Genomic DNA, 144179 nt, shown 5'->3' with positions numbered 1-144179 from the left:
ACGCGACCATTCCGTACCGACAACGGGGCATATCCAATCCATCTCGAAAGGTTTGGCCATCCAGCATCAGTCACTGAGGTTTTGTCACCGCTCATGTTTTTGGCACCGCATTTTATCAGCGGTTTATTCGCCAAAACTTTACGTCTTCATGTGCCCCGACGCAGAAGGGGTTGGCCTCGAAATGAATGAGTCTGATAGGCCTGAACTCGCTCGTTGCACACCCCTAAACTAGTTCATCCCAACGGTAGTCGACCATGATTTCCAGAGAAAAACAGTCGGATGAATCTGATCATGAATTCCATGCCATATGCCATATTTGCTGCGCGTCTTGCTTATTGGCTACAGTACTTAACACAGTGACCTTGGATATGTAAAAAAGATCGCAGGATTTTTTGTAATAAATTCAATAAATATTACATACATATTAACAGATAGCTCTGGCATAGTGTCGACCCAAAATTATACCCTTTGTGGTCCCTACTTTAGTAACCATGAAGGGGTAAGAATTTACGTTACAGTAAACTTGCGAATGCGAGTCGCTGTAATGATGGTATTTACTACTATCCTCGTACCTCGCGCTAAACGAACAGTTATTACGAAAATATGACGATTGTTTGGCGAAGGAAAGCAGAAAGTCAATTTGAAATCATTTTTCGAGAAAGCAGAAAGTCAATTTGACATCACTTTTCGAGCCTGTCACAGGATCAGACGGGCTGATATACTGTATGTCTGCCACTATAGAGATTGCAGAGATCTCTATAATGCCACTACGTCAGCTTCCAAACCAGACTTTTGGTGACGTAATAATTATAGTGTGGGAATATTAATTCACTACGGCTTGTAAGAGCCACGATTAGCGGTGCGTCGTATTAAGTTTTTACAATTGCGTCGCAACTACAAAAGTTCACTGATTCTAAATTTCCTATTAAGTTCATTTGAATTATTCCTCGTGAGAAAAGTTAACAATTAATCACGATTTTCATTCGCACTTTCATTCGCACCACCTTCGTCATACGCACTTGACCCGGATTTTCATTCGCACTATTCGCACCACCTTCGTCATTCGCACTGCAATTTTTTTCATTCGCACCAGTGCGAACCGTCACACAGGTTGAAAAGCACTGGTTTAGTAAATAGTGCTTCATAGTCTCTATGCCGTGTGGTTGAATTTGCTGCTTTGTCTGTGTGTCATAATTTGGAATATGAATCTCAGGTGCCACAGTTGTTCACTTCAGTTTGTATCAGTAGGTCTATTCAAAATATATACACAACATATTGTAATAAATATCTAGGGAATTATATCTCGGATATTGTGTTGTCAGTGTGTAAAAATCAATAACTGCTTGCATTCTGCTCTGTCGGTATCCTGTATTATGTACGATTTAAGATTGGTGAACCAAAATAAAGTCCCCTTCCTTGTCAATATTGTCTGGCGGAACTTTGAAGCTAATAGAAACCATTCCTAAACATGTGACGAAACATTGATATTTTCATACAGCGCAGCCTTCTTGTTAGTCGGCCATATTTTCAAAGCATACAAAATGCAAATAATGTTCCTCAGATACGTGTACCTGTACATTGCTAATTTTTGCATTAATCAGACCACACCAGGTACTTTCCCACATACCGTATGTTCAAAGTAGTTGGTACTTGATTAGAAGGTTACTTGCCTGTGATCAGAAGTGGCCGCTTTCGAAATTGCAATGTGTGTCTTTTTGTGACTAATTGCAATGTGTGTCTTTTTGTGACTAACGCAAAACTGGTAATCACTCTCCAAATAGGTGCTTTCATCAATTATGTAACTAGTCACCGTGATATAGGGGCTATTTTGCGCTAATCTTAGAGCAACTATTTCACTCGTGAAAGCGATGCAAACTTATGCTAAATCCACTTATGACTTTTCAATCCCAAATTGTTAATTATGCAGTAGAGCAGGAGTAAAAAGTAAGCCGAAGTAGTACCGGTTTTTGTCTGAAAATATAATCACATGAGTACGTGGTGTGAGTAGGCAATACCTACTCGAGTCCAGGGTTGTAATAACTTGAGTCTCGATTTTCTGGTGACTCGACTTGTGCTCTCGACAATCACTGCGCATGACTCGGACCAAGTCATGTGACTCAAGAATCAGACGGCCAAAACCGGTATTTCATTGTAATTTCGAAGAACAGTTAAGTTACCACACTATTGGGATTTCGTCTATTTGTACCGCCTGTACCGGTAGCCTACTTGAAAATGCGACCAGAAACTGTTAAATATGAGGAAATAATTGGAAGCATTTGATATCACCAAGCAGAGATTAGCTATACTTTAATTCGAAAGTGAACAGTCAACACAATGACTCGGTCTCGAGTCGTAACACTATGACTCGGACCCGAACCTCTGCTCACCCGCTTGGATTTGGACTAGACTCGGCAGTGAATTGAAAATGTCTTGACTTAACTTGGGTCAAAATTATAAAAGTGAGATTGACTTGGGACTTGAAAACTTGAAACTTTGTCACAACCCTGCTTGAGTCCTCCCAAAAAGTAAAATCAATTTGTTACGGAACACATGTGGTATCTTCCAGTGTAATTTGCACCGTCCTCATCAGAATAAGGCTCCTGTTTTCCTATTCTGTATAATGCATTGTGTCTAATTATCTTGTTTTGATGTAACTTACTCTCAGCGGCCAATCAGAGCACGCCACTGCAGGGAATGCAAACGTTGCGTTCGCAAATTCGATCATCACTGCCCGTGGGTCGCCAACTGCATCGGGGAAAGAAACCACAGATGGTTCTGGTTGTTTTTGACGTGGGAGTTGTGCTTGATTGTCTGGAGCATTTATATATCTTTGTAAGTCATATCATTAGTAGCCTACGTTTTATGCAAACACAGCTTTTCAATAGTATATTCATGTTGGATTGCTCACCCTTGACCCATCTCCTGAAGCGTGATTCTGAACAAGCATGGAGTCAACTTTTATCAAAATACGTCATCCAAGTTTAGGCCAACAGAACGAATTTGTGTACCGTCTGAAAATAGTACTTTGAGCTTGAGCGATCTCTTCGCCTCGATTATTCAAAATTCCATGCCGGTGACTTCATATTTGGTGATACAGTTGTTCATATACAATGTTCTTTCCAATTCTCTACTAGTCGCTGACAATCACCCCTGACGTGTATCAGCCGAAAATATGCGGCTTAATATCAATTTGAATATACTATTCCATTGTATATTGAAGTTATATGCACCTCCAAGAAGCTCTACAAACACAACTTTTTCAGATACACTAGTCCAAATTCATTGTTGGATTTTGCATGGATTACATTTGAATCTAGTATACAGACTCCATTTTCATGCAGTTACTGTGATAGATTGCGAGAAAGTGTAGATTTTTTTTTCTCGACTTCATTAAACAATTTTCAAACTTGTAAAGCTGTATATGAGGGTATTTGTATGTAAATGAGTAGCGCTATGCTTTGCTTACATTATATTCATTTTAACATCAGGACCGGTTACACCGGAGGGATGCATTCTCAGAAGTGGATGACAAACAACCTCGTACTGTTACTTTCTGATGTCCTGCTTGTGATATTCTTCTTCGTCGTCATCTCATTATGTTCCATCCATTCTTATATGGCAGTTTCAAACCACACAACATGGGAGAGCATGAGCAGACACAGGTACTTTAGTACATGTATAAGCCATAAACATGATAATATACCAGCGATCATTTTCTCTGCAGGATAACATATCTGCAAAAGATTGAGATTGACAACCCTTTCAGTTTGGGTTACTGCCGTAATGCTTATGTGTTTTTGTGCCACTGTAAGCCTTATAACTGGATGGCGATATATCGTAATAAGTTGAGGAAGACCACAAATTCTAACACTTGCGAGGATAATATTTGACTGCCAGACCGTGTGAAACTTGCTTGGTAAGTTGAGTGATGTTAAGCCTGTTTTTATTGTGGATGTGATTTTTATAATCAGCTGTTCTAGCTAGCGCATATTGGATAGGGTGGAGTGAAAAAAAGAAAAATTTGAATTTCAAAAAGTGCCTTTGATATTTGGTCCCAAATCTCAAATGAATTATTTCTATCATGATTTCAGGTTCTTGCACCCTCTAGTGGCCGTGCAATTCTACCAAACGAGCCGAAAATAGCTAATTTTGCCATATCTAGATAACCGCTTATGCTAGAAAGCTAATATTGGGCTTAAAAGCTGCGGAAGCAACATGTTTCTATCTCACTTCCATAGAACTTTGTCTTGAAAATGTACAGAAAAAAAGTTACGAGCAAATTATTGATTTTAGACCGCCATTAACCCTTTGCGACCGGCGGTCTAGTATACTAGACCGTGATTGTTTAACGCAGAGGAGTCTATATTTAATCCAAGATAGCTAGACCTGTATTGGTCATAAACGATTGCAATCGGTTGGTATGTATAGCTCTTATAAATACGCATACATCAGACCATGCATAACCTAATGTTGCAATGTATATCCTGCTTGAAATGCAGATTGAACACGCAAAAAGGTTTCCCGCAAAATTGAATTTGTAATGATGTTCGCGTGAGTGACCGCCTGAAATATAAACCATTGTATCTTCCGTTCTAGACTTCATATAACCGATTACAGTTATCTTCTATGACTTGTTGTTGGTCATACTATTCTATGAAAGTTCTTATATCGAAGATTAGCACGTAGAACAGGGGTCGCCAACTCAAAATAGGTCGCGGGCCACTTTTCCAAATTCCTGGAGGCCGCGGGCCGCATGACATCAATATCGATATAAAAGTAGGCAACGCAGTTCAACAACCACGTCTGATAACTCTACGTTATTACAACGCTGTGCTTTCTAACATAGGCGACGGTTATAGTCACCACAAAAGAACTAATATTTTATTGAACAAACACAAATACAACAAAAAGTATCATGATCATCAATGTCATTATATTTTGGACTATGAGCTGTACACGATACCTGACAATGACAACACTCTTTAGCCGCTAAAACAGGGGTGGCCAACATTTTTGTAATTCACGGCCGCATTTCGCGTACTCATGTAGGCTAGCCTGCGGCCGCATACCGGTGGTTAGTCGTGACAAACTAGATGGGGCCAAATACCCACGTTATCATGTCCATGTCCATTGCCGGTACACTCCGAACTAATCTATATGCACCTATCGGCTTACTATGCGCACCAAATCGTTAGTAGTTATGTTGTAAAGAGCCACAGAGAACCAATCTGTTTCATGTTCATGAGTGAATTTCGTCAATAAATATTAGTATAGTTTCACATATTACTATAAGATATTTATCCTTTCTCGGCCAATGTGATCAGATTCCCAGATACAGCTGATGCAGGGGGTATCTGCGAAAACTTAGGGTTGTTATTACAAGTGTCGACAGCCGCATAATTTTCCTTCTACTGCTGCAGATTGGCCACCCATGGATTGAAGAATCAATATTGGGGTTAGCTATACACGGTAGGCCTACTTGCTAGACAACTATCTCCTCGTAAAGATGGTCTTTTGGAGCGCCCGAAGTCGTTTTGCAGGCGTCTCGGTCTTGGCAGTGGTGGGCCATTGCACGTCAAGGCAATATGCCCATTCGTACCAGCAAATTCTTCATCCATGGAATGATATTACCATGCCGAAGCCGTATCAACTAGTGAGTAATAGTGATAGTGGGCACATAGAATGGCTCACTTTGAAAAACAACAACATTATGTTTCAACTGAAATCAATTTTAGCGTTTCAACATGATTTACTAAGCGTTTTTCTGATTTTTTTTCAAATCAGGTCGCGGGCCGCAAAATAGGACCTCGCGGGCCGCGTGTTGGAGACCCCTGACGTAGAAGATGTTTCAAATTGACGTGAAAGAAGCATACCTTATTACGTGAAAATCATGGCTGCGTAAGATGACCTGACTCGTTGCGGTTTCAAACAGATGTACAATTGCTTCAGGCAATAGAAAATTATACATATAGTTAGCCATTATCCTGGCATATCAATCAATATACATATCATGGAGCTTAGTTTTGTATAAGAAAGCCGACACCAGCCCTAACATCGCACAAATAAGCGTGCGAGTTAGGCTATTTTTGTACCCGAGCCTGTGATAACAACATCATATAGAGGCAGTTATATATCTGTTTTAGATGGCACACGAAGTTACTGTTGGCTTGTATGACTACTGTTGATCATACATGGGGCATTAGCCGTGTAGAATACAGTTCACATTGATGCGAAATAAAGCAATGTATCACGTGAAATGACTTCCCGAGCGTATATGGGCACTGGGCAGTGTCGAATAAGGCAATATGTGTATACTTACGGATTCCTTGCAGCTGCAAGTTACATATAACAAGCAACTGGGGTTGATAACACTTCAATAGCATGGAGATGTAGGCCTATACTAACGGCAACATTGCCAAGGCAGTTCCTATGTTCTGCACACCTGGACGCGCGTTGCCTTCAACGAGAATACGAGATTACGTAATCGATTACTCATCGGCGGCGGCCGCGTGATTGTGCTCATCATCACTACCTTTCCAAGATCGTAGCGCTGGGCTATGAAGCGCTATGGTAGCATGTAATGTCTCGTTGGAACGTAGAGATTCATGCGCAAGGCAATCAGGTGGTCATATACTAAGAGAGGGCCTAGGTATGACGTCAGGAGATATAGAAGAACAAAATTGTAATTTATTTTCAAGAAATCGCGAACATTTTCACGCATAACGCTATTCCCTCTGGCGTCTGAGCCGTGAGAGTATCTCAGACCGCTAGGCGGCTACTTCAGGTTGACGGCAATATATTGGGCGTCGATTTGAGCCATATGGATGACATTTTATCGTTTTCTATGTGGATGCAGTAAAATTTTGGTCAGTAGGCCGGCCGGTTACAAAGGGTTAAAATGTTGGTTGGTTTTACCTAGTTTGCAATGCCAATTTGCATGTTACAATTTGTTACATTGCTGTTTTAACAACTAAATCTTGTTTGGTGGACTAATGAGTTGATTTTCATACCAACCTAGCATAATTTTGGTCAGTAGAGAAAATGATTGAATTTTCATCATATTTCATCGTCACAAGCCTTTATGATATGAAGTTGGTGAAAAGGCTATCTTCCTGTTCAACTCTACAACAAACGATAGGCCAAGATTGTTCAAAAAGTGAATCAGTTGCAGTAAATCAGCTATATAATTTATATATTGATGTATGTTTTGTTGAAAATGATGATATTCATATCACTTGAGACATTTTTAAACTGTTTTATATATTATACATATTGTTCAAGCTGCTGTACTCATCTTTGGAATATTCTGGAACTTTCATAGTCAACCTCAAGTCTCCCAGTAGAAGTGATGATAACTCATTTTGAAAGTGTTCTGGTTTCTGGTGTGTTTTGGAGTTTATAATATAATACTCTGGTATACTGGTGTTAAAACTGACTCCTCCATGTGTAGTATCATAGGCTGCTGCCTGTATGAAAAGGTCTCTGTAATATACTTTGCTATGTCTGTGAATTGAACTTACATTGTCTAGTATAAGTGCAGATTCAGAGTTTCATAATGTTTTACTTATAGCAGATTGTGGTTTATCATATGTACAAGTACTACAAGTAATTGACATATTGTTATCAGGATAAAGATTCAAGTCTGCTGTTGCTTGCAAGAAGTTGCACTGTGGAGAATCTTTTCCAAGTGCTGATGGTTTTCTTCTGGAATACTTCCAACTAAAGACAGTTGTTTGATCACAACTAAAGTGATCAAAGTTGAGCATACCCTCATTCACTTGTCCTTTAGTTGGGAGTGTTCAAGACGGAAAACCATCAACACTTCGAAAAGTTTCTCTACAGTGCAACTTCTTGCAAGCAACAGCAGATTTGGATGTTTTTCTTGTTAACATTATATAAAATGTCAATTACTTGTAGTACTTGTGCATATGATAAACCACAATCTGCTATAAGTAGAACAGGATGAAATTCTGAATCTGTACTTATACTAGACAATATCAGTTCAATTCAAACGCATAACAAAGTATATTACAGCAACCTGTTCTGTTCATTCAGCGAGCGGCCTATGATACTACACAGTGCCCAAGGAGGAGTCAGTTATAACGCAGATATACCAGATAATTATATGATCAACTCCACGATACACCAGAACACTTTTAAAATGAGTTATCAACACTCCTACTGTCAGACTTGAGGTTGACTATCAAAGTTCCAAAATATTCCAAAGACGAGTACAGAAGCTTGCACAATATGTATAATATATAAAACAGTTAACAATATCTCGAGTGTTACGGAAAATCATCATTTTCCACAAAACATACAGGTATGAGGTATAATAAATTATATAGCTGATTTACTGTAACTGATTCACAGTTTGAACAATCTAAGCCTATCGCTTGTTGTAGAGTTAAACAGAAGATACCTATTCCACCAAGATCATGACATAAAGGCTTGTGATGATGTAATATGATGAAAGTTCAATCATTCTCTCTACTGATCAAAATTATGCTGGGTTGGTATAAAAATCAACTCATTGGTCCACCAAACAAGATTTTGTTGTTAAAACAGCAGATGTTGTTGTTAAAACAGCAATGTAACAAAATGTAACATGCAAATTGGCATTGCAAACTAGGTAAAACCAACCAACATTTTAATGGCGGTCTAAAAATCAATAATTTGCTCGTAACTTTTTTTCTGTACATTTTCAAGACAAAGTTCTATGGAAGTGAGATAGAAACATGTTGCTTCAACAGCTTTTAAGCCCAATATTAGCTTTCTAGCATAAGCGGTTATCCAGATATGGCCAAATTAGCTATTTTCGGCTCGTTTGGTAAAGTTGCACGGCCACTAGAGGGTGCAGAAACCTGAAATCATGATAGAAGTAATTCATTTAAGATTTGGGACCAAATATCAAAGGCACTTTTGAAATTCAAATTTTTCTTTTTTTCACTCCACCCTAATATTGGATTCAGTCCTCACTTTTGATTGGTAGTTGGGATGAGTTGTGTCATTTGTTTGAATGGACCAGTGGTTCCAAATGTTCTTCGTTATTTTCAGGGATAGTCTAGCCTAGATATCCCTGATTATTTAACATTCTTTCAGCCCATATTGGGATATTTGATCCTCCTCGTTATGACAAAACTAAGCAGAGCATTAATTGTAGCAGGCCTAATTCAAATTATGTATCAATCAATTTTTAATTACAAGTTGACATTTAAGTCTGTAAATCAATGGACGCGTGTGAAGGTTATTGGCTGTGTATAACACGGATCATCCTCGTAAAATAACCATGTCTTACCAAGCACACGGGCTCAAAAAAATTTATTCCGGAGTGAAAATCAAAAATATCCTATTCGCCCACTCGAGTTTGTTGACAGGGTCCCTAGGTAAATACTGCTCAGAGACTAGTTTTACAGCTGAAATCTGTAGAAAATAGTGATATATGATATGTCGGACAAAATCAAGCATCTGAGTTATTGGATTCTGAATCGAGTTTTAGACTTGAAGTCGAGTATCACTCATTGTAACATCACAACCCTATGAAGGTGTGGAAAGTTGAAATATTTAGCCTACCATTTATGCTTCCACAAATGCTATAATGCCATACGATTTCTACATCACATTCACAATAATTTGTCATTATTTCGACCATACCTATTTCGTTGCACTTTGTGACAATGTTGTGGGTTGGTCATAACTTCACAGGTATGGCATTTTCGCTGTATAGCTCTGTACTACATGTTTTGTATGCGGCAATACAACGAATCGAGGTTTCCGCAGTGGAAAATACTCTTGAATACGTCCATTCATATTGCATATATATAACTTGAGATAATCACTGACGGGATGCTTTGCGACTGGATCCAAACTATGAAACCAGACTAGAAAATTTGCAGTCAACTTTTGCAAAAGCATTCTGTACATTCCTGAAATATTTTGTTTCCGATCTGTCTTGAAATACTCGCAAAACTCCTCCCTATCAGGCAGCTACTGATTCGGACCATTTGGTCCACATACTAGTAGACTACAGGTACCAAGGTCCAGCTTGCTTACTGGTTTCACGAATATCGTCCTGGTGTAAATGACCATAGTAGTCGACACCATGAATACCCCAAAACAAACAAATCACAGGTACCAAGGTTCAGCTTGCTTACTGGTTTCACTATGCTCCACCAAACCAGTACGTTTTTGTTTCTCATTTACCCTTCGTTTTTTCAGGTTATCTGTTCAAATTCAGATTGCCAATCAGATGACATTTTAAAGCTCCTCTTTTTCAAGTTTCGCATTTTCGGTATTTTATCATCTTTGCATCGCAGAGCGGTAGTTCCTGTCATCTTCACGTTTGTATGTGTAAAAATTTACATGAGATATCCCTATTTTATGATACTATAAGTGTTCTTTGGATACCAATAATAATGAGATGCTTCATATCATGTTTACTGTGTTTCGTGTTGCGTGGATACGTCGGTCTTCACTGGTTTCCAGGATTAGGTAGGGGCGGCAGGGATGGAAACAATCAATGTTCGCTACAATAGGCCGGTCCTATTTAGTTCTACACCTGCACACCGGATGCGTGCTCGTCCAACTACCGCATGATCAGCATATAAACAACTATCAAGTATGCTGGACCTCAGCTTAGGTACGGGAGATGTGGGACCGAAAATACTAGAAAAATTCTCTGATAATCCCATGATTACAGTACGCGACTTGATCTGCAATCGCATGCTGGCAGAATCTTTCCTCACATGCAAAAACTTCGAACTGCGTGAGTAATGGAGTCTGTGACAAATGATTTACGTTTTAGGGGGTGTAACTGTAAAGTAAATTTGGATCGACATATGCATTTTTCTATATCAACTTCCAGACTAACAAACCTGCAATAAATTTTGATGTGAAGTATAGGGCTTGTATCTGGGAATATAACGGCACAAATTTTTTGAATCAATACCATCCTCGAGTGGACTATTTTCAATTCAATTACAATATTTATAGGTTGGGGGACCTATGGTGCCATGGCCAAATCAAACACAATAGTTTGACCAAATTATCACTAACAGAAATACGCCTACCCATATAGAGGTTGTAAATCATAATTACCTGTGGTACTTTATCGCTATTACGAGGTAGGCTATTTGAAAGTCAAAATGTCGATTCTCCGGTAATATGTATGTGGCATTAATTTTGTAAGTTTTGGCGGGAATCAAACGTAATTTTATCCAAACATTTGATTTGATATAATCTATATTACTCTTGAAGGTGGCCACGAAACATTCTTCATTTGCATGCTGTAGCTTAGCTTATGTTACACAACAAAACAAGTTATTTGAGTTTTGAGCGTATGTCTCATAGGTCCCATGGTCGTGTGCGTTCCAGCATCAATTTTTAAACGTTTATAAATTTTTTTTTTGAAAAGGAGGATATCCATGTAAATGTCCGCGATAAGTAGAGCTTGTATCAAAGTGTTGAGGCAGCAAAAGATCCGCTATTCTCGGCTGAAAATTTGAGGGCCAGAGATCATTTTGCAATTTTTGATCCATCGGTACCACATCTCCCCTGCGGTATTTCGACGGCGATCCGAAAAGCTCCATGTCCATGCTTAAGTCAAAATACAAGCAGACCACTGCTAAATAAAAACTAGTCCGTGCTTTAGATTGCGAGACCACGATCTGGTATATCGATCTCGCATTCCGACACACGTCACCTCATGGCTTGTCCTTTTTATGTTAGAATCTTTTATTAGACTGGAGCAGTGGTTCCCAATCTTTTCGACTAATCGCCCCCTTTTCAATCTTGACACGAATTTTCGCCCCAAAATTAGCCTACGGATCCGAAAATAAGGACATGTAAACGGGAAATTATTCACCTAATTCTGATAATTGGTGAATTCACTAAAAAATACCATTTTTCCAGGGTGGTACGCTCCTTAAGAAACAGTGTGTATTTCCACCAGTGTACCACCCCTGATAAACTGGTATGGCGGATTGGTATACTGCACATACTCTTTCGACGTCGGATATCAAATTACCAATCATTGCTGGTCATTTTGCGCGACCATGTCTGGATTCCGACTATTTAAAGAAGATCTTCTTTCGATACTCGCCGCCTTTTACCTGACAAGTGCTGTCGCCTTTTTATCTGACGATCGACCGACCCTGCACGACCAACGCTGTTTATTTTATCCGATGTTTTATCCTTAGTCTGTTGATGTTTATGTCGTACAATTAAGTGCTGGCCAACGTATTCGCCGACTCTGTTGCGGATCCTAGAGGGAACGCGGCGTAGGGGAGATGTGGTACCGATGGATCAAAAATTGGAAAATGATCGCTTGTCTCAAAATGTTCAGCCGAAAACAGCAGTTTTTTTGCTGGCTCAGCACTTTGATACAAGCTCTACCTATCGCGCTCGTATACATGAATATCCGTCTTTTCAAAAAATATTCATGGACGTTTAAAATTTGTTGCTCGAACGTGTCATCGGTCCCCACCCGGTGGGTCCAATGGCACACGACCCGGGGACCTATATGACACATATACCCTAAAAAACTCAGATGTGACAACTTTTCTTGCTCAGTATTATAATCTAACCTACATCAAGCCAAAGAAGAATTTTCGGTCGCAACCGTCAAAAAATAGATTAAATATTGACTCAAATGTTGTCATAAAATCACGTTTCGATTTAGGCTTTGACTTATAAATTTGAGGGTACATACATATTGCCCGAAAATCGACAGTGTGACTTCCAAAGACCTCGTTATAGCGATAAAACATCATATGCAATTATTACATAAAGATTTTCTGTACGTAGTCATGTTTCATTTGTTTCATGATTAGTATGCTTGATTATTTTGCTTGATTTGGCTATTGTATCATCGGTCCCCACCCCACTAATTTTGCACATGAATCGAAAAAAATTCCACTCAAGGAAAATACTGAAAAAAATAATAGGTTCCATTATATAGCCTGATACAAGCCCTAGACTTCACAATAAAAATGATTGCTGGTTTGTTCGTGTTGACGGTTACAAAGAAAAATGTATATGTCGATCTAAATTTAGTTTACACCCCCCAAAACAAAAAACATCTGTGAGAGACCCCATAGTTCGCGCACGTAGAATTTTTTTGTATGTGAGGAAAGATGTTGCCAGCATGCAATTGTAGACAAGCTCACGGAGTGTAATCATGGAATTATCATAGAGAATTTTCAAAGTATTTTCGGTCCCAGTGATCCATCGGTACCACATCTCCCCTATATAGTCCATACTCAGGTAGCGTGCCATAGCGCGCCATACTGGTGTGAATATACAATACATAGCCTAGGGGAGATGTGGTACCGATAGATCAAAAATTGCAAAATGATGTCTGGCCCTCAAATCTTCAGCCGAGAATAGCAGATCTTTTGCTGTCTCATCACTTCGATACAAGCTCTACCTATCGCGGACATTTACATGGTATCCACCTTTTCAAAAGATATTTATGAACGTTTAAAATTTATTGCTCTAACGTGTCATCGGTCCCCACCCGGTGGGTCCAAAGGCACACGACCATGGGACCTATGAGACATACGCTCAAAAACTCAAATTTGTTAACATGTTTTTTCGTGTACTATAAGCTAAGCTACAGCAAGCCAATGAAGAATGTTTCGTCGCGACCTTCAAGAATAACATAGATTATATCAACTTAAATGTTGGCCTAAAATCATGTTTTGATTTACGCCTAGACTTACAAAATTAATGCCACATACATATTACGCGCAAATCGACATTTTGACTTTCAAATACCTCGTAATAGCGATAAAACACCACAGGTAACTATGATTAACAGCCTATATATATGTAGGCGAGTTTCTGTTGGTAAGTGATTAGTTGGTCCATCTATTTTGCTTGATTTGGCTATAGTACCATAGGTCCCCCACCCCATAAATATTGTAATTGACTTGAAAATAGTCCACTCGAGGATGGTATTGATTCAAAAAAATATGTGCCATTATACACCTTGATACAAGCCCTATACTTCACATCAAAAATTATGGCGGGTTTGTTAGTCTGAAAGGTGATATAGAAAAATATACATGTCGATACAAATTTACTTTACACCCCCTAAAACGTAAATCATTCGTCATAGACCCCATAACTTACGTAGGTCGAATTTTTTTGCATGTGAGGAAAGATTCTGTCAGCATGTAATTGTATACAAATTCACGGAGTGTAATCATGGAATAGTCAGGGAGAATTTTGCAAGTATTTCCGGTCCCAGGGATCCATCGGTACCATCATCTCCCCTACATGAGACACGAAACCAGAACCTTCCTCAGACCTATACCGCGGTATAAATCGAGCACGACATTATAATTCAAATTATGCATGTAAGAACGTAGGATTATTGACTGCGATATAATTTTGAGGTAGGTTATGTTTTCGTGTACTACCCTTTACGTCCCTTGAGTGTGAATTTCCTACAAAATTTTTCGCTAAGAGTGTATAGGTTAGGGGTGTCCAAAAAAACTTTTTTTTCCAAATTTCATCGGCTTGGTTGTCAAACCGTCAGGTTACCTAAAAAAACGTTGCACACCATATTTGAATCAATTCCAACCAGTAGAAGCCGAGGTCACTCAAATTGAAATTTCGGATTTGAAATAATAATATTTACGGTGAGCAATTTCGTCACAAAAATCGTGTTCCAGGTATGCCTGAGGAGGCAAGGATGACTCTTCACTTGTTTTGATCTTGACAACGGCCTATGGTGGAGTTTGAATGAAGACATCGCCAGTAAACGAAAAAAAGATATGACACAGATTAGCTGAAAATTAGTCCACTTCATTGAAATAGACACGTTAAAAGGTTGGTGAGATAATTTTCAAATAGAGTACTCTACACACTGAAATTAGCGACCACGAAAAGGAAATGAACTGGCACGTAAAATATAGGTAAATATATTTCTCAAGTGATAGTCAATATCCATATTCTTTCTTGTCGGTCCAATGTAGATTTCTTCACGATACAATTAGATAATATATCATAATATCATAGTGTCCTATATGGTGTGTGTGTGGACACAAGCAAATCTCACGCCTCAATGAAATTGATTCACGTCACAATTTCCATTTGACTACAGGCAATTTGACGGTCATTTTTGACCGGCTTGCCGAGCATTAAATTTGGTAAAACGAGTATCAATCGAAAGCTGACTCTGCACTGATTACGAAAATATAAATTTTATTCCCCTCGTGGCCGTGGAGCTCCCACAATCAACCTCGAATTTTTCATTGTTATGGAGATTGGCCCTGGGACACAACAATGCTGTCTGGCAAAACGAGAGAGTAGCTCAAGAGCAAAAGAACCAGGCAGCATTGTTGCGTCCCGATGCCAATCTCAATAACAATGAAAAATTCGAGGCTGATTGTGGGGGTTCCAGGGCCACGAGCGGAATAAAATTTATATTTTCGTAATCAGTGCAGAGTCAGCTTTCGATTGATACCCGTTTTACCAATTTCAATGCTCGGCAAGCCGGTCAAAAATTACCGTCAAATTGCCTGTAGCCAAATGGAAATTGTGACGTGAATCAATTTCACTGAGGCGTGAGATTTGCTTGTGTCGACACCATATAGGACACTACGGTACTACTGTAAAAATATGTATTTGAACTTCTTGACCAATGACTATATCTTCAACCACGAGAGAGCTACATATTAGTGACATCGCACAACCACGTTACCTATTCCGATCTTACAAACAAAGTCATGATCATATCGCAATTAAACTCCGGTCAGAATTTTCATTAGCATTGTCATTTTTGATGTGCACGATGTTAGTATCTTACTACAGCAGCCTACAGTCGCGTGCATGACGGTTCAATAGAATTAATATGATGTACAGATATCACAAATAGAATACAATTGTAGCTGAAAATTGATATGTTAACTGCTAACCAAGACAACTATCGCATTCTTGCGACTTGTTAACAAAGCATTATGATTTATTTGCACCAGAAACGACGCAATTAGAAAATAGCGATAACACAACCATGACGTCGAACACCAGCCTATCCGAGAAAATCCATGACACAGAAGTATATACGAGATCACTATACTGGGAAAGTTACCAATGTCGTTCAGAAACATATAGTATCAGTTGACGGTTGATGTCAATGGGCCTTGAATCACCAGGCATATTGTTCATGACGTGTTCAATATGAAGGATAATCTTGAAAATGCTGTGAACAACATAAATTACAATGGTCATCACAGCTTTATGAATATCACATTGAAATAAATAATCACGAGGGTAAAAAATGCCGACAGAAAACAATATCGGTTTCATTCCGAGAAATAAACTTTCCAGTATTAGACAGATTCGTTGAAATGCAAATAGAAATGCCAACAACTGCAGGCGCGATTCGGTATATCTCGTGAGTATTCGTGTATGTTTCGACGACTCCGATCAATTCGACTTCATACAAACGTTCCTTGATCAATCCTGCACGAATTCAAAACAGTTTATTCAGGTAAACGTGAGCATTATACATTAGGTGTCCGAAATACCAACCCTGGTGAGTGATAGTCGCCATATTCAGTCGTGCTGGCGTTGTCACAGTGATATAGAGCCTGTAACACATTACATCAGTACATGTGATTTAGATACTTAGAGAACTTGTCATATGGATAGCAAATTTTAGGATCGCTGTTGAACAAATATTTAGAGGTGATCAGAAATGAAGTAATTCTATTTTCTCGAAGAGCTTAAGGCGGATATACCTATAGTGGCACTAGTTACTCAAGTGGTCATGTGGTTAGACCACTACCAAATCCACCCGGAAAGTGTTTTTATGCAAAACTACTTACAGTTCTTGATTTGGATTTTGAAAACTGGAAAGTAGTTTAGGGATAAGTTAACATCGCTTTTATTAGTGTAATTGTCCTAAAACCATTTTGAATAGCCCATGTATCATGCTACATAAATGCATATTTTGCGATTGCACCTATTTCATGTGTCATTAGGGATTGGTTGTTTTGGGTTGGTCGGCAAGAAACATTGCATTTTTGAAAGTAGGCACGTCGGATTATCCGAGGTAGGGAACCTATGCATCGCGAGCAGACATGGGGTAATCGCGATTAGTAATCGTAATCGATTACGACGATTACAGCATTTTCAAGTAATCGTAATCGTAATCGCAATCGATTACATTCGAAAAAAATCCAAAGTAATCGTAATCGTAATCGACTACTTCACATATCTAATCGATTTCTTTGTGAAAGGACGATTACATTTTATTTGTACAATGAATATGACATAACCGAACATTCGTGACCAAGGAAGAGATATTCTACCAGGTTATTGATAGCGCAAACGGTTGATTTTCAAACGCCACTTCTCATTATTACGTCAGAAGCATTAGCTTTGCTCGCCCTTGCGTAAGAAGTATCCACACGTAGTAAATAAGTATCCGATGTACATTGTTGTGTGATTGTTAGAACAGTGTAAGCCATGACGTATATCAGGTTATCAATACGCTCCAGACGCCACTACCTCGCAGCAAGATAACAATCACCACGCTGCCTAGTTTCTAATAGTAACTTATGTATTGATGTCTGGGTATGCTTAGATATACGCATTCTTGCAGTATCTGTATTAAGTGGAAGGTAGAATTTTAAGTTCACTTTATCTTATTCTCATATAACCCTACTTGAAACGGGCGCCAATCGTTATTTCACAATTCTTCACTCGACATTTATACCTGTCGCCATAGCCATTCGCTCATACGCCATGTTAGCGTGGGTTCTAGGTACAATCAGGACCAAAACAGCAATTCGTCCCCCACTCCAATCGTTGGTATTGGTAGGGTTGTAACCAAGTCACAATGTTACGAGTCACAAGTCAATATCACTTTTTCTAGTTTTTACACGAGTCAGGTCGAGTCATTTTCAATTCACCCCCGAGTCAAGTCCGAGTCCAAGTCACCTAGTATAGGGTCGAGTCCGAGTCATAGTGTTTGACTCGACTACGAGTCCAAGTCGTTATGTTCACAGATCAGTTTTCATATCAATCCGCTTTTACCCACTTTTTTCAACTCTGCTCGAGTAATATAGAATGGATCGTATTCATAATATAGTAATTTTTATCACTTTTATCAGTTTACGGCCCTATTTCCATGTACCAGGACTGCATGATGATAGACGAAATACAAATAATGTGGTAACTTTACTATTCATCGAAGTTACATGGAATGTCCGTCTTGGCCGTTCTAGTCTCGAGTCATATGACTTGGTTTGATACATGCAAAATGACTCGAGTACAAGTCGAGTCAATACAAAAATTGACTCGAGTCAAGTCTAGTCACCAACAAATCGCGGCTCGATTCATTACAACCCAGGGTATTGGAGCCCCATGGTGGTCAGTTTTCAAGTTGATCACTGATTTTCGTCTTAATATTGGTAATTGCATTATATTGCTATTCATTCAGATTTACCGGTAGAGCTGGGGGCACGTCATTCATAATTATAGCATCTGGTATGTTGTTATAATTACTTCATTGTATGTTGTTAATTCGTGACCTCCCGCCTTTTATATAATCAAAAGATACTGCACTCGCCCAAACGGAGCAGACTATAAGAAAATTTTCGAGAGACGCACGCACAAATTGTCATGTCTTCATTCTTCTGTGAGTACCCCTGCTAGAATTTGCATTGTTGGGGCTCAGATTGGAGGGACCGGATTATTCGTCACGCCCACAGAGAGCGGCCACTGACAATGGACACATACCCAAAGTTTAGGCCAAGGTCATTCTTTTGTAGCACACTTTGTGGAGTTACATGTTGGCCGAAATTGCATACGTCTTTTGGTGTGTCGTACCGGGGTAATGACGGCCACCGAAATGCATATTCTTATAAATTATGCATGCTTTTTTTCTTGAGGGGGAGAGGTATGCATTTCAACATCAAGCTATTTAGAGACATTAGCTCGAAGTTATTTAACTCTCTTGCAAATACTCTATTATAATTTATGTTGATTTACGAAATACTTTTGAGTCCTCTTAGAGCTCGCTCCCGGTCGTATTGGGGAGTTTGGGGTGTAGCAGTTATACGGACCTGACAAGAATACAAATCGTCGGCTGCGACGAATAGTCCTGCATATAGTTGGGCAATGGGTGCATTATGACGTAACAAGCAAATGACGTATCATTTATGAAGAAAGTTGGTATCTCATTAGACCTTATCTTCCTCGCAAGCCTTATATTGTCTTCCAATATCTCCAATATATTAGAAGCCAAACAAATGTAATCGTGAATAATCGTGATTACTTTTGAAATGTAATCGTAATCGTAATCGACTACTTCCTAATTTTGCTGTAATCGTAATCGTAATCGCAATCGCGGGATTCACAAGTAATCGTAATCGCAATCGATTACATTCGTGAAGTAATCACCCCATGTCTGATCGCGAGCCATATATGGCTCTCCGATAAACTTTAAGTGGAACACTTAATTAGCATCTCATTTATCAATAATGCTGATACTTGTTAGAAATTTTATTCCTAACGGCCAGAATCATTGCTCTTGTGCTAGATGAGAAAAGTTTTTAAGAGGACAAACGTCGTGGGTCGTGGGAGTCTAGACGCTTTAACTTCCCCTCCGCGTTATAACATCATATCAGTTTTACATAGAAAATATGCCGTTGACGACGAATACCATGTAGTGAACTGTGATTTCGTGCCACGACAACGTCACAAATCTACATATACATCGTTGCATGGCTCTTTATGAATAGCAATGGAAGATATAGGGCCAATATGGCTCTTTTGACGAGAAAGATTCTCGACCCCTGTGCTATAGGCATGCGATCCTCCGTCCGAATCTACTTTTTTAAATTACTTATTTGAGTATTTGAGGAGACTTTCGTTTTCCACTTCCATATGAAGTACTTACAAGATGTTTTGAAAATCGCTACTTCTACTTGCAATTGAGCAGAAATTTAGGTTGTTGTTTTTCTACTTCGACTTGAATAGAAACACTTACTACATTGACCACCCTTGATCTCACGCGCTCAACAGGCTTACCCGAGAATGGTGATCGCATAACGATAATCGCGTCTGGCCACGGTCACAGTTCTGAAAGACTTCATCGCTCATGTCATCTCGCACTCGCATCAATCCATCTTCAACACCTGACTGACCGTACGCAACCAATTGATCCTGATCATTGATGTACATTTCGTCATACTCCGTCACATCACTTTGCCTCGACAAGGATCTATTAGTCACCCGCTTTACTGGAGATATATGCTGGTGAGTTCTTTTTTGCACACTGCTAACTGTCGAAGATCGCCCAGAATACGTAGCATCAAACTCTCTTGGATTTGTGTACGTGGTAGGCCGGCTTGAACAGAGGTTCGCCACCTCAAAACGCGTCGATGACAAATCCGAAGGGCAAGTGATTTGAGAGGAGAGAGAATTTCGGCTCGACGAGGGAGCATTGAACTGCCGTACGTCGATCACGGTTTCCACAGACCCGCTTGTCTTTTCGAAGTACGTCTGGTGTTCCAATCTGGTAAATAAATTGGGATATTGGTACAAAATTAGGGTACGATAAAGGTTATCGTAATTGAAATTCCATTCTACCGAACTAGTACGGTATCATACAAACTTTACAGTGATTTCACAACTTTATCGTACTGCACTCAATACACAGAACCTTAGAAGATACAATCGGTTACCGTAATAGAAACAAGGATGTCTTGGCTCCACTTATACTGAAGTCAATGCGCATGACTCGAGACTAGGGCGGCCAAGACAGGCATTTCATTGTAACTTCGAAGAATTGTAAAGTTGCCACATTATTGGTATTTCGTCTATCAGTGCTAGTACTTGAAAAATAGAGCCAGAAACTGTCAAGAGTGAGGGAAAGTGCTATATTATGAATGCGAGGCATTCCTTACCACCCATGCGTAGTTGAAAAAATGGGTTGAAGATGAATTGAACTCGGAACTGAACAGTGAACACAATGACTTGGACTCGAACTTGGCTCGTTGGTGAATTGAAAATGACTCGACTTGACTCGAGTCAAAACTGTACAAGTGAGATCGACTTGTGACTTGTATACAACCCTGAACACGAGGCCTATTTCAATCTGTTCCTGTGACAAATTCACTCATATAAGCGATAGGAACTGGTCCCAAAACCACTTTCTACTTTTCAAAATCCAGAAAGTAGAAAGTAAGTAGTTTCCGTTCTGCGGCTGCCGTGGAGGTACGCTGAAAATGTAGAGGTGTAAATTATATCTGAATACTAGCGCCATCATGTGATCATGTATTAACGGTGAGTAAAGTAGAAGGTAGTAAATTACTACTAGTAACGCTTCCTCCACCTCTTCGCAGGCTCTTGTTTCTCGTTATTGTTTTGACGTAGAACTTCCTCCACGGACTTCGGCAATGTTTTGTATGAAAAATATTCTTTCCACTCCTCTCTCGTCATTTTGATGTCTAGCTCCGCCAATCGCTTTGCTACTTCCAGAGCGGCCTTTGTTTCTGGATCCATTTCATCTTTACCGCGCTACAACGAGAATATCATTGATGGGATGGGAAAATATTATAACTACCGATTTTCGAAGTCCGTGGTTAGGGGATACTATGCAACAGGTATTCCGATAATGAATTGCCCCCTTACATGTGCTACATAGATTATTTACTTCTGCTGCTCTCCGACTGGAGGCGTGGGTTCGAATCCCACTTCTGACACAATGTTTCTCGTGCGGTCATTTATTACTGCCTCAATGCGGATGGAACAGAGATGAAAGCATGGAAAGGGCGCCGAAACATGAGTACTATGGTCAGACTAATTTGGGAATGACATGAAATTATGCCCTACTACTTTAAAGAGAAACATCATCACAGTATATACAATAAAATATCCTACGTATAGATGTACTCACATGAGCGCTCCCCGAGATGTCCGATTGCGAAACCGAATCACGATCGACAGAAATGCACCGCTCGGCAAGATTATCGTTTATCTCTTCCTTATTCGATTCGAAACTCAAATCTCTTGAAACTTCCGATCTCTCGAGCCTCTCGTCCACGCTTTGCAGAGAGTAATATTTTCTGCGACGTTCCAATTCTTCCAGATGGCCAGCTATAACGGAGCCGATGCGAACGCACGGTGCGGGATGATAAACGTGGAGGCACCTGTTCAAAGGTTATTGTAAAAAAGTGTTTGCTATTGACTATTTTCGTTCCAAATGACGATTATACGTACGTTCTTTCGGACGGTAGATTTGACATACTTTTTCTTGTTCGTCTGCCAGCCAGACTATTTCTGTTGCTTCGCGAATTAAGTTCATCTGGTGTACTGTATCCGTTCCTGGATCAATAAACTTCTATGAGCATATGTTATATCGTGCGGAGCAGCGTTGTAGCTCACTAAAGACTTCACTAGAACACACTACAGTGGTCGACTTCACCGACTGGGAAGGGGCGATTTCGCGATACAGCGGAGTAACTAATAAAGTGATGTTCACACAAGTGGACGTTAACTAGGGTGTTAAAGCTACCAATGTATTGCGTTTAATTATAAAAGGGTTGTTTGGGAGCGAGCGGAAATGCGAAGGAGTGATTGGGGGTGAAAATTCTATCTTCCTTCCCTTCGGGCTTTTATTTTCAGTTTCTTGCAAAGTTAAATTTTTTATCGATAGACAATGCAGATTGCTACAGCGATTAAACAAATGACTTTTTTCAAGATAAGTGTACTTGTGATATCATATAGAGGCAGTGTGAAATTAATTTATTCATGGCAGTACAATTCAAACAGAGAGAGAGAAACGGAGAGAGACAAGTTGAGGAAAAAGAGAGAGATAATCTTATATCTGTCAACCGTGCAATTCAACCTGTATATTATAAAATGCAGTTGAATGAAATATGAGATAAACAAGACATATAAGGGAGGGTCGATATGACAACATGCTTTAAGCCTAGAAAACCAGGCCATGAGTATATTACTAGCAGAAACTAAACTCAAAACTAAAATAACTTTATAAATAAATAAATTATCCTATGAAGGAACCATTTCATGTTGAATTTATCAATCACGAAATTGACAAATTTCGATATTTTCATTGTTATTTAAAGCACCATTTCTAGGGACATTTATTTTATGCAATGTCGCTCTATATTGAGACGTACCTGGTTGGAGATTCGTATGAAGGTCCCGTTTTATGCACAGGTGATCGAAAAGGATAATGAGCGTAATTCACAGTTCTCTTCTCGCCAGGTAGTCTCAGCGATTCCGTCCGCTTTAAAGGCTTTTTCGTGAGGTACTGCGACGGTTGAATACAAATCGAAGCGTACTTCTGCCTCGAAACCGACAACCGATTATCCTCAGCACACCCAGAGTCTGACGAATTCTCCAAATTGCACGATATTCCAACGTCCCTCCACTGTCTTTCGAACGTCTTTTCCGGTGTATGACTGGACATCAAAGGTACGTCGGTAAGTGTCCCGGATGTACGTTCTGGGAGTTGAGTCCTTTCTCTGCGGTGCTTCTCGGGAATAACGTCCGGCACCATATGCAACGGGCTATGTGTCGGATGACAATCTATTGGGATGGCAGAATTCGGGCGGTATCGCGCTATTCCTTGTTCGCTATTGGTTTCTGTCGACCCGCAACGGCGATGTTGGCAATGTTTTGATGGAGACCTGGTTGCTTGTGGCTGTAAATTTCATTACGTTAAAGCCAGATGTGGCCAACGTAGTCAGCGTTGATACTTAAGTAGAAGTAGAAGTAATGCCCTAATTTCTTCTTAATTACAAGTAGAACTGTTACTCAGTACTCAGCGTAACAACTGTTAAAAACAGTGGCGGCTCGTCCTATAGGGCAACTGGGGCATTGCCCCACCTAAAATTCTGTTCAATAACAATTTAACCATTTATAGACGCACAGCAATCAATATATACCGAGATCACAGCGAAACCCGCGTTCTTCTTGTGCTTTCGCTTGCAAACGCCCATACATAGCGAAGTCTCTGCGAAAATCGAATTCTCTTCTGTGTTTTCGCTTTGTGAATGCCTAGCCGGGGCTTGCCCCGGTAGCGCTCATAACAAGCTTTCACTATCTATTCTCTCAAAGCCGCGCACAATAAAGAAACGGTGATTTACTCTCTCCTATTCGTAAAATGGCCGAGCAACCGGGGCAAATATGCCTACTCGCCCCTAAGGTGTGATGTAACAATCGTATCTATATCTGAACTCGGTTACCGTAATATGCGTTGAGTCGACCTTTGCTGGTATAGGTCGATTTTGACGGTGTTTCGCACCATGATAATTCTTGAAACTTGGTATGATATGTCGTGAAGGTAGTATTTAACACTGCTCCAAGTTTTAGGCTTGCTACTTAAAGATAATGGTAGTAATTCCGTTTCCGAAGTTCAGTGTGTGCTGATCTATCATGTACATAGTACAGCAAACGGATTTTACTCAAAAGCCGGTATTGGTCTCCATTGATTTTGACGATGTTCTATACCGAGATCGGTCATGACATTTGGCACGGTAAGTGTTAGTATCGACCGATGTAACAAGTTTTAAGTTTGTCACTGAACTATGTGGGTGGTAATTTCGTTTCCAAAGTCGAGTAAGAGCTGACTCTTCATTTATCGCCAACAAATTTACGCAAAAGCCGTTATTGGTCTCTATTGATTTTAACGATGTTCCATACCTAGATCTGTCATGAGCTTTCACACGGTATGTCTTGATTTTAGTATCGAACGCGGTGCCAAGTCTTAAAGTTGACACTCAATGATTGAGGCAGTTATTTCGTTTTCGAGGTCGAGTATGGTAGAGATGCGCGCTGATCTGATACTTAGCCTACCTACGTCATTGCGGATCTCACGCAAAAGCCGGTGTCGGTCTGTGCTAATCTATAGTCTGCGTTCCATAACGAGATCGGTGATGATATTTCCAATGGTATATCTCGATGATCGCATGAAACAGCTAACCAAGATTCTCGGTTTGCATTCAAGTATTCGCATAATTTTATGTTCGCCAATGTCCATTTCACTGTGAAATTGTGGCCTTCAAACCATTTGCTTACAATCCCCTGTCAATTGCGATAGCTATTTCATTTTCGATGTCGGCTAACAGCTGATCATTCGATCAGCCTATTCCTCGATCTATTTTACTCAAAGTTCGGTGTTCGTCTGTTTGCATTGATTTTGACAGTGTACCATACCGGAATGGGTTATGAGATTACGTATGCTACTTCTCGATGATTTCTTGTAACAGTATACTAAGTTACGGCTTTTATTCATGTATTTATATATTAATATATTTTCCAACGGCGATTTCGCAGCAGACTTATAGACAGTGAGCCGTATGTGTTGTGTCACAGTCTCCAGTTTCAAGGCCAAAATGTCCTACGTTGTTCCGAGACCGAAGTTCCGAGGCTGCTGTCCTTAGTTCTTCAAAGACCATTCAAATTGATGTTCTGGATTCAATATGACAGGCCCAATCTATGAGATAACAATTGCGTATGTGTCCGAACTCGTTGACCTTTCCAGTTAGGCTTACGCAATCTCTCGAGTTCTAGTCATTGGAATTAGTCAGGTCAAGTCAAGTGCGAACATGAATCGTATTGAATCTTTATTCCGTACGTAGTTTACGCAGTTGCCTTTAGAGCGAAAATGAGAGGTCTAGAAGTTGTCCAGTCTATTGATCCAATCGTACGCCGGGTGCCTCCGCTTTGGTTGCCTATTATCACCTGGTCGTAACCAGAGATGGCCACAGTCCGGTTCAGGAGCAGGAGCAGGATTTCCATGTTTTTTTACCTGGCCGGACTGGATCCGGATTTCGAATTTGGGGTGACGGTCGGATTTTAGGGTCTATCGATTTGCGTAATCTATAACTCTACCATGAAATCAAAACGCATGCTACTAAGGATGACCTGATACTTGATTCGTGGCATAGGGACGATTCTTAGTTCACGTACATTTTGTAAAATAATCCTTTGATTAAAAATAAATGAATAAAACATTTGTTACCACACTTCAAGTCACGGCTCACTGGCAAACCTCTCGCGGCACCTACGTTAAAATCACTGTTGTCGGGAAATTCATGTGACCATCATAAAGTTACTTTTTTACGTTGGAAAACGCCATTGTGACGTCATGTTGATAAAAGTCGCTCCAGGGATATATAGAACTCCGGGATGGCTGACTTCATTTTGGCCTTTACCTAAGTAGGTCCAGAAAGTTACCTGCAATCTGCCTCGAAATATCCACTTTTCTGTAATCTAGCGATACAGCTTTTTCTAGAATAACGATCCTCAACCTTTTGCGGAATAGTTAGTAAGCTAGACATTCTTCCCTTATCACAACCTTACTGCTGTATAGCCAACCTAGTAGAGTATGACACTGCTGTATAGCCAACCAAGTAAACTATGACAACTCTGAATTTCAGTAAATCATGAATGTGTTTAATTTCTACACATCATATAATTTGCATCAGGCGATAAATAACAGGGTGAATAACGAATAATATCAGTGTCTTCTACCTATTTACAAGCCATTGTCGGAAACCTCGCAGCTGGAAAGGGGGGGGGGGGGTAATATGATTGATTAAATTAACCGTTTCAATTAGCGTTAATCGACAATTACCATGGAGTATAGGGTTGCATTTAAAACAAACATGTTTAAAACCAGGCCCTTGTATAAAACATACTTTTTTAAGCCATGACGTCAAGAATATTCAATAGTGACGTCATATTGGATTGACATTGACAATTGAAAATATAGTGTAAATATAGCTCCTTTGACGAAATATCTGTGCTATTGCTGTTGAACCGACTATTTTGAGGGTTCCAGCCATCCCATATCGATATTAGTCGGCTATATCGGGTGGTAATCGTCCGTAGGCTCATACAACACGTATTTTGGGAAGTATTTACACAATTATGGCATAATTTTACAACTTGAAAAGAATTTTTTTCAAAAGGCCTTTCTTTAAAACACTGTTTAAAGCATGTTTTAAACATAGTGTTTGTTTGTTTTAAATGCACCCCTACCATGGAGGCTTTCCAATAACGAAAAGATAGCACGGCCTGTAAGGACTCGAAATTGTGATAGCAGCATTGTCAGCTTCTATGTCACTCAATGAAAGTTGATCAAGAAATCAACACACCATTGATACTTCTCTTCAGGTTCAAATGTAGCCAGGGTAGCAGTTTGTTACATATCATTATCAATTTAAGAAGCATTCGGTAGACCCAGTTGTTGAATTCAGCTGATATTTTGTTCACCGAGAAATAGTTTCATGACCGCAGTGAAGAAATTACCACCATGGCTTAACGGTACATCACGAATGGGCCTCCTGAAGCATTTCATGCCATTTATCAGTTAAGAAATATTCAGTATCATTGTCTTGCAGATTTTCCGATAGAGCGATAGATGATTCCATGTCAAAAAAGCATCTCGGTGAGGAGGCACGAGATCCAAATATCCAGATCGTGGCCATCTTTGCCAAGATTTCAATGGAATGTGCCCAGTATAATATATCAGGATATCCACTGTTGACGTGATGCAAATGCTGGAACATCGCGTTTGTTTATCCGGAATCTGCAACAAAAATGAACAAATGATGTTTTTAGAGACACAAATTAACATTAAGAATACATATAGATGTATGCAGACTTGGTCAGTAATGAAGAACTTCTACTTCATTGCAGTACTCAAGTAGGTGTTGCCTATTTTCGAAGCTACATCTTGTAATTTTGAAGCAGCCATCTCCAAACTTAAGTACCTTGCATGCATTTCACTTTCTACAGCTACTTGAGGAAGTTTAAATACCAGTACGCTCGGGTATACAACTGTTACTTGAATAGCAATGCAGACTACTTTAACCACATCAGGATTAATGTAAATCCCTCATTTATAATAACGTATCACTAGAATCAGCCAAACTTACCTTGGGCGAACTGAGGAGAAGTCCATGCGTTATTGCAACGATTTGACTAAACCTTGCAAATTGAAAGCAATCTTCAGAGTTTTCTCTTCCTGCATCGTACAGGCCTATAGCCTATAGGGTATAAGTGTTTATATGGTAAAGACAGGCCGTATCTCAGGGTCGTATCGTGTCCTGACGATTGTGTTGGCTTATCCATTAAAGGGAGTGGGCATCTTCATGGCTTCAGTAAGAGCAAAAGGTCAACAAATGCTGTGGCCATATACTGGGAGTCAGCCATTGGCAGTTCACACTCAGTGCACTTCCGTTGAAGTATAATTCCAGTACTGTAGCATTGAGGTACCGTTCATTAACAAACATATGCCTGCCTTGTTTTACCAGACATGTAACTGATGAATAGTATCTGTAACAAGAGATTGGATTCAACAGTTGTTATGGACACTTACAACTGCAACGACCTTGACGTGTAGTGTTTGTATTAGATTCAAATGTTAGGTTATCCTTAATTGAAATGCCTCTTGAATCTTGCACACCGGTGGTGTACTCAGTGGCTCCAATTCTTACTAGGAATAATCCAGCAATGATCTGGAATAACGGTAAGCCTGCAATACCAGAACTACCTGCCTATTCACACATTCATCTATAGTACAAGATCTTAACTGACTAAGTCCCTATTAACGGTCGCCTTCATAGTTGACACGGCACAGTGTAAATGTACACTTGTACTTGTACAATGTACAGCCTTGGATGGTGACATACATTTGCTTAACATACCGCAAGGCGTAATCAAAATCATACTGCGGATATCAATGTTAACGTTGGAAATTATTCTACATTTTGTTATCTTCTCACGATTATCAGCGCAGCAAAACATGTTACATAAGATACTACAGAAGCAGAGATATTCCGAAGGCGAGTAAATGACCGTACCGGTATACCGGTAAATTGCTGCTGAAGGAATAGGGCTAATACCGCAAAATTTCAGACTACCTGAACATCTCATAACCTAGTTAACCTCTAGCTTTATATATTAACATAAACATGGATATTAGATGCCTCTACCGCTCTCAAAAACTTAAAATTACACACAGATGAAGCGGCTGAACGGAACGTGCATCAAAACTGAATGCGCGAATCTGGACCCACTTAGGTAATACCGCGATGACGCAATTGACGCAGTCAGCCATCCCGGGAGTTCTATATATCCCTGAGTCGCTCGCAGCCCTTGCCCCACCACCCGATATTGTCACGAGCCGCCACTGGTTAAAAAGAAGTGGAAATAATTTCAAAATATACCCACTTTAGCTAATAGCAAAAGTAGGCAAAACCTACTTGAGTACTCCGAAAGGACGACTTCGTTACTAAACACCTCTGGTCGAAATCCATATAAAGTGATTTTGCGATCGAACAATTTTCTTTTTGGTTTAAAAGATGACTGAAATTTCAGCAATATGGTTTGAGCTCAAAGCTTGTGTTCAGGCTATACTGACTGAATCGGGCCACTCCCACGTCAGCAGTCAGCAACGTGTTCAACAAACGATTATTCCCACATACAATAAAAAATAGTCTTGATGGTGGCAAGGTCAAACAGATCATCGAATCGCTTTAGAATTTTCTGATGCTTGTGTTGTAGTTGTGGTTGTGGTCCATTTTTTAGAATGATTAAGACTAAAAGGATCAATGATCGGTAATGATGATATACCCCCAACAGCTATATTCCGTATTGGTAGTTATGCTCAAGTTTGAGAATTGTAGAAAATGAATTTTTTCACCGACCTTTCGCTGATAGTGGTCTGTTGGAGAAACGCCATCTAACATAGCTGAATGATGTTGATAGCCCAAACGAATAGCTTCGTCCTCACTGAGATGGCGTATCTGATATGGCATGATAACTTTATTTTACAGCCCATGCATATACAATTATCAGGAGACACAAAAGAACTGTTTTGTGGGATGGCGTTTTGTGTATAGCTACACCACTCTTCTCTAGTGTATAGGCCCGAAAAAATATGTTTAAGTAGACAAGCAATCGATTACGAGTGCCTTGTGAAAAAATCACGGTACATTATGCAATATAAAACAGTAATCTGATTACATTACTCAATTATAAGACACAATGCCGCGTGACATTAGCATTAGCTAAGCCGATAGACTGTTGGCGCGGATTTGAGCGCATCAGTTTTAGAGCGGTATTACCGCGACCGTTGTCAACAAATGCTTGTTGTTGTTTTTGTTGTTGTAGTGGGGTTAATGGTGCTTAACTAGTATGCTCTTGTGCACCCGACCACATGGAAAATTACATATCCCCTAAACTAGATTGATCGCGTGCCTAATACGAATTCAATAACAGGCTGAATTGTGTATGCACTCAATAATCGGGCTCGTACTGTCATGTCGGCATGGTTCCGCCTAGGGTTACCATATGTCCTCATTTAGAAGGATTTGTCTTCCTTTTTCAGAAAATCAAAAATGTCCACCGAAAACGCCTAAATGTCCTCCGTTTTAGAAATTCGTCGTCCTTTGTAGCTTTTACAGTCAGGCTCCTGGACAGGCACAACTAAAATGGTGTAAATGACGCGAAATCTGTAATGTAGACGTTCGAGAGGGTCTTTCTTTTGTTAGCCAACACCACAGCAGTATTATATAATAAAATGGGTGTTTCGGGACTCGAGTTCGAAAAATGACCTCAACACAAGATGTTTTCCCGTGAAAGTTTTAGAATCAGCAGTTTTCTAGTCCGGTACTCTAACTTTTGTGATTTGTACAAAGTGTCCTCCTTTCCGGACCCAAAAATATGGCAACCCTGGTTTCGCCTAGCTATATTTTCCAAATGTTTAACAACGAATACCCTTGGCGCGAATAAGAAAAGTAAATAAAGGTATTGCGAAATATATACGTACATTCGCTTGGCAGTGATTCTTGCTAGTCCCACGCAACGAATCAGTTTCTTTACATTTGGTCATGGAGCTAGAAATATCCGAACATCCGTAAAATGCAAAGGCATAGCGAGCTTCAACAAATTATCCCTACCTGCTCCTGTGACGACGTAAGAACAATTTGTCTGCTAATCTGGAGAGCTTGGTTCGTTTTTCGGAATCGAGAGATTTGCTACGTCGCACCCTGAAACAGATACATGAATTATATATACGACATATCACTGCAAATACGTGGGTGAAAATAGGTGCATTTACCAGATTTACATCATAGCGCCCACCGAGTTTGTGACAACAAAATGAATACATTGAGCTAAAAACTGAAAAATACACTGAACCAAAAATAGTACATTGAGCATAAGCTATCTGTTCCCCTTTATTATTCGAAATTCCATGTATATGGCGTCATATTTAGTGATGCGATTGTAGATATACGATGTTCTTCGGAATTCTCTACTAGTTGATGACCATTAGCCCTGACGAGTGTCAACCGAAAATATTCCGCTTTATCGCAATTGTATGATAAAGATCCAAGTGTTCGTAGGTCTTTGATGCAACCCCCGCATTTCAATTCCTAGACATTTCACACCAAGCTTCCGTATTTTAGCTCCAATGTACAGAATAGATATTTTATATGGTAAGTTCTTCGAATCTCCGTCTCTTTCGCGATTACTGTAGCAATTTTACCTCGAATTTCTTTTCGATTCTTGCTTAGTGGTTTGCTCCGAATAGTTTGGCAATGTAACGCTCATGTTTGAAGGCAATGAATTGGCAGTGCAGTGGGTAGGATCACCACTAAAATCAGCGTGATAACGATGTAGCCGCATATCTTCAAGATTCCTGGTTACCTTTAGGCAAGACAAAATTAACATTAAGCAAAAGAATTACAATACACCAAATTTAATATATTTCATTACTCCCACCTCCCATTGTGACAATAGTTTCTGTGATTTTTGTGAAGTTAACTGCACTCAAATTATTTTGAATCAGTCTGGTCGTACCTTGATGTACCTCATTTTCGTTCTTTAAAAAAATCAATATCCCATTCATGATAGCAGGGAGATGGCTATGAGAAGGTTATTTTATATCATGAGTTTAGTCATTGAAAAAATTTGGGGAAATAACCCAATACAGAATGGACGCATGTATGCAGTTTTCGACCTTGGATGTAATTGAAATGGATACGCTAATTCGAAGTGTATAACAATTCGGCAGTACATTGCAGTATACCTGTGTGATTCATGCGCGATTTTATATCAGAATAATATCGCATTTCCTTGTTTTGATGGACTTAAACAAATTTATTAATTATGCAGAATAGGAAATTATATCGAGTTTATCATCGATATCAAACCTCGCAATATATTGCATGTGGTGTGCAGAGATTAGTAGATATTATCTACCTGCTCTCAAAGTCACACTCCCTACTAATGCAGGGGGTGAATTATGATTTCATTGACCATCAACCCACAATTATTCGCGGAATCAGCACAAACTATATTTAACATGGTGATTCCCACAATTCGAACACATGGTTCCTGGTCGACATCTATAACTATATTTAGGAAATTCAACCAATGCATACAAGTCCTGCCGTAACTAGATATAACGGACTTCGGTATCGTCAGTTGTTTTGTAGCGATTTTGATCTTTGCATTGGCAATTTTTCAAGAATATCCGCACAATTTAGAGTACAGTACAGAGTACAGAGAGAAAGGAGGAATACTTTGTGGAAACAAAAATATCAATACCTCAGCTAAACAATTTTGACAGTAGTTGGACTCCTTTGGACAGTCGCAGTTCGCAGAATCATTTCTATTCCGCTCCAGTCTTCCGGAATAAGTCGTTTTGGTGACCAAGTGATACCCAGGACCTGCCAATTAAAAATGAAAATGCGAAATGGTAAAATGTAAAATATGTAAAGAGACGGAAAGGTACCTGGTAATAGCGTTTCAAGTTACAGTTAACAAACGATTCGAAACCTCAAGGGGTTCCACGCAAAATATAGCACCAGTGTGTGGCTGGTACGACGCTAATATGACTTTTAAAATCAACATATAATTAGGATTATTGCCATTGTTGAAGCTTGCAAGTTTAGCACAAATCAAAGTCATTCCGATTTCAAGAAACACTCAGGTGGCTTAGCGCCACCTCTGATGCTTTCACGCCCCCCTCCTCCCAAGGGAGAACCACTGCTTTAAAATCAACGTCATCTATCGTAATAGTCTCTCAAGTGGTAGATTACACATCAACGTCAGTTTCCTCGTAAGTTCGCAACCAACTAATAACTGATAATCCTAAGTATTGAATTACAAATGAGCGAAGAGATATTGGAGATGGAATCGGCATGTCAAAACTATGGGGTTTCGAGTTGGGGATGGAAGGGGTTTCGATCTCTAAAATCAACCCCCTGGATGAGTCACTTTTAGTAATAATGAGTGGTGACTAGGAGTTAGCAGTAGCTGCAAGAACATCACACAGCAGATCTCCGGTATCACGATCAACGCCAAACGACGACACGTTCTGCTAGTTGTTCTACAACTAGTTTTTTAAATGCGCAACTGCAACGAGAACTAGAACTCCTCACGTTTCAAAATCCGCTACTAGAACTAGAACAACACAGACCACCAATAGTTAGTTGACCTTCAACTTACTGGATTGGTAGTTTATAATGTACAAGTCTGCCACCAGTAATGATTTCTATATAAATCATACCGTCTGACCTGTGCAAAATACCTTTCGCTTTCTGATTAACGTCCCGAGCGTTTCGTGGAGCAGCTGTCCGTGACACGAACTTTCGCCGGACGCGTTCCTGGCTAATTGATTGGCGATAGTGGACTGAGTCGCTACGTCGCCGACAGATGATATATGGCGTATCGCGGTACATATCGCGTGTTCCAATGACATGGGATTCTCTTGCTCCAGAGGACGGGCGGCTATTCTTGTGACATCACCTGATCGAAGTAAGGCGTGTGTTACGGGTGAAAATACTCAATCAACACAGATCTACACGTTGCAGAAACTGTACTGCTTGCTTTGTATTTATATTCCTTGATTGCATTTAAATAAGGATCCACATGGATCCACATGATTTTATGTTGGAATATTCGTGGTATTATGTAATAGGGTGTTCACTGTTCATAAACATAAAATTGAAAGTTACATATTCAAATTTACTATTCGACCTCGTGTTGTGGGTACGATATAGTTGGGGTCATCAGAGTCTTCCGAGTCCCGTGAGGGGAATGCTAGGGTAGCGAGTATAATAAATTGAGAAAATATATCGTGCAGTGATATGTGCAAAAACACGCGGATGATGTGATATGTGAATAGATGGATAAACGTATGTGGTAGATGACTTGAAGTAATATGACGATGTGCATTGTGCATGCATATACGCCTAACGTGGTCAATAGCGATATCAGCGGGATAGTTATTTTGCAATATTAGTAACAAGCGTGGATAACGTAAGTAGTATATAGTTTGGGCTCGACGTGCCAAAACACGATTTATAAAGAACAAACAAACATTATCAAGATAAAAGATAGTGTAAGAATTAGCACATTCTCATTTTTGCAGCAATACTTTTATGACCCTGTGTGCGGCAATCAAAAAGGGGGAATAATTAACGCTAGAGAGAAAAAGAACAAAGAATCTCGATTGATCTTTGCACTCTGGCCAGACATGAAACTTATTGATTAGTAATTCTACTTGTACTTTTCCACTCGCCTCCTGATTTAATCTGTCTCGCTCGACCTCTGGACAAGGACACGAAACTAGAGCTGACTTCGGTCGTACGCGACGGGGCTTGGTAATAGTTGCCTGCCGACAAATCGCCCTGACCTATCGTTTTGTGGTCCAATTTCGTGACGGGGCTTTAGGAATAATTGCCCGTCAAACTGGTTGACTTGTCGTTTCGCGGTTGACTCGATTTCATGTACGGGGGGGTCATAGGAATAATTACCGGTCGTGACGTGAATAAAGTTTTCTCCTGATCGGTGAGATCCTGGTGCGTGTTTTAGGTGTCTATACGTTAGGCTGTGCATAGTGACGCTTGTAGTCTGTTCCATACTGTCGTACTTGCTCTTGCTTTGTTGTCGACTTAAATAGTAAGGAGAAATGATCTGTTCTGGTTATAAATATGTGTATTATTTTGAGTCATATCGAGAACCAGAAAGAATGTCGTGTATTAGAAATAGGTATTAGGCGCCCCCGACATAGATTAACTTAAATAAAGTAACATTTAGAATATAATAAGTAATTAGAGAAATAGCTGATTCTCAATTTTGCTCGCATCAACGTGTTAACCCCCGGTATTACGTACCTAGTAGTCGGTGCAAGCAGCAAATGTCGCTGTTCCATACCTATACCGCGTTCTAGCGTCTTAGGACAGACAGTCCGATCCGAACAATGTATTTATGATGGGTTCATTTTACTGCGTCACGTCCGGTCAAGCGTAATCATACCAGTGCCTATAAATGATATGTAATTTACCGCGGGATATTAATTTTGTATGCTGTATATGATATACAACTTGAATCGATCAGTTGTCGAACTGATGCTTTACCCGTCTGTACGATATATATCGATCACGAGCTCACCACGCACTTGTCGTTCGAGAGCGACTCATTTCGCTATAGACAATCAGTTGTGTTCGCGTGTACCGTAACATATCCTCAACACTTGTTATGCCAACGCCTCCACGCGTATTTACAATATCATACTAAGGAACTATTGCTTCGGCAGCCACGCACTGTCGCTCGAAGTCAACAAATTTCGCTGCAGACAGTCAGTTGTATTCGCGTATGTGTCGTAAATATATCCTCAACACATGTTATGCCAATACCTCCAAGCATATTTGCGGCATCATAATACGGGTATATTGATTCGGGGGATTGTTACCGTCAGAGAATTGCTGTGTCATACCTTTTAGCCTCGCATTTCTCGTTCGAACTCGGTAACTGCGAGTGCGATGTCAGATTCAATTGTACAGTGACGAATCGGGGTAGCTCGCTTCATCGGGGATCAGTGGACTGTCTTATTTGTCTGAAACGCGCTCGGTGGTGCAATAATGGGGATGAATTGTGACAGATCATATGTGATGCGATCTATAGCCTCCTTTCGGTGAGGATGAGTGGGAGATTTCGAAATCGGAATCCACTGCGACTATAGGATTGCAAAATCAAAGTCCAAAAAATCCGACTGACACGTAAATTCCTGGTTTCTCCGTATATTAGGCTGGGTAAAATGTAACATAAATCCGACTCTCACTTGGACGCATCCAGTCCGGGTTTAACCAAAACTGATGAAATCTGCGCCGGGTCCGGAAACGAATCGTGACCACCCCGTCCAGACAAAACAGTTCCGTTGTAAGGGGAGTGTCGTTGTACATTAATTTGCATACAGCGAAACTTTGTATCGACTCATTGTCGGACTTCTGTTTGTCTGTACAGGTGTTATTAGTGTAATTAGATTTGGTACCACAAGGAGCATATTGGCAAAATCACACAACGATAACAACTTTACCCGCCAACAACTCACATGGGATACATCAGAGGTCTCAAACACGCGCCCCGCGTTTTAGCCACGAGGACGCCATTATTTTCGAAACACTAACAAGGTGGTTATTTTGTGTATCTGACGATGAAATTACACTAAATCACATCGAACATAGTAGGATCCTAAATAAAATAAGAAACTTTCATTCCGCGACCTCAATAGTTACGTTTCACCTAGCTATATTACGGTTATTTTTGTAAGAAACAAGTCAAAAAGTAATATATTATCGTAAAACTCACCAAGTCTCCTTTCAGCTTCAGAAATTAAGGTGACAGCTCAGTCTGACCATTAGGCATTCGTTAGGCTATTGTGACTCATTCAACACTCACTTTGTTTGGTAACAGCGATGGTGGGCGTCTTACCTTACATGGGGTGTTTTACCCCACTCTACCCTAATATAGAGCCTATCAAGTACAAGAAAAATTCTATCCAAATAGTTATAAATCCGATGATTCTTTTCGTGCCAGGTCTAAATTGATACAAGAGTAAATCAAATTTTGACGATGTGTGTTTACTTTCAGCCTGCGGGATCGGCTCGCTTTCAATAGGACAATAAACTCCTGCCAAATAAGGCCTACTTAGAAAGACTCGGAATACTCCTATAAATGCTGCCCGCCTGTTTGACAAAACTCGCGTTTTCTGGTTGACAGCAATGCGATCCATTTGATGTCCCCATCGACCCTCCTATTTTGATGGGATTACCATACGGCCTCATTCAAGGGAGCATATGTCCTCCTTTTCCCAGATATGTCAGCCCATTCGGCCAAATGTACTCTCTTTCTGTCAATTTGTCCTCCTTGTTAGCTTAACATATCCAAAAAAACACCACTAGTAACGCAAAATGTGGGCCTAGATTACAAAAGTCGGGTATTTACGTGGCCAAATCGGAAAAATGACGCTATGATGGTATTGTGCAGGCTATTACGTGGATACGGGGCCTGTGTAAACAGGTTTATGTGAATAGTAAAAGCGCGCCAAACTATCGTTACATGAAAAAGATCGAGCACATTCGACCATGTCGGGGTATACTTACCCTAGTACAGCCAAATGCTCCCATGTCGTAGCGGGAATAACCGGGGAGCATGGTAAATAATTCTCACAAGAAGTACTTTATAACGGTGTGAAATCTACGTCGTTCGTTACGCGACGAGAATGAAGCAAGGCGCCACTGCAATCACTCTCTACACAACGTGCTAAGCACTGTAGGGGATACGCAACTACCGATTCTGGTCCGAGGAGCGAGATATATGTAACGATTTACGACACATGCTAAATTTCCTTTCAAATGAAGTACAAAATGTGGCTTTTGAAGTACTCAAGTAGAAGTAGTTTTAAATAATAGTTGGTATCGTAAAATTACTTTCTAGTTTCATTATAAAGAGTAGGTTCCCATAGAACTGTCGAACCCAAGCACTTCAATATCCTATACCCAGCCCACCGACTGCAGAAGCTGCCCATCCCCGATGTAACATGTAAATGGTGCAATAGCGACAGCTAACGGTTGTCAATCATCCATAAAAAAAAAAAACTAGCCAGTAATACAGCCCTCAAGGATAACCTAGGAATATCTATGCGAGTCGACTCGATTGGCCCATGCGGCAAGTTTAGACACGAAAGCATTTTTAGGTGTGATATAATCCCAGTATTTGTACTGTATTTTTCCAAGCACACATACCACAATCGAAAACGTAGTTCGCCCGTCTGACTCCCAACATTTGCCTCGAACAAAAGTGTCGGGTATATGGGACCATGGATCTACGCCAAGTCTGTCCACCACTTTTGAGTAGATATTTGGAAAGACCGGCTCGTGATCACCTCCATACAAGGCATAATAGTTCTGCGTGCAGCGAAACTTTGCAGCGACCTATTGGCGGGCTGTGCATGTGTTGTTAGTGCAATCGTGTTTAGCACAACAAGAACGTAGTCATTTGAGGGTGAATAAAATCTTACCCCACAACGATACCAACTTTACCCCCTCAACGACTCCAGCGGTATGCATTTATGTGAATTTCATATTAATATGAAAAGCTGATCGACCACAAGATACTGTTACGTGCCATCTTTTTTGATAGAGTTGTTAGTATTGTAACAGGATGATCGGGGAGCTATGACCTTTTACCCCCAGGTCTAAAAGGGTAGGAGAATTAGTTAGTGATACACCCGTCGGACGGGGTGGTATTCGACAAAATCACTCTGTTTTTACTACGGAAACGATGATCACACTGACGGGCTCTCATCACTTGTCGTACGAATGCTTGTAATTTCGGTTTGATGTGCGCAAATCAGCTGTGATCATTCGAGTGTGACGCGATCGAGGTCAGTCCTATCAGGTGTTTGAGAAAACTCGTATTTTCAGTAAGGTTGACGGCAATGCGATATATTTGATGTCCCATTGATCCTCATACTAATAGGGGGATTGTCATACGTCCTCCTTCTCCAGGAAAATATCCTCGCACAAATGTACTCCTTTTTGTGGATTTATCTTCCGTTTTAGCTTAAAATACCCAAAAAAGACCATGAATAACGCGAAATGAGGACCTGCGAGATACGGGTAGGGTCTATCTTACTGTTTTCGCATAATCCTGTTATTCAAATGTAGGATTTTGGTGTAGGTCTGATTGATAACTCTATAAAAGTGAGGTAAACTCAGTACAAAACTACTTTCTGCTTTTTAAAGTCAAACGTGTAAAGAATATGTAATTTCACCTGAAACGGTTGAGGAGTAAGTTAAAACGACTTGGGTATATAGCACAAGTACCTAGTACTCGAATTAGTAGCGTCTTTTGACACCATTACTCAACCAAGTCCACAACACACAAACCGAGGAAATAATATACAGATATGGAAATAACCCCCGATATTTTCCGCTGACCCGTGTCAGTACAACTCAACATTCAAGCCCATCTGGCTGCGGCTTGCAATTTGAAAGAGTTTGAAAAACCGGGGGTGGCACCTAAAAACGTGGTATTGTTTTGTACGTTACGATTCTTTCTAGCCAGTTCGTCAGCTGCTAAATTAGTGCGTGTTGCATATGATACTTTAGATAATTCGGCGAACGTTGCGAGTCTGCAGAATTCACAGCGGTGATAACTCGACGCAATGAATACGTGTTTCTATCCTAGCGGATCAAAGTGTCTCTCCATCCTCGTTATACCAAAGCACTTTTGTAAACACGGCGTATTAAAACGTAGCCATCTTAAAATCAACCAAAACCAATGTTCCATAGCGAATCTGATGTTATCGATGATAAAAGTTATGGCCACCTCGGCTATGTCTAGCTCTATGGTACAACATGTCGAATTTTGTTTGCCAATCCCCGTCGGTTCAGTACAAGGCACGTGATCTCAATAAAAACGAACGCGCAACCGAAACAGGTGAACTTTGTGTGGTGTGTATTTTTGATAACACCGATATGACAAACTTTAATCTCTCTGCTGACAATAAAGTTGCTTATAATTAATCAAGCAACCCGGGGAGCAACAACTCGTAAACACGAATCGAATGGTCACGCCAACATCCCCGGGTATTCGATAGAACCGCTAATACCGCGGTAACCCAACTTCTGTAATCGTACATGTACGAAGCATTTGAATAGTGTTGCTCTGTGGCTCTTGGACTTCCAAGGACACTACGAACGTAAGTCAATCTCACTGTTTGGAGTGCTAATGTCGCACCGTCGCAATAATGATCACTCGCTTATGTGTAGAAAGCGGAAATTGACGCCTGGGTTATTTGTACGACCTCATAGCTTTGGTAAACTTACTAAAGCGGAAAGTCTCTGACAAGTTAGACATTGATTGATGTTCGTTCTCTTGCTAGCGATGATAATCGTTGGTACATGCTTTAAATTTTTTGTTATAATCGGGTGTGGTCACAAATAGGCAGGGAACAACTTTGATGCGTTCAACACAATACGCATGTAACACATCTTATTCCGGGCCGTAACCTATCGTTTTCCCCCACCTTCTATATGATAAACGTCGCCTTTACTCAGGGGTGTGCCGATGACCTAAGGAACCACAGGCTCTAACGTGTCATTTCGTTACTATTTCAACGTCACATGACAGCGTAGGTAGGCGTTGGGGTATGGTGCCCATCAATACAGTGTTGAACGCGATCCATAAGGACACCCACTTCGTGCTATACGTTTAAATAAATATTTTTACTCGTTACTACCACCTGGTGCGGGGTAGTGAGGTTGGTACAAAATTGAAACAGCCAATATAAACTAGGGGCTTATTATTATTAATTATTAAACATCGTGTCCAGCTGCTTATAGAACGAAGGTTTTCTGCACCACAAACCAGTTCATTACACCTAATAACACAAGGGAAATTGTGTGTAAAGTACCATCCCATAACACATACTCAAAATCAACTAGTGATTTTCAAATGGATGTTATTGTGCTTTGCAATGGTTGTTAGCGGACATGGGGTGATAATTTCATCAATATAATCGATTGCGATTACTGTTGTCACGGGACTATAACTACGGTTACATAAAAATCTTGAAGTAGTCGAAACGTAATTACTAGCGTGCTATTGTTTTACTCATTTTCCCCGTCATATGGCACCGACTATAAGCATTGATACAATACAGAGTATTGAACGTGATCCTTATAAGCATTGATACAATGTAGCATTGACCGCGATCCGTGAGGACCCCTGCTGTGTGCTATTATGTCTAAAATTTATCACTCGTGACCACCACCGTGTGCGAGTTATCAATAAACCACAGAAACGCCACTAAGCATATGAGGAGGTAAATCCCCTACTCTGCCTAGTTTCAAATAGTAACGCAATTACTGACGTTTCGTTAAACAGAGTTTGAACGCTGCTGCTTAGCGGGTGGTAGGCCTATGTACAGCGGACATTTAGTTGAAATTTTACACTCATTAAATAAATTCATGACAATTTCAAAGCATTAAAATCAACCGGTGCTAAAACAAATCATACAGTAAATTATACATAAATTATATCTCAAGTTTCGTGTCCTTGTCAAGAGGTCAAGCGTGGCGACTCACGCAGATAGCTAGTTTATTCTTTTTCGCTACGACATCTCCCCTTTTGATTGCCGTACAACGGGTTATAAAAGTATTGCTACAAAACTGGGAATCAGCTATGTCTTTAATTATCTATCATATTGATAATATTGGTTTATTTAAGTTAAATCTTTGTTTGGACGTCTAATGCACATAGACGGGGCTTAGACGTAGTTATATAAGTGTGTATTAAACGTCCAAACAAAGATTTAACTTAAATAAACCAATATTATCAATATGATAGATAATTAAAGACATAGCTGATTCCCAGTTTTGTAGCAATACTTTTATAACCCGTTGTACGGCAATCAAAAGGGGAGATGTCGTAGCGAAAAAGAATAAACTAGCTATCTGCGTGAGTCGCCACGCTTGACCTCTTGACAAGGACACGAAACTTGAGATATAATTTATGTATAATTTACTGTATGATTTGTTTTAGCACCGGTTGATTTTAATGCTTTGAAATTGTCATGAATTTATTTAATGAGTGTAAAATTTCAACTAAATGTCCGCTGTACATAGGCCTACCACCCTCTAAGCAGCAGCGTTCAAACTCTGTTTAACGAAACGTCAGTAATTGCGTTACTATTTGAAACTAGGCAGAGTAGGGGATTTACCTCCTCATATGCTTAGTGGCGTTTCTGTGGTTTATTGATAACTCGCACACGGTGGTGGTCACGAGTGATAAATTTTAGACATAATAGCACACAGCAGGGGTCCTCACGGATCGCGGTCAATGCTACATTGTATCAATGCTTATAAGGATCACGTTCAATACTCTGTATTGTATCAATGCTTATAGTCGGTGCCATATGACGGGGAAAATGAGTAAAACAATAGCACGCTAGTAATTACGTTTCGACTACTTCAAGATTTTTATGTAACCGTAGTTATAGTCCCGTGACAACAGTAATCGCAATCGATTATATTGATGAAATTATCACCCCATGTCCGCTAACAACCATTGCAAAGCACAATAACATCCATTTGAAAATCACTAGTTGATTTTGAGTATGTGTTATGGGATGGTACTTTACACACAATTTCCCTTGTGTTATTAGGTGTAATGAACTGGTTTGTGGTGCAGAAAACCTTCGTTCTATAAGCAGCTGGACACGATGTTTAATAATTAATAATAATAAGCCCCTAGTTTATATTGGCTGTTTCAATTTTGTACCAACCTCACTACCCCGCACCAGGTGGTAGTAACGAGTAAAAATATTTATTTAAACGTATAGCACGAAGTGGGTGTCCTTATGGATCGCGTTCAACACTGTATTGATGGGCACCATACCCCAACGCCTACCTACGCTGTCATGTGACGTTGAAATAGTAACGAAATGACACGTTAGAGCCTGTGGTTCCTTAGGTCATCGGCACACCCCTGAGTAAAGGCGACGTTTATCATATAGAAGGTGGGGGAAAACGATAGGTTACGGCCCGGAATAAGATGTGTTACATGCGTATTGTGTTGAACGCATCAAAGTTGTTCCCTGCCTATTTGTGACCACACCCGATTATAACAAAAAATTTAAAGCATGTACCAACGATTATCATCGCTAGCAAGAGAACGAACATCAATCAATGTCTAACTTGTCAGAGACTTTCCGCTTTAGTAAGTTTACCAAAGCTATGAGGTCGTACAAATAACCCAGGCGTCAATTTCCGCTTTCTACACATAAGCGAGTGATCATTATTGCGACGGTGCGACATTAGCACTCCAAACAGTGAGATTGACTTACGTTCGTAGTGTCCTTGGAAGTCCAAGAGCCACAGAGCAACACTATTCAAATGCTTCGTACATGTACGATTACAGAAGTTGGGTTACCGCGGTATTAGCGGTTCTATCGAATACCCGGGGATGTTGGCGTGACCATTCGATTCGTGTTTACGAGTTGTTGCTCCCCGGGTTGCTTGATTAATTATAAGCAACTTTATTGTCAGCAGAGAGATTAAAGTTTGTCATATCGGTGTTATCAAAAATACACACCACACAAAGTTCACCTGTTTCGGTTGCGCGTTCGTTTTTATTGAGATCACGTGCCTTGTACTGAACCGACGGGGATTGGCAAACAAAATTCGACATGTTGTACCATAGAGCTAGACATAGCCGAGGTGGCCATAACTTTTATCATCGATAACATCAGATTCGCTATGGAACATTGGTTTTGGTTGATTTTAAGATGGCTACGTTTTAATACGCCGTGTTTACAAAAGTGCTTTGGTATAACGAGGATGGAGAGACACTTTGATCCGCTAGGATAGAAACACGTATTCATTGCGTCGAGTTATCACCGCTGTGAATTCTGCAGACTCGCAACGTTCGCCGAATTATCTAAAGTATCATATGCAACACGCACTAATTTAGCAGCTGACGAACTGGCTAGAAAGAATCGTAACGTACAAAACAATACCACGTTTTTAGGTGCCACCCCCGGTTTTTCAAACTCTTTCAAATTGCAAGCCGCAGCCAGATGGGCTTGAATGTTGAGTTGTACTGACACGGGTCAGCGGAAAATATCGGGGGTTATTTCCATATCTGTATATTATTTCCTCGGTTTGTGTGTTGTGGACTTGGTTGAGTAATGGTGTCAAAAGACGCTACTAATTCGAGTACTAGGTACTTGTGCTATATACCCAAGTCGTTTTAACTTACTCCTCAACCGTTTCAGGTGAAATTACATATTCTTTACACGTTTGACTTTAAAAAGCAGAAAGTAGTTTTGTACTGAGTTTACCTCACTTTTATAGAGTTATCAATCAGACCTACACCAAAATCCTACATTTGAATAACAGGATTATGCGAAAACAGTAAGATAGACCCTACCCGTATCTCGCAGGTCCTCATTTCGCGTTATTCATGGTCTTTTTTGGGTATTTTAAGCTAAAACGGAAGATAAATCCACAAAAAGGAGTACATTTGTGCGAGGATATTTTCCTGGAGAAGGAGGACGTATGACAATCCCCCTATTAGTATGAGGATCAATGGGACATCAAATATATCGCATTGCCGTCAACCTTACTGAAAATACGAGTTTTCTCAAACACCTGATAGGACTGACCTCGATCGCGTCACACTCGAATGATCACAGCTGATTTGCGCACATCAAACCGAAATTACAAGCATTCGTACGACAAGTGATGAGAGCCCGTCAGTGTGATCATCGTTTCCGTAGTAAAAACAGAGTGATTTTGTCGAATACCACCCCGTCCGACGGGTGTATCACTAACTAATTCTCCTACCCTTTTAGACCTGGGGGTAAAAGGTCATAGCTCCCCGATCATCCTGTTACAATACTAACAACTCTATCAAAAAAGATGGCACGTAACAGTATCTTGTGGTCGATCAGCTTTTCATATTAATATGAAATTCACATAAATGCATACCGCTGGAGTCGTTGAGGGGGTAAAGTTGGTATCGTTGTGGGGTAAGATTTTATTCACCCTCAAATGACTACGTTCTTGTTGTGCTAAACACGATTGCACTAACAACACATGCACAGCCCGCCAATAGGTCGCTGCAAAGTTTCGCTGCACGCAGAACTATTATGCCTTGTATGGAGGTGATCACGAGCCGGTCTTTCCAAATATCTACTCAAAAGTGGTGGACAGACTTGGCGTAGATCCATGGTCCCATATACCCGACACTTTTGTTCGAGGCAAATGTTGGGAGTCAGACGGGCGAACTACGTTTTCGATTGTGGTATGTGTGCTTGGAAAAATACAGTACAAATACTGGGATTATATCACACCTAAAAATGCTTTCGTGTCTAAACTTGCCGCATGGGCCAATCGAGTCGACTCGCATAGATATTCCTAGGTTATCCTTGAGGGCTGTATTACTGGCTAGTTTTTTTTTTTTATGGATGATTGACAACCGTTAGCTGTCGCTATTGCACCATTTACATGTTACATCGGGGATGGGCAGCTTCTGCAGTCGGTGGGCTGGGTATAGGATATTGAAGTGCTTGGGTTCGACAGTTCTATGGGAACCTACTCTTTATAATGAAACTAGAAAGTAATTTTACGATACCAACTATTATTTAAAACTACTTCTACTTGAGTACTTCAAAAGCCACATTTTGTACTTCATTTGAAAGGAAATTTAGCATGTGTCGTAAATCGTTACATATATCTCGCTCCTCGGACCAGAATCGGTAGTTGCGTATCCCCTACAGTGCTTAGCACGTTGTGTAGAGAGTGATTGCAGTGGCGCCTTGCTTCATTCTCGTCGCGTAACGAACGACGTAGATTTCACACCGTTATAAAGTACTTCTTGTGAGAATTATTTACCATGCTCCCCGGTTATTCCCGCTACGACATGGGAGCATTTGGCTGTACTAGGGTAAGTATACCCCGACATGGTCGAATGTGCTCGATCTTTTTCATGTAACGATAGTTTGGCGCGCTTTTACTATTCACATAAACCTGTTTACACAGGCCCCGTATCCACGTAATAGCCTGCACAATACCATCATAGCGTCATTTTTCCGATTTGGCCACGTAAATACCCGACTTTTGTAATCTAGGCCCACATTTTGCGTTACTAGTGGTGTTTTTTTGGATATGTTAAGCTAACAAGGAGGACAAATTGACAGAAAGAGAGTACATTTGGCCGAATGGGCTGACATATCTGGGAAAAGGAGGACATATGCTCCCTTGAATGAGGCCGTATGGTAATCCCATCAAAATAGGAGGGTCGATGGGGACATCAAATGGATCGCATTGCTGTCAACCAGAAAACGCGAGTTTTGTCAAACAGGCGGGCAGCATTTATAGGAGTATTCCGAGTCTTTCTAAGTAGGCCTTATTTGGCAGGAGTTTATTGTCCTATTGAAAGCGAGCCGATCCCGCAGGCTGAAAGTAAACACACATCGTCAAAATTTGATTTACTCTTGTATCAATTTAGACCTGGCACGAAAAGAATCATCGGATTTATAACTATTTGGATAGAATTTTTCTTGTACTTGATAGGCTCTATATTAGGGTAGAGTGGGGTAAAACACCCCATGTAAGGTAAGACGCCCACCATCGCTGTTACCAAACAAAGTGAGTGTTGAATGAGTCACAATAGCCTAACGAATGCCTAATGGTCAGACTGAGCTGTCACCTTAATTTCTGAAGCTGAAAGGAGACTTGGTGAGTTTTACGATAATATATTACTTTTTGACTTGTTTCTTACAAAAATAACCGTAATATAGCTAGGTGAAACGTAACTATTGAGGTCGCGGAATGAAAGTTTCTTATTTTATTTAGGATCCTACTATGTTCGATGTGATTTAGTGTAATTTCATCGTCAGATACACAAAATAACCACCTTGTTAGTGTTTCGAAAATAATGGCGTCCTCGTGGCTAAAACGCGGGGCGCGTGTTTGAGACCTCTGATGTATCCCATGTGAGTTGTTGGCGGGTAAAGTTGTTATCGTTGTGTGATTTTGCCAATATGCTCCTTGTGGTACCAAATCTAATTACACTAATAACACCTGTACAGACAAACAGAAGTCCGACAATGAGTCGATACAAAGTTTCGCTGTATGCAAATTAATGTACAACGACACTCCCCTTACAACGGAACTGTTTTGTCTGGACGGGGTGGTCACGATTCGTTTCCGGACCCGGCGCAGATTTCATCAGTTTTGGTTAAACCCGGACTGGATGCGTCCAAGTGAGAGTCGGATTTATGTTACATTTTACCCAGCCTAATATACGGAGAAACCAGGAATTTACGTGTCAGTCGGATTTTTTGGACTTTGATTTTGCAATCCTATAGTCGCAGTGGATTCCGATTTCGAAATCTCCCACTCATCCTCACCGAAAGGAGGCTATAGATCGCATCACATATGATCTGTCACAATTCATCCCCATTATTGCACCACCGAGCGCGTTTCAGACAAATAAGACAGTCCACTGATCCCCGATGAAGCGAGCTACCCCGATTCGTCACTGTACAATTGAATCTGACATCGCACTCGCAGTTACCGAGTTCGAACGAGAAATGCGAGGCTAAAAGGTATGACACAGCAATTCTCTGACGGTAACAATCCCCCGAATCAATATACCCGTATTATGATGCCGCAAATATGCTTGGAGGTATTGGCATAACATGTGTTGAGGATATATTTACGACACATACGCGAATACAACTGACTGTCTGCAGCGAAATTTGTTGACTTCGAGCGACAGTGCGTGGCTGCCGAAGCAATAGTTCCTTAGTATGATATTGTAAATACGCGTGGAGGCGTTGGCATAACAAGTGTTGAGGATATGTTACGGTACACGCGAACACAACTGATTGTCTATAGCGAAATGAGTCGCTCTCGAACGACAAGTGCGTGGTGAGCTCGTGATCGATATATATCGTACAGACGGGTAAAGCATCAGTTCGACAACTGATCGATTCAAGTTGTATATCATATACAGCATACAAAATTAATATCCCGCGGTAAATTACATATCATTTATAGGCACTGGTATGATTACGCTTGACCGGACGTGACGCAGTAAAATGAACCCATCATAAATACATTGTTCGGATCGGACTGTCTGTCCTAAGACGCTAGAACGCGGTATAGGTATGGAACAGCGACATTTGCTGCTTGCACCGACTACTAGGTACGTAATACCGGGGGTTAACACGTTGATGCGAGCAAAATTGAGAATCAGCTATTTCTCTAATTACTTATTATATTCTAAATGTTACTTTATTTAAGTTAATCTATGTCGGGGGCGCCTAATACCTATTTCTAATACACGACATTCTTTCTGGTTCTCGATATGACTCAAAATAATACACATATTTATAACCAGAACAGATCATTTCTCCTTACTATTTAAGTCGACAACAAAGCAAGAGCAAGTACGACAGTATGGAACAGACTACAAGCGTCACTATGCACAGCCTAACGTATAGACACCTAAAACACGCACCAGGATCTCACCGATCAGGAGAAAACTTTATTCACGTCACGACCGGTAATTATTCCTATGACCCCCCCGTACATGAAATCGAGTCAACCGCGAAACGACAAGTCAACCAGTTTGACGGGCAATTATTCCTAAAGCCCCGTCACGAAATTGGACCACAAAACGATAGGTCAGGGCGATTTGTCGGCAGGCAACTATTACCAAGCCCCGTCGCGTACGACCGAAGTCAGCTCTAGTTTCGTGTCCTTGTCCAGAGGTCGAGCGAGACAGATTAAATCAGGAGGCGAGTGGAAAAGTACAAGTAGAATTACTAATCAATAAGTTTCATGTCTGGCCAGAGTACAAAGATCAATCGAGATTCTTTGTTCTTTTTCTCTCTAGCGTTAATTATTCCCCCTTTTTGATTGCCGCACACAGGGTCATAAAAGTATTGCTGCAAAAATGAGAATGTGCTAATTCTTACACTATCTTTTATCTTGATAATGTTTGTTTGTTCTTTATAAATCGTGTTTTGGCACGTCGAGCCCAAACTATATACTACTAACGTAGTTCTAACACATTGATATTAATATATGGTGATGGATTTAGTATTTCAATGCTAAACAACGCCTTCATATTTATATGAGGAAGGTCCACCACCACCACCATGTCGGTCGACCTTAGGTTCTTGGATGCATTCTGGTTATGACTCTGTCCCATGCAATCAATGGTTTTGGTCCTTCCTTTTGTTCACTATATTTATGAATAGATTGATTCAAATGCTGCTTGTCGAGTTCACTATGTTGAGAGTTACTAACTTCGGTTAGATAGTAATGCAATCTGCCCCGTCTAGCCGACTGTATGTAGCGTATCGTTCCATCTATGTCAATAAACACTACAATTTCAAGTGCCGCAAATATATTCAAGAACGTATAATCATGGGTATATTGAGATGCTGTGGCGCGGAGAATACCGGCAGATAAGGCGGGATAACATCAAGTATGTACTATGTTCTAAGAATATGATAGCACATGCAATCGACCTAGCGTACAGCATACTTATTATTGCAGTACAGAAGTACAATAGTAATCGCATAAATTTTAAGAATTGGTCTGTCAAGATTCAGGAATAGAGTTCTTGACTTCGCGATAAATCGGTGAGGATTTGGCTATCAGCAAGATATGAATAACAAATTGTAAACGTTTAACTCAGCTATTTGCTTGACAAGTGAAAATGGCGTTCGTTTTACGGAGAAATAAACCAAGTTGATGTAGGTCAGTGGTGGGTTAAGTTAAGGGGTCAAGGGGACTAGAATTATAAATGGAATTAAGGCTCGCCAAAGCGAAATCTGCTTGTGAGCACACAGCAGTTAATTTCTACTCTGCGAAAGTTACAAGCAGCTATCGGATTCAAATTACTTTTCAACCCGTTTCATCTGAAATGTCATATTTTCCAGCCGGTTCTGTAACAAAAATCCGTCGACGGTAGCGAGTAATGTTAACAGCTTCGCCGATCTCATAGCATTTCGTGTGATGATGCTACAGAATAGCCTGAACCCGACCATAGGTCACAACTCGCAATCAATCATTCATTCGAAGTTAAGAGAGAGAGTGAAATCGCAAGCCCTATCGTTAACCCAGAATCAAAAGCCATAGAACTCGGATGTGATCGTTTCACCGTCAGTCGACGGACAAGAATGCTAAAAGCAAACAAAACAACGGCTTTTGAACTATATGTCGTAAAACAGTGCTTCTACTATCAACTGTGGGAAATGTTCGAGTGGCGGCGAAGTACACTCCCTTCGTCATTATTTTTCTTGAAAAATAAACAGTTGGTGCTGGAGGACCATTCAAATGTAACAGGAACATTTCAAGGAGTTTTACGATGTATGTGGGATAGTTGGATAATGATATAAATTCAGCCTTCACATTTAAGGAAAGTAAGACACTAAGATGGACATCAGCATATCATAAAAGGTAACAATACATCCCATATCTCTCATCCAACACGGCCAAAAGGTCATTTATTTTAAGCCACAAATAATTAGTTGTATTTTCCATCGATGTTCATTGTTCAAGGACGACTAATTTAAAAAGAAATTAACATATAAAATAACGGAATTTACATATTTATTGTCCGAAAATACAGCGCGAAAGGAGAGGTGAGAGACAGACTGGCCAAGCCTCACCTGCCATAGCGCAATGCATCATAAACGTACGCTGACAGCGCAGAGAAACAATGACAACGTGACGCACAGACCGACATACTGTTAGCTAAGAATCCGATAATGGCAGGGCAGTGATACAATGCGACATCGACGGTAAACCGACGGTGTAGTCAATTAAGTAGTATCAATCGATTAGTTGCGACGGCCAACATGCACGTTATGCATGCACGTTATGTATTTTCAGTCCATACTGATACCTTCAATTGTGTATGTGTATTATAGTACCTTATTGTGTAGCCTGCGTGTGAATAGTGGTAATGTGATAGGTAACAAGTGATGATCTACCATTTTGGGTACCGGTATATAAATTTGTAAATCTGACTCAGGGTCAGCACCTCACCAACCATGAACCACATCGCACGTCACCACAGCTTATGGTATTGCATGGGATAGTAACTCAAGCCTTCGAGTCGCACGTCTTCGCACAATTTTGCACCCGTGAATATGCCATCTACAAGTTGTTTGATGTATAGCTCTTTCTGTTGGTGCTAATGATTCGATTCGATGATTGAGTTGTTTCAGTTGCCGGCTGAGTCAGATAGTCGTACATTGCAAAATTGAATTGTACACTCACCGTTTTAGAAATAGTGTCTCGAGGGCTCGGGGTGATTGAATAACAGTATTTACAACACAGTCCATGCACAAGACGCAGTGAAGAAGTGGTTAGCAACCTAATTAATGATTCGCTATAAATCCCATTAGATCGCTCCTTGCGACCGTTTGCTTCTTTCGTACCGTTACGCCATAAGGAAAAAGTGAATAATTGGTATATCTGTTCTGAAATGGTAGTCCTCTGAATAAACATATCCATACATTGTCGCTGCATATATGCACTCAATTAATTCGTGACATCTCGATTCTCAAGATATAAAAGCTTCCTTACGTATATTATATCTTCAGATCATGAATATGATCTCATATCAGAACTGCCCAGTAGACAAATATTACCAACAGATTCGTTACAGGGGATCGGGGAAATGAAATTATTCTAAACCTAAATAATTACTGTTCTAAATTTAACAAAGATAAATACAAATATGATATCTGATATGCGATGTATGTCAAGATTCAAATCGCGAAGTTTAAATCGTACAGTCCTTATGTGTAACCTCAGTAGAACACAATCTTAGCGACGCTGCAGAATACTATCAATCCTTCCGATATTTTAGCTGTTGTAATGAACCGACTTAGCTCGCTGTAAAATGTATAATTCGTCACATGGGAATTGGTTTTCATGTAAATTGATTTTTAGCTGAGTCGGCTGCAATTTATCTTAGCGCGAATGTCGTATTGTAAGCTCGTCTCGGCTATGAATGAAAGACGAAAATACGAATCATCATCGCTTGTCTCAATGCCTTACTTTAAATATGTTAAGATGGGTGCGCATTTTATGAAATTTTCGTAAGATGACATCGTCAAAACGTATCCGACAATTGCGACCCCCAATGATACTGAGAGTAGTTCGACTGAGACTCAGAATCTTTTATGGTGGTGACCAAATTTCCGCCTTTAACATATTCCACGGCCCATCTCCTAATTTGTCTAGCTGATCTCTGCAAAAGGTCCAGCACTTTCACGCAGACCTACTCGCGACCTATTTGGGAGGCTCATACTATAAAGATAAATAAATGAAAAGGCCACTGCTGCTACCATTTCGGATTATGAAGGAACGGCAAAATAGTCGAATCATTCATTGTATTGGTCTAAAATGCATGATAAAACCTGTGAGGCGAAATCATAATGTTCAAATTAACAGATGAATTACGCTTAATGCGAGACAAGAATTTCAGTATTCATGTTCATGGTTTTGTTTCCGGTTACAAAAAAATATTGTTTTGCAAACCGGGGATCGAACCTCGGTCAAAGCCAGGAATTCTTACCCCTAGACTATCTGGGTCATCGAAGGTATGTTTACGAAGTTGGGGTTGAATAGTCGAATCTGTAATTGTATTGGTATTAAATTCACATTACATATCATACATTATCTTCCAATTTAGATATCAATTCTCTTTAACGCGAGAAATGAATTTATGTATTTATGGTATAACATACCGATACCGAAAAATAGTACTTCCCAGACCGGGAATCGAACCCGGGCCGCCTGGGTGAAAGCCAGGAATCCTGACCCCTAGACCATCTGGGATTACGAGTATTGATTCGATTAGTCGAATGTACAATTGTATTGGTGTAACATTAACTGTGACGTGAAATCAGAATGTTCAGATTTAGACACCAATTAGGCTACTCATAAATGCGGGATAAGAATTTCAGCAGCCGTGGTGTTGCGTCACGATTCCCGGAATCCTGACGCCTAGAACAGCGGTACCGCGACCCACCTCTAAATTTGATGATGTTATTACTAAAAACAAATAGGTCATCTCTTTTGGTCCGACGGTCTCACGCCCTATTTGGCAAATTCATTGCTAAAAACATTACATGAAAAGGACACCGCCTTCGCGACCCCCATCAATAAGCAAACGCGGGTTATAGACCTGCGGAGACACAACCGGCGTAAGGAAACTACAACGTAATATCCCCTGTGCTTTAAGAAGCATCTATTTTACGTATTATTGTAAGCCGTATCTGAACTAAATCTGGGCCAACCAACTAGCTTTCCTAAAACCCGATAAGTTTGCTATCTATTCTTTAGGTGAGACTATCTGCCGCGATGTATTTTGCAGCACTGCAGTTGAAATCAATACTAACTAATAAGCCCTGGCATCTAGAACTGATCTATAGATGAGTTATCTTGGATCTACCAGCGCGCGGCCCTAATATTTGGCTACGCAAGGAATATGCTTGATAATTATTGTATTCTAGTATACGACGAACTTACAAAAGCCCAAAACGAAAGTGGGCCGTGAACGATCACGAATCATAATAAGATTATCGAGCCGATGTAAATGACCATAGACCTCGAAACACAATGATCAGTCAGTATTCACTAAACTAAAAATATATTACACCGAGCTGACCGAAGTTCACACAAGTCTGGATGTACTTGTACATGTACGTACATGGAACTGATAGTAACTAATTGAACAAGAAGATGTAATCATATATACATTTCTCACCAACGAATTCAATATCATATCCGTCGGGGGGCCTCAATAGTCGACGAGTCCAAGCCTTTCGTACTTTCTGCAATTGCTCGGATGTACCTTGTAAGAGTAGCGTTGGGGGGTCTTGCAAAAATCCGCCAAACCTACAGAAGAAGCATTGCATACAGATAAAATATTATTAAACCAGTTAGCATCGATGTCGTTCGGTACGAAATGAGTGGCGATAACCCGTGAGTAAGTCATGCATAAGGAACGCAAGCCCAAATTCGCTTCTCCATACACAGGCCGTGTTATTTTTGGCATATGCCAAAACTGCCAAAAATAACTTATTTTTGGCATTTTTCTATTTTTAATTTTGGCAGTTTTGGCATCGTCCTCTAAATAGATAGTTTCAGCCTCGAATTAGTCACAAAAACGCTTTATTTGGGCTAGTTTGTCAAAAGACACCATAAAATGTGCAGCATCCACGTATAATCAGTGCCAACAAACAATAAGAAGAAAAAACCTAACGATTTCATAGGTTAATAATATCAAACGAAACCACAAAATGTGCAGTATCCATCGGACTCGGTGCCAATAAGCAAAAAAAAAGCCTAACAAACACGCTCAATAGCTAATTGTTACAGCTGTTGGAAAGACTTAAATCGTTTGCACTGTAACAGTGCTTCCAAACTCAGGTCAGCTAAGTTTCTCCTAAATTCATTTCTCGCCCAGCGAATCTGGGAAATATCGGCTTCAACAGTAGCCGTTGAGGGAAAGAATGTTGCCAGTCATCCACAAAAGGTTTTCCGAGCTTCAAAATCTTTGGAGGGCCGAACCGGCTTCCATGCATCATGAAAAGAGATCACTTCGCCAGTGCCATCGATCTCATCGCGGAAAGAATTTTCTTCCTGATCCTTTTCCAGGAGTTTCCTATGTTGTCTCTCAACACATTCCATTTAGTAGCCCGACTATCATTTCTCCTTCAGTCTACCGATATATTTTCGGAGGACTTTTGTCACTTCAGGTGGCTTTAATATTACAAACTCGCATGGAAGAGTCCTGGGAAGATTATCTTGTTTAAGAACATTGACGCAACAAGACTGTCTTGTAAAACGAGACTATGCAGCTCAGAAATAGCCAGACAGTTTGTTGCGTTACAATGTTCAACTCGATCACAATGCAAAAATCGTGGTTGATTTTAGGGGTTCCAGCTCCATGAGCAGAATATAATTTATATTTTAATAATCAGTACTGCGGCAGCTTCTCATTGATGCCCGTTTTATCAAATTTAGTGCTCGACAAGCCGGTCAAAAATGGTCGTAAAATTGCCTTTGGACAAATGGAAAGTATGACGTAAACCAAATGCAGTCAGCCGTTCAATCACGCCGTGCCCACACCATTTAGGACACCATGCTTTCACCCCTAATGGGTGGGCTGGACCCAGATTAAGAAACCTGCCTGTCACAAACGCTCTTCTCGCTTGTAACGCGGTCCTGTTAACACAACACCACGAACGAAATACACTATTTGGCAGGCCGCGTTATTTTGGCATATGCCAAAAATTGCTTATTTTTGGCATTTTCAAATTTTTATTTTTGGCAGTTTTGGCATCTGGCTCCTGAAATGCCAAAAATAACACGGCCTGTCCATACATGAAATGAAACGCGGAATAGACTTCATTTGCTCGCTTTTACACTTTTCTACTTCCAAATTTTTGAATAGTATATTCAATTGTATATTGAAGTTCTGTACCTCCAAAAAGCTCTTCCAAATTTTGGTCTAGTAGAACGAGATGTACGATAACATGTCGGTTGCCGAGAATACATAGGTGTATTGAATTAATAATAATAGTATTTATCCCGCATCATGATGGAAGAGAACTTATTGGGACCAACTTTCGTGGCAAGTTATATTCTTAATTGATGTGAGCATTCAAGTAATGGTGAGCAATGATGGTAGCTGGTGGCTCGTATCACCATTCCTTTGTGCGATTCTCAAGAGGCTACATTAATGCTGTAATATACAGACGCAGAGACGATTATCAAACCTTCGTTTTTCTATAAAGCAACTGGTTAAGCAGATGGCCATTAGGCATGAGAAGGAGGATGTCTTTCACCACCCTCCTCTCGTGTGGAATGATGGAATGCGCATTTGAAACCGGGAAGTACATAATTGAATAGTGTTGCTTCTACGTGTACTACCAACGCATATTGTACTTTCCTCGGCGTCCGGATAAATAGTTCCGTATTTTCGCATTAGTACATCTGCACAATTTGTAAATTATGTAGGCCTACAATACGATGAAGTATAGTGAGTGGGTCCATGGGGTCCCAGCTACCAGAACTGGATTGATAGAAATACTACCAAAAGCCAAAATCAGCTAACAATCCAGTTTTGGAGTCATAAATACGAAAAATGCCATCAATATCGTCTGTAACTACGCACCATGGGCGATATATATATACGTTAAGTAGTCAGGTTGATCATGTAAATTGTGAAGATGAAGTCATTCAGAGTAACTTGACGGATTTGAAATTGGTGAGATTATGCGGATCTCAACAATTCGAAGGTTCGGGTTCGCAAAAGAATCTTATTGTTAGTGTGAACTTTAAATTCGAACAGAAATTCTATAGTATATTTGCATTTGGGCTTCTTATTAGTAGGGGCAAAATCCAACACGACACCGAAATCAATTCACTTTTACCCACGTAATCACACCATACAGAAACGTGATATCAAGAGAGATTTTGAGAAAGAGAAAAATAGTAGGGATCAGCAAATGAAGGATGTATGCGTCATATGGCACGGTATCTATCTAACCTAAGGAATGCAATGCCTGTCCGTGCAGGGATATCTCTGCTATCCGTGCAGTCGAGGTAATTTTCTCCATCGGTGTGACATGGAACAGTCCGCTAATATACGCTAAACGCGCCAATCTCGAATCACCATATGGGCTCACCGCTCACCGCAGCACATGATGGGAAAGTAGAACGCATACTCAGATGCCTACAAGTTTGTATTTTACAATTACAGCGTCGCACTTTCGGCATATGTACACTTACGTATTAACAACGAACCTGTTTTCAAAGTTGCTACAGGTCCAACGTTTCCGAATATATCATTTGAAATAATAGAACTCAAACAGTTACATATTAATACCACGATCCGTTCAGAGGTACTGACGAGGCTACAAACATCGCATGACGGATATTCTCTTTGACGTACGATGTTAATTTCGCTCAGTCATGACCAATTGATGAAACGCATTACGGAATTAAGCAGCAGTGCCCCAATCAAGAAGTTGCCTACGTCATGGCCCAGATATCAATCGAAAAAAGGGCATATGAATCGAAAACAAGCATATTTGGCAACCAGCATGTTTAAAGCGCACGTCCATGCTATATGCCTAATGACCATCAACTCGCGAGGGAAGACTTCGAACCCGATAATAAGGAAACGTGAGAATTGAATGTTCCATAAAAAACACGCAGGCGATGGTTCCCACAAATTGATGAAACTTCCATTCTACCAAATATGAATACGGGTTTTCCACATTTTCCGCGTTGGCACTTCTTGAAGCACTATCAGAGTTCGTGTAACATCAAGTATCTTCGCAAACATTTATAGGTCATCGGGGCAAGCACAAAGTTAAATAGCGAGACATGAGAGTCCTTGACCTATTGCTTTCATTCGAACGTGGAGTAGTACATGTCACTATAGTGAAGTTTGTCGGATATATGAGATATCAGTAAGTATCAAAACCCGATCCATAAGTATTCGATCATACGGCCTTCATATAGAATTCTGTTTTAATAACATACCTGATGGTTAGAATACTTTTCGACAAGCTTGGGGAAACCTGCGACCTCGCATTTTCTCTGATAAATTTCCGAAATAAAGACTTCCCTCCTTTGTAACTCCCGCTTGATTTCTTATCTTGCTGTAATGTAGGTTTTGGACTAGTCTTCGCGTGTATGCGCTTGTTGAAAGAGATCGCCAACGTCTCTACAGATAACTCCAACGCCGGCACTGCTACAGAACCACGTTTTTCCTCCATCGTGTTAATCGCCCGGTGTTAACAACATAATTATGCAAGCTAGGAATGTTTATGTGCATTCGTCAACAAATTGAAGAGAACGGTTTGAAAGACAGCGATCAGGTGATATCCAAGCAACCATCTTGATGTAGAAAATACTCGTTGTCAGGCGGAGGTGGTCACATTCCAGAAAATGGTCGTAAAATATAGACACGTATGAATTATTCCGAACACGAGAGGGGGAAATGAAATACGATTCCAGTCTATGATTGTGCGTCGAGTTGATTTGCAGTCTATCCGACTTATGAGGTGAATTGGAGATAATTAACTAATGACTGGTTCCCTTACGTTATGCGGAAAAGGATTGGACAACTATAAGATTTGCATCTTTTACGATTTAGAACAGAATTATAATTAGAGCTACCCATTTTTCGAAACTAGATTCGAAATAGAAATACTGCATTCGCATAAATTGATATTGAGTGAAATTCCGAATTACATAAAAAATGTTCATACTCATAAGTATGAGAATGACAAATGTCCGTAAACCAAGCATGTCTATATATACACTGACATTATACGATTGGCCTGTAGCATTTTCAGGGAAGTAAGAAGTAAGATATGAATTAAAATTAGAGCATGGAAATATAGAATTAGATTACCGAGCTGTAATTAGTCAAACTATAAAACTGCAATCATCTTTCTGTAACGTCTGATACTACTACGATAGCCATCGGATCGTTTCATGCCACCAAGGCTAGATCAGCATGTAATCAATCACATGATATGATATCCTCCATCATATGCTGATATGCCTTGAACTCATTCAAGGCATGTTTGTCCCCAACCTCCACAGCCGAAGCAAATGATCGAATAGGTGCGATAGAGGATCTTTTGTAACATTAGGTCATTGCTTCGTTATCGAGTATGCGTAACCAAACAGAGCGCATACACCACACATTCAATGAGTAATGCGTTAACAGATATATAGGTCAGCTGCCGTCTGGTAGGGTTATAATTAGGCCTGCCGAGGCATTGATTTTGTGTCAGATCCCCTGGAAGATGAAGTAACTAATGCGGTATTCGTTATGACATATCGATAAGTCTAACCTCAGTGTCACAAGTCGGAGTTGGTTTAGATATTTCTTGGTACATTGAAGCTATCATTCTGCCCTCGTGATCACGTATACTTAGCACTGCGTTCAAGACTACAGTCTAACGATTTCTATTTCTAACTGCGTATGTACCTGCCATTCATAATGAGCTCACATGTTGAGCAGAACTGAACTGATGGGTTACGCTAATAACTCGAGAGAAATCGAATTATAACAAAATTCAATGAAGCGAGTCCAGCGATTCGCTTACATAGTACACTATGTAAACAAGGGATAATATACACGACGCTTACGTCGGTGAATACTGGGAATCGAATTGTCGTCTCCACTTGTAGATAGACTATATGCCGACCAATGGGACCAATTGTTGTTGGGGCGCGCCAATTAAAAGATTAGATCCGTGCAATATGATACTTGCGTTCTTCATGCGACTTCGTTAAATTGAAACTTGTTTACTGGTTTATCATTTTAAATCATTTGTGACACCATGAAAAAACAGGTAGCCTATAGCTGTGAAATCCATTAATCCAACGCCATCGAATAGTTGAACTCCCAAATATTGGCCTGCTACAAATAAGCCCCGTGTCATAGGGATGATGTTTAGAGTAACATCTCATATCTTGCAACGGCTGTCTAGACTCGGACGAGTTGAGATCATTGTCACAACCCCTCATACTTCGTACAATTTCCCACTGTACGCACACATTCATTTTCCAACGAACATTTCAATTGATTGCTATGCTGACAGCGGCATTTATCCCCTGCGTTAGTTGGTTTATAATAATTATCCCGCGCAAATTATTGCTGTCCGTGAGCTTTTCTTTAGTTATATTAATAGTATAATGACATCCAATTACTGACCTTACCACCTTCCGCAAGGCCAGAATCGGCTATGAGAATCACTCCAACATTCCATTACAGACCATGCTAGTCTACTACTAGAATTGATCAGATATAAAATTGAAGAAATGACATTTAAAATCATGACTTCGATTTTTCAGAATTTTACCGCTGGATTGGATACCCTAGACCACAAATATTACAAGTTCTCGACAAAATACGATGCGTGTCGGAAGCTGATATCTTATTATCTGGTTGATATAATCCTATTATGACACAATTACTAACAAACCAGAGTTACTCGAATTACGGCCGGATAATCTGGGTCTATCATAACCTCTCAACTGGAGGCCCACCAATAGAACACTGGGATGAAGCCGGAATACTAGAATCTGCCAATTTCATAAGATTACCGACATAGTGGTATACCTATAAACCTATTTCCAACGCGAAAAATTCGAGATACCATCGGGTTTTACTGGACTCGAACATGTCCTGGAAGAGTCACATACAATCGCTAAAAACAAAACTATCACGGAACTGTTCTTTCCACAGCATTAGAGACAACATGCCGCGCATGGGTCATTCTGATACTATTTAAATCCATATTCCAATCGAAGTTACAACATGGCATCCTCTGCTGGGGGGCTTCCAGTGTTTGCGCCCTTAAGCCACTGCATAAACTATAACATGAGGTCCTTCGTATCATATCCAGGGCCCCAAGGGGGCCAGGTTGTGCGTCCAACAAATCACTGCTCAAAAGATTAGGTGTCCTAAACATAAATGATGTGCGTAAACTACAAATTGCCAAGTTTATGTATCAGAATCAAAAGCTCATGAGTACTACACCCCCGCGTTCTCGTCATTCAGCTATCATATGGTCGACAGGACAGATCATCGCTCTATTAAATATGCCACACCTGATTTGTGGAACAGTATCTCGCCGGCTATCCGACAGTCATCGAACATGTCCACATTCAAGTCGAAATAGTCGTTTCGACACTTTCCTATCTTTTCTTTTCATTGTATCGCATTCTCGTGGTGTTTTGAATTGATGAAAATTCTTAATAAACCGAACTGAATACATGAAAAAACTACTTTCTACTCGAGAAATAATAAAATATCATTTAAATAATCTACCCTCAGAAAGATTCAAATACACTGCCACCTGTTGAAGCTACTACACTGCTACCTGCAAATAATCCGGTGAGATTTAAATTATGAATAGACAAGTAAGCCTACATTTTAGGGCTGTGTAAGTGTGTATTCGTCAAACGTGCACTTAATCCGCTCAAATCGAATAAGACTTTAACAGTTAACGATTACTGTACCCTGCGTTGGGCGGCGTTTTTCTTAGTATAACTCAACAGCAGTAGGCTATACGTTAATAATCGTTATTCTCACAATATATTTGCTTCATTTGTGACTCAATCCGATATAACGACCAACAGTTCAATTCGCCCAAGGTTATATGTAGCAAGTCTTCTAATCCTATTGAATAAACATAATTCTTATCTGAGTAATTCTTGTCGTGCTGCATCTGCAATCTGCATGCAGATCAATCGAAGAATATCACAATAATAATGCTGGATATTATTATTATTATTATTATTATTGACATTTTACAGTGGTGCTTCTCGCCTTTTCCAGGCTATGTGCACCACGACACTAATTTTGGTAATGTTCACATTTCTTTGACTTTGGTAATCATTGGGGACGACTTCTTCAATCTTTCTCTCTGTCAATCATCATGCTCTCTCGCTCCCATGCGTCCCCATCGTGGTCTTTGCTGCCGACTTGAAGCACGGCTCACTTTCAGTCTGGGCTTTTCAATGCACTGCAACCGCAGTGAGGTCGGCGATGAGGAGCCCAGAGAAATGCTGGATATAAATTGGTTGACGAATGAACCGACGATTGCCGGTATCATCCTCATCATCGTGACTGGAAACGTTTTATCAGTTTTCCAGATAATTACAGTGTATGTATAACATATGACGATTCTAACAATTTGATGACAGGTAGTTTAGCATCGACTACAGTACCTACGAATTGTAATTTCCTTTCACAGGCCTCTCCTTAAAATGATGCCATGGAGACATCATCTGGAGTTACTCCATCATACTGACAAAAGAAATCGTCCAGACTCACATTAGTCGAGATCCCAGTGGCGTAGCGGGAAAAAAGGAAGGCCCATATTTTATGAGTTCAACGGAACTACAAGGTTTTTGGTTTAGGCAGGGCCTAAACAGCATCTTGTCAGCCTCCCCCAAATACGATGGTTTCGGGTCGCAGAGGTGTCAAAGTCAACTTGCGTCGCGGGCCGGATTCAAAACTTCAGATCGCTCGCTGCCCAGACCAGTCAAATTATTTCAAATTATTACCTCAAAATACGTGCCTGTGTTTTAATATGAATACTTTATTGTCAAGACTGCATACGTCATAGTACATTACATTATATTACAGGTCCTAGGGAAGGGTTACCATATTTTGGAAATCTGAAAAGAGGACGCTTTTTCAGAATTTTCAGACTTGCAAAACCGGAGGAAAATCCTGAAAAATGGTAAATTTCTCCCACTTCGTGTTCGATTGACTTAAAAAATGGTCAACTTTACGATTCAGCTCCCTAAATACCCGCCGGAGCGTTACTTCGGTGCTGATTTACGGCATTGCAGATGAAATTGGCCGTAAATTTGACCAAAATTCTCAAAAAAGAGGACAAAATCTCAAAAATGAGGACGTATGGTATTTCTATCATAGGGCTTCGATTCTAGTAACACCTTAATTCGCAAACAATCGATTTAGCAAAGTACGATGATTGGCAGTTGAATACAGTTTTAGACTGTGGGGTTGTACGGAATTTCACTGTTTTTACTGCGTCCGGGAGGAATTTCCAAAAAATGTCCTGAATTTTGAAGGATTGAAAAAAACTCATAATTTTTTCGTAAATTCACATAAACAAAATTGTTCTGGGCAGATTTAGGAAATTTTTCTTCGCGCTGCGCGCATATCTTCGTTTTGATATCGGGACTACCACCCTCGCAAAAACTGCGATAAAAATATAAAATAGCATTTATTTACAGAAATAAGTCTAATTGTAATCGCAATTACAAGGTAACGGTATATTCATAGATTCGGTTGAGGCCGTTTGGATGCTTTATTCAAAGATAGTTTGCCTTTATTCTGGGGTTTGCGAAGATGTTGAACGTAATCAGCTACCAAAATAGGCTGTGCGATAAGTCTGGGCAAATTTGCCGACCATTAATTAGTAATCAGCTGGGCAACGCCAAGTTGGAAATGGAGTCGCGACCATAAAAGGTTGGAAACCACCGGATTTGCGGTGTTTATGTAGCTCAGTGGTGCAGTGCGCACCGGCATTAGGCTGATAAATAATCCTATCGGTGTGGCATGATCATGACGTACAATTACGCTACTTGCATTTTCGAAGTCATCTTCCTCCACCAGCTCTACCGCTAACTCTGATCATGTGGGCGGATAGAGGATCAAAATTATATAATAATAGATCGAATACCCAATATTATTGACATAATTCCACAATACGCGGAGGAGATAGCGTATAGTGGTGACGATAAGGGCCCACTAATCGGGCGGCTCCAGAACGATTCCCGCCGGAGGCTTATCTGGGCTCCTCTTTCCCCGCCGTAAAAAGCCCGGAAAAAGATCCGACGACAGAAAGCCCTCACGAGGAATAGAAATAACTATAAAGGGCCGCGGCTTCAAAAAATATCAACGTTGAAAAGAACTGTGACGTCGGGCACTATAGGCCTATCTGTTCATTACAACGCATTGTGTCTTATCGCATTGTACCTTGTGTGTCTTGCTCAGATAAAAAAAATATCCTAACGATAAATTAATTATCATTATCGAAGAGGATTAGTTCTCCGCACTCTTCTGTAATTCATTCAAATCATTTACGACCAGATGCATATAGTAAGCCCCCAGAAGTTGCATCGATTACCGTACGGTGGGCCGATAAGCGTTTATTTGTGCGGGAGGGGGCTGAAAAAAGTGGCATCGGCCGTGGTTACAACTTACAACACACCGCCACATACTTCTGAACCGGATCGTGACCACCTCTAGTGACTAGTCGATAGACAAAGCTTTGCTGGTGTGACGTCATATTGATCGAAATGTGCTCATACATCTTTTAGAATCCGCTAGTGAGCGCTAAAAAGCGTCCAAAAATATGGTAACCCTATTATAGACCGTTAAAACAGTGGCTCTGACGACGATATAAGCTGGCATATTTCTATGGTCCCTTTGTTTTAGTCGTAATCTGGCATTAGTCCTGGGTTAGGTATGCGCCATGGCTAATATAAGAGATTTTACTCCAATATATGCACAATTGCACATGCGCACTTGCGCACGTTGGACTTTGGTTGGTATCAATTCGCGATTCGGGTTTATGTGGAGACTGGAGACCGGGGACCTTTTAAGTCAAAACTGATACAGAGCTGTGACAACATCAGGGATTACGGAGTTCTATATATCACTGGTGTTCTAGTGTATTTTTCATCAAAATTCTGCCAATCAAGTGTTTTTTCACGAAAATAGGCTACATTTAAATTAAGATGTTATTTTGATGTGCTTTACATAAAACTTATTTCAAGGAATATTAATTATTATCCTACTACACTTGCACATTTAGCGCAAAAACAAACCCCATACGTAAATTGCCTTGGTGTCGCTAATTTCTATCACTGACAGAGTGTAGACCAGGGGTCACCAACACGCGGCCCGCGACGTCATATTTTGCGGCCCGCGACCTGATTTGAAATTTCGGAAGAACGCTTAGTAAAGCATTTTGAAATGCTGAAATTGATTTTAGTATAGACATATTATTGTTGTTGTTATTCAAAGTAAGCCATTCTCTTGTGCCCAATGTCAATATTCCTCACTAGCTGTTACGGCTTCGGCGATTGTAATATCATTCCACGGAGGAAGAATTTGCTGATATGAATTGGCTTATTGCCTTGACGTGCAATGGCCCACCACTGCTCAGACCGGGACGCTTAGAAAACGACGTCGGGCTTCCCAAAAGACCAAGCTTTACGAGGAGATAGTTTTCCAGCAAGTACAGTGTCCAGCTAACCACAATATCGATTCTTTAGTCCAGCGGTGGCGAATCCGCGGCAGTAGAAGGAAAATTATGCGGCCGTCGACACTTATTTTGAATAGAATGTGTTGGTGGCCGTTAATATGCAAATTGAATTTAAGAATTGACTAATTATTATAAGAGGCTTGCATTATTCTCGAAATTTTCTTCGCTCTACGCGCGGTTCAGTGCGAGTAGATTTTCGATATTTATATAGTAGTGTCCTTTGTAATCTGGTCCCCACAGTACAGATGCGAACTGCAGAGGAAAATGATGCGCACCATAATTCAATACCAATTTGTAATCGTGTTCTCCTCATCACGAAGAAAATTTGTTTCTGGTAGGGCTATGTTTGGGCGAATCCAATATCTTCCCACTATACCGAAACTGCTGATGAGATGTCGAGATATAACAACATGCAACAAAAGGTACTAAAAACAATTTGCCCACCCAAAGATGCAGCACAGCATTAATAACTTCCCTAAATTTTCGTGGACACCCCCTGCATCAACTCTACCGATGAATTCGATCACTTGGACTGAGAAACGATAAGTATTTGATGGTAATATGTGGAAATTTACTAATAATAATGACGAAATTCACTCAAGAACATGAAAACTTTTTCGCGCTTCGCGCGACTGGAATACGAGTCCCTGTGCTTATTCATAACATGAATAATCACGATTTGTCTGTTGCCCATGTTAGCGTTGTACTGACGTAGAGTTATCAAAACGTGTCCATTTAACAGCGTTTCCTATTTTAATCTCGATATAGAAGTCATGCGGCCCGCGGCCTCGGTGAATTTTGAAAAGTGGCCCGCGACCCGTTTTGAGTTGGCGATCTCTGGTGTAGACTGTAGATTCTATCCAGAGATCGGTTTTCAAGTCCCAAAAGGGAACCGATGACAGAAACGAATAGGACAACTTGCCGAGATTGCCTGGGCCAATTCATGAATGATTGCATATTCTGTGTAGCACAGAGATATAAAATCAGTTATATATCCCAGGTGTTGCCAAGGATGTAAATGTTTTGGGGTAGCCTACAATATTTGAATTGAAAAATAGTGTGACGTCATAACCCTAAAGTACAATTTTGCATGGACATTATTGCTTCCCTATAGTAATTGTTCCTGTGTTGCTTTCTTTAATCCTTCCGATTGTGTAAAAGATGGAAAACTACTTATTGATATGTTTTAGTTTAGTGCCGAAAAAATTTGGATTTGGTATGGGGCAATTAATAATTATCAAAATTGCCTGATGTGAAGACTGCAGACAACGTTAACGTGATGAATTTGTGATTTGTCAAGTCTTTTCGTAACTTCATTGGTGTTATTCAATACATCCCCTCATACTTTATGATTTATGCAATAGATTTGCCCTAAATTTCCAAACTAGTGTATTTTTTGTCCGTCTAGTGTTTTTTCACGAACTTTGAGTGGCAACACCGGTTTGAATCCGGCCTGCAACGTAATTTGAGTTTGACACCCCTGGCTTAAACTGAAAGCCGCTGCTTCAAGAAGAGTTTAATTCTGCCTCTTTAATTGATTGGCACGTCTCTATCATATTCAGTACTGGTTTCATAGTCATCACAGACAACTTAATTAGCTTTAAGGCTTCCTATAGCTTAGTCATATCTGACACGTGATAAATTTGGCTATAACTGCGTTTCCACGCAACCTGTTAAGCGAATGGCTGTTCACTTTTACTTTCTATGCAGACATATTCTCTAGCTAGCTAATACGAACAACAGTGTTAGTCTGAATACTGATTCCATGACGCTGTGAAGTTTCAGCACAACTAAAACCAGTTCTAAGTTCAGCAATACTTCTGTAACCACTATTCGGTGGGTTTTGCGCCCCTCAGTGTAAGCGTACCATTTCCTGGCCCATTGCTAGCTAATACGGCCACTGATACTGGCAACACAATGAGATAGAACCATTTATTCAAATTTCCAGTTGTCAGCATGCAGCTCTATTTTGATAACGAGGTCTTGTCCTAATAATCTGAAGTCTTCGAGGACGGCGTTCACATCTCGTCCAGCCTTCTTTGCGGTGAGGCATTGCCGTCTGGAAAACTTGTCAATCTGCAACATTATAATGATATGAAAAAAGCACATAACGGCGGTCGAAGTAGTAAAAGCAAATTTCGTCAAATTACTCATACAAAGAGCTGCAAGAAGTAAATTTGAACAAGGCTTGGCAGACGATCACCATGTAGGAAAATATCACTGTGCAATAGCAATCTGCAAGTTTCAAGTTCGATTTGAGATATTCTACACCAGTGAAGCTTTACTAACCTGGCAAACCCTTATGCTACCCTGCAATCCTTCGACAAACCTCAAATTTCCCATTAACCATAAAAACCAAAAATCTACCATATTAGGCATCTCAAAATTTACTACAGAATGCTGGTGCACACAGTGAACTGTGCATCAAAGACAGCGTTGAAAGAGAAAAAAAATGATTTGAAGGGCTTCTTGGAGGCACAGAAATTCAATATACAATTGTATAGTATTGAATAGTATATTCATATTGAAATGAACCCGAATATTTTCGGCAGACACTCATCAGGGGTAATCATCAGCAACTAGTAGAGAATTGGAAAGAACACTGTATATCAACAATCGTATCACAAAATATGACGTCACCAGCATGAAAAAGAGAGCGTTCAACTACAATCACATTGAAATGAACCCGAATATTTTCGGCTGACACTCACCATGGGTAATCGTCAGCAACTAATGTGACATCACCGGCATGAAATTTCAAATAATCGCAGTGAAGAGATCGTTTAATCTCGACGACACGATTATCATGCTGGTGTGGTAACGTCATATTTTGTCATACGATTGTTGATATACAATGTTCTTTCCAATTCTCTGCCAGTTTCTGACGATTACCCCTGATGAGTGTCAGCCGAAAATATTCGGGTTCATTTCAACATGGATATACTACTCAAAATGTGATTTCACACAAAACAAAAAATTATAATGAATGTTCACTGAAAATCAGTGCGTCTACTGTAGGAGTGTGCGTCTCGACCTCCAGCAAACCCCTAAGCCGAGACTATCTCAGTTAAGTGAAACACTGTTGCACACTTCCAATCTAAAGTCGACAGCTAAACAAAATCTTTTTACCTTGAAGTCTTCGTCGTTGAAAACAGACGGTTTCCATAAGACACCGATCGCGTCACATCGCCCACTGTCCAAAAAGAAACACGCAACTTCTCCGTAAGATTGCTGTCAAGAAACAAACATTTAGAACCCTCGCCAACAAAGTAATGAATTTTCAACATCCGTCACCTCCAGTTCCAGGAGATATCGTTCCGCGGGATTAAACCCGATCACGGGCAGAGCCGGGACATCGGCGTCTTTGCGCGATTGTGGTTTGTGACGCAGCAACGAAAATTTAGGATCGAGTTTGATGAGAACGTCGTACGCCGACCGGGAAGAAGTGAAACAATCCTGTCAAATTATTTGCAGAAACCATTTTGAGTGAATCGGTGTAAAATTCCGGGTAGAGAGTGCGTAAGGAAGTGTGGACAGATAGTGCACCACAGAGGTGGTAAATGCGGACCTGAACAACTAGATAATTCTAGTTGTCTAATTAGAATAATTACAGCAAAATGCCGATAATCCAGCCAAAAATGTTCGTGTTCATTCCAATATCAATATACTATTCAATTTTATATTGAAGTTCTGTACCTCCAAGAAGCATTTTAAAGTCTGTTGTTGCCAATTATCACAATGCGAATTTCATGATCTGTAATTTTACGATACACTTTGTCTTATTGGTTTTGTTGCTTTAGAATCTGTTTATATCGAGTTAGTGTGACTCTAGAAAAGTTTTCGAGTTTGATAAATGTTTACTACAATGCATGTTGTATTGAAAGCAATCTTCAAGTTCTGAACCATATAAAAGTATGGGCTATTTATGTATGTATATGTAAAAGTAGAATTGTAGAGTTACTTGGAGGTGCATACTTTCAATTACAATGACACATGTGCTATTTCACCCGGCTCTTACTGCAATCTCAGTTAATAAAATGATACAAACTTACCACAGAAGTCCTTTAGATTTATCAAAATCCAAAGTGAGTAAAGTAAGTAGTTTTGCATGAAAAAACTAAAAGGTGTAAGCAGTCTAAAAACAGAGCCACCTACCTACTGCCATTAGGCAAAAGATATAAAAGGAACTATGTTGTTGTGACATGGTAATGACAATTACAGAAATTCTCAAAACGCACACGAGTCTGTGTATTTGTTGCTATTACGTCACAACTACAAAATTATTTTTAAATCACGAAACTAGTTCAATCGCATTAACTGACATATGTTCCTGATGAACGTCGGCCGAAAAGATCAGAGTTGAATGAAGACGGGAATATTTACCGCCGGAAGATATGGTCAGATTTCAATATTATATTGGGCAACCCAGTGCAGATACAAACCTGAAAACTCTTCATTTGGTCAGTATTTAGCATCTTATCGGTAAGCTTTTCCAGAGTTTTCGACGCCAACGCCTTCAAACGTCGGACGATGACTACGGCAGGCCGCTGCGATGTCAAAGTCGACCTTTTACAACAAAAACATAATTTAGAATTATCTCACAATTAGGGCAAGGCGCAATGATTCGAGTACTTGAATGTGAATCGAGTTTTAGATCTAATGATTTCAGTCGAGTAGCGATAGATCATTTTTTCGGGCACCACACCTCGCCATACAGTTAATTTATCAACAAGAATTACAGTATTGAAACTATTTCCACTGTGGTAGCTCGACTCAAAATAGACCTACTCAGCCCTGCTCACAATCCAATCAAATGACTTCAATCTTCACATACCTCATTTTATCGAAAGGCGTCGAAATGAATATCGGCGGCAGAGAGCTCCTGTTGTCTTTGAAATGTTGGATCACAGCGACAAAGTCTTTTTCTAAAAGCAAAAGTTTGCTCTTAAACGCACGGCAACCATCACCGCCAAAAAGCAACAATGTTACCTTCGAGATCATCGTTGAAATTAACAACGATGGGACTGGCGGCAAAGTCGTGCGTGCTTAACAACTGCAAGAATCGATGAAAAGCAACCATAGAAGATCTGTAGATATGATAAACATTTTTATTGATCACGTTCAAAGCACGGCCAGCATATCTAGACTTGTCTCGCCTCGGTTCTGATTGCGGGTGCGGGTGAACAAACAAATAGGCGCACAGAAGCTCCGTGACGATATCCGGTACATGGTTTGACAGCATGTGTTCGTTGATCCAAAATTTGGCGATCCTACACACCAGTCCGAAAGCGTCGTTTTTCTGAGAAATACTGGAAACAAGACAGACGTATTCAGAATGAGATTTTTCGGTGGGTGTGGGGGGGGGGGTGAATTTATCACAAATGACAAGAAACATAAAATCTGGATGTGGTATTACAGCCTTTTGCCAACCTGGAAGACGACTTGAACTAGAAAATTTTCCGCTTTTCTGAACTAGATTATAATTAGAATTGCACCTAAAAAGTTATTTCTAATCTAATTAATTTGATTAGAATTACAATTACTGAATTCGCGAAAACGTGGACAATGAATAAGTTCTGTTCATATCAAATCTGAGTTCATTATAGTGAACATATGAGAAGAGCAAATGTCTGTACAGCAAGATTGGCTGGTTTGAACTAAACAGTTCTTACTTATCATTTTCACGAAAACCATAATTGAATTACAATTTTAATGAGAGCAAAGAGACTTTTCACAAATTATACTTGAATTAGATTTCGCATTTCGCTCCAAATAGTCTAATTAGACAACTAGAATTACCTAGTTGTGCAAGTCTGCCTGAAAGCTGACTGTACAAGTCAAAATCTCAATTCAGCACAAGCTAAGTCTTGAGTAGCAATTTGAATAGAGTGCCGCGCGAGTTCGATTTACAGTAGATGATTAGAAAAAGCTATTTCGGAAATTCGGCAGATGCCAAAAGTGCCTACTGCACGCGACAAAATTTGCCGACTCCGCAAAAAATACACTTACCAGTTCAAAGCGTTAGCAAGCTTCGGAATGAGAACCAACTTCTCCTCGAGCTGGACGCATTGCTCGTCGGTCACTTTTTTCAGTAAACCGCTGGTGGTGGTGACCGACTTGAAAAGTTCCACTTCTCTCGAGTACGCAATGCTCAAACGGAACACGAAACCGTCCTGCAAAGTGAACAAATTACAATAACATAGCAAAAATATTATGGGAGATTGTACGGTAGATTATACATCATAAAATCGCATTCAGGCGCTGGTGCTTTCCAAGATACCATTATGGTGGAGCGCCCGATATCTAGACCAGTAGGTTGTGGGTTAGATCCCTGGTAGGGTCATACCAAGACCTGATTAGTAACACTGGTATCCAAAATGACTTCGCCAATTGACGCTCAACATTACCGGGACAGCATGGAGGGGTGGTGCAAGACTTAGAAAGCCTTACCAGGCTATATCTGCACCTTCCTTGCCCAGCGGCATATTCATACATCCCCTCATGGTATGCATATGCACAGTTCGTGTGTGTGTATTGCATAAGTCGGTGTATAGGCCGCATACGACATAACTTCTACCTCTATGGCAGTATATGCGTAATGCGTATATAAACAATTAGTTTCCCATGATATTCACAGTTCAATACCAACATTTCTAGAAATACGTATGGTTAACCAAGCAACAAGATTACAATATCTTTATGATGTCACCACACGGCTAGAGTTTGGCCATGTTCAAGGCCTCATCAATTCACATGCTTGGAGGCTTGACTTGACTTTGCAACCCTGGATGATTAAACTTTGGTCGCGCGTGCCGAATCTCAATGCGTCCAGAAAAATCTTCCGCGCTCACCTTATAAATGTCAACAAAGGAAAACGAAGGAACGCAAATCAAATCCTTGTAAGAATGCTCCAATTCCTCGGCGAACGCGATATGAAAGGCGGCCTTCATGCGCTGCAAAGCGTCGACGTCTTGCGGCCATTTTCCGCTGCTCTCCAAGAAGCATATCACTGCAAACAAACGCAATTTCTAATATATATCTAATACAATTATAGATATTCAAGTTTTCTAAAATTACTATTGGCTGACAACTGCCCAAAAACTAAGAAAGTTGAGGTTTTATTATACGCTATAGATATATTATTAAAACACAGAGTTATAACCAAGTCATTGCGTTCACTGTTCATTTTAGAGTTCAAGCCGGTTCAACATTGAATGCCTCATTCATAATATAGGCCCTACTAACTTTCCTCACTTTACACGGTCTGTTGCCCTATTTTAGAAACACCAGTACCGATGGACGGAATACCAGTATTGCGGTAGCTTACTATTCTTCGATGTTACAACGAAATGCCTGTCTTGGCGGCCGAGTCTTGAGTCACGCGTAATGACTCGAGTACAAGTTTAGTCACTACAGAAATTGACTGGAGTCGAGTAAAGCCATTTTTCGTATTTTAAAATGACTCAAGTAATGACAACCCTGTTAAAATGTATGTTAAATATCTGTAGGCTCCTAAAAGCCTCTTCAAACAAGGAGTGAAGTGGACTTCACGAGAGGCACCTCAGCACAAAATACCGGCAGAAAACGAAGACATATTATACAATTGATTAGTAAATTCATATTGAAATGAACCCGAATATTTTCGACTGACACTCGTCAGGTGTAATCGTCAGCCGGTAGTAGATAATTGGAAATCACAATTAATTATTTCCACTCAAGTGGAAGTGCCGACAAACTTGAACATCTCTGAGTATATCTCTCGAATCAAGATCATCATCAGACTAAGCACCAAACGCGTCCTTACCTTCGATAGGATAAATAACTCGAGATGTGCCGTCTCGGAATAAACAATTCGCGGCATCAGTCATCAACTTTTTCCTGCCCTGCCTTTTTAGAAGTGAAATTTTCAACGGCGGATTGACCTGAACAAAATATGAACATATTCATCACAATCAAACACAAACTTTACCAAAACACTCAAACCTCGGTGCCTCTCAAAGCTGCCGAAAGACCCTGGACTGATTTAACTGGCAACGGAGACTTTTGCAATTGACGCAACTGCCTGCACAGCTCGTTATACGACTGGTTGAGGCCGGAGCAGCTTTCTTCGCCTGGACAACGAAATATATCATTATCAGTAGTGTTTCAAATTTCGACCCTTATGACCTTACCGGTGGAGGATTTTGGCCCGAGAACGCCAGAATTTTTCTCCGTTAGTAGCAGTTTATCCAGTTGGTTGCCAGTGTACTCTGCGACGTTGTTATTAACACGGCAATGTCTGCAAACATCCAAAACAGGATTTGGTAATTGTCAGAATAGGCTCGAGCATAATACACATTCGTTCTCATGATAAGTAAATGATTCCATTAGCTAATGATGCAAAATCACATGAACAGAAGAAATTTTAATACTAAATTCATCATTCCGCAAAAAGTATTCTGAAATTTTACCGGCATTTACAGCTCTTGTAAAAAGGGGAAGTACAGAAAATCTATATGAATACCAAAAAAAGCAAAAACACTCTGACAAAGACATCTCCAGACTAACTCAGCACAAAATTTGTGCATAATAATCTCAGCAATACAGTAATCCACCATTGTGTTATTGCTCAGTAGGGCTGTTCAAAATTGACATTTTTTCCTGATTCCAGCCCTCCACTAATTAGATTGTCAGGTTACCCTTAAAAATGCTAAACACCAAATTTGGGTCAACTATAATCCGTAGAAGCAGAGTTCTTGCAGTTGAAATTTCTGGATTTGCAAAAATAGCATTAACGGTGGATAATGCCAGAATTAGAAATGAAAAACTTGAATAAATCCGCTTCTATGGGTTGGAATTGAGTCAAATTTGTTTTGCATCGTTTTTGAAGACAACTTAACAATTTCATGGGGTTGACAGACAATTTTGAATTTTTTTTTTCGATTTTTCATAACAAACTGAAAAATTTGATTTGCTCTGCGGCGGCCTATGCTTGAATTGAAAGAAATTTGGTGTCTAGCGTTTTTTAGGAAAACCTGACAATTTAATCGGTGAATGGCCAGAATCCAGAAAAATAACTTGTTTTTGAACAGTCATTACACAGTTGACTCCCAGCTACTCGGGAAATTATGCTTTACCGTCTTGGCTATTCAGAACGACTATAAATCACAACGCAAACTCACAAATGCAAAAGGTGCCTGCAAATCTTTTCCATCAAGTCTCTCTTCTGCGCTTTGCTCTCGCACGGCCAAACGACCGCCTCGGAAATGTCGCCGTCTTTGAACTGCCGAAGGTCCGATTTGTCGCCCCAAAATTTGCGAAACGCTGCGGCCTGTCACAAGGCAAGATGCCATCGCACGAGTCATGACATATTTTTAACTTTGAAATTAATAGCTTTCCCAGTTCCACAAAGTGACGATTGATGGAGAAGAGCAGAAAGGGCAGCAATCACACATAGACATTTTGAGTACCAGGCGAATTTTTTTCAAGCTAAAAATCAGCCACTAACTACGATCAAGGTGTGGCGGCAATCCATGTTCTATTTTCTCTATGACATCGTAATTGGTTGTATGGAATCTAGCTACACTCCAAATTCCTGATTTGCTGCTGATTGCCCTGGAAGGCCTATGTCTGCTCGAAAAGCAATATATAGATTATAAAGCAATATATATAGGTTCGACTTTTGTGACATAACCGACAGATCGAAAATTTGAATTCGGCCATTACCCCATGTGTAACAAAATGCAATAAAAGACATGGTGACATTCAAATCGGTCGATAGATCATGTATGTTGTTTTCACACAATATCTCACAGAAGAAAGTGAAAACCAATTTAAAAAGTTTAAAAAAAATTGAAAGATGTGAAAATCATCAAGTCCAAGACATAAATAAAAGCATCAATTTCTGTGATTTAGCCACATCCCTGCATCCAAAATTTAGCAATCTACCTCTGGTGTATCAGCGCAGGGACCTTTGTCGATCACTGACTGCGTTTCAGAGTTCAGCAACATTCCAAAAGTCAAATATGAAATTGGTGATTTCCATAACGGAGCGCTTGCCGTTACATCCCACTAAACAGAACAAAAAAACGACAGTTATAGCAATATCGCCTGCACGGTTGCTTGCGGTAGGTAAGTATTCCATTAGGCACCAAATTAGCATTCGTAAGAATTCACTGCTCAAATTGTTAAGCCTTCTTCTCACATTTTGAAAGGAACACGGATATCAGCCATCAAAGGTAAAAAAATATGAGCAATTTGCATGATGTCACGCTAAGGTTGTAGAGAATCGCAGGAGAATTTGCATCTCCATTACAGTACATGTTGGTGAATTTTTTAAAGATTCCCCCATCAAAGACTGAACTCTTAAAGGCGCTCTCGCTCTGCACTCTAAAAATGATGTGGTCTCAAATTGAAGGGCAAAACGAAGAAAAAAAATTTCACCGCAGCCGTTTTCTTCAGAACGCCACCGTAATGGAGCTGTAATGTATTGAAATTTCCAGAGTTGCAGCACCCTCCAGCAGTCACGCAGAGATCGAGCTTTATATAGTTGTCAGCCGATGTTATGAAGGAAATAGAATACACTAGGCCTGATTTTGACATAATTCTCCTGACTGGACATCTTCCGTTGGACGCGGTATCTAAACCACCTTGGCGTGTACAACATATTTCCTTCACAACATCGGCTGACAACTATATTAAGTTTGATCTCTGCGTGACTGCTGGAGCGTGCTGCAACTCTGGAAATTTCAATACATTACAGCTCCATTAGGGTGGCATTCTGAAGAAAACGGCTGTGGCCAAAATTTTTCTTTCGTTTTGCCCTTCAATTTGAACCACATCATTTTTAGAGTGCAGTGCCCCTTTAACGGTGTGCCGTGTGTATAGTCTTCATTAATGACCAAAGAAGTTCACTCCTCAGAGAGAATGCTGAGCAACTCTTTTTCCTAGGAGTAGTTCCGGAGCTGCTAGACTGGGAATAAGGATTTATTTCTTATAGCCTAAAGGTGACCAGATTCTAGTTTATTTCATGTCTTAGCATCAAAAAATACTATAGTATTCGACGCTTCGATCAAATCTACTTTTTACCATGTCTGCTAATAACTGGGTTCAACTCACCGTGCCATACTTGCATCCCGACAGGCTCAGCAGTTGAACTCTGGACTTCAGTCCGCGCCCCAACACGGAGGTGAGCAGAGAGCGAAGACACAACAGCGCGTTTCTGTTATACTCGACCAGGGAGTTGTGCAGATTCAGCGTCTTGCAGAATTCTCGGAGAACACCCGGCCTCTTGATTCTGTCCGAGTGAAATACAGAAATAAAAGTGGCATGCTGAACGATTGCGTATTATTATCAATATATTATTATATTATCAGTCTGACTGCAAAAGATCTTCGATTTCATTTAGTAACCCCGCCGAATGACAAATAATAATTCATTGAAGTTCTAACATTCGCTATTCGGAGCCCAAGCCGTAATTATACTAGAAGGGCACTTCATTTGTTTGGAAATATATTTAGAATTACCGTAGTTCTAATGATACAGTATGTTTCATAGTGATATGGTAAATAATTATGCTCTTTTGACATCGCGACGGCTGCATCCGTGCTCAATTTTACTTTGAGAAATCATCAATTTGCTTGCAACTGTGTTTCCGTTTGTTTTTAATACAAAGTTCTATCGAAATGAGACAGACACATGTTGCTTCTACAGCTTTTTAGCCCACAACTAGCTTTCTAGAGTGAGTAGTTATCATGATATCTAAAAATTAGCTATTATCGGTTCGTTTGGTAAAATTGAACGTCCACTAGAGGGACAAAGAAACCAAAATCATGACACACAAATCTAAACCTTACCGCAACAGATGATCGACACTCGTCAAAAATGGAATTGGTTGCAAGAAGACCATTTCGAAGCCGTTACGAATCTTCGGGTTATGCAAAATACTCAGAGACAACGCGGCTTCATGTTGCACCTAAAATTACAGAGAAACCACAAAATAACAATGACCATGGTCAAAGGTTGATAATTTCCAAAATATCAGAGCAGATCAAGTACAAGACACCGTATTACAGACAGCGGCATAAACCAATGCAGGCAAAAGACTAATTCCGCCTCACAAATTTAAACTTGAACATTGTAATGTTGACTGCTTTGACGTGTCAGCATTGTTGCAGTATTGTCATCCACTCCAAATTTTCATACTAACTACGCTCATGATCGTAGCCCATCGCAAGTCCGATCATTTTTTTTTTGGATTATTATCAGCAAATAAGAAGTTAATAAGACAGCCATACCCGTTTATATACCAAAGATGACACTTCAAAGCACAGGTTATGGTGTCCTGATGGATCAAGAAACACGACTTCGAAATGCTCATGATATTCAGAGAGATCTTTCTCGTCGTCCCACGATATTCCATTAGTCGTCCAATCAGAGGAACCTGAAAATTTGAAAATCTAACATCCAGTATTGACCGAGCACTCAACATGCAATAATTTGGGTGGGCGAAATCGAATCCCAGGCTGAATCAATTCCGAGTCCAGTGGAATAATCGTGTACCACCAATGATGAAATAATAAAGTATGATTGACTTGAAACCTTCAAATATGTATTTTTGCTGCAGTTTGTGACTATTGTGAGGGTTGATCACTGATGGACAGAAATGTCATTCCATGAATATTCGCAGCCGAGTGTGACATGTTTGTTGATGCAGAGATACAGCTAACAGAGATTTGAAGGCCCTACGGTGTATTAAATCTATATTTTTCGTTGATAAATCAACTCTTCATTCGAAGTGAATATATTTTCATTACTTAACTGCCGGTACTCGATTCGAATCCCTAGAATTGATACTCAACCAGGATTTGAGTACATAAATCGTTTTGCCCTGCTCTACTTATTATACAATGTAGGCTATTCAAGTTCTGTAATACAAATGACATCTTAGACAAGTTCCAATTCAATCAAATTTCTTCATAGTGAATCGCTATGACCCATGACGACATTTGCATCATAACTTGATACGACGCTACACTTCTTCAATCACATCAGCTTTTGGATTTCTGAAATCGTACAATTTCACCTAAAACCTACCCAAATATTGCAGCACGACACGAACCACTTGAAAGCAATTCATCGTGCTGTCGACCTTCCTCTTCTTTTTTAAATACAGAACGAGCATTGTCATCAAGAAACCGGTGAAGCAACCTTGCCCCTGTGAAATAGAGAAATGAAATCATTTCGATACACATAACACGGAGTGTTCGTCTGTCAACTTACTTCATTAAGTTCCCTTCTATCGAGCCAGAGTTTCAACAACTTAATGCTATCGGAGACGTTCCTGTTATGTGCGACCCCGTCCTCTATTTCCTGGTTCAACGTCGTCATCAGCATATCGCTGAGCACCAAACTGTTGTAATGCGGAGTCGGCTGGGCAACGGGGTCTAGGAGCAATGATTGTTTTATAAACAGGCTAGAGATAAGCAGTAGCGAAGCACTTGTACTTTTGTGGAGCGCTAGGTAGGTTTTGCGCATATGCACTACTTACTGAGAGGGATATGCTGGGTCACTATTACTTCTACTCTAGTCACGGATTCTGAAAAGCGAGTAGTTCTTGTTCTAGTTGTACATTTAAAATCAAAATTAGTATAAGCAGAAAACACGTATCGGCGTTTGGCTTGAATCGTGATACCAGTGTTTATTATGTGATGTTTCTGGCAGCCATTGCTAGCTCAGAGTTCTCACTACTGGCACAGAGGTCTAGATTAGGGTTGGGATTTCGGGATCAAATTTGAAATCCCGGCATCAGGATTTCCCGGGATTAGCGATATAGTAAAATACACATAGGCCTACATAAAGATGCACAAACAACATTTATCTGTTGTAATATTGACGCAAAACATGAGAGCATCAAGGGCTGTGATTCCCGAAGCGGCTCTGATTGCCCTCTGAATATGCCACAAATATATAATTGACGACAGCTGTTGTTAGTTTCTATGAATAGTTATGGTGCATTTCTGTATATTAATGCTAAAATGAGGGATATTAGTTATGTCTAATGCCGTCCAGGGCCGCTTCTGAAAACAGGGAAAGAGAATTCTTGTACGCTAGCGTCAAACGCATGGATGAATACCCGTCAGACAACGATATATCTTGAGTTCTGCTAGTCGTAGACCCTTACATATCGTCTTTGTGAAGAGTAAATTTCGACACAATTTTACCAACATCAAAATAACGGCTCATAGTCAAGTATAAAGTGCAATAAGTCCAATATTATTCAGCGTATAGTCCCCGCAAACTTGTGCATAAGTGCTGGAATGTATGAAGAGCACATAACGACATAATAGTATGTAGTAGTTATGATGCATTTTCAGTTCATTTCATGTATATAACACTCGCCTATCAATTCTAAAATAACCGATAGAGTTTATAGAAGTCTATATGTGCATGTGCAATTGTGCATAGGTGTATTGCCTAATGTCTACTTAGTGTTTTAACGTGGCTGTCTACGTATACTTTGAAGTCTAAAATGCGGCTCCGACATCCAAAATGGTCAGGAGTATCATCGTTTAGAGACGGTTTCGTAATTTTTTGGCGAAATATCCTTAAAATATGGGTGGGGGCGCCAGACCTTGGCGATTTTCGAAAAGGGGCGCTGCAGCGAGAAAGGTTAAGAAGCAATGTTTTAGACAATGAGCCGAGTTTGTGACAAGTATTTTTTATCACCAAAATAAGAGACATGGCGCTACGTAAGCCTTAGAGTAGATGCTGTTTACGAATCCCGGGATTTCATTGCGATTAATCCCGGGATCGCTTCGAATCCCGGGGTCCCAACGCTAGTCTAGATATGTGTTGCCAAATATCAAATACACAACCTCTATCATAATTTGGGGATCGTGTGCCCTCCAGACATGGGGTAATCGCGATTAGTAATCGTAATCGACTACGACGATTACAGCATTTTCAAGTAATCGTAATCGCAATCGATTACATTCGAAAAAATTCCGAAGTAATCGTAATCGTAATCGACTACTTCCCATATCTAATCGATTTCTTTGTGAAAGAACGATTACTTTTTATTTGCACTAGGTCTATTACGTATACTGAACATTCGTGAACAATGAAGAGATATTATACCAGGCTCGTGATAGCACAAACGTCTGATTTTCAAATGCCACTGCTCATTATTACGTCAGAAGTAGCCTATTAGCTTTGCTAGTCATTGCGTAAGAAGTATCCGCAGTAAATAGATATATCCGATGTTCGTACATTAGTGTGATCGTAAGAACACCCGCCGTACTGTATATCAGGTTATCAAAACGTTTCACACGCCAGTACCCCGCAGCAGGATAATTAATCACCACTGTGCCTAGTTTAAAATAGTAACTTGTGTATTGATGTTTGGTTATGCTTATAGTTAAACGCAGTTTGACCGATGCTGCTTGGCGAGCGGTAAGGCTATCTAGTATACGTACGTACACAGAACAAAGATTTGAAATTTTGTACTCGTCAAATAAAACATTACGGTTTCCACAACGAAGCATTGAAAATCAACAGCGGCATCATAACCGAGCCATTTTTGCCGTTTCTCGTAACGGCAGCTTGCAGTGCATTATCTGTATTAAGTTGAATGCAGAATTTTATGAATGACAATCTTATTCTCATATGACTCTTCTTGAAACGGGCGCCAATCCTCATTTCACAATTCTTTACTCAACATTGGGACCTGCCGTCATAGCCATGGACTTATATAATATATATCATGTTAGCAGAGGTTGTAGCTAGACTCAGGGCCAAAACAGCAACTCGTCCCCCAGTCCAAACGTTGGTCTTTGGCCCTCATAGGGTGATATTTTCAAGTTGAAGTCTGAGTTTCGTCAATAATATTGGTAATCGCATTTTATTATCATTAATTTTTAATCCTTTCTCCACGCCGATGTTCAGATTTACCTGTAGAGCTGGGGGCACGTAATTCATAATTATAACGTCTGGTATCCCGTTTTACTTTAGTTTATGTTGTTAATTCGTAACCTCCGGTCTGTGATATAATCAAAAGATATTGTTGTATCCTAAACGTAGTAGACTAAAAGAAACATTTTCATTGTGGGCTCAGATTGGAAGGACCGTGGACTATTAGTCACGCCCACCCAGCGCGGCTATTGGCAATGGACACAGACGCTAAGTTTCGGCCAAGGTCTTTCTTTTGTAGCACACTTCGTGAAGTCGCGTCTTGGTCGAAACTGCATATGTATTTTGGCGTGTCGTGGCACGGTATTGACTGGAACCTTAATTCCTATAACTATAAAGTAGGGTTGCATTTAAAACAAAAATCAATTTAAAGTAAACATGTTTAAATCATGTTTTTTGAGCCATGTCGTCACGAATGTGTATTGACATTGACATTAAAAAATATAGGGTAAATATAGCTTCTTTGACGAAATATCTGTCGTATAAATGTTGAACCGACTATTTTGAGGGTTTCAACCATCCCATATCGATGTACGTCGGCTAAATCAGGTGGTTACTGTCCATATAGGCTCATTCAACATGTTTTTTGAAAAGTATTTACACATCAAAGTGTTTTAAACAACCATTTGTTTTAAATACAGCCCTACTATAAATAATGTAGGCCATGTTTTTTTGTTGGGGGGAAGACGTATGCATTTCAAAATCAAGCTTATCTAAAGAAAATTTTCAAGTCAATTTGATCTCTCGAAAATGCTCAATAATTCATGTTGGTCTACGAAATACTTTGAGTCATCTTCGATCTCGCTCCTCACCCTATTGGGAAATTTGGGGTGCGGCAGTCAAGGACCTGGCAAGAATGCAAATCGTTGGGTGCAATAGATCGTCCTATAAAAAAAAATGGGCAAGAGGTAGGTTCCATTATGACGCAACAAGCAAATGACGCATCCTTTTTAAATGAAGTTTGTTATCTCATTAGGCCTTTTCAGCGCAATCCATATATTGTCTTCCAATATCACCTCTAAGATGCAAAATAAATGTAATCGTGAGTAATCGTGATTACTTTTCCAATGTAATCGTAATCGACTACTTCCTGATTTTGCTGTAATCGTAATCGTAATCGTAATCGCGTCATTCGTAAGTAATCGTAATCGCAATCGATTACATTCATGAAGTTATCACCCCATGTCTGGTGCCCTCGTGTGGCCGCATAATTTCAACGAATGGGCCGAAAACAGCTAGACTCGCCATATCTTGATAACCACGCACACTAGAAAGCTAGTTTTGGTTTAAAAGATGTAGAAGTAACATGTTTCTATCCCACTTCCGTATCACTTTTGTCTTAAAAATGAACAAAAAAAAGTTACAAGCAAAACATTCATTTCATAAAGTAAAATTAGTTGGTACGTGTAATGATTGATCTTGAAAGTATGAAAGATACCCTATCAGTTGGAACCACGTTTTAAAAACTTATTCAAACGAATGAAGTTCCCTTCAAGAATAAATAGGGCTCGGGATCCAAATAACGACTGCTACAGGCCTCGCCATATCTACAGTGGTGTAGCCAGGGGATCAAAGCTCTTTGCAATACAGTAATTCGTATCAAGAGTGCTACCGATTAGTAAGTTGCTGAGCTTAATCTAGTTAGTTGTGTTTTAATTGATTGCGGATATCTAAAGGTCGCTCGCTAGTTCAAGTTTTATTTGCGCATTTTGAAACTTGAGTAGTTCCAGTTCTAGCTCTAGTCACAGACTTCGAGAAGCGAGTAGTTTGTGTCGCCAAACAAGTAGAAAACACGTATCATCGTTTTGCATGGACCATGATACCGGTGTTCTACTGTGTTATGTCCTTGCAGTCATTACTAGCTCAGAGTCATCGCTACTGGCATAGTCAGAGGTCAAAGCTCATCTGCAATTTCGTAATTCCTATTATCAGTGCTACCAATTAGCGAGAGGCTTCAGTTCTAGTTGTCAATTTTTGAAAGGTGAATAGCTCTAGTTGTAGTTGTGCATTTTGAAATTCTAGTAATTTGTGCAAGTCCCGAGCCAGAAGTTAGCACGTATTCACAGATTCAGCCACAAACCTTGCCCGTCGATCCCAGTAAACCAAGAAACTCGTACATTGCTTTTCGACGGCTCAAATCTCTTGTACTTTAACGAATCTTCAGTCGGACACGTATGACATCGGACACAGACCAGCTTCGAAAGCTTACCTGACAACGAAATCAACATATCACGCCATTCACATAGATTAAAAACAGTGGAATTGGCAATCATTCGGTCGCATCTCACAAACTGATTATCGTTATCAGCAATTCTCAAAACAGTAGTTTTGAACGATGCTGACACCTGAATACGGCGTGAGAAAACGTTGATTTGGGCTGCAAAAACTAATTTAGAAGTGGAAACAGTTGAGAAGTGCAACCCCTTCTTCAATAGTACAAAGAGTACTTGGCCTAGTGTTGAAAAATTCTGTTATAATTCATACCCTTAGGAGCAATTAACAGGACAGGTTTTTGAGGATTTTCCATGAAGAAGGAGAATTCGACATTCGAAACAAGATCGGATCTCTTCAGGTAGTGGGCAATGTAGGTCAGATAAACGGCACGTTTCCGAAGATATCGTTGATTCAAGAAATCTTTTTCTTGCATGCAATCCTGCCGTGAATAAAAAAACATACTTGTGTCAAAAATGATCTTTGCGTTACTTAAATCAACTCGGAGCTTATCGATTATAAATTCAATTAGATTCAAGATTTTTCTGTTGGAATCGCTCATCGATCCCAGAGCAAATAATCATCAAAAAAATGAAGATAATTGTAGGCACAATTCTTAAGACGCTGTGCCTCATATAGCTTGTTCAAATTGGACATTAATGCCACAGCTTGCATTGAACCATCCCTTCCAATGTCTACTGGCAACAATTCCAAAACCAGACAATGTATGTAATATTCAGGAGCGGATCACACTTTTGAAATGTTTGCTAGTGCCTGGCATCTCCCTATCCCAACAGGCCTTCTTTAATATCTACTACATGGAAATCATCATGTCTCTACTGTTCCAGTGGATATGTAAAGCTCAGTCCTATTTGCATTATCAAATAATTAAATAGTATATTCATATTGAAATGAACCAGAATATTTTCGGCTGACACTCGTCAGGGGTAATCGTCAGCAACTAGTAGAGTGACGATTACCCCTGACGAGTGTCAGCCGAAAATATTCGGGTTCATTTGAATATGAATATACTATTTAATTGTATATTGAAGTTCTGTACCTCCAAGAAACTCTTCAATTATCAAATAACCAAGCTAGCATGTATTCATACCTTGGGTAGTTCCAAAACAATATCGACGTTCAGTTTTAGCTTCAATTCCAACTTGGACTGATAACTACCAATGACCTGCAAAAGAAAATGAATTTTATTTGGTCAAAGTGGATTCAAATTAACCATATGCCAAGTTCAAAAGATAATTAGGGTTTTAGGAATTCTGTAACCTAATGTTGAAAAATCAGACTTATACTTGTTCCTTCACTAATTTCAAGCTTACGGCAAGAGGCACCGCGCTTACCTGGATATTAGCAGGAGGACCAAATACCATGTTTCCATTGACCTTGTTAGGCTTCATAAAAAATGGAATTTTGACATCATCGAATATAGTGAAGCAGGACGAAAGCTGTGAAAGAACGTTACAAATAATCATTCCGCATGAGATTGAATATATCGTCGATACACATAGGATTAAACTAAACTGACAGAACCAACAACCAAGCCATAAGTAATATTTCAATTTTGTGTCATTGCAGTGCGATAAGAAAGAAAAACCATATCCTCAGTGTTTCACAACAAATCTTCACATAACATATCTTGATTTAGCAAGATGTGGGATTGGCTTCGTCTGATTGATAACACTATCAATCACATTTTTCCATTTGTATCATTCACTTACACTTTGCTTTTTTGCTGCCGGCAATTCAGAAATGTACTTCGAAATGGACCCGAGAAACTTATCAATCTTTTTCCGATCAGATCCCGGTAAAGTGACCTCCTTCATTAGTTCAGTAACCTAAAGAAAAGCAAGCATATTCATTGTGTTAGCCTCTAATCACCATTGCAATGTAGTGAAATTTAAATGACAGAGATGGAATAACACACCAACGAACAACATCATATTCCATTGCAAAACCGGAACAGAATGAGTTGAGATGATCACCCACCCCACCCACAACGAAAAGTGAGCACAACAAAGAAAAAACCATTACACATAGGCATATTGCATTAGAAGATAAGACAAAAAATATAACCCAGTTGTTGTTTGTCTTTGTAGGGCATCAACAGTGATAGCCAACTACTAAGTATTACAACCATTGTCAACTAAAAGCGGGATATTTCAAGAACACCGCATACAATATGTATAGCCTTGACAGACAGAAGCAAGTAAAACTTGATCAGAACACTGCAATTACAAATTGTCGCAATTTTATAAATTGATTGTGACAATGGTACAAATCATCATGCACTACTTTACTCAATTATGCATCAGTGAAATTACCCGCAATTACCTATTGCCAAAAAATCAGTGACAAGGGCCATTATTTTCAAAATGCCAAGTTTTCTGTGTCAATAAATTTTCAATCTAATAGTACACAATCATAACTTCCTCACCTGTAAGTTGAAAAGATTTGATTGCAGTAAACAGTGATTATCTCTCAGTAAAGAGATTTCTTCTTCATCGGGTAGCTTATACAGTTCACTGCCGTTCAGTTTTATCGACTTCGTAGGAGGTTCATATATTTCACTTTGATTATCCAAATCCATCTCATCCTCCATGATGGGTAGTTGTAGGCTTATTTGTATTAGAAGCTACGTTAGACATGCAAAAACAAGTTATGAAGAACATTCTGTTATAGGACAGCTATGAAATAACATGACTCTAAGCCCACAATATATCTGGTATATAAATAATAAATTCCAAGACAATAATATGACTACACAATCAGGAACGAAAATATTCAAAGTAAATTCTAAGTGTACATTTTTGTCACCAAAACTGCTACGTCTCATAAGCGAAAGATAGTATACTAGTATATTACCGTCAGTACTATTGATGTGCTTAGGCGCTGGAGATGTGAAGCAACCGCAGGTCAGAACATCGAGGGCACCTAGAGGGGGAATCAATGACATACTGATTTAAAAGTGGGACAGTCCTATCCCATCAGAGAGGTATAATTTTCCAAAGGTTCATCTATTTTGTGCATGTCAACTACCAGTATGTCAGTCTGTAAAAATTATACAAACACAACTCAAGTGTTATTACACGAGTCCCTACAAGAAAGGGTCCCTCTACCGATTTAGTTGAATATCGTAATCCAATTTCCACACTGCACGCATATCTTGACTTGTAATGTTCCAGTGCACAAGATGGGGGACGGATTGTCAGGGTCTTTGCTTCATTCCATCCCTAGACAAACCTCAATACGTTGGAGATCAGGACCTCGGTCTGGTACGCGTGGATTGTGTAATTAGAATCAATGTAATATACGGCACACGCCGATTTTATTCTACTTTGGGGAGAGTAACCAGCTATATTATGATGACCGAGATTCGGATTGGTGTGAGGTAGCTGGGACCTGATGTAGCTGACATATGTAGGCCTGCTCCATAAAATCTGTTACAGCACGCAATACAGTGGCCTATATAATCTTAATATCAAATGGCATGGCTACTACGTAATAAACTGACAATACAGACGTGGATAGTTCGTTTAAGTCAGACAATTAAAAATCAACATTTTTTAGGCAATATGTGTATTCATTTCTTCGACTTCTTGCGGTTAAGTTCCAATGCTTTATCTACTAATTCAGAAACACGACTCTCATCGCAATCCATGAAACACGAGTTCTGTTTTCTCTCGTAGGTTTGTTTGTAAAATCCAGATTGCAGTCTGGATAAGCTCCGATATATCCTTTGGCAGTTGTTCGAATCATCGATTTGCGTGCGGCCACCATAACGAAATGTATTCGATATCCTTTTCTCAATTAAAGTCCCCAAATCCATATAGTGGCTTGCGCGCTTTGGGTTTTTAGGCCATTTCGCTGCCACAGCTACAAAGTTCTTGTACAGCGACATTTCATTAAGCACTAATTACGAATGCTAAAAAATAACACTATATATGTCTGTTACAGTATTCATCAATTCATTGAAATATATAAGTATGTAAAAAAGCAAAGTACTGCATGGAAATGAAACACAAATTGGTTCGTCTGACAGTTTAATCTTTTATGCTGATAACTCAAGATGGTTACACTATAGAAATTAAACATGGAACGGCAACGACCGATTTTGCAGCTTCGTTCCGCTTCGCCGAGGCTGGAGTGGAGAGTTGTTTTGCGTAAGCGACTGTAGGATTTCTGGCAATCCAAAAGCTATCTTCCCGAGCGCAGAAATTATTGAATCTGGTCTTGATCGAAAGCTACTGTTGCACCGATTCCGAAAATATAAATTAAAATAATGTTCAGGCACTGATCCACCTAGAATCCGTCCTCCAAGTCTGAAATATCGGCATTGTTCAGAACAATCGGGTAACCGCAACACAATGACCATAACAATGACCCGTTGCGACTCTCCGATTGTTCGAACAATGCCGATATTTCAGACCTGGAGAACGGATTCTAGGTGGATCAGTGCCGGAACATCATTTTAATTTATATTTTAGGAATCGGTGCAACAGTAGCTTTCGATCAAGACCAGATTCAATAATTTCTGCGCTCGGGAAGATAGCTTTTGGATTGCCAGAAATCCTACAGTCGCTTACGCAAAACAACTCTCCACTCCAGCCTCGGCGAAGCGGAACGAAGCTGCAAAATCGGTCGTTGCCATTCCATGTTTAATTTCTATAGTTACACTACAAAAAAAAATTTGGTCTCAAAATTAGACAAATTTGGTCTCAAATTTAAGAAATGAGGATGATTTGGTCTCATTTTACCACCCACTCACCATAAATGCTATTTTCGACTCAGACAACCATATATATATTGATCTGAATAGTAGCCTACATGTGAGTAGTAAGTGGCATGTACCTTGATAACTATATCTAGTGAATATCTTGTAAACTCCTTAGTACAGTATCATCCCAACACTGCAAATTCTGGTCTCTCATGCTTCCCCTTCGCTCAGACCCTAACATTGAAAAGGATGCCTCCAAAGCACCCCTACTATTTTCGATCAATTCCGGTCTTACTTTTAAGACAGAAATGACTTGGTAAGACTAATTTGTCTTCAAGACTTTTTCTGCTAAAAAATCGATTTGAGACCAAACTTGTCTAATTTTTTTTTTTGTAGTGTAGTTCGACATCCCTGCACCTGCACAAATCTGTTACAGACCAGAGTAGATTTTAGTTTCACTTTGTTTTGCGTGTTGTGATTAACACAATACGAACTCTAAACTATGATCACCCAATACCCTCACTCCTAATTATGCATATATCCAATAACCTCTACCGAAACTTCATTAAGTCGGCCTGACACTAACGTCGAAAGGGACAATAACCTTCGCCGACGGACGTCGGAAACTGGCAGACGTAAACAACAAAACCTACGCACAAAAATTACATAACACACGTGCGGAGCAAAGCAGGATTTGCTTAAATATAGGATCCGGACCTTACTTACCTCAAGTCGCAATTTCCTCGTTTTCATCATCCGTTTATTTCGAAAATGCTAATATTTTAGAATAGCACATTACAGTACATGCTGAATGCGGAAGGCCCTTTTATTCTGCTACTGCGGTTCAATGAGTTTTCGGTTTGTCCGAGTGTCTGTTGGGTAGGGTTACCATATTTTGGAATCCGGAATGGAGGACACTTTATCACTTTTGACTCGACTCCCGCATTACCTACTTTTTACGCTGTTTCAACAATATCGTCCATATGCTGCATAAAATATACATATTCATGATTTGGGGTTATACAACTTGAAAAAATTTTCTACGTGACAACAGCGAGAGAGAGAGAGAGTGTGTGTCTTTATTTTCACCTAAGCAAAACAGATAAACCAAAGGAAGTGTCTACTCATCCGGTACCGGACGAATTAAGTTCTTCAGGCTATTCGTCCGGCGTAAGCATGCCGCAACTGCAGAATGGGTACCGGGATTTCCGGAACTGTGGGCCGTAACTGCGGCATGGATTCCGAGAGTAAGTTCGCCTCTTACGAAGACTTGAAAAGTGCTTTGGAGAAATACCAGAAAGAAAATTACGTCCAGCTCTACGAGAGAGATTCACGTACGCTCGATGCAGTAAGAAAGCGAATCACTCGGCGAAATTTCAATGATGCGCTCAAGTATGGCCAGATATCTTTTCACTGCATCCACGGCGGCTGCAGATTTCAGAGCTTATCTGAGGGTCTTCGACCTAACCAACGGTAAGTAAGCTTTACGTATGATACGGAATTTCCACCGGGTCAACAACTAGGGTTGGGACTTCGGGATCAAATTTGAAATCCCGGGATCGGGATTTCCCGGGATTTGCGCCTCTCAATCCCGGGATTTCCCGGAATTAGCAAAGTAGTAGGTGGTTGTCAGATTCCATAGATTCCACTCCTTGTCGCTTCGACATCTTCCTGTCTTTTCATTGTATCGCATTTTTGTGGTGTATTGAACTGATAAAATGGCTAATAATAAACCAATTATAGTAAAATACACATACAAGCTATACACACAACTTTTGTTCCTTGTAGTATTGACGCAAAAACATGCTCCCATGAATACGAATGAAACCCAGCGTCCGAAGGCCACCCGGATAAAGGGATAATGAGCGTTTAAATTCATGTACCGCCTGTTTCGTGTATAAGATGATTCGTCAAACGTGATCGAAAAACGTCCAATTTGCGTTTCATTGCCATAAGCTCTTCTTCCACACACTTGCGGATTTATTTTCTGTGCTCGATCACCAAGTCGCGAACCCGTTTGCTACATCTTGGCAAGTCATAGCCATAAGCCTTGAAGGCCTGACGAATTCACTCACTTTGGGTAATTAATTAAATGTTAACCCGTCCACAGCAGTTAAACTGGTTAGGGAGTTCATCGAGGCGAGCCTTAGGCGATTTATTTTATAGTAATCGATCTTCCTCATCTTTATTTTTGGCTGATCTTTCTTTGACGTGTCCGATTGAATCATGCATGATTTATTTGCTATTATTTGTACGGACCTTAAATGCGTTATCAGTCAATTTGTGCTAGACACTGAAGCTTTCAAAACGTCTTGACACAAGTTGCCTTTGGCTTTTTATGTAGATTTATAAAATAAACAGTTTCGACAAACATGTGGTTTTCTCTTCGCATTGACATATTCGAAATTCGCTATTATGCGACCTGTATTTCACCTCCACAGCACCGTTCTTGTAACTTTCCGATACTCAGTTACACTGCTACGATTCGTAGACTACGACCAATGATATATATACATGTATATATATCATTGACTACGACGGAAGTGATTGTGTAGTTCATTGCTATGCCATAGTTGGCTTTAATACCAATTAATTGTGAATTGTTTTTGACAATCAGCCGAGTTTGTGACATTGCTTTATTACCAAAATAAGAGATAGGGCGCTACGTAAGCCTTGGGAAATGCCATTTACAAATCCCGGGATTTCATTGGAATTAATCCCGGGATCGGCAATTCGGGATTGTTTCAAATCTCGGGATCCCGGGATCGGGATTTCCCGGGGTCCAAACGCTATCCACAACCACATGAACATCAAGAAGCAATGTTCCCCATGAGCATTTTGTAGTCTTGGTATCGTGAAATTAGGGTTGGATTAGCCTCAGCCTAAACCCCAACCCATTCCTATGACACCCCACCACCTCATCTTACGACACCCTAATCCTAACCCCACGCGTGCCGACACCCCAATCCTAACCCCACACATGCAATCGCAACCCTGCCACCCCTATCCTAACCCGGCACATGCAACTGCAACCCCACCACCTCACCCCACACATGCAACTGCAACCCCACCACCTCATCTTACGACACCCTAATCCTAACCCCACGCGTGCCGACACCCCAATCCTAACCCCACACATGCAACCTCGCGCTTACGACACCCTAATCCTAACCCCACGCGTGCCGACACCCCAATTCTAACCCCACACATGCAACCGCAACCCTGCCACCCCTATCCTAACCCCGCACATGCAACTGCAACCCCACCACCTCACCCCCCACATGCAACTGCAACCCCACCACCTCATCTTACGACACCCTAATCCTAACCCCACGCGTGTCGACACCCCAATCCTAACCCCACACACGCAACCTCATCTTACGACACCCTAATCCTAACCCCACGCGTGCCGACACCCCATATCTAACCCCACACATGCAACCGCAACCCTGCCACCTCTATCCTAACCCCGCACATGCAACTGCAACCCCACCACCTCATCTTACGCATACGCAACCCCACACATGCAACTGCAACCCCACCACCTCATCTTACGCATACGCAACCCCACACATGCAACTGCAACCCCACCACCTCATCTTAAGCATACGCAACCCCACACATGCAACCCCACCACCTCATCTTACGCATACGCAACCCCACACATGCAATGATGGTGGTACAGAAAATATGCATGTACAGTATTCAGTATCAGATAGGATTTATCGATACGACCGGTCAACTAGTCTGATCCACTGAGCTATATAAACACACCCGCATCATACAGGTAGGCTACACTTTGACTCTATACAATCTGGCTGTAAAAAATGTTACTTACCTGATCTCGCCTTCCGTGACATGCCAACTCATTTTCTCGCTTGACATTTTGTATTGTCTTCTTTTGCTCTTCTTTCAGTGTGCGTGGCATGCCTCCTATTTGCATCGCCTAGGCCCGGTTGGATGTCTGATTTCATAGAATATTACTACAAGTCGTTTCAATACCTTCCACTATTTTCATTCGTGAAGGCTGTGATTGTATCGCAGTCTTATGGTGTCTTCCAATGGCGAAAATTCCCAGTAAACTAAACTGAACTGAATCTTGGTTATCATCAGAATGGCTACCGTAAAATTTGTGAGGACATGATTCGATTCGGATCACTTTGAAAATCATAGTCACTTGAGAAATTTTTAATTGACTGAAAATTTGACTCGAGTAAAGAATTTCCATTCATTATTGAAGCGACTTATGGCTCGAAGGTGACTTGATTCCAGCACCGACTCTAGTCAGCAGGACCAACATCGGACATATCCACTTAGCCCGCCGACACATGATAGCTCATTTTCATCGCTTGCGCTTATTGTGTTACCTTTCATGCAGTGTGGATGTCACCTATTTTCATGTTCTAGACCAGCCATTCTTAGAAACAGTACTGAAAATCTTGTCTGCATAGTCGACATATAACTCACATTGGTGAGACGCAAATGATTCAATAAACGTATAGCCTGAGCTAGCTTCACCCAAACGACATGACGACATGGTGCATTTGCGCGTGATCGTGTAATGATATTATAATGGCATGACGAAGTCGTTCTGTGTGCAAGGTTGTTGTAGATGAAACTGTATCCATATCGTAAACGTAACTGAGAATGGAATCAGTTAAATACAGTGTTTTAGTGTTGATGACGGGGCCCACTTCTCAATGCGGCTGACAGGCTCAAAATGTTTTGCAAGAAGCACAACATGACTTGAAAATCGCCTCGAAAATTTGTCTCAGAGTCACGAATAATTTCATATTTCATATTTCTGATACGTCGAGTCCAAACCAAGTCAGGTCATTTTATGGCAGTGAATCGGGTCAAGTATTTTGAAAAATATTTTGGACGCTCAATCGATTTTTTTACGCGGCCGAGATGTTAAGAAAATAGTTTCAGTATTCGTCTTTTATACATTCATGCTGTTTTATGGCATCGGCGTTATATTGCAATCTGGACATAGCTTCAGTCTTCCCAGGGTATGGCAAGTTTGTCAATCTGATATTGATATTTGGGAGTAAATATTTCACGATGACGTCATATTGCGACGGGTTGAGTGCCGACACAAGTGATTACTTCATGAATGTAATCGATTACGATTACGATTACGATTACAGCAAAATCAGGAAGTAGTCGATTACGATTACATTGGAAAAGTAACCACGATTACTCACGATTACATTTATTTTGCATCTTAGAAGTTATATCGGTAGGCAATATATGGATTGCGCTGAAAAGGCCTCATGAGATAACAAACTTCCTTTAAAAAACGATGCGGCATTGGCTTGTTACGTCATCATGTGCCGATTGCCCATTTTTATAGAGGTCGATTTATCGCACCCAACGATTTGCATTCTTGCCAGTCCGTAACCGCCGCCCCCAAATTTCCCAATAGGGTGGGGAGCGAGATCGAAGGGGACTCAAAAGTATTTTGTAAACCAACATAAATTATATACAGTCTTTGCGAGAGATTTAATTAACTTGAAAATTCTCTCTGGATAGCTTGATTTTGAAATGTATACGTCTCCTCCGTTAAAACACTTTGTTTAAAACATGTTTTAAACGGTGTTTTAAAAACAAAGACTTAAAAAAAAAACTAAATTGTGTTTTTAAAGTTGTAACATTATGCCATAATTGTGTAAACACTTTCCAAAAAACATTTTGTATGAGCCTACGGACAATTACCACCCGATTTGGCCGACGTACATCGATATGGGATGGTTGGAACCCTCAATATAGTCTGTTCAACAGTTATATAGTCCAGATCTTTCGTCAAATGAGCTATATTTACCCTATATTTTCAATTGTCAATTTCAATCCACTAGGATGTCACAATTTTATATTCGTGACGTCGTGGTTTTAAAAAAAAAAAAACATTTTTTAAACAAGGGCCTTGTTTTAAACATGTCTGTTTTAAATTGATTTTTGTTTTAAATGCAACCCTAATTTACAGTAATAGGCATTTAGGTGCCAGTGAATACCGTGCCACGACACACCAAAAGATATACATAGTTTCCACCAACACGCGACTTCACGAAGTGCGTGCTACTAAAGAGAGACCTTGGTCGAAACTTTGGGTATGTGTCCGTTGTCAATAGCCACGCTGGGTGGATGTGACTAATATTCCGGTCCGTCCAATCTGAGCTCATAATGCAAATGCCACCCGGGTCACCCGCAGAGTTTTAAAGACATGACAATTTGTGTGTGCATCTCACCAAAGTTCTTGCGCCACTTCAATATCTTTTGATTATTAACAGACCGGAGGTCACGAATAAACAACATAAACTAAAGTAATTATAACAAGATACCGGACGTTATAATTATGAATTACGTGCTCCCAGCTCTACAGGTAAATCTGACCATCGGGGCTCAGAGAGGCTTAAAAATTTATAGTAATATATTGCAATTACTAATAATATTGAGGAAATTCAGTCTTCAGCTTGAAAATACCACCCTAATGGGGCCAAATATCAACGTTTGGACTGGGGGACGAATTGCTGTTTAGGTCCAGATTCTAGCTACAACCCACGCTGACATGGTATAGAAGCCCATGGCCATGGCGACAGGTCCCAATGTTGAGTAAAGAATTGTGAAATAACGATTGACGCCCGTTTCAAGTAGAGTCATATCAGAATAAGATGAAGCCCTGGCCCGATGAAGCGAACATAAAATTCTGCCTTCAACGCCATACAGATAATGTACTGCACGCTGCCGTTACGTGATACGGCAAAGACGGCTCGGTTATGATATATATCATTAGCTGTAAATTCTTACTACTTCCTTGTGGAAACCGTAATGTTTTATTTGGTGAGTACAAAATTTCAAATCTTTGTCCGGTGTATGTACGTAGTAGCCTACATAGGCCTACTGCTCGCCAAGAAGCAACGGTCAAACTGCGTTTAACTAAGCATAGCCAAACATCAATACATAAGTTACTATTTTAAACTATAGGCAGAATGGAGATTAATTATCCTGCTGCGAGGGAGTGGCGTGTGGAACGTGTTGATAACCTGATATACAGCACGGCGGGTGTTCTTACAATCACACTAATAATGTAGGCTACGTACATCGAATATCTATTTACTGTGGATAATTCTTACGCAATGACGAGCAAAGCTAATAGGCTACTTCTGACGTAATAATGAGCAATAGCATTTGGAATTCAGACGTGTGTGCTATCGCGAACCTGGTATAATATCTCTTCCTTGCTCACGAATGTTCAGTTTATGTCACACTCCTTGTAAAAATAAAAAGTAATCGTTCTTTCACTAATAAATCGATTAGATAATAGATATGCGAAGTAGTCGATTACGATTACGATTACTTCGGAATTTTTTCGAATGTAATCGATTGCGATTACGATTACTTGAAAATGCTGTAATCGTCGTAATCGATTACGATTACTAATCGCGATTACCCCATGTCTGGACACAACATCCGCAGGAGTAGCCTATTTGATGAATGCCCAGTGCCCTCGTATTAACCTCTGTGACCTGTTTGGAAGCCCAGCTAGAACACGGTTCAACCGATTTCCAATCACCCTTCACTATTTGTCAGGGATATCTAGATATCCCTGCTATTTGTATACAAATCAGTCTGGGGTGCGTTACGATTTGTGAAATCACAGAGCTCTCGGTGCTTATGCTTATGCTCAGTGTTTCTACTGAACGTTATACGAGGTCTTTTCGGACGTTATTGGGATCACGGCAAATCTCGGTGAATGTGGCACCAAATGCCTACAACGTGTTCTATCCTGTTGGAAAATTCGAGCTACGATGCTGATACAAGAGCGATAAAATAGTTTTTCTAATGGTAGGAAACAAGACAAAATAAGCTCGACTTCGACCGGGATAGGACTTGAGTCAAAAGTATACGGTCGAATTTTGAACATATAAGGAGTAAAATCAATTTGTATGATTAAGACAATCAAATATGGTAAATGTTATAAAGAATAATGGTATATGAAAACCCCAAGAGTAATTAATATCCACTTAAACCCATCTACTGGCCAGCTGCTAACTTTGACTCATGACATTGATTCATGACCGATCACTTTGAATGCAACCCGTTAGATTTAAAAAAAACTTACTTGATTACCTCTGATCGGCATATTACCATTTTAGAAATAACAACAATGTAGTTTCATAAGGACTTTATGGCAGCATTGGGTATATGATTGCAGGAGACATATGTTCAATATCGAGTGTTGTGCCCCTAGTGGGAGTTGTCTTTCACGGATTCATGTCTGAAGCATACGCAATAAGAAGGGGCCGGTGCGACAGTATTCGGCGTCATCTGTCCCGTGAAAATACCCTTACATAAAAATGTAAGCAGTCATCTACAACCAATATATATATATTTATTTATATTTAGAGTGAATTGATTACTTAATTTGAAGAATTTGGCAACAATCCATTGAATTACAACTGTTTAGCATCGTACATACAACCCAGCATGTTTCAATAACATCGCTTACCACCCGTGAGAAAATACAGAGGGATGGACTGGACAATCGTTAACTTCCATAATTGTAATTGATTAAAATCGACGTAGTCGAATTTAACCCGCGCGGGAAGTACACATGCAGTATATATATAAGCCTGTGAACTCAGACCAGGGCACATATATGCTTTTACAATCGCTGCCTCTTTTATTCCACCGCACCGCATTTGAAAACAGTGATCTGGCATTTGCGGCTGCACAGGTTGCGAAACTGCAACTGACGAAGAAAGAGATCCTTTTGCTGCAAACATACGTGTATGCGTTTGAATATTATCAGCATTATATGTGTAAGATTTTTTTTTCAAATACTAAACCATTGGAAACCGACCTGCTCTATTTCAAGGTTACTCATCCCAGAACAATCGTTTGTGGGAAGGTAAAGATTCGAATGGCCTCGACGATTTCCCGTGCTTCGTGCTGCAAAAGAGAATCGGGCATATATAAAATACAATGCAGATGACGGCTGTATCCAATCGTCATTTATAATGTAGTAGGATAATGATTATTATTTGTTATTTGTGACTCACCTTCAAATGCGATTGTTAATGAATTATATTGGTAATAAAAATAATCGTAATAATTGTCAGATTATATTTACATCTGCCCAAGACACACACATATTCACACACACACACACACACACACACACACACACACACCCACACAATTTACCATGCAATATACAATACACAATGCGATGTAATGAACAGATGAGGGGGATGCAGGACAAGTTGTAGTCTCTTAAACTGGCATCCTCATCAACCTATAGTGCCCGATGTCACAGTCTTTTTCGATGTTAATCTTTCTTATTCGGTAATTTTTTAGAAGCTTTTTCTTGCTCTTTCTTTCTTTATCGGGTCATTTTTCTGAGCTTTTATGTCGCCGTAAGAACAGTGACACGGCATACGAGGAGCCCAGAATAACCTACGACGGCGGAACTTGAACCCGGACCGCCACGTAGATGGCGGCGGTTCTCACCGGCACTATGCTATCTCCCCGGCTAATCATAACAATATAACAGTCCAGGCTATCCTACTGTCCTATTAGGTGCGAATAAATAGTTGGCGGCTATATATTGCTAAACATTGGTGCGGATTTGAAAATGGACTCTACATTATATAATAGCATCACGAAAATATAGTTGATGCTTGCAACGCATTCATATTCCCGTAAGTAAAGGGTGGGAATCATCTATCTTGGTCAAAAAATCCGGTCCAACAGGCTATGTTTCACAAAGGTCTTGTCCTATCAATAGACACTTTCGCGCCCTTACTAACAACTAATGGCATGCATATCACGAACTCAGATGCTATTATTATAATATTTGATCTACAAATATAGGTTTTGACTGTAAATAACGTCGCGATATTGTTTGATCGTTACAAAAGCAAAACTGTATAGGCGTATTGTACTTACCATGGAGAGATATACAATAGTTTAATACGTCGTAATGCGGGGTTTTCATTACGAACGGTAACTTCATTTTATACCTTTGCATCTCGCGATTGCATCTGGATCTCCCAGGAAACCGCCGCTCCATCGGTGTAGATTCATCGGTCCGCATGCTTCCCAAATCCGAAAATATCTCTCTGGATTGATGAATTCATAATCCTGGCAGACGAATGAAGGGGGTGTTGCAACTCACAATACCGTAGGAAGAATGATTAACATACCGCAAGACACATCGGTTTACAATACACCACATGATCTCCGCCAGCTATCCCAATATTGGCACAAAGAATAGCACCATTGACAGGAGATGGCGGCTCGCTACACTTTCCTGAATATTGAAACCATATCAATTAAATTATTATGTTCTTTTAAAATACGATATTCACCTATATCTTTACAAGTGATGCTTCTGTCATCATTGCAAGTACATTGAAAAACCAAATTTTCAACTGTTTCATGGACTCTTTTCCACTGGTCACCAGCCGTACGTACTTCGCCGGCAACATCATCCAAACAGTATGGAACTACAATAACAATTATCCATTTTTTGTACTGACTGACGTTAGGGATGGTGCGAAACCCTGACCAATGTTCCCTATAATTTTTTACGAGTGTGCGCGCACTCACCAACTCACTACTCGGTTCATTGGACAGCATAGTGCGTAACGACTAAAAAAAGTCATCACTTCGGCCTCCTTGTGCGCACCTTAGATTTCTGTGTTCAGAGACTGTATCAGCACTGCGTAATTGCGCACGGGCGCAGCTTAGAGGGACCAGTGCCCCTGACAGTTTCTGGTTCGCTTGAACATGAACATAAATAGGGTTACCAGACGTCCTCCTTTGGGAGGATTTGTGCTCCCTTTTCAGGATTTTGAAAATGTCCGCCTTTTTGGCAATTATTCCTCCTTTACCACTTTTACAGCTAGGATAATGAACAGGTTTGTTGAAAATCGAAACAAAATTCCAGCAAAAGTAGCAAGAGCAGCTGTTTTGGTATAGGTGTCCTCCTTTCCCGATTCCCAAATATGGTAACCCTAACTTAAATGAACGGTTTGCCGTGAACACCAACGTGAACTCGAAACTGCTACTTCACTCGGCGTCACAATACTAATTCCAAACAAACAGCGAATCTTTTGCTCACTCAACACTTTGGTCCAAGCGTTACCTACTCTGGACAGTTCACATATCCTGGAATATCGATTGTAGTTCGTTTTTATTACATTTCACGACAAAACGCTTTACCGATTTTGCAATCGCGAATGTAATGAAGATGCTATTGCGAGAATTAACGCCAATAACAATTACTCCAACTCTGCTGAATTCAATTTTATTCGATTCGAATGAGGACATGGGGTATTCGGATCGACTCTGATCTGTCATCACATTTTTCTCAACCGTACCACTTATATCATACATAAATATTGTAAATATTATCGCATGTCAGCAATCTGCTTTGAGTGAATGGAGATAACCGTCGCTCTGCTTACCACGAGTTCTTCTGCATCGAGATTTTTCGTGCGCGTAACATTCGCATATGTATTCTTGGTGCGGATAGCGCTCGCGTCTTCGAATCCAACGTTTACCAACGAGGCGAAGTCGTCCATCCAGTGATGTGCAATGTGGCTCTGCGTTATGGAAATATATGAAACATAAATGACGACCTATCTAGAAGTGATCACAATCATAAATGAGATTCGTGTAGTCACAGTTCCTTATGGGATTCAAGTACTATTACTCGAAATCAAGACATCAGCATCAAGTGATGTGGTAACATATTATTCGCGCAAGAAACAAAGATCAGTGATCCGTAGTCAGTAGCAGACTAGCCTTTTCTCCAAATACATGTAAAGTCTGTCGCAACAAGAGGTGTTTAAAAAAAACTTTGTTTTAATGCCTTTGAACAAATATCTAGTATTAGCGTAGGGCCGATTGCGCCAGATATTTTCGATGCATACGATATTACGATATGGAATGGTTAGAATTCTCGGAATCATCCGCGGTTCAATGATTATGTAGCACTATAGCACATAGTAACTAGGGTGGAATGGATGTTCTGATAATGATCACCGCCGACCGTAAAAATGCTGCATGACGATGCAGTCCTGGTCAAATATACTTTTTTTTTCGCTAAAGGATACCAAACTACTATGGCGTCAGAATTGAATATTCGTGATGCCATGGCTAAAGAAACATGTTTTAAACAAGGGTCATGTTTGAAGCATATTTTGTAAATGGATTTTTGTTTTAAATGCAAATCTACATGTACTCGAATGAGTTCTTTTGCAATGGCTTCAAATTGATCCGTTCGGGTATATGAATGGACTTAAAACAAGTTTATGGGTGAAGTTATCTCCGTAGCGTATACCGTGGTCGCGGAAAATGCCGTTTTGAAACCGCACATAGTATTGTAGCCTTATTGAGAGCAGAAATCTGTGCTCGCTACGAATCCGTAACATCGCGTCTTACGGAAACAAACGATTTCCCGTTTATCCGACCAGCACCATATTATATCATGCAACTGCAAAAATATACAGATACAGAGTATACATCGATGGTTTATTAACATGTCCGTCTTCTATTTCTGGTTCAATAAGTGGTTTTCATGCTCAGGCTACATGTTATTTCGAAAATATTTAGAGATCTTAAACATGAAAAAACATAGGCGTCGGGTGGGAACTGCGCGGACGAATATTCCATGTTGGTCGAAAAGATTATCAACCTTTATGTAGCCTACATTTGCATACGCAATCAAGCCATGTGCCTTCACGCATAACGCTAAATGCATTGGTATATCATACAAAGCAACTCAGCTACAGGCTCACCGATTCGATCTACAACACGCAGCCGCTTGCACTTAACGATAGCATTCTCACAGGTGCATTCCTCGAGCATTTTCACACCGAAAGCATCCGTGTTAGTCTGATTCCAGACTGCCCCGTTCGTCACAACCTTGATGAATTCGATAAATACTGTCGGTAACCGAATACAACTCAATATGGGCCTGAAATACCTTTTCTCCTGTCCTGCAAGCTTGTAGGGTCCAAATTTGTGGGTGAAGAACTTGTGGCTCGCGTAATACATAGTCTTCTCTTCTTGGCGAATTTGTCGCTGGGGCGGGCACGGTCTCTATATATAATATAGTGGAGGTCGTTTTCATACATTGCTGACTGAAACGATCAAACGTTCGCTTGTTCCTTGAAATGACTGGGTGCTGAATATTTAGACAAAGACATGGTATCATCCAAGCTTGTAATCGAATCATAAACTTCGTGTGCATTGTGCAGATGGTGTTAACATCTCTACAGCGAAAATGGGTTGGACAAATTTACGCTGACTAGTAGCTGACAAGGTTCAATGTTTTGACAAAGGGACTTGTTATAACATTTTGGCAATTTTGGCCTCTGCGTCGCGGTAACTGAACTTATTTTCGGAAATCGCACATATTTGTAGAGTCATTATAGCCGGTCTGCGTTGGTCGTGAAGATACATATTGCAATTCAGAAAGTAAAATGTAGATACATCGGATAAAGTGCTAAAAGTGTGTAATCCCTCCACAAAATCTCCGTTTTAAAAATACCCAAGTAGCCAACATGCCAGACCTCCATTTTTACCGCCACTTGAAGTAGTTTTGGCATGTCTTGCGAATCGCTACGCTACGCCAGGGGTTACCAACACGCTGCCCGCGAGTTCATATTCGGCAAAACGCTTAGTAAAGCATTTTGAAATGCTGAAATTGAAAAGACCAAGCTTTACGATGAGATAGTTTTTCAGCAAGTACCGTGTCTATCTAAACCCAATATCGATTTTTGTAGTCGCTGAAAAGTGTTGCCAGGTATCGCACGCATATCATAGTTCGCAATAGAATGAAAGTGATGATTATGATATTTTTTTGTTGCATTTGTGTTTCAATAATAAAATATTATTACTTTTGTGGTGCTATGCCCGTCGCCCATGTAAGAGAGCACAGCGTTGTACAGACGTAAAGTTATAAAAACGTGGTTGTGAAACTGCGTGGCTTATACGTTCTCTCGATACCTCTACGAATTTTGTGGCCCTCGAGTTGGCGACGCCTGCGCTACACTTTACGCTTATTGCTTATGCTCGGGTAAGGCCTATACTTGAGCAGCCTACTGACCGGAGTGACACTACAGATAGCTAAGATTGGACACGTCCCTTCTTTGGTCGATAATAATGTCAGACATCTGAGACTTCTGAACTATGAAGTGCCGACATAAAATATTCTGTTAAGAATAACCATGTATGTGTATACTAACCACGATATGTGCAAGTAAGTTTCTTTCCTTGCAGGCACTCACAATTCATATGCCTTCCGGAGTCACTAGTTGTCTCAAATTGCGTCCCCGCTCTGTGTGAAATTCCTTTATGGTGACATCTATCTGGAAAATCGGATGTTTTCTTAAAACATGATATGTAGTCGGCTTCATGATATACCCTGTTAGCATACTTTCATCGCTGCAAGAGACTTGCATGCCAGATGATCCTCTAATGCATGAACAGTCAAGAGTTCTCCCGTTTCGGATTCGCTCCCATGACGATCCCGGTGGTTTCCATGTTCGCGTTACTCTGTCGTAGCATTTTGTGCTCGGCGAGGCTTAATTAAGCAGCGACTTAATTATCTCCTTGTATGTTTTTGTATTTTGAAAATCACCAGCAGTCATACTCACTAGTGGGACTCCAAGTGCAACGTATTTGTGCTCCGACCGCACACGTACATTGGAAGACTTTACTTTCCCGGTTGAGTACAAAACGTTGACCAATGCCATAGCTTGTATCCCGGTAATGGCATCGCTGTGTAAATGAATAAAAATATTGAATGAAAGCAAGGCGCCTCCATCTTCACCTTGTTCAAATTAGATTATAACTGTGATTAAACACAGTTTTAAGTTGAATTAACATCAGAATTACTGAATCCTCAAAAACTTGCAGATTAAATTCCGATTTACAAAGAAGTTGAAAAAAATTACAGTTCAGTTCATATCAAATCAGAATTATCCTCATAAGAGAATGACAAATGTCTGAACATCAATCTTGCCTCCTCTCGCACTGCGACAGTTCCGTAGCAGTTCCAGGAAATCCAGAAATTAGATGCGAATTAAAATTGGAGCATAGAAACATTTCACAAATTAGATTAGAAGCAGGTTTTCGGTATTTCTCCTCGAAATAGTCTAATTAGTCTTACTACAATTATAATTTTAATTTATTTATTATACCTAATTATTTGTCCAAGTCTGCCTACAATTACATTGCATGTCCATTGTCCATTGTCCACTGGTCCGGCCATGTCAGGCGTCATTTGAAAGAATATATTAATGTATTTATTATAATTAATTATTTGTCCAAGTCTGCCTACAATTACATTGCATGTCCATTGTCCATTGTCCACTGGCCCGGCCATGTCAGGCGTCATTTGAAAGAATATATAGGTATCGATTGTTTGTGATATCCGATACGCATCATTGCAGTCGTTGATCATACGAGTGTTTCTCCGTATCATAGTTCAACACTCGCAAACACGAGCACGATACGCCTTTTTCGCAGTTTCACTATCCTATTTTATATCATTTAAAACCCAGGATTTCACCCCTGATTTCACCACCCGTGGCGAGATAGCGCAGTGGCATAATCCGCGGCTGCAACACCAATGGGTTGCGGGTTCGAGTCCGACCGAGGTCGACTTCCGAATTCCCTTACCTAAGTGTTGGAGGTTTATCTAGGCTCCTCCTCGCCATCTCATCCGCGTAAGCAGTGTCGTACAACAAGCCTAGAAGTGGACCGTGCTATAAGTCGGCAGTTACGGAATAAAAATCAAAAATATCGGCCTGGTGTAAATGACCATAGTAGTCGACAAACACCATGAATACCGCGAACAACAAACAACCCCTCATTTCACCACCCGTGATGTACGGATACATACACTCATGAGTATGCTGACCGGAAGGGACATTAAATTGTATAATACAAAAATAATCGGCCACAAGGCCATTGCTGCCGAGCACCACAATTCAATGCAACAACAACAACAACACCCATTAGTTGCACACCCATTGAGCATTGTCCACTCGTCCAGCCATTTCAGGCGTTATTTGAAAGAATCGATGGTTTGTGATGTCTGATGTGCATCATTGCAGTCGTTGATTAATCCTGGTGACATGAGTTGTTCTCAACTCTCGTAAACCCGAGCCCGAAACACGTCATTTTTTCCGTTTTGCTACCCTATTTTAAATCATTAAAAACCCAGGCTTCGTGATTTCTTTTATTGTTATCCGTGCTTTTTAATAAAACAAACAACGATAGTTGGTGCTGTATAGTTGCATTGCGACACTCAACTCTGATATCTAGGTATACGGAATTCTTCCAGTACCTTTCGCGCGATATCGAAATCAATAATGCCAGTTACACTTAATCAATATGATTTCAGGTTTGTTAATACTAACCATGACATTGCGCATCACTGTGACAATGCTATACAGCAGATCGATTGATATATCACGGGAATGTATTATAGTTACCATAAACATGCGTAGCCTTCTAGTGTATTTTTTAACGATATAACACTATGCGAAGCGAAATTTGGATGTTGGCACGATGGGAAGGAATTATCGAAACAATTATTATACCGTTGATAAAATAATTATTTGTGTCATCGTGCGTATCATGTCGCTACTCAAAAACATCGACTGTCACTGTAGCCGACTCGAATCATCAAAATTGATACTTGATTCGGTTTCGATTACTTAATCGTTGCGCCGGCCTTAAAACTACTCAACGATACAAAGAAAGTTGAAGGTGATTCCGTGACGACGACACATGGAAAACCTGCTTCTCCGTTATATAACTCTAAAGTATAGGGATTCGGGAACCATTTTACTGGCTGTAATTATCACTGTATGGAATGTATGCAAAGTCTCCAAGTCGGACCGTCATTACATCCATAGTAGTATTCGGTGTGAAATTGGTATACTCGCTGCGGTCCCAAAAATCAATTACGTTACCTCTAGTTTGAGTACCTCTGTTCTAAAAAAAAAACTAGAACAACACAAAATTGTTTAAGCTATACCAGAACAAACATTATTTCAAGAAACCTTTATATAGTACCTGCTCTCGTGAACTTGAAAACTCCTGTGCTCTAGTATTGAAAACGGTTAACCAAGCTAGGACAAAACCTATTCTTCCCAGTACTGGATGATGCATCGCCGCTCTCATGCTGGTAAACTTGACTCCCTCTTTGCTGAAATCTCGAAATGTCAATAGTGACCTGTACCTACTGCAGTTATGTTATGGTTCAGCAGACCATAAAAAATTCCTTCGCCGAGTGACTAGCGTGCTATTTTGGTTTTGCATCGCAAGTGTTATCGAATGCACGCAATTTACTCTTGCTAAAATGCGATATTGGCAATCGAGAACTTAGGCATTTCTACTCAACGCGGAGTTTCGCTGTTATTGCTGAATGCACTGATTGCATATGGCAACATTGTTAGACCCGTCCAGCGTTGCACCTGCATATAGGTAATTATAAATCGTATTTTACTTGTACTTGTGATCTCAATATCGGCACTACGTCACTCATCAGCGATACAAATCATGATCAATAACCTATTACGCGCGGTATCCGACACAGTGCGCTAAATAACCGCTTTTACGAGTAGAGTTCATCGCGCCTCTGAATCGGTATTGGAGAGGTAACCAGGGTTGCATTTAAAACAAGTATGAATTCAAAACAAACATTTTTAAAACAAGGCCCTTGTTTAAAAAATGATTTTTATTGTATTTTTTTTTCATGCCACGAAGTCAGGAATATTCGATTGTGACGTCATAATAGATTGACATTGACAATTGAAAATATAGGGTAAATATAGCTCCTTTGATGAAATATCTACGTACTATAGCTGTGGAACCGACTATTTTGCGGTTTCCAACCATCCCATATCGTATACGTCGGCTATATCGGATGGTAATCGTCCGCAGGCTCATACAACACGCTTATTGGAAAGTAGTTACACAATTATGGCATAATTATTAGAGGTCGACCGATTATCGACATGGCCGATTGTCGAGGCCTATATTCGGAGCTTTCCCGAATATCGATATCGGCCTATGAAGGCCGATATCGCGGCCGATATTTTATCTTTAAAAAAAAAATCAAAAATTTCGGAAATTCAATGCTCCGTGTTCTCAATCTCAAGAAATCGACGACGCAAAGGGCGATATATGACAGATTTACCCTTGCAGGACGAGTTTAGCTGGGTGAGCATGCAGAGAAACTATGCTTCCTACCAGACATGGGGTGATTACTTTATGAATGTAATCGATTGCGATTACGATTACTTCTGAATCCCACGATTACGATTACGATTACGATTACAACAAAATCAGGAAGTAGTCGATTACGATTACGATTACATTGGCAAAGTAATCACGATTACTCACGATTACATTCATTTTGCTTAGAAAACCAAGAAAATTTATTGGAAGACAATATTAGGATTACGATGAAATGGCCTGAAAACAACCTTTTTATCGATGATACGTCATTTTCTTGTTACGTCATAATATTTGCTCAACTTTAGAGGGGACGATTTATCGCACCCACCGATTTGCATTCTTGGCAGGTTCGTAACTACCGCACCCCAACACCCTAATATGATGGTGAGCGAGAAAGGGCCGAAACATCACGTCGTCCCCCTCTCCCCACCAAAAAATCATTTGTCTTGGGCACCCATGGGATCATATTTTTTTTTTAATAATTTTATATAATTCAATATTGATTCGGTCAAAATTATTGGGAATTGCATATATACTGGTATAATTTTTTTTATCCTCTCTCCGCCCATGTAATCAGATTTACCGGTAGCGCTGAGTGAGGTGTTGCCCGGGAAAATGTCGGGCCCGTAAATAATAATTGAACAATGAACATATTCGGGTGGGCCCGTTGTTATTTCATGTATTCCTGTCTGCTATGTCAGATGATATTAAAATCGCCCAAACGTATTAAACTAAAAGACGCACACGATTTCAAATTGGTATTTCTCCACTGGCAAATATTTCTTCTCTGCGGGGTGGCACTTGTCTTGCAGATTGTCAGTACAGGAACATTTGACGCCAGTCAGGCTATGGACAATTGGATATATTTGTATGTATATAAAATTTTTCGGACAGCATAAGGGCAGTTGGTCGAGTTTATTTCGCTGCTTATCATTCTTGCACACTTATCGGAGTTGCATATTGCATGGCCTAAAACTTCATATGTTTTGATGCGTCGTGGCGCGGTAATGGCCGACGCCGAACTGACAATTTCTATAAATCATGCGTATTTTTCTTGGAGAATGGTACTCAACAACGAAGAGGTTCGGCACCATCAAATTGTTGTTGCATAAAGTTGCATATATATTCAAAAAATACTCACGGAATTATTTTGGGCCCCCTTCGAGCCCCCTCCCCCCATTGGAGGGTTTTGGGGTGCGGTATAGTTACGGTCCTGGAGCGAGCTCGAAGGGCAATCAAAAGTCTTTCGTAAATCAACATAAATTGTAGATTATTTTCGAGCAATTTAATCAACTTGATAATTTTCGTCAAGCTTCGCAATTTAATTTCTGTAGATACCTTGGTTCTGAAATGCATACGTCTCCCCTTAAGCAAAAAAGCATGCCTAATTTATAGCAATAGGAAGTTCGGTGCACGTCATTACCGCACCACGACACACCAAAAGACAGGTGCAGTTTCAGCCAACATGGGACTCCACGAAGTGTGCTAGCAAAAAAGTCTTACGCCGAAACTTTAGGTATGTGTTAATGGTCAATAGCCACGATGGATGGACGTGATGAATAGTCATGCCCTCCCAATCTGAACCCCAAAATACAGATGCAACCCGGGCACCCTCAGCGGAATGAATGCATGGGAATTTGTGTGTGTCCCTCGACATTTTTAGTCTGCTACACGTTTGGGTGACTACAATGTCTTTTGATTATATAACAGACGTCATGCAATAATGTAATTATAACAGCATATCAGATGTTATAAATATGAATTACGAGCTCGCAGCTCGAACGGTAAATCTGGACATCGGTGGCTGGGAGAGGATTGAAGATGCATAATAATATTATGTAATTATCCATATAACTAACGAATTTCAGTCATCAACCTGAAAATTGACTACCTTATGGGAGCCAGCCCGAAACCAACGTTTGAAGTTGGGGGACGAATTGCTGTATTGGTCCTGATTCTAGCTACAACCCACACTAACATGGTGCATAAGCGGGTGGCTATGGCGCAGGTCCAAATATTGAGTAAAGAATTGCAAAATAACGATTGGCGCCCGTTTCAAATAGAGTCATATGAGAAAAAGATAAAGTGAACATAAAATTCTGCCTTCCATTTAATACAGATATGCTGCAAGCTGCCGTTACGAGAAAGAAAGGCTCGGATGTGATATATAAATGCAGCTGTTCGTTTTTAATGCTTCATTGTGGAAATCGTAATGTCTCATTTTAGTAGTACAAAATTTCAAATCGATTTGCGGTGTACGTACCCAGATACATAGGCATACGGCTCACCAAACAACAACGGTCCAACTGCGTTTAATTAAGCATACCCATTACCTAAACATCAATTAATATGTTACTATATGAAATTAGGCAGAGTGGTGATTATTATCTTGCTGCGAGGAGTGACGTCTGTACTGCACTGAAAACCTGATATAAAGCACGGGCGGGTGTTTTTACAATCACATTACAATATAGGCCTACAATGTGCTGTACATAGTACATCGGATATCTGTTTACTATGTGTGGATACTTCTTACGCAATGATGAGCAAAGCCAATAGTTCTGACGTAATAATGAGCAGTGGCGTTTGAAAATAGGACGTTGGTGCTATCAATAAGCCTGATATAATATCGCTTCCTTGTTCAGAAATGTTCAGTTTATGTCATGGTCCTTGTACAAATAAAAAGTAATCGTTATTACACAAAGAAATCGATTAGATATGCGAAGTAGTCGATTACGATTACGATTACTTTGGAATTTTTTCGAATGTAATCGATTGCGATTACGATTACTTGGAAATGCTGTAATCGCCGTAATCGATTACGATTACTAATCGCGATTACCCCATGTCTGCTTCCTACATTACAATCTACCTTTTCTGAACTGATCTGCAATTCTGTATCACATTTTGCTTTTTGGATTATCCCAAATTTCATCGAATGTGCACAATTAAGCAATAATTCTTTTCAATTTAAGTTTTCTCGTTTGTTGTTCAGCTTTCTGTGGCATGTACGTACAAGTTCCATCTTGCCTAATATATAATATTTTTGGTGAAATTGTTCTCTGCTCCTTCCATATTAATATCGGCCTGTGATATCGGTATCGGCCTTGTGAGTGAGCCGATATATCGGTATCGGTATCGGTAAATATCAATATTGGTCGACCTCTAATAATTATACATTTATACTACTTCAAAAAACTCCATTTTAAGAATTTTGTTCAAAACCCTATTTAAAACATGTTTTAAACCAGTGGTTCTCAACCGCGACGGTCCGCGACGACATTCCTGCCGGTCCGCCAGGTATTTTACAATTTTATACCTTAATTTCAAGATGCAATGTTGAAGGCTTGTCCATTGATAACATAAATACAGCATCACATTTTAAGCAGATTCAGAACTTCGTGAGGTGAAATTAGGGCTGGAAACATGTTGGATTCGACCTAGAGTTCAAGACGTGTCATTTGACGACATGCGAGCGACAAGTACAGAACGGATACGAGATGACTCATCGCTAAACAGTGCAGTTTGCGCGATCTTTCGGTTTCGATTCCATCATTTTGTTCATGATCGTAACTGGGGCACCCCATACCGCCAAATTGAAGAGGGGCGAGCTTGAAACGGGCCCAAAATTATTTTGCAAATGAACATAAATCATATCGTATTTTCTTGAAACTTTTCCCAACATTTTTCCAGTTTCTATTTGCGCTTTGTGCGATTTAGTGTCACTAAATGTCTCGCTTATTAGGAGCCCTTCTCCGATAAATACACATGATTTATAAAAATCGGGATTTCGGCGTCAGCCATTACCACGCCACGACGTACCACCACATAATGAAGTTTAGGCTAACATGTGACTCAGAAAGGTGCGCCAAAAATTCGGCAGCGAGAAAACCGATTCAGTCATGAATCATCCAAAATTTTCGCTATTGGCGCGAGTAAGCTGCATAATCGGATGGTGTGAACGTGAGGTTCACTTTCGCGTTCTGTGTGTGAACCTCGTAAATTTAGAGGTTCACGGTCCCAAACGAACCTTGGAAGGTTCTGCACTGTGAACCTTCTGCATATATTACAATTTTCACTTCATCATAACATCTTTAATAGAAATTTATTGCATTTCAACTGCGGGCCCCTCTATGTATGGCGATGGAAGCATAAAAAATAAACATTAAATGAGGAATGAGCAATGAGCATGCATATTGACAATTTCAAAAAGTTTTCTTGCTATGTTACAAAAGTTTGTTCAAAATATCCAGCTTTCCGTTTGTGAATGTTAAGTGATTCTTTATGCTGTGAGCTTGAGCCCAAATGACACCACGTGTTTGTTCCATGTATTCAGGGTGTGTGTCGACTACGATGGTCATTTAGACCAGGGCAATTTTCCGCATTTTTATTTCTTAGCTTCCGACTTGTAGCACGGCCCAATTCTATACTTTTGAAGACACCTCTTACACGGATGAAATGGCGTGGAAGAGCCTAGATAAACCTCTAACACTTGGGCGGGAATTTTGGAGTGGACCTTGGTATTGCAGCCGTGGTATATACCACTATGCTATCTCGCCACAATACACTATATGTAGTCAATGAATGATGCTTTAGCTGGTGTAAAAAAATCTAGCATGTGTACGGGTCAATCTTGACTTCATATGTTTATTGTATCATAAAAACAAAATAGGTGCGATCGGGGTGTTGGCTACTACTGCATAACTTGTTAATTTGGTATTGGGTAATATCGGTAGCATAGAAACCCATCTCATAGTCTGCGCAATATCAACGTCGCAAAACCGAGAAACCGAATACATTGTCCGGTTTTGTCAAGACCTTTAGGACGTAAGCTGATATTCCCTTGCAAGTCCTTGTCGAAATTGTAGGCAATACGACGGAAAATATTGATTTTATAGGATTATTATATCATTTGATTGCCCCCAGTTAATACATTTGGCAATTTTTAGAACGTCAGTATGTACTTCAGCATAGTGCAAATATGTTGCCCGTGTCGTCGCTAGGTATCGCGTTCATTAATATAGGCTCTCACTTCACTGAAATGAAGGGTTGGAACTGGCAATATGACGTCATGAGGTTCACGCTAGCGTTCACACATCCAGAACCTTTCAAAAAAGTTCGCGTTCACACAAACCTGAACCTTTCAGAGTTTCACACCATCCCTACTATATAAACTTTCTGCTTACACCGAGTAGAATGAATGTGCTCGCAAGTACAGGCGAAAACATCCACCCAACTGTAGGGTATCCGGACAAAGCCCCCTGAAATTTGGCTTATCGCCATGTGGGGGCTCAAAACCAACGTTTTGGGGAGTGGGATCAGGCTGACGAAGTGCTTTTTCGGCCAGGATTTGCGAATGGCCCGTATAGCTGCTGTAAGGTGTTTTCTTGCAGTACGCGTTGTGCTCGTACTTGTCAAAGTAGCCTGCGTCTGGTGGCAGTGGACAATGGTAACACGACAAGGTACTCGGTTCGACTCCGAAATGCTTCTTCTCTCAATAGTGTCAAAGAGAAGAATTATATCCCAGTTAGGTTGGTCGGTTAAACCCACGACTTTCGGCGCGAAAAACTGTAAACGACTCTTGGCGGTAGTAAGTTTATCTGGACAAGGCAATGTTACCTTGACTCGGCAGACTGGCTACCATAAAATCACATGAAGATAATTAATTACGATCAAAACCCTCTAAATGTCACTCTCTGACACCATATAATTGCAAATCAACCGGTTGTCTGCTTTACATTTCGGCTTCATTTTAATTTTGACAATTCACCGGCCCGCCAGACATTGTTTTTGAAATTTTACCGGTCCGCGAGGTGAAAAAGGTTGAGAACCACTGTTTTAAACGACCATTTGTTTTAAATTATAGTATGTAAACAGGGTTTTGAACAAAATCGTCAGTCGCTTACGCAAAACAATTCTGAATTCTAGCCTCAGCGAAGCGGAACGAAGTTGCAAAATCGGTCGTTTCCATTCCATGTTTATATTCTATAGTTAAATGCACCCCTAGAGGTAACTAAATAGCACATCTGAATTAGCGATGCTAATTATATATTACAAATCAATATGAGTGACCGATGGGAAGTTTTGTCGAAGATTATGAAAGTATGCGTTCAATAACGGTCACTGCTCAGTGGTCACTAAGTATACAATCTTTTATAATTTACAACCTTTACGAATCTACACAATACGAATCTTTGAAACCAAGTCGTATGCAATATCCTGTACAGCCCTTACTGATCATTAATTCTCTAGGACAAGTAAGCGACATGCTGAAAAACATCAGTCGTGCAGATTTATAGGTATTATTACTTCTCGATTGCACCTATAGATTACAAAGTATTCCATCAGCGTGACAATAACCGATGGGTGTCGTATACTTTGTGTTACAATTAATTCTTGAAAACTTGGGCACACAGAAATTATTGCAAGTGCCTATAGATTCAATCTATTTGATCACTCGGGAAAAGTAGAAATGATTCTTTAATGTGCACCTCTGTAAGGGCGAAGATAGAACTGGAAGTACCGAAAATTCTGCTTATGATTCGCACTAGGTTTCCCTCTTCTATTCCATGATACAGGTAATTGCGTACATGTTGTATTGTTCGATCTTTGTCGCATGATATCGTTAAGAGTAAAGAGACATGTCTGAAAAATTTGTAGAGCCCCTTTCCAGATCATCGAAATCTATATGACGTAACAATCACGAATCAATTATATATGATATAATCGTCAAACGAGAAGATTACAATTCTCCGTATCGAATCAAGATGGACGTTCGTCGCAAGCCTCAAGAACCAATGGACGGTGAAGATGGTCCATCCATGGAAAATGATGATGATTATGATGATTTCGAAGATGTCGATGAGGAATTGACTAAACCGATTGGGTACGAACCGGTAGATCTTTGTAAAGATCGTGAAATGAGATAGGCATTCCGTAATATTTCCAGTAGTGTGGAAGATCAGTACATTGTCCAATTAACGTCAAATCGTTTTGAAATCCAGTGTTGCTTATACATATTAAGTGAAGTTATAGTAAGCTCATGCATACCTCGCAAATTATGAATTTCCATTTTTGGCGACTTGATTAGGCCAACTAGAAAGATGTATTATCAACATTGTCGGTTTGTGTCTCTCTGTCGTATGCCTACAAATTTCATCTTGCTTGTACCAACGCCATCCGATTGCTTGTCAAGTTTTGGTGATTATTACTGTGTATTCTCACCTACTGTATGTATATTCCATGACTTTTTTGTAATAACTATTAACTAATCTTCCTGCACTATTGTGGGAAATAGTGATCGTTGTAATCAGTAACCACACTTAGTGGTTTCAAATCTTCTTTGCCTGTTCTTTGAACCAGAATGAGGTGGTGTTCTGAACAATGAAATAAATTAACAAATTCTGGAGAAGTAATTGATACATTTGTCGTAGAGGCGCCGTCTTTTGATATCCACACGCGGAAGTTACCAATCTGGGTACTATCGTTTCACTTCAGGTGTATTGAAAACAGACAGGATAAGGCGCTTCATGATTTTGCGCGTTCGGTGAGCGAAAGCCCCTTATTCAACGCCACTGTGATGCTCACCATCTTGATTAACTCTGTCATCATGATGCTGGAGGTCAATGACAGCTACGAGCCCCTTCGAGAACTATACTCGGTATTTGTTTTATAATTACCGAGGTTTCACCTTTTCTGCGTGACATGCCGTTCTATATTCAGACATTCGATATTATTTTTCTGTCAATTTATACGGTGGAGTTTGCTTTGAAAGTGTATGTCGAGCCTGTCACCTACTGGAAAACGATGTCAAATCGCTTCGATTTTTTCATTCTTTTGATCTCATATCTGCAGGTAAGAATTCGTATGCTATTGATTGGTCTTGTATATAACGTTGTTGATATTCCGAGATAAACGAGAAAAAACTACGAACAGACTGTTTTAGATCAACCTTAGCTAGAATAACTTGATGACTGTGATGGGTATATTGGCAAACAGTAAACCACTAATGCTATATCGGGTGAATTCATTAAATTTTGTTCAGTAATTATTATTATTGGCACTATGACAGTAGTATTGTAAAACCTTAGTGTCAGGTATCCCCGATGAAGGTGTGGTGCACCACTTTCTGTGATAACATCTGTTACAAATGCGTCTGAGATTAATTAAAAGTGTATAATATGGATACAATGACAGAACCAGGCTATAGGGGTTGTTTTCTATTAATGAATGTGAGTGGCATAATTGTAATGGAATCACAAATTGTGCTATATCCAAATTCTCATTCATTGACTCCAGAAGTGATAGACTGGTGGTAGTTGACTTTCCCGAAGCGTAACAAATGTTTGGTTTGAAAAGTAGCATATTAATCAATTTAAAATTCATCTAGCTGTATTTAGTGTTCGCGTAGATCAGTATGTCGTGGATTCCGCCTGTTCGATCCCCGACCTTGCTAGACTTGATGTTGTATCTGCGACTTCCCTGAGGCGTTCTGCAGTCCGCGGTAGAGTGAAAAGGAAATTGTGGTGCATACTCAATAACCTAACCAACGGTTCTTCGCATCTCCATCGTCAATGAGCCTTCCTTGGTGGTGCTGACGAAAAACCTTCTCACATATGCTATGAAATAAATGTATATACGAAATGCGAACAGGATTTCAATGTAATCCGACGCCTGTCGTTCATTCATTCATTCATTCATTCATTCATAAATTCATTCATTCATTCATTCATTCGTAAATATTCATGAATCTATAGGTATTCTTGGATGAGCTTGAGCTGGAAGATAACGAAAGTACAAACTGGACCGGAGCTATTCCAATTCTTCGCACCTTGAAGGCCACCCGAGCAATCAGAGCGATGAGAGCCGTGTCTTTCGTACGCGGTTTACAAGTACGTATTGGAGTAAAGGGTATAGGATAGGTTTGCCATACGTCCGGAATTTCCCGGACATGTCCGGAATTTCACTGTTCAAACTGTGTCCGGTAGGAATTTCCAAATTATGCCTAAATGTCCAGAATTTTGAAGGCTTGACGTATGCTCATAATCTTTTCGTAAATCAACATAATAACACTATTTTGTAGAATATTGATGATACATGAAATTTTTCTTCGCGCTGCGCGCGATGTACCATAACATATATTGATTTTAATATGGGGGTTGCCACCCTCACAAAAACTACAATAACAGAATAAATAAAAATAACTTCATTTACTGAACCAAGCCTAATTGTAATCGCAGTTATTGGAGAACGGTATATTCCTAGACGGTTAAGGCCGTTTAAGTGCTTTATTCAAAGATAGTGGTTCTAAACGTAGGGTCGTATGCCATTTGTTCCGGGGTTCGCCAGGATGTTGAACGTAATCAACTTCCAAAATAGCCCGTGCGTAAGTATGGGCAAAGGTGCTGACTTCTTTTAGTAATCAGCTCGTCAAATGTTGATCTGCGCAACGGAACATTTTCAAATTGCAGATGGATACGCGGCCATAAAAGTTTAGAAACCACCGGATGCGGGGTGATTATAAAGCTCCGTGGTGTGCACCGGCATTAGGCTGATAAATTATCTTATCGTTGTGACATGAACATGACTTAACCATGTATACAATTACGCTCCCTGTATTTTCCCCCACCAGCTCTACCACTAACTCTGATCACGTGGGCGGAGATCGGATCAAACTATACAATAATATGCGGAAGGAACAATATTATTGGTAGAATTCATTCAAAAAAAAAATTAACGACCAGATGCATATAGCAAGCCCCCCCCCCCCCCCCCCCAGAATTTGCATCGATTACCCTATGGTGCGCCCCAAATCATTGTCTAATATTTAGGCGGGAGGGGGGCTGGAAAATGTGGTTTTGGTCCTGTTTACACAACACACAGCCACTCCTGAACCGGATCGTGACCACCTCTGGTCGATAAGCAAAGCTTTGCTGGTGTGACGTCATATTCACAGACAATGTGCCCATACCTCACCTCATACCTTCATTTCTATATCCAGTAGTGGGCGCTAAAGAGGCACAGAATTATGGTAACCCTAGGATAGCCATGGAAGCTATATAGATCCCGAGCTGGATCAAAAAATTTGAAAGGCAGGTGGACTGGATATAAGCTGGTCATTATGGAGAATTCTCGATCATGCCAAATTGATGTCCACGGGTTTGTCTGTCTGTGGTATGTCCGTCTACGGGCATGCTATATGTAGTGTAGGCATATGCTTCCGTGAGCGTTCGTTATTTACGACAGACTGTTCCAGCCACATACCAGAAGTTCATTGATATAGATTCTAGATTGATACTAGGATTGAATTGATATGAGAAATTGTTGGTACTTGAACAAACTATCACTCGCTAGCTGACGCTGACAATTTTGATGTTAAATCCTTTTTTAAAAGAAAAGGAATAAAATAATCGCTTTTACGGCGTATAGGTTCTACTTACGGCTCTATTTGACACCATGAAGAAGTCATTCACAAACGTCATGCTTATCTTACTATTCCTGATGTTCCTGTTTGCAATTTTCGGCTACTACTTGTTCGGATACGAAGGCGGAGATGAGGACAACTGGGGTAACTTGGGAGTCGCCTTCCTCACACTTTTCAGCTTTGTTACGGTGAGAAATAATAATGTATTTCCACTTGAAAAGAATTTATATTTAAACGTAATTTCAAGGTCGACGGATGGTTCGATGCACAGCTTGAAATGGATAGTAAAACGACCATGCTCTCGAGGCTCTATACAATTCCTTTCATTATCATCGGACATTTCCTAATATTTAACATATTCATTGGAGTAAATATTATGAATATTCACGAAGCCAACGAAAACTTTCACGAGCAGGTATATTTACACCAGCCATTTGCAGTGCTATAGGCTAATTACCAACTCGTGTTCGTTCATCTTTGAAACAGGTTATCGCGGAAAAAGAGGCAACACTAGCTAGAAAGAAAGAGGCAATATTGTTGAGTCAACACGAGGGTGTCAGGTAATGTTTCAATCTGATATAATCCTATATATCATATCCTACCTTTCGGATAAGAGTTTTGCTATGATGTCGATGGTGGATGGTGCGATGTTATTGTTCAGCATTTGTTCAGGCAACGCAGTGCTTATATATATTTTAAGAGGCCCAACTTTTTTACTATTTCATAGCGTGACAATTAACTTGAAACGGATACCGGCAAAGAGCGAATTGGCTCTCTAGTTAAATGTAGTGTTCGGGACGACTCGAGTCAGACTCGAATCAACTTTTTCAGATGACTTGACTTGACACGAGTCACTTTGCAAAAATGTCTGACTGACTATAGATATATGTTACTCGATTCAGAATGAATAGCGACTCAATCTGTATACTTCAATCATCTCGCAAAATGCAATGGCTTCCATTGTGCCTCTTATACTTCGTACATGACTTTGTGACTTGACTCGTGACTTGACTTGACTCGAGTCACCTTCAAAAACCGAGTGACTTGACTTGACTCGAGTCACCTTGAAAAATCGAGTGACTTGACCTGATTCGAGGCATTGTGCAATAACTCGACATGACTTGTGACTCGAAGGTAGTGACTTGATCCCAACACTGGTTGAATGTCGATCAATTGATGTAGAACTGCATCTCTATATTCGGAATTACGGCTACAGCAAAATAAATTCACAGAAAGCTACAAGAAAAACAGGAAGAAAACGATTATGGAAATTTTTATGATATGGTGAAACCATTCCGAGAAACTCTCAGAAACGACGATTACGCGATTATGGAAGACACTGTGTCGGATCCAACATGGTTACAACTTTATCTAGAAACGTTGGACCATATGGATGAGACGGTATACAGGTAAAATCAATAGGGGGTGTTTCCGCCCGGGCTCGAACCGGGGACCTTTCTGCATGTTAGGCGAACGCGATGACCCCTACACTACGGAATCGAGACCACTACATTACGGAATCGAGTCCGTCGTAATAAGCTACGACGCATTATAAAATGATTAATCATATTCACTGATGGTCAGGCTTGTGTAGTTGATAGCAGACATGGGGTGATTACTTCATGAATGTAATCGATTGCGATTACGATTACTTCTGAATCACGCGATTACGATTACGATTACGATTACAGCAAAATCAGGAAGTAGTCGATTACGATTACGATTACATTCGAAAAGTAATCACGATTACTCACGATTACATTTATTTTGCTTCTTAGAACTAATCTTAGAAGATATTGGTAGAAAATATAATGATTGTGATGAAAAGGCGTAATGAGATAACAACTTTCTTTATAGTTGATACATCATTTGCGTGTTACGTCATAATATAGGCCTACCGAATGTCCAACTTTATAGATGACAATTTATCGCACCTACCCATTTGATTTCTTGCCCGGTCGGTTACTGTCGCACCCCCAACTCACTAATAGGGTGGGGAGCAGGGTTGTAATGACTCGAGTCGCGATTTTGCTGACTCGAGTCAATTTTTGCATTGACTTGACTTGTACTCAAGTCATTATGCATGACTCAAACCAAGTCATACGACTCGAGACTCGGGCGGCCAAGACAGACATTTCATTGTAACTTCGAAGAATAGTAAAGTCAACACATTATTGATAATTCGTCTATCTGTCCTGATACTTGAAAAATAAGGCCAGAAAGTGTTAACACTGGGGAAAATTACTATATTATGAATGCGAGCCATCTATATCATTCAGCAGAGTTGAAAAGTGGGTTGAACCGAATTGAACTGAAAACTGAACAGTGAACATATATTGACTTGGACTCGGCCCCGTACTAGCTGATTTGGGCTCGGATTTGACTCGTTGGTGAATTAAAAATTACTCGACTTTTCTCGAGTCAAAACTATAAACTGAGATTGACTTGTGACTCGGAACCTTGTGACTTGGTTAAAACGCTGGTGGGGAGCGAGCTCGAAGGGAACTCCAAAGTATTTCGTTACATAAATTATATAGGATATTTTCGAGCGATGTAATTAACTTGAAAATGTTCTTCGAGCTTTCCAAATTATTGTCTCTAAATAACTTGATTTTGAAATGCATTCGTCTCTCCCTCAAGAATAAAAGCATGCCTAAGTTATAGGAGTAGGCATTTCGGCGCCCCACCCAAAGATATATGGAAATTCGGTCAACATGCGACTCCGCGAAGTGTACTACCAAAGTTAGTTTTAGGCTAGGCCGAAGCTTTGAATATGCGTCCATTGTCAATAGCCGAGCTGGATGGACGTAACGAATAGTCCTGACGTTTCAATCTCAGTCCCACCATACAAATGCCACCGGGGCACCCACAGAGGAATGAAGACATGACAATGTGTGTGTGCGTCTCACGAAAGTTTAGTCTGCTACGCTAGGGTGACTACACTATATTTTGATTATATAACAGATGGCAGGTCACGAATTAACAATATACAATAGAGCAATTATACCAACATATCACATGTTAAAATTATGAATTACGTGCCCCCAGCTCTACCAGTAAATCTGACCATCGGAGGTTGAGAGGATTAAAAATGAATAGTAATATATTGTGAATACCAATACTCTGACGAAATCCAGTCATCAACCTGAAAATTGAATACCGCATGGGACCTATGAATAACGTTTGGAGTTATGGTGCGACTTGCTGTTTTGGTCCTGATTCTAGCTACACCTACAACTCAAGCTAACGTGGTGTATTAGCGGGTGGATATGGCGGCAGCTCTAAATGTTGAGAAAAGACTTGGGTAATTACGATTGGAGACCGTTTCAGGTAGAGTCATAGGAGAACAAGATAAGGTGTACATGAAATTTTGTCTTCCACTTAATACAGATACTGCGAGCTGCCGTTATGAGAAACGGCGAACAACGGCTCGCTTATGATATATATCAGCAGATTCATTGTGGAAATCGTAATTTTTCTTTCGTTTGACGAGTACAAAATTTCAAATCTTTGTCCAGTGTACGTAGTACGCACGTACATGGGCCTACTGTCTGCTAAGCAACAACGGTCTAACTGAGCATAGCCATGCAGACATCAGTACTTATAAGTTACTATTTGAAACTAGGCAGAGTGGTGATTATTATCCTGCTGCAAGGAAGTGGCGTCTGGAGTGCATTGATAACCTGATATACAGAATAGCATGACAGGTGTTCTTACAATCGCACTACGATGAACATCGAATGCCTATTTCATATGTGTGGCTTTGGAGTGTGGATACTTCTTACGCAATGACGAGCAAAGCTAATACTTCTGACGTAAGAATGAGCAGTGGCATTTAAAAATCAGACATTTGTGCTATCAATAAATCTGGTATAATATCTCCTTGTTGACGAATGTTCAGTTCATGTCATAGTCCTTGTGCGAATAAAAAGTAATCGTTCATGGGCAAAGAAATCGATTAGATATGGGAAGTAGTCGATTACGATTACGATTACTTCGGAATTTTTTCGAATGTAATCGATTGCGATTACGATTACTTGAAAATGCTGTAATCGTCGTAATCGATTACGATTACTAATCACGATTACCCCATGTCTGGTTGATAGTTCGGTATGCAGCTATAATTAGGGATATCTGGAATTCTTTGTATGCATCATTGTCCATTGTGACTGCGTGCTTCAACAGTAGTTAGTACTGGTATATTATAAACAGTAGCCTACTCACATAACGACTTTCGACTTCATCCTATCGGCGTGTCTGTATCAATCCTGTCTGGATATTTTTACAATGACAGTGTATGGTATGCGTCTTTAAAAAAATGCAACATAAATATTAGAAGAATTATTAATATGGGTCCTAATATTACTATCACAGTGTTTCTAGGGAATTGCCAATACTGCTGCCCAACAACAAGAAGAAATATGCTACGTAATGTCTCTTCATCGATATCTATTACCACATCTCTCAATGAATAGGCCTATATAGGCTTCTGTAAGCAATATGCATACGTCCCTCGTTTGAATTAGATCTTTGTCAATAATGAGTATTGCAACAGATCTTTTCGATTTTGAATGTATGTGTTTGGACTCACATGGATACGTTGTCAATTCCAACAGAACAACTGTGCGTGAAAAAGGAGTAGTTCGGTGTTGGTATTCACTGAATATAGCAGCGTTATCTTTCAGCAAATCGATTATGCCACCTTGTAAATGTCCTCTACCGAAAATATTGGAGGTTTATCTAGGCTCCTCCTCGCCACCTAATCCGCCAAAGCGGTGTCTTCCAAAAAGCCTAGAAGTGGGCCGTGCTAAAGTCGGCAGTTACGGGAAAGAATGAAGAATATCGGCCTGGTGTAAATGACCATAGCAGTCTACAAATACCACGAATACCACAAAAACACAAACAACAACCTTGGAATTGCGTAGCCATCAAGACGTGCGCGAACTACTAAAATCTGAATAAATCTCGAATTCTCCGCTATAGAGCAAACTGATTGCCATTCTTTAGGTTTCTCTCCTAGACACGTGTCAACAGAACTAGTTTGCACTAAATTTGATGATCTCCTCTTCAACGTAAGAGAAATTGCGTCTGAACCACTCATCGGTAATTGATATATTATATACATTATATTCCAATCAGTAATAATACTGAGTGGTGGCCAAAGTAGTCAGGGTTGCTAATCAAGTAGAAGTAGAAGTAAGGCCGCGTAAATTTCTACTCAAGCACACGTAGAAGTAGCAATTTTCAATACATGTCAAAACTGCTCGAAGTGGAAATAGAAAATGAAAGTTCTGCAAAGTCAAGAAGTAGCCTAGTTTCAAAACTTTAATTTGATCAAGGAGTCGCATTTAGGAGTCAGACGGGGTAGCTACAGCCTACTTTCCAAATTGCAAGGAGTATTCGCGAATAACGCATCATGACTATAATGGCACTACAAATAGATGCGATCTTCGAATTCATATTTAGTCAGGTTACTATCAATGAAATTTTGTTACAGAACTGACTGAAAATATTTCACTCTTGTAATAGAACCGTCTGGCCGACCACGGGATATAGGAGCTATTTCATGTACTTGTGATAACTCGGACTTACATACCTATACTTATCAGTATTTTAAATCCCAACTGCTCGAGTGATTAAGACTGTAAACCTTTATTTTCATGAAATAATATTATACCTGGCCACGATAAACTTGAGCCATGATAGTCAAAAAGTAGCTCTGAAAGTAACATGTATGAATTTTCAGGATTCAAAATCTTCATTACGAAATGGCAGATGTCTTAACGCAAAGCATGGGCAGAGAGTTATCAAAGCGCCTAGGAGAATGAAAAAGACACAGTAACCGTGTTATCGGACGGGAAATATACAATTATTTGCTATCGTTTTAGTTAAATACCATAAAGATGGCATACCGACAATTTATCCAAGCTTGGAAGCGCAATGCATGATATATGCAATGGATAAAAAACCACAGATGCTATGGCGATGGTAATTCAAGACGCCTGCTCAGGGTTTCCAGGATATTATCTTAACCGCAGAGGGACTAATCTCTTCGGCTTCCTGTCATTATAATACCCATCCAACATCTGCGGTGCATATTTCGGATACTGTGTATACTCTTTGAACATCAGTTCTTTGGAACTTGGCACTTCTACGTCAGGTGCTACCGCTTCTGCGGACGGATCGATGTAATTTGAAAATTTTCGTTTTCTTCCATAAACTTTTTGGGTTGTGGTCGCTTGAGAGCGTGGCGCACCGTCCCACATAGGAACTTCCATAGTATTTGACCGGCCTACAAATAAACACAGACGAATGAACCTGAGTCCTTATGATCAATTGAGCGACCGAAAATAACATAATACAGCGTCAAAAACTACAATTGTAAATGATCTATTAGAGTAGACTATATAATGATGATTTAAAAGATATACCGTTCATAGGTAAATTTTCCATTGTTCAATTCGGAACAATAAAATCATTTCTTCGGGTAAATATCACAAAAAAATTAAATTGGGCCTCCAAACACCACTGATCCCGTATACGCAAGTATGGTAGCCTAAATAAGCATACAGAGGTGTAGAGGCCGATACTCATAAATAGGGCGATTTTTTTTCTAAAAAACGGAAGATTTTGACCTGAAAAAAATCAAAATTTTGACATTTTTTTACTTTAAAAACTTAATTTTGACCAACTTTTACCAAACGTATGCCAATTAGGTGTTTTCCCACACAATGTTAGAATTGCACTAAACTTATCTTCATTTCTGGTTGGAACTGTCTGTCCTTACGAAAAAGTTTGGCCTGAAAAAACTTTTTTAACTCAAAAACTGAAAAATTTTTACATGAGAAAACTTCATTTTAACGAAATCTGGCAGTATCAATAATCCCAGTAGTTACATCACGTTTGATGGTAGAAATAATTAAAATTTGTTGTAGTACAACGAAAGATACTTTCCTACATTCTCGGGTAGAAAGTGTCTGTCCTTGCCAAGAATGGAAAAGGAAGTCCAACAGCAGCAGTTGTTGGCTGACAACACTGAAGTTCCGCGTACACTGCTGGTGACACACCGTGTTGTTTCATTTTACCAATGGTGTCTACATCACAATTTTTCATTATGCCCTTCAAGAGCCATGCAAGCCCACGCAGTCTTGCTTCACTTAGGATATTGCGGTACGTTGAGCATAACACCATGTCAACCTATCTGTTTCATCTGAATGTTTTTGATTCACAATGATCAGACAATGGACCGTCTACAACGGTAGGCCTATAAAGTAGTCTACAAGCTGTAAAATGTCAAATGATAAGTTCACCGATAGTGCAAATTCTTCGATACAAACGATATGCAGGTTGCAAAAAATTTTGGACTTTGTATACAACTTTGACATTTTCTAACCTAACGCTACAATATTGACAAAATTTTGACTTTTTTTGACATGTCAATAAAATCGTCCTACTCATAAATATTCTCACCGGATAAAGGCTTCAACGCCGGTCTACCAAGGTCTTTCACAGGTAGAAACGGATATATAGGTCCCTCTTCTAATGGATGGCCTCGCATAATATCGCCCATGGATCCTGTAATAGCATTAAGTCAACTTTCGTACACATAGTCATGACAATCAGCCTATTTTCCAATGAAATAAATTATAGACTTATTGATGACTTACATTCCATTGTACCGCATCAAGCGTAATGACATCGCCCACAAATTGTCATACATTAAACCATGCACTATATATTTCTAACGTAATGTAACCAGTCGATTGCCTCTACTTGAAATAAATAACAACATTTATCGCGTGTACCGCGGCTTGGAACCGGCACTGGGATGTATTGCTGTCGTTTGAGGGAGTTAGCCTCCTATGCGACTACAGACTGCCAGACCAGGGTTCCTAAGACGGGGGTTGCTCCGCTACACATAACCGAGGAAACCTTACAATGAAAAATGAGAATATAGTAGCGTGTATGCTTCGCACCAAAGAAAGGGATCATTCAGGCCATAAGAGTAATTAAAATATTCCATACACGGCAACGACAGTGGTGCGTATCGCCTGTGTGGGCCTAATGTGCCAAGGGTAAGTTCTTTCCGTTCGATATAAAAGGACTCGGGTGCTGCTTTGCGTTCCATTATGTAGAATTAGACTGACCAATGATCACTTTAAATCTATACAACTGATGCGGTCATGAGTTCTCAGAAGGTTCCCCACTCATGATCTAACTAAATAGTCATCGTACATCACTAAAACCGTAAAACGGAGTTACCATAAGATATTCCGATTGAATGTACTGAAGGTATATAATCTCCATATCTATAATATACCAGTACCTTTTAGATGAGGCTGCTTCTTGTCTGCACTTGGTTTGATGACTGCGTTCGTAATCTTGGTTGCTCGGTCTGCGGTCAACCGTGCATTACGAGGTATGCAAGGAAACAGTCGAGTCTGTAAACAGAGGTTGTTACTCAATTATTACAATCATTAAGAAAGATAGGGATTGCATTATATAGGTCACGAGCAAAAACAATTTAGAATACATATAGCTGTATGATACTGCAACTATATTTTCTTTACTCTGTACTCAGACTGTGATTTCGCAAGACCCAGCAGAATATACACCTTTGCAGATGGGATTGAATATCAATGATTCCCACATAATTATAAAACATCAAAGTATAGACTAGTTACTCCCGCAAAAACAGTGCGTTTGCAAGGTCTGTCAAATCTACTTCAAATTAAATGGGATGAACAGTTAACGTTGTGAAAGTTTCCACGTAACGTTAAAAGTATAGTAAAGAGGCGATCTCTCTTTCCAATATCCCGAGAAAACTTTCGAAGTTTCAAGATGCACATGCGCCAGAAAACTATTCATATGGCGTCTCCCAAATGATGACAGTCAATGATAGCAACCAATTATATATTGTCTACTGCATTGTACATAGCGTGTCTTGAGAAGATGATGATAATAATAGTATCGCTGGTTTAGTGTTCCTGAGAAGCAATTGGGGGGGGCCGAACTCGAAGGGGGCCCAAAATTATTTCGTGAATTGGCATAAATCATAGAGTATTTTTTGAAAATTTATGCAATTTTTTCAAAATTTTTTCGCGCGAATTCAAGTAGCGTTTTTTCCATATTATTGGGTATTGGGCCATTACCGCGCCACGACCCACCATGACATACAATCAAGTTTTAGGCCATATAACATGCGATTCCAAGAAGTGTGCCAGAACGATCGGCAGCGCGAAAAGCTTGGCCGAAAAGGTCTATGCCCTTATGCCAGGGCCGGCCAACCCGTGGCCCGCGGGCCACATGTGGCCCGCGAGAAGGTTTTGAGTGGCCCGCGAGGTCATTTCCGAAATTTATAATATCATCAAAAATGGATTGCACAGATTTTGAACTTGCAAGGCCAACCAAAAATTTCATTAGTCTGGCCGCAACACTTGAGATGGGATGACTAAAATATCAGTTCCGACGCATTGACAGATCCATCAGCCTTTCACGTATTGGTATATCTTCGTACACTACAATAGAGCAGAATAATTTTCGGTAGATTTATCGAAGGTAAAAATTTTCTACAAGCTTGGCGCAACATTTTGTTACTCGATTTCTTGTTTTTAATATTGTTGCCCTTTTGTGAAAATGGTAGAACACCTAATGTATCAGATTGGGTCTAACTATATTCGCGATTACGAGACAAAGTGTCGTTCAACATATGCGACATTGCGTTTGCGCTCGCACTAAGACCGTCGACTACGAAACATAGGCCCGAAATGATTGACGCATGTTGGTCGCATCTGTCGATATCGGTATGTCCAAGCGCCGAATAGCGCAGTCCTCGCAAAATTAGCCCAGCGATATACAACAGGCACGCAATATAGTCAAATGACAATATTATTGACTTATGAACTTCAAAAAATTTTCGCGCTTTGCGCGGCTAGTGGCCCGCACAATCATTCCACGATCGAATGTGGCCCGTTGGCTGAAAAGGTTGGCCAGCCCTGCCTTATGCAGACCGAAGACTTCGTTATATAGGCTATACAAAATGCATATAGGTTTAATTGTCCAATGTCCATAGGCGCCTAAATGACTGGTGCCGAATGTTCCTGTCATTGCAATCTGAACCTCACAAGACAAATACCATCCGGCTGGGAAAAATTTTATGCCAGTGAAGAAATACCAATTTGAAATCGTATGCGTCTCTTAGTTTAGAAGCCTACTTGGGCGATTCTATATTTTTTAATATAGCAGACTGGAAGTCACGAAATAACATCATGTAACGAAGTCATATCAACAGGTCCGCCCGCCCGAAGATGTTTAATCATTATTTACGGGCCCTCTCGTTTTCAAGACACTTCACTCAGCTCTACCGGTAAATCTAATTACGGGAGTAGAGAGGACAATAAATTGATAGCATAATATCCAGGGGTGGGCAAACATTTGAGCTCGCGGGCCGCATTCAATATTTGAATCTATTCGCGGGCCGCACTATATAAAATTGGGACTATAAACCAAAACGCAATATTGGTATTTGATTTTATAGTGAGGACATGGAGATAATATACATGCTTATTTACAACAATCCACATATTGGTTTGATGATATCGTACAAGCCTCAGAAACAGTGGCGAGATTTCATAGGCTGGTCGGCCTGAATAACCATTTTGTCAAAACTATAGCGATGAAAGTCGGTTGTTCCGATTCTTAGAACAGGATTGAAATTTAAATCTCAGAGCAGAGATCTGTTCAAAGGTTTACTAATTCAACTTTTGGTTCAGTTCCAGGACACACAATGCTGACAGCATCATAACCATGTTAGCTTCGAACACGCTTCTACTATGTGTAGATAAAATATAAATACCCTAATTCTACGCATAAATAGAACGAATCTACCTAAGACACGCGTGAATCATTTTTATAAGCACATCACTGAAATAATTACAACTGGAGTGGCCAATCTGAAATCAAACTCGTGATTCGAATTATGTCAATCTCGTTTAGGATTTCTGTCATGTTTAGCAGATGAACCTTTGAAACTGCGTGGGCTGATGGTTTGATGGCATGGAAGGTTACGACTGTGGATGAGGGATTTTTACATATGAAATTCAGACTAAATAGTAGGAAATAATTATGAATAGGATGTAAATCGCGCGAAGCCCAGGACCAAAGTTATTTTTTTTTTGGGGGGGGGGGGCTGACGAAGTGCTGTTACGGCCCCGTTCCTGGGAATCTAGTAATAAACTACTTTCTACTGCGTAAAGTTTGAAATGTGAAGAGTGTGCTTTTTATTATTATTAATAAAACTTTAAGTAGAGGTGACGGTATTCTAAAGCAAAATAATGTGGTACGTATAGCAGTGTTTGGATGACTCGTGTCATGACTTGTCGCGCTTTCGCATGCTTTAGGTTTAGATAGCTATTATTAGTATCATTATTATTAAAAGTTTTCAGTGGCACTCGTCACCTGTTAAGGTCTTGTGTGCCACGGACGCAAATAAATTCAGAATATTTCATGAAAACGGCACTCATATAGCTAAAAACCTATCGACACTTGGGGAGCAGTACAAGCTATAGCAAACTGGATTTTCAAAATGAGCAACTGGAACTAAAACTAGAACTAAAGGCCATTAAAAATCCGCAACTAACTAACTATACAGACGCAATTCCGAATCAATTTCTTAATTTTTATTTTATCAGAATAGGATCGCATTTCCACACGAATATCAGTGCAAGTTTGAAATTGGATGGGCTGCTATATATTAAGGGCTGCAATAACATCATACAACAGATCAGAACTATTCACGCCAAACGACGACACGTGTTTTCTGGAGGCTAGAACTAGAACTAGTTACTCTTCAAAATCCGCAACTATGTACTGTATCTATAACTCCTTAAAACCTGTAGTTAGTTGACAGTCAATTAACTATAGATTGCGGTAGTTAGTAAAAATCTTCTAGAGAGAGCAGTATTGACGAGGAAAGAACGATTTAAATCCTTATTTTTTTTCAAAACAATGGGTAAGTTTACATAGTTTCTTGGTTAGCTGCACAGCTGAAAAAATCGTTTGATTCTTCCTATGTTCTAAAGCGGACTTAAGTTCTATTAGTCACCTCTACCGTCTCTCCGGCTTTTGGAATTTCAGGTACGATCCCTTCAGCAGCTTTCCACGTCTCTTTGAATTGTCGAGATTTCTGAGCACTCTATGAGCCAATCGAATCGCGTAAGGACAATCGGCATATAGTACCGCATCGCATATCCAAGTCACTTACTGGTAATTTAGTTCCTCTGAAGGATCGATGAGTGTTGGATATCATTGGAGAGTTAATTGGCTTTTCATTCAATTGCTCCAGAGTCATTCTTGTGCTAACGACGGAAATTTTCTGCAATGTTATTTGCATGTCAGATTTTAACAGGGAAATCTTCAAAATCGACACATTATTACCATGTAAATCGAAATGGATTTGCTTTGAACCACACGATTGTCACAAGTTCCAGTGAAGTAGACAAATAATATTTTACGTCGTGTAGAAATGGAAATGTTTTCCTTACGGTCACATAAAATGTACATATTTGAAATTTGCACATCATTCTTACTCTTATGACGTCATGGTGAGTAATGCTCGTATAATAGGGTTACCATACGTCCTCTTTTAAGAGGATTTGTCCTCTTTTTTGACTTTTTTGAAAGTGTCCTCGGAGGACGCCCTTTTGTCCTCTTTTTTGAGATTTTGTCCTCTTTTTTGAAAATTTAGGTCAGATTTAGAGCAAATTGCGAGTGATATGGCGTAAATTAGCACAGAACTGACGCACCGGCGGGTATTTCGGAGTGAAAAACGGTTATTTTAGCTCTGGGCGGAAAGATGACCTTTTTTATATTTTTTTAGTCATCCACCTAGCAATGCGGGAAGAAAAACGGTATTTTGAGCTCTGAGCGGAAAAGATGACTTTTTTTTAGTCAACCGATCACAAAGTGGGAAAAATTCACCGGTCTTTGAGAATTCTTCTCCGGTTTTGCAAGTCTCAAATTTCTGAAAAAGTGTCCTCTTTTTAGATTTCCAAAATATGGTAAGCCTATCGTATAATCGACTGACTCGAAGCTAACATAGCCTTACTAAGTACGTTCATATAGCCTTGAGTTTACGAGGCTGGAATCCCAGTGCCATACTGTTGCCAGCTTTTTGTTCATGGCGCCAAAGATTTGTGAATGCTGTAGGCCTACCTATTACAATAGGATTACAAACATTCGATATTTGTAAGGTGTTCACTGTTCAGCAATGCCGATATTAGAATTAGTTACACAAAAAGGCAACGATTGCGTCTTAATCATCATATTAGATAACAGATTCATTAATTTTACGCGTCATAACGCAATTAACACGAAATCGAATAGCTTTATAGCGTGTAAGCGTGAGGAAATCAACATTGTGATTGAGACTGTTATGTCGATGCGCGAGTATTGAGCGCCTTCGCACAGTCCAGCCAGGATACAAACGATGGAATATCAACACGAAACAATGTACCTCATAACTAATTTAGTAAAATGCAGTAATAATGAATATGCATTAAGGCCCCACATGAACTCAGTAACGTCAATTGACGACATGTGTAATGTCGCTACCAATAAAATATATTTCCCTAACACAACAGGATTTAACGTACAATATTGTACAAAAATAAAGAATCCCTAACCTTGTCTGTGGCTTGATTGATATGGAACGTACTCCTCGGATGCGGTTTGTTAAATCGGTGTATCGACGTTGGGCGCAATCGTCGAATAGATATTGGCTTTGTGACGAAATCCGAGTTATACATTGTGACGTACGGCTGATGCACCGGCAGTCGTCGTTCGGCTTTGATCCTGATATAAATCAAGGAGTTTACCTTCAGTCGCATGTTCATTGCGAATTGGATGATTTCAATTCAATTACCCTTTATCGGAAAACGGGTAGACATATGGCGCTTCTTGCCAATGCAGAATGTTATCTGACCATCTTCGATAATCTGGATCGGCTTCCACCATGATTATCTCAACTTTAGGCCTACGTGAATACAATCTAAATAAGAATAAAAGAAAATTGTAGTTGATATGAAACTTAGCTTAATCATCAGCGCTGCCGCTGCTAAATCAAAGAATAACCTGGCTGTAAGCTTGGTCCATATTAATATCACGTCTTCTGCAGTTCTTTATTGTCCTGAACTCCTGTACATAGCCTCACTATTGACAATTCCGTATTTACGAAGCGTGTGTCATATAACAATGACATCCAAGAATCTTTCATAGGAACAGTTTTCACGCGAGTTTCGTTATGTACGTTCAAAACGTGATTCGTTCTCTTAAATCACATCTTCTTTCATAAAATCGCGTAGCAAATGTTTAATGAAGGCCAGGCCTAACCTTTGGAATGATATATATCAACTTTATTGACTTTGTCGCCATTAATATTTTGAACAATTGGACATATGCCTGGACATCTGCAAATGAACTAGACTGTGAAATTTTAATAGCACAAACAAAGTAAGGCATCCAGGTGGTCATATGCCTCTGTAACAGCAATGTAGTCAGAACATCAGTTCAAACCTATTGGATATTGCATTGCAACGGATATGTACTACTCCATATTGTGCTCGATATAACTAATTTATGTTATGTTACAGTGTGAGATTATGTGATTCTGCAATCTATTTTACTCGTGTAACCACAGTTGGTTTCCAACTCGCAAGAGGGGGGTTGAGGGTAAGTGGATTCCTAACGCAAAAAAAAAAATATGCTGTCTAGCATGAAGCTAACATGTACCGGATCAAATGCGCAGAATACCCGCAACATTTCGAATATCATAATATGGACTTTATGACATCAGGACACTAATTAAACGATGCTGATAAAAGTTGATGCTTGTTGAAAAGTTAGCATTACCCGAAAGTGTATATGAAATAGGCCTTGGAGTCGATCTGGACACACTCGCTCCTTCAATTTACCTAACATGAGTTTTAAACTGTATATAAATTGTGACAATAAGACCGGAAACTATATCTGTTATAGTCTCAAAATCCTCAAGGGAAATTTAAGTATACAATGGTCGATTACCAAAGACTCTTGAAGCTCATGATTTTCGCGTGTATCTCAGATGGGCTTTTTATCCCTGCCCAATGTGAGGGCTAGCAACACAATCAAATGTTTCTAGCTACACCGTATGTCTCAGAAACGTCGACCCCGATGCAACAACCATGACGTGCTCTACATATTTTCTACATGAAACAATCACATGTATACTGTCTCATCTAAAAGTTTCCGATTGGTTATATGGGTGCATCTTTATTGATATATTTCAACCCCTTTCTATATGAACAGGCTGAAAGTCACTTTTGCACTTGTCTAACTGTCATCTGCAAGTCTAACTAAACTGTCTTTCTTAATTTAATTTCCCTGCAGTTAGAACCACACGTATATCGAAATGATGAGTTTGTACAGCAGTGGCCGATAAAGTTCTTTTACGATTGATGTGACCCTAAATCGAATATGCCAAGCTGACTCGCTTTTTGATTGTTTGTTGCTAATATTAATTTCGAATCCTCACCTATGTCACATAGCCTGATTAACTTCATGGATACAGTAACATAACCGCAAAGCGGCGTATAGAAAGTGATATAGAACAATGTAGCGTATTATAATAGCCAAGTCACGGGTGTTGCACTTATAAGAGTGTCATACCGAGAACCAATTGAGAGAATGTTTTGATGAGCTCTTTAAATCTTATTTTATGGTGGATAAATAGCTTTAAAACAATAACGCTTATCAATTTTGGTGTCTGGTGCACCATACATATGGTAGGATACCCCAACCGAGTCTTTCAATGGGTGTGTGTTCGTTACATATTATACAGACTGTTACTGAATATGATGCAGCACTGCGTGTGCCATGGGCGTAGGCAGATCAATTACCGGCATAGAGTCTTCGAGTGCAAGTAATCAGTATCTTACTTTTAAACTAAAACTATAGGCAAGGTCAATTTTGCTACTTTCTGCTATAAGATGTAAAAGCTATGTAGAGTCGACGGTTTCGAATTACTGTCGATCGCAAGCTTGTTGGGCGATTTCGTTATTCAGGCCATAACTGTCCACTCTTCACGCCAACATTATGAAGGATACAGGGTTGTATATAAATTTACAATACCTTCTCCACCGAATTCATTTTTTGACAGATCGGTTTCATATGTAATTGAGTCAGTACACATATATATTGAGTCACACATAATGGTCTTTATCCCACTTCTTAGAGAATTGATTCCTAACATTTCTACATTGACAATCTCAACGATCAGTGCAAAATATTTAACAACCGCACAACCGTGCATCGAATAAGGATCAATTGTTGTAGCTGCAATTGGGTACTGCTTCTTATTTTGTAACTAAAAATTTCTTTAGATCGCGAACGTGGTCACGTGGTGATGAACCTTCTTTCTGCGGGAAAATTATTTTTCTTACTAACTTGAAAATCAAATTATCTATCAATCCTCAGCCGTCTAGGCTACCGCACATAGCGCGAATCATGTATTCCAAATAACTTGACTTGACTAAACGTCGTTTAAGAAATATAAAAAGACTATAGCTGCTCGGAGTCAAATTTTGAACCTATTTTCTAAACATTCTGCGTCTTCGCAAGTTATTCTAAATTTCTCAAAAGTACCGAGAAGTTACCACGTCAATAATATTAATCATTTATTTGCTGGATTCCATTCTCATTTACGTTTTTGATATGGTTATAATTCCATCAGCAGCGACACAACTATACTTTGGCATACGCTTAATTGCAGTCATATGGGCCTCGATACTATAATATCACTACATATATATATATAAATTTATTAAATATGTTGTTCAATGCACGCAGACTGTTTTGGCGCTTATCGCTTATGCAGCAGGTCATTTGCGTCACGGCAATGGATACTGTGATGTTCATAGATCTTTTGCTTTGAGGGTTACCATTTGTCCTTCGTTTTCAGGAAATCGAAAATGTACTCCAAAGACGCCTAAATGTCTTCCTTTTTCAGAATTCGTCCTCCTTATAGCTTTGACAGTTAGGATAATGGACAGGCACAACTAAAAAACGCCATAAATGACGCGAAATACGTAATGTGAATGTTCGAACGGGTCTCACGGGATTAGGACTGCTGAAATATGACATTTTTTAGTCAACACAACAGGATTTCCGGTGAAAAATTTAGAATCAGCAGCTTTCTGGTCCAATAATCTAAATTTTGTGATTTGTAAAAAGTGTCCTTCATTCCTGATCATGAAATATGGTAACCCTAGCTTTATAGGCTACGCATTTTGGAAGGCCCCCATTCACACAATATTTTGTCATCGTTCTCTCGCGATTCTGTCTGTATTGTTGCTGCTGAAGTTCAAGCTCGGCTGACGTTATCGGTCTTTACTTCTTGCATAAAAGACCTCCGACAAATAAACCTTGCCGAAGCGGGGCCTGAATTTTTTGTCCGATGCTTTATTCAGTCTCCATTGAGTGAAAGTTTCTGGGGCTCGCGCAGTTTATTTGTATACTGTATACATCACAGCAGATGTCCGATTCCATATCGGGATATATATCAGAATGTAGAAAAGATTTTTAAGTGCTTGTTTAATGGATGATTTAATGATGATATATTTTCTACGTTGTTTTAGCGGTCGTTCAATTAGTAATGTATCCTCACTGAGGACTATTATTATCGATGGATGTTGAAGACAACGGTACATTCAGCCTAAAACTCCGAAATATATTTAATATTCAGTTGAATCTTTGATGATTGTCGGCATTTTGGCAAATTTGATAATATGGTAAACTATTTCATGTTTTTCACCCCCATTTCGGCTAGAATCGATCACGAAACAGCAGTCGTTCTCAACCCAGCCCCCTCGCAGCAACCTATGAAAGGTAAAAATACATCGCGTTACGCTTGCACTTCAAGTACCATGAAAAGGTGATAAAAAAGGTCATCACTTTCGGCCAAGCCTCAATATCAGGGCCTGATTGTCGGTAATGACATTTTCTTGGTCCTCAGTCTCCCAGATGCTACTCAGAATTTGGATATCCCTAATTTATTTTATTTTCATTGCCATCAATTTTGTCTGCGGATACCCACTTTTCAATTCATTTTCTCGCGGCACCTCTGTGCAGTCCCATCGGCACCCCGGTTGAGAACCACTGCCTTAAAGATATGACATTGGCACTTTATACAATCAACCGGTTCCAGACATATAACAGAGTAAGTTGTAACACATTCTTCACAAATATATCCCTGAATATCGCACAACTGCAAGACACACTGCATGTCGTACCCACTGCTTTAGTAATTCGTATCCCTGGTTAAGGACCCCTGATCTGTTAGTAAATAGTTTATTGCGTCTCATTTCGTTTCGTTACATAGCGCGTCTTGAGCGGATGAAAATGTTATGTTCGTGCATTTTACGTTGGTATCGTTTGTTTCTTATTTGTCTAGGATTAGTAATTACCGCCAATCATTATTTCCTCGTGTGTCGTGCTTCGTATTTATACCCTGTGTTCTGTTGTCTACTGGTGTTTCATTTAACTGCACTCTGGATCGTGTCGCTGCCGTAAAGTTATTCTACTGATAATATACTGATTTCTTATTGCAATCTCTTCGTATTGAGTTATTGTTCGAACAAGATCAAGAACATAACAATTGGTGTCAGAAGTGGGATTCGAACCCACGCTTCCATTCGCTGGCTATAATTAATATGATCACTATCGTCCGTTTATTCTCTCGTCATTATTGGTTGGTTGTCTGAAAGTTCTATTCTGTAGACCTATACCCTATACTTATAAGACCATTGTGACTCACCTCATTATTTATCTTAGCTAAAAAAGTCTTGGATTAGATCACAAGATGCGATGAAATGAAACGATAGGAATGAGTTAAACGAATTGCAGAATTCTTTTCAACAAACACCCCCCTTGGCCTAGAACAGGGATGGGCAAACTGAAACGTAGACAGAGCCATGTGCACCCATTTGCCATCATATAAAACCAAGCAAGAGCCGCTAACTCTATTTCATCCCTAAAAAGTGATGAATCTATAACTTGTAACAATCATGTATCGGTACTATTGTGAACAATCTTGCCGAATTCCTCTTGGTGTAACATTTTCTGATCGTAAAGACAAGAAGCATGTGTTACTTACGTCGTTCGAGGAGAAGAGGATTACCAAGAATACCAGGATATCACCGCCAGATGTCGGTTGGTGATGCCCTATTGTGAGGAAATTTCTGAGCACTATCGTAATATAATGCTACTACTGATATAAACTGGTAAGACGGCCCTGCATCTCGTCTTCGACAAATGCATTTCACATATCCAGCGTGACCATGCGTTGCGACTTCTTGTTGTTACAACCTAGAGAGAATATCAGATAAAACCGTGATCTCAACGACTCTTTTCCCAAGTCCTCGCGGCCCAATGTTTATGTAGTGAACATGGGATCAAACATTACGCAGTAAGCGATTCGTTCGTAGCGACTCACAGTCAGAACGCCCGAGAACTTAGGCTACTACTGATCCTGCAGTACGCCAAAATCACTTGAAAATGCAATGTCGTAAACAAGCTAAAGATTAACCGGAATAGTACTACGCAGTAGTGTCGTTTGCAAAAATGGGGTTTCGGTCGAGTAAATAATATTAAATATTGATAAATCATATTTCGTAACTATTCTTCGTTCAAATTTCCTTTGAAAGTCTCCAATAGCCGTAACAGAGGCATAAAAGAGCCGTGGATTGCAGACCCCTGCCCTAATACAGATAAGAGACATATTTTCAGTATGTTCACTGAATTATTAAGTAACGTAAGATAACATAAAACGAGCAAGAATGAAAATGAAGTAGCATGTGTCGGCAGGCGAAATAGATATACCAGATCGAGAGAGAGAGGGGGAGAGAGAGAGAGAGTGTGTGTGTCTTTATTTTCATCCAACCAATATACATAACAACAGGCGGCAATTATGGTGGAACAGAAAGTATGCATGCACATTGTACAGTATTCGGTATTAGATAGCGATGATCGATACCACCTTGAGGGTCAACTAGTTTGATCACACCCGCATCGAACTGGTACACTTTGACTCTCTATACCAGGGCCGGCCAACCGGTGGCCCGCGAGGTAATTGACTAATTTCCGAAATTAGTAATATTATCAAAAATGGATTGCACAGATTGTGAACTTGCAAGGCCAACCAAAAATTTGATTAGTCTGGCCGCAACACTTGAGATATGATTACTAAAATATCAGTTCCGGCGCATTGGCAGATCCATAAGCCAGTCACATTTTAGTAGATCTTTTTACACTACAATAAAGCAGAATAATTTGCGATTGATTTATCGCTTCGCGCAACATGTTGTCACTCGATTTCTTGCTTTTAATATTGTTACCCCTTTGTGAAAATGAAAGAACGCATAATGTATCAGATTGAGTCTAACTACATTCGCGATTACGAGACAAAGTGTCGTTCAACATATGCGATCTTGCATTTGCGCTCGCAGAAAGACCGTCGACTATGAAACCTAGGCACAAAATGATTGACGCATGTTGGTCCAAGCTTTCGATATCGATATGTCCATTGTCCAGGCGTCGAATAGTCCAGTCCTTGCAAACTGAGCCCAGCGATATACATCAGGCGCGCAATATAGTCAAGTGACAATATTATTGACCTCTGAACTTCGAAAAATTTTTGCGCTTGGCGCGGCTAATGGCCCGCGCAATAGTTCGTCAATCGAATGTGGCCATTTGGCTGAAAAGGTTGGCCACCCCTGCTCTGTACAGTCTGGCTGTAAAAAATGTTAGTTGAAAAAAGGAAAATAAAAATAAAATGTAAACGATGGTGGCAAATGATCAATGAAGCAATGTCTGGGCGAGGTAGGGCAGCAGTGTCCGATAATCTCCAGCGCAGACTAATAAATCGATCAAGGGCTTCAAACGAGCTGTGTCGGGGTTTATAGGGTCGTGTGCAATTACTATCAAAAGTCATCCGTCGGTTCGAGGTATTGTCGAAAGATATAGGCTGAGTAAAATTATTATTGATCCGGTATTTTAAGCACCAGCTTGATTTTGGCGTTGAAAGTGAACAAATGAACAATAAAGATACCAACACAAGCACGAGTGCGTTATTGGCTACATCTTTCGTTACATGTGGTCGATACTCCCGTGTTAAAAAGTTTTATGATACATTGCCCTCTTCGCAATAACGCAAGTATTGTACGATAGATGGCGCTATAGATCTTCCAGGAGTAGGAATGATATTGCGCGGACGTTGCAACAATCAGCTGTTTACATTGGTGACTCATTCCCACAGGACGTGCTGAAATTCCTCGGAACGTTGCAAATATTTTGTTCGTCGGTTGCAATATCAAGTTTCTGTTGCACGTCCCTGGATATTTCTGGTGCAGCCGTACGTCTAGGAAGGTGTTGACTACCTTTACAATCTTTCTGAGCAGTAAACGCAACCGCTCATGTAACTGGTAGATGCGTAGAGGGCAATATTTTACTGCGGCGTGACACATAATATGAGATACACTTGTTTTAGTCCATGATTCACCGGGTTTTACCAACGCATTTCTCATATGCTTTCTGCGTATCAGTGCCGTCTCGTCCCGGTAACTGCATGTTGCAGTTCTTGTTAACGGTTCTTGGTGTAATCGCTCGAGTCATCTATTGCGTCAAGCCATTGCTGCATTCACATAATTTTTATTTACCAAATCGATAGAAGTCGTTGCGTGCTTCGAAACGATCGTGCGGCGGCGTGATTGATGATTTCGCGGGCGTGGTGTAACGAGACGCCTCGCTTGTTGACACTAGACCGCATCGCGTAGTGATTCGCTACATCTTTGCACCAGCAGTAACGGAACCTCCACAGCGAAACAGTTCGTGGAACACCCAGCGCTGACGATTCGTGAGTTCGAAGGTGCAAAAACATAGCTCAGTAGCGCAGGTCTTTGTTGTTATTTACTCCTCACATGCTAGCTGGCTGGTAACGAGACACAAGAGCTGATTACATCAAGCCCATGTAATGGTTGCGACAAAGAACGTGGGTTTTCGTCAAGTCCGCGATTGCTTTGTTTCCGTCAAGTACTGTATTGACATTCTTCGTGCAAAATTCGAAAAAATATAGGCCTACAGATCTTTGTACATGCAATTGGCATGAGATGACTCTTCCTGTCTAACGGTACAATCTATAAATATTGGAATAAACCTGAAGTCCCTAGCTGGTTTTCAAATTCGTTGATTTATATTCAGAATCCTTGGTTCAGTGGTTCCAAACTGCTGTACGCCCACCACCGGAGGTTCTAAGCAACAAAGTGCTTCTACTTTTCCTGGGTACTCTAGTAGTTTTATAAGATGCCACACTGGGTCACCGCATCAAATCATTGCTGTTGCACCGAACCGTTTGAGCCCCACACCCACAGATTCCGGCATTACATACCGGTACACGAGTGAAACGCATTGGAAATGCTGCATTAGTTATAGTTTGTTATACATCTCGTAGCCACAAAAATGCAGTGTCTGCCGCGACCTTACCGAATATGTAGGAAGGCAGTATTGTCATTGTCACCTCATCATCGCGTCTACGTTACAAAGGTCAGAATCCAAAGTTTGAACGTTATTGTCAACACCTGTCCGAGATAACCTCACCTGACTTCCAGTCAAATGTGTAGCCGTTGCAGAACATGTTGATTGTAACGTTGGGGCTTTGTGAAACCGGCCATACTCGGACATCAAAGTTGGCTACACACCATACTGCTGTAAACTAATAGTACGCATTCAAATCGTAAATTGCTGAACTACGATGGATTATTATGATGGATGAGCTTATGAATCTGGGTGATTCGACCTGGTGTGGCAGAGGCGTGGCGTGCGGCTATACTTGAGGAGAACGCATCTCCTTCGACATACCGAGGTGTGTCATAACAGTAATTTAAGAAACACGACCCCAGCTACAACGGCGAGCCCGTTGTCCATTCAAGTCGAAATTATAGAGCCAGCATGAATACGCGATCTTGCGACATCTTGGAAAAAACCCGGGCCCTAAATCTTTGGTGTTACCAGAGAGGGGAGGTGTGTTTTAATATGAGCAGTGCATTTCTTGAGCGATGCTCTACAAACAAATGGTTTTTCATATGTTTACGTACATATCTTCGCCAAAATATCATTGAGGATTACATATTATTATATAATTTGAACCATATTTTATACAAACCTCAATTCAACCTGTTTTAGGTCTCTCCAATAATACGCCCTCCGAATAATATATAATTGAAATTATACGTTTGCCGATAAACGTTCTTTGATACGCCGATGCGGTTGCTACGTTGAATTCGCTTATTTTACAGAAATTGACAATCCAGCACTTTGTCGAGCAAGCCCTTTCAACATTGGCGATAACAGATGTCGTAATCTAAACACGCGCACATTTTTCGTGACGGCTAGAGTGCGAAAGTTTTCAGTATAGTCGTCGGAAGTCTGAACTGATTTTGTGATTCCCCTCTTCACATCTTAGCTATGCGTTCATCCGATCAATTTGAATATGAAATTACCACCTCTGGCTGTTTATATAAGGAAAATACAAGTGTCTTAAGGAGCATATTTATGAGCAGACAATATGCTTTTGACCGTAGTATAAGCTCACACGTGTTTACGCGTATCGTTACTTTTAAATGCGATTTGACCGCACATGTATGTTAAACTCTCAACATCCTGCTATATTGTGGCTTCCATCCAGAAAATTAATAACATTTGATTCTGTAATCTAATGGTGGTGTTCGACTGGCAATTTATATAATCGGCACGTAATGCACAAGATAAAGGTCCTTCACATATAATAATATTTGCCTGAGTAGACAGCGGCGGTTGGCGTTTCAATTTACAAAGCAGTCAAATCCGTGACACGCGTTTGTCATCGTATTTGCGCATGTCTCTTCAAATTAAATGCAATCCCGTTTTGCCGTAGGGCAGGGGTGGGCAACATACGGCCCGCGGGCCGGATCCGGCCCGCGAAGGGATTTTGTCCGGCCCGCGGACAGTTTTCTGTCTTACATGATAATGTGGCCCGCGGCCCCAGTATTCAGAGATTCCCTGCTACTTGCGTAAACGTCAAATTTTAGTGACTGTACGTTATTATGCACAATGCACATGTATGCGCACTGCGCAGTGAGCGAGGGTGGTGCTTACTCGTAAGTTAGTCGAAGCGAGAAGACTTGCATTATCGGCATTTACGATGTACTCAACCCTAATGTCATTTGTGGTAATAATGGTGTTTGTCGACTACAATGGTCATTTACACTAGGCCGATATTTCATATTTTTGATTCCGTAACCGTCGACTTGTAGCACGACACACTTCTAGGCTTTTGTAAGACATCGCTTATGCCAGGGGTCGCCAACTCGAAACGGGTCGCGGGCCACTTTCAAATTTTGTAGTGGCCGCGGGCCGCATGAATTCAATATCGAGATAAAATAGGCCACACAGTTGAACAACCACGCTATATCTCGTCACCTACTAAACCAGGGTGGCCAACCTGCGGCCGTAGAAGGGAAATTTGTGGACAAGTAATTCAATTAGTACCGTATGTGCAGGCGGCCGTCGACATGCAATTTGAATTTACAAATTGAGTCTCGATTTTTTGAGAGATCCTAATCAATCTTGAAATTTTCTTTGCGCTGCGCGCGATTCAATGTGACTTCGTTTATCGATTTTAATATAGTGGCGCCCTTTACAATCATGGCCCCACAGTACAGTCGTGAACAGCAGAGGAAAATGATGCGCCTCATATAGAAATACCAACTCGGAGTCTTGTACTCCTCACTATACGGACAATCTTGATGGTAGGTCAAGAAATAATAGCATGCAACCAAGTGACTAATTATAATTGGCCCACCCGAAGATGCATCATCATTGATATCTTGTCCTAAATTTTCGAAAAACACACCCTCCATCAAATCTACAGTTGAATCTGATGACATCGGATGAGAAATAATATGAAAAATACTATTATTTGTGACGAAATTCATAGGTGAATCGGAAAATATTTTCGCGATTATGTACGGCCCATAACATAACCATGACCAGTCACCAGTGACCACTCGCGACGTCGGTGCGTATAGTAAGCCTATGTGATTAAATGGATAAGTCCGGAGTTCACCGGTAAAGGACATGGACACTATAACATGTGTATTTGGCGTCCAGATAGTTCATTACGACTATGCCCTGGAATGCGGCCGTAGGCTACATGAGTAGTCGAAATGCGGCCGTGAATGGCAAAAAGGTTGGTCATACCTGTACTAAACCCTAATGAAGAGATATATTGGTGAATTTGTAGTACCGGGCTTATCGAATGCCTTGAAATCTTAATTAGGGATTGCACCGTGGTGATCGATCAGAGAGAAGCAAACATAGTGGTGCCTGTATGATAATGCTGTTCTCAAATCCACATTGTTTTCGTCATTATTGGCGAGAAATGGCTTTGAAGTTACATTACTGTCGTTAAAATACATTCATTAAATACGATTTATTCCTTGTATATGTGGATAAATGGGCGAATAATGTATCGATTCAGCAATCCGGCCCGCCAAGTATTTAATTTTCCTATATCCGGCCCGCCGACTGGAGAAGTTGCCCGCCCCTGCCGTAGGGGGATACAATGCAATAGATTTCTCGGCATTCCGTGTAGTCCATATTGCAGTTCATGTTATTTTAATCAATTACCAAAGAGAATCCTCCAGAAACGTCGATGTGTTCCGTGCGACAACTTAGCATGGGAAGTCTTCAGATCTTTGATACTTCGGGGTTTCTATGCGTGACAGCAGGCATAATAACCCTTACTAAGCCAACCTCATCCTATCTTATCGTCGACCACATTGTCGTGCATCATGCTGCATTACCTAACCCAGGGTTGGTCCGCGGTAATCCTGAAGCTCAAAGTGTTTTGGAGCATGTGTGGAATTTATGCAAATAGTTTTGATCGGTGTATAGTATTATGGCGTTCAAGACCTCAAGGTCGAAGCAAAGTTTCCGTCGAAGGACTGTATTTGAAGTATAAGCATGTAGACACTTTGTACAGTACAACTGGGTGTCATTTCGTAATTACACCCTATAATCTTACTGATTCATGCCCTGAAGTTCTCGAATATAACAAGCGATGCCCTTAATGCTGCTTTATGCTGATGTCGGGCCACGACTAGGGTTGCATTTAAAACAAAACAAAATAAATTTAAAATAAACATGTTCAAAACATGGCCCATGTTCCTACGTTCTTTATTAGAGTCATGACATCACGAATCTTTGGTTGTGACGTCTACGATTTTGTTTTTAAGGCATTTTTTAAAATACTGTTTGGAAAATGTTTTACTCGAAGTGCTTTAAAATACCATTTGCTTTATATGCAACCCTAGCCATGATGCATCATGAACTGTTGGAATTGTATATATCGCGTCTGTTACATTGATACGCCTTATCGATATTAATACTGGAAAAGTGTGCAGTTCGCTCTGGCTTCACCCTGATTCCGGATCGTGTGATCGGGCGAGAGTCAACGTGCGAAGATCAGTAGATTTACCGACGGATTTTCCGGTCTGAATATAGTTTGCAATGTAAACTGCAATTTTGTGGATTCATGTTCCATCCCGTCAAGACTAGAAATGGTATTTGCCCTATCCTTTTATCTTCAAATATGTTTATTGAAGCAAGATTTTTCATAACTCAGCCGGTATTAACCACGTGTGTGGTGTTGTCGGGATATCCTAGCTAAATGTACTCGGCTCTTGGCCACGTTAATCTTGTTAAGTCCTAAATCCATTTCTCTGTGCGTATTCACTCTCTTCAGCAGCTGCACCCCAACCTACAGGCGTAAATATCTGGTAAACGCAACCGTTATATTGCATACTGCAAGCTTCGTGTAGCAACAAAACTACACCAGCAGTCAGCAGTGTATTGGTGCAACAAGAACGAGATAATAGAACACATGGAGCATCATCATTTCATCAGCGATCTGACATCACATGTACACTATGAATTATGATGTAACCGATAAAATATCGTCACGATGTCCACTTTGGCAGGAGAAGCGGGTAAGAGCTATATTTACCCTCCCGACCTCTACCTGTGATATATTAACTTGACGGTTGACTTATGGCTCAAAGATACCCTTATACACATGACGTTATCTCTTATGAATAAAACATTTGGTCTGTTTGAATATCATCCAACAGCTATTGCCGCAAGGTGATGGTCATTTTCACTTCCAATCCTCGTTGGATATTGACAGATGACAGGTTGTTTCGACAGAACACATATACTTAATAGAGTGCGGCATGTATAGTTTATGAAAGTTAAAGCATATGGTAATAAAAATATGCAAATAAATAAGCATATTCAGATAGCAAATAACGTGAAATGAGGAGGCCGATATTTACGATGTGCAAAATAGTCTCTATCAGAAAATCATTTCATCTCGACAAATGTACTAGAATATTATTTGCATTTACGCAACTTTACATAATACCAGGAGTTCATGTAAATTAATCATTAATCGCCCGTACGATGCTATTCATCAACCACAGGACGCCGTCTATTTTAATGTCATCAATTGAAAGTTCAAAGTCAAGGAAAACCACAGCTGAGTTTTGTCTAATCAGACCGTGACAGATGATTGGAATTCTTGGGAAGATGGTTTTGCGGCAGATCGCTTCGAACGCTTTCAACTAGGGAACACACAGCGCAAAATAAATGGTGCTTGACATAATTCGGAAATGTAAGCGAACCAGATGCTGCTTGCGAGCCTTGGTTTTTCTATATCTGATTCAGAA

At 40.1% G+C, this 144179-nt stretch overlaps 6 protein-coding genes, 2 long non-coding RNA genes and 1 other non-coding gene across 16 annotated transcripts in view; 3 read left to right on the top strand and 6 right to left on the bottom strand.

Moving 5' to 3' along the window:
• LOC145458851 (uncharacterized) overlaps positions 1–4298 on the top strand; it is a 12483-nt gene extending 8185 nt beyond the window's left edge. Inside the window, exon 3 of the long non-coding RNA XR_013921207.1 lies at positions 4006–4298. This is a non-coding gene — a long non-coding RNA (uncharacterized LOC145458851). The remainder of the gene's footprint in view (positions 1–4005) is intronic.
• Positions 1–10433, top strand: part of LOC145458850 (palmitoyltransferase ZDHHC12-A-like) — a 14043-nt gene extending 3610 nt beyond the window's left edge. The window contains exons 4-7 of the mRNA XM_080337351.1: positions 2666–2832; positions 3489–3662; positions 3725–3916; positions 10219–10433. Of these exons, the coding sequence (XP_080193477.1) occupies positions 2666–2832; positions 3489–3662; positions 3725–3890 (507 nt within the window). The 3' untranslated portion in view covers positions 3891–3916; positions 10219–10433. The remainder of the gene's footprint in view (positions 1–2665; positions 2833–3488; positions 3663–3724; positions 3917–10218) is intronic.
• A 5706-nt stretch (positions 10434–16139) lies between these two features.
• LOC145458344 (uncharacterized) lies at positions 16140–58092 on the bottom strand. Of its 8 annotated transcripts, XM_080336683.1 has the most exons (16): positions 57459–58092; positions 53668–53798; positions 33586–33816; positions 32614–32735; positions 31550–31710; positions 30960–31049; positions 30830–30896; positions 29706–29804; positions 23163–23689; positions 22240–22344; positions 21917–22169; positions 21353–21537; positions 20251–20533; positions 20047–20181; positions 16540–16598; positions 16140–16470 (listed from the first exon to the last, which is right to left on the bottom strand). In XM_080336683.1, exons 1-16 carry the CDS (start codon positions 57692–57694, stop codon positions 16446–16448), a joined length of 2709 nt encoding a protein of 902 aa, XP_080192809.1. In that variant the 5' UTR covers positions 57695–58092; the 3' UTR covers positions 16140–16445. The 8 variants fall into 8 exon arrangements, with proteins under 8 accessions (XP_080192809.1, XP_080192807.1, XP_080192810.1 ...); XM_080336681.1 differs by having other exon boundaries at positions 20047–20533; positions 57459–58090; XM_080336684.1 differs by lacking the exon at positions 29706–29804 and having other exon boundaries at positions 20047–20533; positions 57459–58091.
• LOC145458345 (uncharacterized) lies at positions 26426–29114 on the bottom strand. Its single transcript, XR_013921114.1, has 2 exons — positions 27933–29114; positions 26426–27583 (listed from the first exon to the last, which is right to left on the bottom strand). It is a non-coding gene; the product is annotated as an uncharacterized LOC145458345 (long non-coding RNA).
• On the bottom strand, positions 52665–52736 carry Trnae-uuc (transfer RNA glutamic acid (anticodon UUC)). The gene has a single exon. It is a non-coding gene; the product is annotated as a tRNA-Glu (tRNA).
• An 8573-nt stretch (positions 58093–66665) lies between the features above and the next one.
• On the bottom strand, positions 66666–86497 carry LOC145458715 (nucleolar protein 6-like). The gene is made up of 25 exons (XM_080337173.1): positions 85356–86497; positions 84640–84756; positions 84262–84366; positions 84018–84092; positions 83180–83348; positions 82776–82904; positions 78008–78171; positions 77822–77942; positions 77023–77168; positions 76582–76700; positions 75845–76022; positions 74675–74797; positions 73909–74057; positions 72919–73025; positions 72731–72858; positions 72552–72669; positions 71599–71756; positions 70757–70920; positions 69904–70056; positions 69737–69834; positions 69582–69672; positions 69190–69313; positions 68042–68203; positions 67877–67978; positions 66666–66823 (listed from the first exon to the last, which is right to left on the bottom strand). The coding sequence occupies exons 1-25, from the start codon at positions 85518–85520 to the stop codon at positions 66680–66682; spliced, it is 3309 nt and encodes a 1102-aa protein (XP_080193299.1). The 5' UTR covers positions 85521–86497; the 3' UTR covers positions 66666–66679.
• Positions 86498–96183: 9686 nt separating this feature from the next.
• LOC145458986 (uncharacterized) lies at positions 96184–104910 on the bottom strand. The gene is made up of 12 exons (XM_080337502.1): positions 104739–104910; positions 102308–102431; positions 102088–102234; positions 101897–102019; positions 100633–100748; positions 100445–100571; positions 99110–99247; positions 98009–98146; positions 97844–97950; positions 97661–97781; positions 96499–96587; positions 96184–96411 (listed from the first exon to the last, which is right to left on the bottom strand). The coding sequence occupies exons 1-12, from the start codon at positions 104844–104846 to the stop codon at positions 96319–96321; spliced, it is 1431 nt and encodes a 476-aa protein (XP_080193628.1). The 5' UTR covers positions 104847–104910; the 3' UTR covers positions 96184–96318.
• Positions 104911–112579: 7669 nt separating this feature from the next.
• LOC145458757 (cation channel sperm-associated protein 3-like) lies at positions 112580–122210 on the top strand. Its single transcript, XM_080337224.1, has 9 exons — positions 112580–112791; positions 113403–113565; positions 113628–113759; positions 114662–114796; positions 116334–116516; positions 116576–116743; positions 116815–116888; positions 117561–117737; positions 122075–122210. The coding sequence occupies exons 1-9, from the start codon at positions 112673–112675 to the stop codon at positions 122154–122156; spliced, it is 1233 nt and encodes a 410-aa protein (XP_080193350.1). The 5' UTR covers positions 112580–112672; the 3' UTR covers positions 122157–122210.
• On the bottom strand, positions 121962–130608 carry LOC145458758 (uncharacterized). The gene is made up of 7 exons (XM_080337225.1): positions 130250–130608; positions 130011–130179; positions 128591–128701; positions 128432–128521; positions 124655–124769; positions 123799–123903; positions 121962–122620 (listed from the first exon to the last, which is right to left on the bottom strand). The coding sequence occupies exons 1-7, from the start codon at positions 130339–130341 to the stop codon at positions 122352–122354; spliced, it is 951 nt and encodes a 316-aa protein (XP_080193351.1). The 5' UTR covers positions 130342–130608; the 3' UTR covers positions 121962–122351.
• Positions 130609–144179: the final 13571 nt, after the last annotated feature.

Source organism: Botryllus schlosseri, chromosome 16 (assembly GCF_051294905.1).
Source record: "Botryllus schlosseri isolate E-star chromosome 16, Bs_hap1, whole genome shotgun sequence".
NCBI lineage: Eukaryota > Metazoa > Chordata > Ascidiacea > Stolidobranchia > Styelidae > Botryllus > Botryllus schlosseri.
The sequence above is the reverse complement of the archived record's forward strand: the minus strand, read 5'-3'. Positions and strand labels throughout refer to the sequence as shown.

Excerpts from the sequence above, each read along its gene's own strand:
- LOC145458344 (XM_080336681.1), bottom strand. The coding sequence starts at position 57,694 with ATGGAGGAAAAACGTGGTTCTGTAGCAGTGCCGGCGTTGGAGTTATCT. Across the intron at positions 53,799-57,458 it reads AAAAGTATTCTAACCATCAG|GTTTGGCGGATTTTTGCAAG; the intron begins GTATGTTATTAA and ends CTTCTTCTGTAG. Across the intron at positions 31,711-32,613 it reads GTCAAAATTGTTTAGCTGAG|GTAACCAGGAATCTTGAAGA; the intron begins GTATTGATATTT and ends TCTTGCCTAAAG.
- LOC145458715 (XM_080337173.1), bottom strand. The coding sequence starts at position 85,520 with ATGGAGGATGAGATGGATTTGGATAATCAAAGTGAAATATATGAACCT. Across the intron at positions 71,757-72,551 it reads AGTTATTTATCCTATCGAAG|TGATATGCTTCTTGGAGAGC; the intron begins GTAAGGACGCGT and ends GTTTGTTTGCAG. Across the intron at positions 70,921-71,598 it reads CCTTTGTTGACATTTATAAG|GACGGTTTCGTGTTCCGTTT; the intron begins GTGAGCGCGGAA and ends TTCACTTTGCAG.
- LOC145458986 (XM_080337502.1), bottom strand. The coding sequence starts at position 104,846 with ATGAGAGCGGCGATGCATCATCCAGTACTGGGAAGAATAGGTTTTGTC. Across the intron at positions 100,572-100,632 it reads CTTGCAGGACAGGAGAAAAG|GTTGTGACGAACGGGGCAGT; the intron begins GTATTTCAGGCC and ends GAATTCATCAAG. Across the intron at positions 97,951-98,008 it reads CATCACTTGTAAAGATATAG|GAAAGTGTAGCGAGCCGCCA; the intron begins GTGAATATCGTA and ends TTCAATATTCAG.
- LOC145458757 (XM_080337224.1), top strand. The coding sequence starts at position 112,673 with ATGGACGTTCGTCGCAAGCCTCAAGAACCAATGGACGGTGAAGATGGT. Across the intron at positions 112,792-113,402 it reads GAATTGACTAAACCGATTGG|GTGTATTGAAAACAGACAGG; the intron begins GTACGAACCGGT and ends GTTTCACTTCAG. Across the intron at positions 113,566-113,627 it reads CCCTTCGAGAACTATACTCG|ACATTCGATATTATTTTTCT; the intron begins GTATTTGTTTTA and ends TTCTATATTCAG.
- LOC145458758 (XM_080337225.1), bottom strand. The coding sequence starts at position 130,341 with ATGGTGGAAGCCGATCCAGATTATCGAAGATGGTCAGATAACATTCTG. Across the intron at positions 130,180-130,249 it reads TACCCGTTTTCCGATAAAGG|GATCAAAGCCGAACGACGAC; the intron begins GTAATTGAATTG and ends GATTTATATCAG. Across the intron at positions 128,522-128,590 it reads TCAGAGGAACTAAATTACCA|AGTGCTCAGAAATCTCGACA; the intron begins GTAAGTGACTTG and ends ATTGGCTCATAG.